The sequence below is a fragment of the Lissotriton vulgaris genome, unplaced genomic scaffold, assembly GCF_964263255.1.
Source record: "Lissotriton vulgaris unplaced genomic scaffold, aLisVul1.2 SCAFFOLD_1119, whole genome shotgun sequence".
In the NCBI taxonomy this organism is placed as follows: Eukaryota; Metazoa; Chordata; class Amphibia; order Caudata; family Salamandridae; genus Lissotriton; species Lissotriton vulgaris.
Genome location: NW_028246957.1, coordinates 460,941 through 605,119, shown reverse-complemented (window position 1 = coordinate 605,119; position 144,179 = coordinate 460,941). Strand labels below are relative to the sequence as shown.

The window sequence follows — 144,179 nt, the reverse complement described above, 5'->3', positions numbered from 1 at the left end:
GGCTAAGCATAAATAGACCACTAGAACCATACCACTCTGGAGGGATCTCTACTGCCCGTAGAGTAATATGGATAGGGGACGAACCTAAGTCGATCCACGGAGACTGCATCATAGTAACTTGCAGGGATCCATCTACCGTGGACCACATCTGTTCATGGCCCTCCTTGGAGAAGAAAGGTGGAATAGATGTCCAACACCTTTCTTTTTTCTACCCTCCACTGAACTCTTATTAATATACCTCTATCCCGAACTGGCAGTATCCTCATGAAGACCAATGGAAACATGTGGGAATTAGCTACGGTCACGGAAATAGAGATAGAACCAGAGAATGGCACAAGCAGCCCTGGCAAGGTAGACCCTATCATTCACAGGAGGGCTGGCAGGGTATCCCAATAAGAAATCGTTACGATTGTCTTGAGATGGTCGATTGACCGTTAAGACCCCAAAAACTCAAGAGAAAGAATCCCCAAGTCCACAGTATGCCCTCTCCTTTGAACCTCAGACTGCAGTTATCATCCCCCAAACTTGAAAGCCAAGCACAACAAATTTCCCCGATTATTATCAATTCCTACCTCGAGACCACTGTAGACATTCACCCTAACACTCCCAACGGATTGATGCCCAAAACCAAAACTTTGGCCATCCCTACGGATAGCATAGACCTAACCTTTCACCAACCAACTGATCTGAGAATCACAAACAACCCTCCTCCGACCCCAACAGAGAGACTTTCAAGTGCACCTCCTGTCACACAATTATCTCCTGTCCCCAATAAACTGAACCTCTCTATAATGTACTGGAATGTCGCAGGATTGCTATCCAAATTAAACTTAGAATCATGGTCTGAAACAGTAAGGAAACACCAAGTATTATGTTTCCAGGAAACATGGTCCACCACTGCAAACCATCTAACGGGATATAAAACTTTTTTTACTCCAGCAGTACAGGGAGCCCTGGGAAGGCCTAAGGGAGGTCTTGTGATCTATGTCGCTAATACCCTTCCCTTTTCATCCATCAAAATTCTAAAAGAGTTCCGATCATACCAAATCGCCCAAATAAAGTTTACTAATGACTCTACCTATACACTTGTCAACTATTACAACAACTTAACTACAACAGACTGTTTGACAACCCTAGTGGAGATCGCCACTTTCCTATTATCCCTGTTGACTGAATCTAATTCCGATTCTAATTCCGACACAGTACATTTACTATGGGGCGGTGATTTCAATCTTTCACTCTGTCCCAACCACAGGAACGGCAACTGTGGATTGCACAATGAACTTGGTACTCCTATGCCTCATTTTGCTCACTCGACCTGTGGAAGCAAGCTAAATGAAATTTTATTTTCTTTAGATCTGGACTTTGCAAATTAGATAGTAGAGCCACAGAAGGACTTTTCCCCCACTTTTCATGGAAGAGGATTTTTAACTACTATAGACTATATACTGTCCTCTCACTCACTCATGGGACAACTAACTAACTTTGAAACAGGGACAAATGTTATAAGCGATCATTACCCAATTAGTGTAACAATTACTCCAAAACTGACTAAAGTACATCCTTTAAAAACGAGTCTTTTAAATCAAAACTCATTAGCTATGAACAAATTGAATGGCTACACAGTCAAATGGGCCAAGATCGACCCGGTGGCAGTAACAGAGAAAATTCTGGTAAAATCTAAGCCCTGGATACAAGAATGTCTATCTTCGGACTCTACACCCCGGTCAATTATTAATAACTTCAAAAACATCCTGGAGGCAATTGGAAAAGAACTCTTTGTCAAGGTAAAGAATACGAAGGCCCCTACCACGAGATGGTTCGATTCAGCTTGCCGTAAAGCTCTTTCGAATTTAAAAGAAGCCCTACATAGACCCACAAGAAACCAATTGGAAAACTCCAACCTAAGAAAACTATATAACCTAGCTAGAAGGGAACGCAAAAAAGAAATCAAAAAAGATCTATGGTCTCAACTTCACGACAGCTCCCAAAGAAAGGATAGTGCTCTATTTTGGCAAGTCCTAAGATCCCCTTTTTTGGCTGATAACGCAAAAGGACAATATCTGGACGTAGCAGTCACAGAAGACGACTGGGTCACGCACTTTTCTAAAATCTTTGGCCCATTCTCACAAAGTGCCACAGAAAAAGGAACAGATCCAAGTGAATCCTATATATTGGAGAACAACATCTATCCGATAAATATTCAGTTCTTTCATAGCGAAGTTGTCAAAGCAATTAAGGCATCAAAATCAGGAAAGGCCCCGGGTCCTGACGGTGTCCCAATGGACATTTTTCTACATAACATAGAGCTATGGTCACCGATAATTACACAAGTCCTGGCAGCAGTAACATCGGATGGTCTTTTTCAATCCTGGTCTACCTCAATCCTACTGCCCATCTTCAAAAAAGGTGACCGCAACGACCCAGCATGCTACAGGCCAATCTCCCTTCTGGACTCCATGGGCAAAATTGCAGGTCGAGTGCTCCTGGACCGATTGCAATCTTGGGCCCGGGAAAATAACATCATGACTGACCTGCAATACGGTTTCCAGAAGGGGCTCGGGACCGTGGAACAGGCCCTGAACCTTGCACTCCTGACTGGGAAATATGTTGGCGCCAAAGGAGGTAACATCTTCCTCGTCTATGTCGACTTAAGCGCGGCATTTGACTGTGTCCAACATGGCAAACTTTGGAAAATTCTCAGCGATCTTGGAGTGGATCCCTCCTTAATAGCCTTCCTTCGCGAACTATATTCTAATGCCTCCGGGCGAGTCAGATTCGGCGTCAACGGTGAGCTATCCCGCTCATTTCGAATAACAAAAGGAGTCAGACAGTTCTGTGTACTGGCTCCCTTCCTGTTCAATCTTTACACCAATGGACTTGAGCAGGCCATGCTCGAAGGGAGCCAGGACCTACCTCATATAAACCACCGACAAATACCAACACTGCTATACGCAGACGATTCTGTTATTCTGGCCCGCACACTAAATCAACTTCAGAAGCAAATTAATAAATATAGTACTTTTATGGATTCACTTGGCCTGAAAATTAACATAAAAAAGACCTTCACTATGTATATTGGCCCTAGGGTTAAAAATCCCAAACCAATACTGGTGGATAATACAAAGTTGGAAAGAACATCTGTGTACCCATACCTTGGAATTCTTGTGGATGACGCTCTGAACTGGCGTCAAGCTACGATTACCAGAAATCTTCTTTTTCGGCGTGCAACATCGGCCCTGATGTCTTTCTCGAGAAAGCTCGGGAAAACCTGCTCCACCAGAGCTTCTGAAAGTTTACTACGCGAAATGCCACAGCGAAGCTACTTATGGAGCAGGCGTGTGGGGGCATGGCCACATTGATCATCTACAAATACCTGAGAATATCTTCATCAAATATCTGTTGGCCCTCCCCCAAAGCGCCCCGAATTTTGCTTCCCATACAGACCTTGGCATGGACTACATAGTAGACACTATCCGCTCGCAACCGATTTTATTGTGGCAACGGATATGGTCCAAAACTGAATGCCACCTGACACGATCTTTGATCACAGACTGCCTAGCCTTAACAAACTGGCATAAGATTCCTTGGTTGGTCTATGTACGGAACTTTTTTTACGACCTTGGCCGCAAATCCTATTTTGACGATCCCCCTTCTGTTGAAGACATCTCCAGGCAACAGCTAAAATCGATGTGCTTGACCCACCTGAGAGAGCTGCGAAACCAGTCGGAGATCATGAAACTTTCTAACACCCAGATCTGCGCAATACAACCCCTTAAAGGAATGCAACCTTACCTGTCGTTTTTTCTGTCAAACCAGGAAAAAATTTTATTAACAAGATTCCGCTTCAACACCTTTTTTCGTCTGATTTCCTTTCCTGAAACTCACAACTGGTCTCGTTTGCTCATGAACTGTCCATGTGATGGTATATCTCAACAAACAATGATCCATATCATTTTTTTCTGTAAATACTACAAAATTCCTCGTAAATCTTGGATACTTCCACTCCTTCGATTTGCTGGCCATAGACAGTGCTACTCAGCACTTTTGTTTTTGCAATGCCTGAACATGTAGCCAAATTTGTGGCAATGTTCTTAAAGGCCTCCATTTTAATCCAGCATAAACTCACAACCTGAAATGATGTACCTTTATGTATATCTTGAAATGTTTTGTTCTTTTAAAATATGTACTTTTTATGATTATAAAAAACTGTAATCGAATAAAAGTTATTGAACTGAACTAGTTTCTGAAAACTGTTAACTCCGCCCACTCATCGATTGTGCCTTTCAATATACCCTTATATGTACATAAAACTTGCTCTTGTGTTTGTACCGCCTTCTTTTGAATGAATGAAATGAAATGAAAAGATAATTTATAAAGCACGATGGCTACCCTAAGGCGTCCCAGTGCCTCTGTGTGCATAAAAGGGGCCATGTGCTCTTAGTTCGGTGTGCTACTTCATACAATACTGGAGGGTGTTGTTTGGATCGTAGTACCCCCTCATGAGGTGTAATAAATATTGTTTTTCTATTTCCAGTTTCTGTGCCAACTTCTTCCTATGGTCTGAGGACTTTGTGCAGAGAAGGGCGAACCCCTTGCACTGGTAGGCCTTGCTGAGGCTCATCACTACAAATTGGCGCCCGACACGTGGGGCTCATCGGCGACTCGGATGCCCGAAGGAGTGATCGCGACGAAGGATTGGAATCTCGCTTTGGATGCAATCGCTGCCAGAGGAGACTCGAGTCTTGGCACCCACAGCCTTTTTTCCTTTCTTTCCGATCTGACCGCAGTGACCGCTTGGTCGAATTTAGAACTTGGCAATTGGAATCCGGATGCCCTGTGATTGGTAAGAGCCGTTTTTCGGTACTTGCTGTGCGTTTTGGAGCCTGGGAGTGGTAAGGTAGTTTTAGGAACACGTACTGTGGCAATTTGATTTGGAAGACTAGTTATATTTGTATGTTTTGGGAACTGGATATATGAGTTGCAACCCATATAGGAAGGTAATGAGGAGATTTTTCTCCAATTTAGCTTAATTGAAAGGCACAACGTACTAGAAAATAACCTTAAGTGCTACTTTGATTATAATATTGCATATTCTGCACTATTTTTGGCATGCCTGTTTTCAGCGCCCTTCGTAGAATGTGCTGCTTTTGTAATGGTACCCGGCTAAGACTTGAGGAATCACAACCGGCTCCCCCAGAGGGGACGCCTAATAGGGATATGTATGTTAAATATGGTCTTTCTTCTATAATGTACAGCACATTATGGAATAAATACACTCTTGCGGATCCAGAGTTACGATGGCCAATGCATGGGTCATTTGATTCGCGAAAGATTGAGTATGTGGAGCAGTGTATGTTTGATCGGAAATTCAGACAAGATATGTTTGAATGTATATGAATGTGGGTGAAAGAGGTACGTGAACGAGAGAGGCGTGAGCAAGCCTTGATTGAGAAAGAGCAGCGAAAGAGTGTGTAGGAGAAAGCGCTTGAGTTGAGAAAGAAAGAAGCGAAAGAATTGAAAGAGAGAGAAGAGAAAGAGGGCAGATTACAGGTATCTGGCCAATACGCTGTTCGGCAACCTCTCTATCCTGTCCTTAATAAACCGCAAGATGATTTTTTGTTATTAGATCGCCCTCCGCCTCCGTATGCCGTTCCGTCTGCCCCGGCTGACAAAGATGAGTACTCCGATTCAGACCAAAAGAAACAAGATACTCGTTCTATGTTAACAGTTGACCGAGCGTCCCAGCTTAGATCGGCAGCCCGTAAAGCCGTTCGCAGCGTCACCCCCGCTTTTGAACTAATAGACGACATGAAGGGGTGGACGTAAAAGGAGCAGTTATGTTTTACCGAGACATTTGCCTTAGAAGTTATTGAGCTATTTCGGAAACATGCTGATGTATTAGAGCCTGATGATATAGCAGCTGATTATAAGCAAATGCTTAATTGCCTCTTTCTTGCCTCTCAGGTGACTGATGCGATTAGGCGTTTGGTAAAATTGCAAACTGATGCGATCCACTTGCGAGAGGAGAAAAAGAAAATTGATGCAAATGCACAGACATCTCAGACCGGCGGGGCGCAAGCATCTATCTTCGGAACAGATAAGACTGCGATAGTTCATGCGAAACCAATGCGAGAGGCTGCGCCTTTATACGTTCCTCCTAAAAGAGCGGGTAGAAGTGATGATGACATTTAGGTAGGACTTTAACCCGCCAATAAAATCCTCACTTGTCAGTAAGAATAGACGATGCTTCCTTACCCTTCACTCAAGCTTGGATAAATTCTACTACTCTTTTCACAGTGAGTTTTAAAACAGAACAGGTGTCCCTTTACTCAAAAGCTACAATTTCATAGTCAATCCTCACTATACATTCTGCCTAACACACCTAAAATCCCTAATCTTGTGCTGTACGTCCACAACACTTGCGATATACAACGATACCACTATTTTGAAACAGAACAAATGCACTGTGTAACTTCACTTGTCACACTACTCTACACTGGCCAGTATAACTAGGAATTTTCGCACTGCTGGAAATAACCTTTTGACTACATATAACAACTAAACAAACTTAACATGTTTTAGACATGTATCCTATGTAATTATCATGTAGCATGTCAGTTACCATAGTAACCGTAACTCTGCTACCAAGTAATTGATCCAGCGCTCCTAATGAAAAACTGTCTCACAAATGCTACTTATCTCCACAATACTCCCCATTATTCATGAAACACTTCCAAGGCCCATAAACTAACGAGACAATTTTTTAGCAACTGAATCATGTGACCTAATTAATCAGATCTATTCACAACCTATTTACAAAATTATTTACAACTGCAGTTTTTCATTTCTTACCATGGATTTAAACATATGTCGTTTAATTAAGTCACAAAGGCGAATGGATTAACTAATGGTAACTAGACCATGAATAAACAAGACCAGCTTGTCATTTCAAATCTAATTTTTATTATCTTTATTATTCAAGGAAAGAGCATTTTCAATTAAGAATTTTTATTTTATTATCAAAATGAAAGCAACATCTTGTTATGGAAAAGACTTATTAGACTGACACTTCAAAGGCAAATCAATCAACATGAATTAAAGCAAAATAAGTTTCCATTCCCTAAATTCTAACACCCTGTCTAAAGCTCACTTTATCTAGAAACAATAATCTTAAAACTGCTGTCCTTACGTGTGCCAAAAGTCCAACAGCACGTCACGCCCTTCAGGAATCAGGAAACAAGAGGAAGATCCCCTCCTGCTCATGGGGCCAGATTTTATACCTTTCTAACTAGCTAATCTTCTCAAAATTGTTCATATTTCTTTGCCATCCAGAGTTCCCATTGGCTGTCTTATGTCAGACCATATTGTGTCATCACCATTTCCAAACCGAGAACGGGCTCTTCTTTAGCCCTATTGTCCTTTGCTCTCGTGTCATTTCACTACCTCGAAAATGTAACGTTTCTCTCAAGCTACAGTTCATGACTTCCTTGCCTTGGCAATCTTGCCGCTTCCTGTTCTTGAAACTTTCTCTCCATGAGCACGTTAAGCACAACTTATTAAACAGTATTTTTCTGACAAAATTGTCGACTTGGTAAAAGTTTCCACTTCTGTGCAAGGCTCCTTTCTGGACAGGATTTGAAACGCCATCTTTTTGCAGGCCTTAGGCCTCTCTCGGAAACTATTATTTAAACAAACACAAAACATTAATTAATTAGAGAAATGAGAATCATTCTGTTACCCACCCCCTTTGCTAATTATTAACCCATAAATTTATGTTACCTAGCTAAGCACACAGAGCAGCATTTATGTCTACCTTCTTCTTTTAGGCCACAAGGATTCTTCACGAGCTTTTGCCACAGAAAAGACATAACAATACATAAGCACACAAATAGGCACATGCCATTAATTAAACAGCTGCATTTAATACTGATAAAGACAATAGACTAGTTTAGTTTATTATTTTCCACACACTTGCAATTGCAACATAGAGCATAAAAATTAGTCCCACATGTTTTTCTGAATGTATGCATTTTTAAAACTAAGTTGGTTAATGATTTCAACACATGCTTATTAATACAGTTACATTTGTTATGGAAGTCTAACTTTGCGAGTTTGAACAAAATTGTATTCATCACCTCGCTCCATCACTGGTGACCCATGGGGAGTGGCACACATGCCGGCGGAACAACCCGGCGTCCTCAATCAATTCCACAATCCAAATATAGTGCGCTCTCAGAGATAGCAAACACGGAACCAGTTGAGTGTTTGTTAGGAGTTTATTTCACGACACATTTCGCTTCAGACACGAAGCTTGGTCACGTGAAAGACATACAGCAATGGGGTAACTAAAGTAGTGTAAAAATAGAAAACAGACTGTTCTGTCAAAGTTGTTTCATGATGAAAACAAGTTAGCGTAATGTCTTTAAGAATACAGAGAAAACATTTGTAAATAATATAATAAACATTCCATGTAAAGATGTTGAAAAATCACATGTTAGGAATTCACATGTTATGCTCATGTCTCATGATCGGTGACTGAGATTTGAAAACGTTTCAAAAATGTATCTGGCAAGTGCTGCTTGTTCGTAACGGAGTGAACAATAAACTTTTGCGGGTTTGAATTGTCCTCAGTCTATTATAGTGCCGCCCTCCTTCACTTTTCCAAAGGAGATGCACATCTGTATTGTTCACTTCGTTATTAGCGGCACTTGCCTGATAATCTAGAGACTATTAAAATCTCAGATACCGATCACGATGCATGGGCAATACATGAGATTTCCTAACATGTGATTTTTCAATCAGCTGATCATTGTGCGCATTCAGACTGGACTCAGTCTATTGCATTACATTGCCGCCCTCTTTCACTTTTTCACGAGAGGCGCACATCTTTATTGTTCACTCATCATTGAGTATTAGGGGTCAGATTGTGATGCAGGGTTCTAATTCCAACATACAAGACAACTTGTGGGCTAAGGGAGAATACCCACTGCAGAATATTATAGACATTGCGCGCAAAGCTGAACTCACAGGAAGATGTGCCAAGGCTGTTCTATCTGAGAACAAGGAAAAGAAAGGTGACACTATAAGTAGAGTTATTGAAAAAAAGACCAATAATAAGCAGAAATGGAACAAAAATTACAAAACAACATATAAAGGAGGTGAAACAAAAAACTGGGGACATTGTTACAGGTGTCTGAGCACATCTCACATGGCCAATGATCCAAAATGTCCTGCACGCGAAGTAAAATGCACTCGTGGACTTAAAGGTCATTTCATCAAAGCGTGACATAGAAGGAAACCACAACGCGTGAGAATGGTTGAATGCGCAGGAGATGACGTACAGAACGCATCTGATGAAGAAGACATGAACATGTTCATACTAAACATTGACGATGAACTCGTTAGTGAAACACATGATAGTTGTGGCACAGAATCGAAAACCAAGACAAAGAAACCCAGATGTTGCATGACGATTGGAGGCGTGGTGGAGATAAACATTGTGGCAGACTCCGGCTCACCTTATACGATTGTCAATGAGGACGTCTGGAAAGAAAATCTCCAACCACACATTAGAGAGAAACTTATAAAACCTGATATAATTATCAGATCTTTTACTGGAGAGCAAATTGAAGTGTGCGGTTACAGGACACTTGACTTCATACATAAAGGTAGAGAGGCAGTCGGTAAACTCTACGTGTCAAAGGTCGGACCATCGGTCCTAGGATGGATGGACCAAGGTAACCTTGGAATCATGCTTGATCCAAGAAAAAGTGAGCCAGTATTAAGTTTGGCAGATAATGATGACTATGCAACATCCTTACTCAAGAAGTATCCCAAGGTTTTCAGTGGCAATGTGGAAGTTTTGAAGGGTTACCAACATAAAATCAGACTTAAGGAAATTACCACTCCCATTGTGCACAAAGCAAGAAACATTCCGTTTGCCATTTAAGATGAAGCTAAGATACAGCTTGACAAGTTAATGAAAGATAGAATAATTGAAAAGGTGGAAGCTTCTGGATGGGTCGCACCACTTGTTATCGCGAAACGACCAAATGGCAAGTTAAATGAGATGTTGACTACCACCAAAGGCGTAAAGTGGTTTTCCACAATTGATTTAAAATACGCCTATCACCAGGTACCCCTGCATCGTGATAGTAAAACACTAACTACATTTGTTACTCCTTTTGGATGTTTTAGGTTCACTCGTGTACCATTTGGTTTAGCATCTGTGGCCGCAATGTTTCAGAGACTCATGAATAACATCTTCGAAGGAGTTTTAGGAATATTACTCTTCCAGGATGACATCTTAGTTATAGGAAAATCGAAGGAAGAGCATGACAGAAGGGTTGAACAGGTCCTGGAAATTCTGAACACTAAAGGATTGACAGCAGAATATTCTAAATGCAAGTTTGCAAGTAATTCTGTCAATTATCTTGGACATCAGATAACAGGAGAAGGAATCAGTCCAAAAAAAGAACTAATACAGGCAATAAAGGACTCACCTACACCTTCTAACAAAGATGAACTAAGATCCTTTTTGGGACTTGTGGAATTTTATTCTAAAATTATCAAAAATTTCTCACTTAAAACCTATACTCCTTTACAACAATTAAAACAAATGAACAAATTTGAATGGTCTCAAGAATGCGAGAAGGCATTTCAGAATCTAAAAGACGACATGTGTACGGCTTTGCCACTTCAAGGATATGACCCCTCCTTACAAAACTATGTAACCACAGACGCAAGCAACAAGGGACTAGGTGCCGTGCTCACACAGAAGGACTCCAAAGGTGTGGAGTGCACCATAGCCTTTGTATCGCGCTCACTCACTCAAGCAGAAGAAAAATGTTCAGTTATTGAGCGCGAAGCACTGGCATGCGTGTGGGCCCTAGAACACTTCAGACAATATGTCTGGAGTAGAATGGTCAACTTGTGTACCGACCACAAACCCTTAACTAAAGTCCTCACCACTAAGGGTTTATACACAGCTTCACCAAGATTGGCCAGATTATCTGTACGCTTATTTGATTACATATACAAAGTCCACTACGTACCAGGAGTTAAAAATATTGTAGCCGACTTTTTAAGCAGAATGCCAGTAGAAAACAAAAGCGACATAGACAGTAAAGAAGTGGAAGAAACATACATAGCAAATGTATTTGAGAAAGACAGTGGAATCACAAGAGAGGAGTGGCTGATGGAGCAAAGTAGGCACAAAGTACTTTGTAGAGTAATACAGATCATAACTTAAGGATGGTCAAACAAGAAAAAACTAACAGAACCATTGAAAAACTTCTGGGAAATAAAAGACGAATAATCTATAGAAAATGGATTCCTGTTAAGGAATGGAAGAATTGTACCTCCTACAAACATAAGGAAGAAGATACTTGAAATATGCCATGAAGGACACTTAGGAATCGCCAAAACAAAAAACAGAGTCAAGAGCATGTATTGGTGGCCCGGTGTGACATTTAGACCACCTTTGCACCCTATATCATGTCCATCCATGCCATGGGAAAGGATTGGTATCGACATTATGGGACCAATACTTGAAGAGCAAGAGCAATGGTACGTAATAGTTATAATCGATCACTACTCCAAATGGCCAGAGATAGGAATTGTCAACAAACCAGATGCTCTGAATGCTGTAAAGTTCATGGACAAAACTTTTGCTCGTGAAGGTCTTCCAAAGCAGATTCTGAGCGACAACAGAGTGCAATTCACTTCTGAAATATTTCAGGCTTATGTGAGAAAACATGGTATTGTACACAAGACTACCTCGGTATATCATCCTGCTGGCAACGGAGCAGTGAAAAGATTCAACCGAGTATTGAAGGGAATATTGCAAATTGCTAAAAGCAACAAACTCAACTGGAAAACGGAAATGCTCAAGACAGTGTGGGCATTCAGAGTATCTCCATGCGAAACCACTGGCCACAGCCCATTTGAGTTAATGCGAGGAAGAACTCCATTATCAAAGGACAATGTGGGTTGGGTCAAAGCGGCCAAAAGAGTGCACTGGTCGGCACAACAAGTCATAGAAAGACTCACGTGCGCTCAGCTCAAGACCAAGATGACCTATGACATCAAGCATGGTTGTAAGCTTGTCGAACTCAAGGCGGGAGATGTGGTCAAGGTAAAGAAAAGTGGTCACATTGGGAAGGGGCAAGAAAGATTCACTGCTCCCCTGACTGTGCGTGAAGTGTATTGCAACTCTGCGCTCTTGAGTGATGGTAAGGTATGGCACTTCTCCGCACTGCCTGCCTACAGTCAGCCCACACCAAGCCCAGAAGACACCATTCAAGATGCTTACCATTTACCAACAGGCATTGCCAAGAGCTCACTCGAAGTACAGAAAAGAAATGTGGTTCAACCATTTTTATCTGACGATGAGTCTGACTATGAGTTTCCTGCACTACCCAATGTGATCGGGAGCAACACTCTTCCGCACACTTCAATGCCAGCTTGTACATCACCAAATACCACCAGCGCAGTGAGGGTCAGGCGAATGTTACCACCAACACCTGCATACGACACACCTCAGCCCATCAGCAGGAGTCGTGCAGGGAAGTTGTTAGGACCACCAACCAAACTAAAAGATTACGTCTGTGAATAGACACTTGTTCTTTTATCTGTTCTGCTTTCCTTCTTTTCCATAAGAAGGGAGATGTGTTGTGACCTAATGGGGTGTTCCCTTACAGGACACCGTACACATGTTTGCTCTGCTGTGTCCCTGCGTGGACACCGTACCGTAGTGAGGTCACCAGCTGTGAACTGTCAGAATTGACAGTTGACAGCTGATCACCCAACTGACGGGAACCTCGTAGGCTCCGCTCGTTGTAGGAGCCAGTGTTGGCGTTTTAATAAAGAACTTGCATCTTCACCGATTCAGTGTGCGGAGGTTCTTTACACATTGGTGTATGTCTTTCACGTGACCAAGCTTCGTGTCTGAAGCGAAACGCGTCGTGAAATAAACTCCTAACAGACACTCAACTGGTTCCGTGTTTGCTATCTCTGAGAGCGCACTATATTTGGATTGTAAGGTAAGGTAAATTTATTGCACAGTTAATTAAAACTCACAATTTAAAATACATAGCATTAAAAGAGATATATGTCAAAGAAAAAACTTAATTATCAGAGGTTAAAAATTTGTAAGTTCATGTTAACAGTTTACTTTTTGTTATTGTTTATTAGAGTTACGGACCCGAGATTATGCTCAAAGGCGCTGTCTTTCTGTTACTCAGTTTCCTCGTTTTGTATTTCCTTGATTCTCTCCATCACTGCGTCAAGGAATTTTGTAAATCGGCAGTTTAGTTGGAACTCCTACGGGTTGAAACATAGTTTAACTGCCTGTCTGAAGGATCAAGTGCCCTTCTGGTTCCATATTGCACGTAGTAAGGATGTCCTTATGTCCGTTTTGCTTGGGCAGATACATATTATATGGGTTAGATCTTCAGGTCCAGCTCCGCAGAGGCGACAAGTTTGATCTTCTTGATTCCTTTTCCATGGGGCCAGATGAGGTAGAGAATTGGTAGTATGCCGAGTCGCAGCTTTAGAAATTTTTCCTTGATCTTCTGTTTAAATCCGTGGCCTAGGTACGCTTGAGGCTTTAATGTTTTGTAGTCGTTTAGGACTGTCCATCCGTGAGCCCTTTTTAATAGAGTTTCCTTATCTTCTAGTAGTGATATTATTTTTGTTACTTTCGTTACTAGCTTTTTGAAACTTTTATGATCTGCTGGGGTGTCCCAGAGGTCCGTCAGTTCGAGTCTTTCTAGTGATTCCGTCAGATACTTTCTTGCATGTGATTGTTCTTGACGCTGCAACTCAATCCAAAGGTGGGCATTTAAGGTGCCTTGCTCTGCATTTCTAATCTTATGCCAACATTTTATGAAGCTGTCCCTTCTTTCCACTGTCTGTTTTTGGACCCCGAACTCCTGGTGGATTTGCGCAGCAGATACATAGCTGGGTAACTGAAATATGGATCTGTAGGTTTTACTGATCACTTTGTCAAGGGTCGGTGCGTCTTTTCCAGGAGTTGATTCGCTCCCATATGTCAGCGTCGGTTGAAGGCGAGCTCTCAGTACTTGTAGAAGCGGGTCAAGCGTACAGTCTGGCAGTATTTTCTTCAGAGGCTTCATCGCAAGATAACTCATGATGCCTTTTCGATGTAGCGACTCTAATTGGGATTTGAACGAGTCTCTGCTGTCTACTAAGACCCCCAGGTACTTGTAGCACGTTACATGGTCCACTTTTTGTCCGTCCAAGTACCAGCTTTTTTTTCTGGCCTTCTTGTAGTTCACGGCCATAGTTCTTCTTTTCTTTAAGTTAATAGTTAGTCCGTTGCCCTGTGAAAATAAGCTGGTAGTGTTTAGAAGGTGCTGGAGGCAGGTTGGAGTACGACTTATTAGGACAAGGTCATCGGCATAGAGGAGATTGGACAGCGTGATGTCTCCCAGCCGCGGGGCGTGCAATTTGATGCTATCCAGTTCTCCTGGTAGGTCTGCGAGGAAAAGATTAAACAAGGTAGGGGCTAGGACGCACCCTTGTTTCAGGCCTTTAAAGGTGTTAATTCGCCTGGAGAGGTGCGTCCCGTCGCCCAGCTTAATCTTGACCCAGGCGTTAGTGTGGAGTAGAATCAGCTTCTTCAAAAGGGGTTGTGGGATCCCCCATTTTTCAAGCTTACGCCATAGTTTGCCCCGGTCCACATGGTCGAAGGCTGAGCTGTAATCTATAAAACATAAAAACAGCGAGTTCTTTCCTATGTTGGCCGCGTCAGTCAGCAGAGTTAGGGCCATGACGTTGGTGGTGGTTCCTTGCCCTCTAGAGAATCCTGTTTGATTTGCCGGGATTATATGGTTTAATGCTGCCCAAGATGTCAGTTCGTCCAATAAAATACCGGCGTAATACTTTGCCTCTATATCTAGTAGGGCAATCAGCCGGTAGTTGCAAGGATTGCTCCTGTCTCCCTGCTTATAAATTGGGCTTATAATCGATCCTTTCCAGGATTCCGGGCAGATTTCTGATTCCTGTATGCACCTAAAGAGTGGTACTAACGTGTTGCTCCAGAAATCGGTGTCGTATTTAAATATTATCGGTGGTATCCCGTTTGGGCCTGGAGCTCCTTCTGTTTTCCCCTTCTTTGTTTGAGTTTTTATCCGATCCGCTGTTATGTTGATTTTATTTTCCTTGCTTGTTGTTATTTTGCTATTGGTCGTTGCCCCATCAGTCTTCTTTTGGTCGTGTTTTTCCATTATGCTTTTCGTGGGATTTCTGGACCCTTTTCCTACTTTTCCTCTTTCGTTGTCCTTCTTGTTGTTCTCTGTATCCTGAGTTGTCTGGTCTGTGGGGACACCTTCATCAGTTTGGTTAAAGTGATTATGCAAGTAGTCAGCCCAATCTGCCTCTGATATGTTTGAGCTTATTCCGTGGTGCCCTGGCCGCTGTAAGCTGTGAACTGTTTGCCAAAATTTGGCACTGTTTTTTAGTCTCGAGTCATGCTTTATTTTTGCCCAGAGTTCGTCATTTGTGTGTCTTTTGGTTTCCCAGATTGCCTTTTTTAATCTTGTTTTTAAACCGCGTAGGGCATCTTGCAGAGGCTCTTTTTTAGGCTGTGTGCGGAGTTGGTTCAAAAGCTGCTTTATGTTCCGTTTAAGTCAACAACACACCTGCTCGGGAAAGAAAAGAGCACGCACACGAGGTGTGCAAAGAATACGACTTCTTTTAATAAGATGGGCCTCCCACGACCCAGCAACCAGGAGAGACGCATTTTGGCTGTGTCAACAGCCTATGTCAATCTGATATATATATCTATATCAAAACAATACCCTTTCAGCCTTAGAATGCCACATAATGTACGGAAAAAAGGAAGCAGTGAACTGGGTAGATCCCAAGTTTAGGCAGAGAGAAGCTACTGTATATAGCGCACACCACAACACCAGCGACACTCTGAATCTGCTCGCCTCACGTGTCGAAGAGAGATTTTAAGCATAGGATTACCACATCACAAACCACGAGGCCGAAGGAATAGACATTTATAAATGATTCCTGCACCCCAGATGGCAATATTGCACTATATTGGCCATGATACTTGTTATGTATTTTTTATATGACATGATTTGATAATTTAGTTTAGTACTCTTTTTGGAATTATTTAGAACATTTAAGCGTGGTTTATGTGGTATTCATTGTTTCCATGACGTGCATGTATGCAGGGCCGTTTCTACAATTAGGCAGCACTAGGCGACCGCCTAGGGCGGCAAAAGGGCTAGGGTGGCAAAAGGGGGAAACATTTTTTAATTCGAAGGAGGCAGCAGCACCTGTATGTGATTGTGAGTGCAAGTGCACCTGCTTGCACTACATGCTGTGTGCGCAGCGCACCCTAGCATAAGTGCCACTAAGCTGGAGTGGGCCGGCGGTATGTACCAGTGTATGTGGGTGATGGGTCCCCAGGGCCGTCAATCTTGTAGCGCGGGAAAGCGCTACCAATGACGGCCCTGGGCATCAATTTTGCCAGTCCCCCGAGGGGTGCTTACACAGTGACGGTGACAGTGACTCTCGGATGCGCACGTCTTACCACTCTATCTCTCAGCCCGCGGGGGATGGACTGTGTGTGTCAGCTGCAGTATCAGGAGGCAGAACGTTCTCATGCTGGGTGAGTGACACCTCCAGGCATGTGCCATGTTCTGTTCAGCATGTTGCGGTGAGGGCACATGAGGCAGGGATGTGAGCAGGCCTGGATGGGATGGCACGTGAGGCAGAGTTTTGAGGGCACGCGAGTAACGCAGTACGCACAGGCGAGGTGAGGGTAGCTGGAGTAGGGCACGATGACGAAGAGCAGCAGATGAAGTAGGCCAATGAGGGTAGGTGGAGCACTGTTGAGAGCAAGCAATGCAGGGCAGTGAGAGCTGATGGTACAGTACAGTAAGTGCAGGTGGGCAGTATGGCGATAGGTGAGGGCAGGTGAGTCATGGCAGTGAGTGAGTGCATGTAAGTGAGAAGAAGTGAATGAAGGTGAGAGGGGTGAAGGCAGGTGGGAAAAGGCAATGTGATACGGTTAGACAGAAAGTGAGTCGAACTGGAGAACATTTGTGACAGGTCAGTAAGAGGTGGTGAGACAACAGTAAAAACAGATGAGAAAGCACAGCGAGTGAAGGTGAAGCAGGACAGTGAGAGGCGGGAAAACGTAGTTGCGGTAGGATGGGGTAGTGTAAGTGAGACAGGTCAGTGAAAGCAAGGGGATAGTGAGGTGAGGTGAGACAGGAAAAGAGTGAAGATGAGGCAGGACAGTGAGTGCAGGTGAGACAAGACAGTGAGAGCTTGGATATAGTAGGGTCAGGTGAGATAAGAAGTGAGCGCAGGTTAGTCAGGACAGGGAGCGCTGGTGAGGCTGTTATGTATCATTTTAGGACCCTAGTGTAATTTTCACGATTCATGCCCTTATATAGGTTTAAATCTCCATATCCTTATATAGGCATAGAAATCATAACCATATTTAGTCTTGGCCCATGCAGTCCAAATACGGGATGGCTACTTCCACTAGTTCCGAAAATCAACGATTTCTTGGAAAAACCCGCCTTCAGCAGCTAGGGACTTCCCCTTACTTGAGTATTGATTTATCCAAGAACTCATGGAGTTTTCAAAGAACTGCTAGTCTTTGGTGACGTTATTATGTCCAACCTTACGTCAAACCCGGCACATTCCAGGTATAAATATACCCACACTTGCCATAGCAAGCACACAGTGGTTTGGAGCAGTTCGACTATCTACTTGCCTGACACAGCTCGCTACAGCAAGTGCCAAAGGAAGCCGACCCTTCAGCAGACGCACTGAGAAAGACTGTCTTTTTCTCTTGCCGAGAAATCCAGCTCCAGTGTTTCCAAGCTTCCCTTGCAGGTTGTTGGGAAATCGAGTCCTGAGACAGAGAGATACCATACCTCTACATTCTAAAACTAAGGTACGGAGCTGATTAGACCGTAAGAGAAATTTTGGATAGATTCTTGGCAGAAAATACTAAACCTATGCTACACCTCACTTACTTCTTCCCTAGTGCTAGACTTAGGTTACGTACATCGGGGTAGGCGTATTTTAGAAGCACCAGTTGAGTACGTTTCAGTCTTTTATTTATTTATGTATGTATTCTGTGGCTTAAAAATCATACCATGCTTTTACAGTATTATTTTATGATACTCTTTTTACTGTACGCATTGTACTTTATAACAAGTATTGCAATTGTAGCAGTTCATTCTTGTGCATGAGAAAGAAGACTGTTCAATAAATACCTTTTTATTGAAAACGCCCGTCTCTCTATTTCTCTGCACCTCTAGTGAAACAAAGCATGCACGATTGACTCGGTGAAATACTTATCTATTGTTTCCGCGACTCTAGAGGTATATTTCTTATTCTTGGGAAACAAAGTTGTCATGTTTATGCGGTTGTCAGAAACTAATCCCTTCTTGTTTATTCGAGAATGTTTCTAGTGACCTCTGAGCTAGCTGACACTCACAATTAAGTTTAATATATTCAATAGAGACCTAGTTGACCTCAGTCCTATGTCAAATCTATAGTATATATTATTCCAATGCGTAGAGCCTATTGGGAATATAGGAACTACACTACATGGCGCCCAACGTTTGGTAAGGCACTAATTGAATGCTAGATACTAGAGTAACTCAGTCGTGCTTTTCACACAGACCCCTTTTTTCCAGTAAAATACTCCAATAGACATCTGGAGTGGGTGAAAGGATAATATCCGCCAAAACTGAGTAGGACTAAAAATCCTATGTATTAGGTTTTGGTTTGTTCAACGTTGAAGGATACAGTGTTCCAAAATATTGTGCACCTTATCTTTGTTTCCTTGAAAACTTGCTCTGCAAAAACTTTCATAAAACAAAATGAGTGACGACGAAAGAAATAGAGCTACAAGAGGAGCCCAACCAGGCTTTACTGATGACCCGGATGCTAAAATCATCCCGGAAAATTTAAGAAAGAGCCATCACTACAAAGCTGACAGCAAATGGCCTTACACTATGAGGTGGTAAGGTAATATTTGTTATAGAGGCACATGAATATCAGCAGATAGAGGTATTCTATTCATGGATTACTTTTCCTGAAACTAATTCAGTAACACAAGTGTTTCACTTCTACAAAGAAGGTGAACCTCCAACGGAATACACTCCTTGTGAGGACGTTGAAATTCCATTAACATACCAAGAGCATGCGCTCTGGTTTAAAGGCGCCCTACAACATCAAAATCAAACAAACAGTATGAATGTGTAATTTACACAGATGGATCTGCACAACCCGCAATTGGGGGTAAACAAGCTTAGAGTGCTGTGTGCGCGATTGTTAAAGGTCGCTGGCGCGATGGTAAATTCAGACCGATGGTCACAAAAACTCAATCACTCGAAGACTGTACAGCTCAGCGAGCTGAACTCCAAGCATTCAGGATGGTGCTTGAAAATGCTGATTGCGAATTCCCCACACTCATAGTGTGCGATTCGTATTACTGCGTTCAATCTTACAATGAATTCTTGCAGAACTGGGTTCAAAACGGTTTCAAAGATGCAAAAAGTGGCACAATAAAGCATAAATTGATTTGGGAACAAGTAGTTCTATTACAGAAAGAACTACAAAAGATTCACGTGATCCATACACTGAGTCATCAGCGTGATGGCGTTCACGTTGCAGGGAATTCATTGGCTGATGAAGCAGTGAAAGCAGCTGTGCAAACGGCTTCCGTAGCTGCAATCACACGTTCAAAAACAAAAATAGATGGCGAAACAATGTTAGCTGTTAGTGCAACGATCAGAAACAGCGGAGCAACTTCGACTCAAAACTATTCACTCAAATACAAATACATAATAGATGCAAACACCGCTCCTTTTGCTTGAATCCCTGGAGTGGGGTAAAGAGTAATTCCAAACAGGAGGCGGAGAGGTGTTTTAATACAAGAAGCACACATGGGAGAGGGTCTGATACATCGAGGGATCTCTGATTTAATGGAATTAAAAGAGAGGTACTGGTGGCCTTGGATGAATGGTCACATTCACTCATTTGCAATTAATTGCCAAACCTGCAACAGAGATCGCAGCAGAGAATGCCCCCAGATACCCGACTGCAGTGTAGCCAGCCCAGTACAGACATCATTGTTAGACCGCATTAGACTACCTACAAGCAGACGTCCGAATAGACAGATGCAGTTCCACAGCTACTAAGACAAGATTTATTTGGTTATAGCTCCAGCGCTCGGCTGACGCTCGAACTGTTATAAAAGATTTGCGAGTCGTTATCGGCACATACGCAATTGGCACGCTGCATTCCGACCAGGGTCCTGCGTTTAGCTCTCGAACTTAAAAAGAGGCCATGGTCAGCTTGGGCGTTGCATTGCGGTATTTTCTAGCCCCTTCCATCCTGAGGGTAATGCGGCCGTGGACAGAAAAAACCGAGACATAAAGCAATCTATAACATCTAGGGTATTAGGTTCAGGTGATGGGTGGGTCAAACAACTAATAAGTGTCCAACGTAGCCTTAACAATCTGCCAAGATCTTCTCTGGGGGTATCACTCCATATGAAATGCTTTTTGGTACTAGAATGCTCATCCAGGATCTTGGGGCCCGATGTAGGTCGCCAATTACCGGTCGGTAACGGCCGATTTCGGCCATTACTGACCGGTATTTTGGAATGGGCATGTAGGTTGCATTTAATTTACAGAATCGGTATATTTACCGATTTGGTAAATTTACAGATTCTGTAAAATACTGAATCGGTAAATTTACCGAATCGGTAAATACAGATGTAGGTGGCACTGAAAACACTGCCACAGGCCATTACCGATTTGTTATTTACCATGTAATACTATTACATGGTAAATAACGAATTCCAGTGTACATGCACATCTGTGCATGTACCCCTGCCAGTAACAAGCCAGTAACAGGGGGGCAACAGGGTGTCAAAGTGACACCCTGTCCCCCTTGCAAATTTGGTATTTTTACTGATTCTGTAATTACAGAATCGGTATTTGCCATTGATTCCTATGGGCCTTGGAGCCCATAGGAATCAATGGCAAATACCGATTCTGTAATTACAGAATCGGTAATTACCGAATCTTACCGATTCGGTATTTTTACCAAATTTTTTTCCTACATAGCAATTACGATTAGTAAATACCGAATCTGTAAAATTCGGTATTTACCATTCGGTAATTTGCTATTACCTACATCTAGGCCTTGATCGTCACACTTCAGTGGTGGAACAAAAACCCTTTGATATCAAAGACCGTTTGGCTGTTTTGCATGACTTAAATGAAACAAGAGAAAGTCTGAGCAACATAAAACAGAAGCCAAGGACCACTGAAGAAGAACCACCTATCGCAGCAAGGGCAAGGCCTGTCTGGATTCCACAAATTGGGGATCTGGTCAGAGGAAAGATCGCGGTGAAGAAGGAATTTGGGCCTTCTTACAGAAAACTAGTACCTGTCTTGGCAATCCCCGGAACAAGATCAGTGTTACTACCGCCCCTTGCTGGAAGAAAGGAGAACAGAGTTGTGTCCATCGAACTGGTAAAACCACAACATGTGGCGGATAATAAGTAGTTGGCCAAGTGGACTCCAAAGATGTAGCAGACAACCAAATCTAGCTACTATCCAAGAGGTTCAAACTGAGAGACTCATCACCTTTGAAGAATCTGCAGTGCGACAAGAAGGACCAGGCCATAAAGCAGGAATATGCAACAAAGCAGTGGAACTTGTGCCTCTTGAAAACCAAATAACAATTCGTCAAGAAAACACCTGTCTACAATGATACAGCATCAGACTATACTAACATGACTAGGAATGAAGCAGCTCCAGCGATTTCAAGGAATCCGGATGCAATTCCAAAAATTGACAGAACTGCCGCTGGTTATTTCATCAACTTTGATACGTTTTCAGAGGATCCCAGTCAGCCTGAAACAAAGCCAGCGGACAAAACTTTCAAAGAAAAAATAACAGAACTCTTTCATCAACTTAAAAACACATATCTGGTTTCAACATGGGTTGAATTTTGGATTGAGTTAAGTGTACTTTTTATCCTCATTTTGCTCATTCTTGTTTTCAGTTTGGGGAAGCTGCTAGATGGTCAATATAGTAAAAAGGACACAGCAAGTAAGAACATAAACTTACTCCTGAAGCCACACAAATCATCTCATCGTGAGCAGAGAGACCTGACAACAATGAACATCACAGCCATCTCTATACCTGGTGGTATAGCATGGGACAGTACTGACTATGACATCTATGGTCCTGTCGAGCTGTTGAAAATTCCATATCAATTTAAGGTTCTTTAAGTGACTTTGTTTCAGCCAGTACATTTTCTGATGATTGGGACTTTGAGACTGTTAATAATATGATGACAGACTAAGAAATGTCAGCAAAATTGACAAAACATGAATTCTTAGAAGGTTCATCAGATTATGAACAAATGTATTGTTTTAATCGTTATGGTCATCATTATTTGCACAAATCTGCAAACCCGAGAAATATTTTTACTTATAATCAGTGGGAACATTGCCCAACGCCACCAAAAGGTAGCTCTAAAACATTTCTTGGAAAATTTCCATACTTTTCAGGCTTTAACATCACAAAACCAGAAAGTTTTTTCTCTTAAAAGTGTTAATAAGACAGGATTGGAAAGTATGTTGACGAATACTAAACAAATTTATTCTGCAAACTTTTATGCTAAGCTGTCTACATTAGTCTTTTACTTTTGGAAAGACAGCATTGAGACACAAACTGTCTGGGGCACGAAAGATTGGCAGGTGCAAGGTTTAGAAGCTTTGTTTAGAGCCTGCATCATCCCGGAACAAATTATGTTTTTCGTTCGTTCGATAACTTTATTTCGGTCACAGCGGACCATAAAAGTACATAATAGGATACATACATTATAAATATTAAAAGAATAAATATGTGCTCTGCTAAAAATAGAATAAAAATACAGGTGTATAGAGATTTGGTCAATTACTCAGTACAGAAAAATAAAACCTGATTAAACATTTATACATTATCGAACAGATAGAATAAAAGAAAATATTATCTACTGGTCGATGGCTGGATTTATTAATTTCCTACGTCTAATCCACATACCATTCAAAAAACGGGAAACGGCAAAAATAATGGGAGGGTGCATATCATAAATGAGCACTCTAAACACTTGAGCACATTGGCGAAAACCGAGATTTCTACAAATAGGTAACAGCCAATATTTTCGTACAGCCTGATATGCTGGACAAAAGAAGAAAACGTGAAGTTCATTTTCTAGATGGTGTTCACAGAACGGACAGTCCGTACACTTATTGCTGTCCCATTTACAAGTAAACACTCTAAGCGGGAGAGTACCCAATCTGAATTGCATATATAGTTTTCTCGCTGTTACAGGGTATATCAAATCCAGAAATTCTTCCAGAAAATCTGCTTTGACCTGAATGAACTCAGTGGTCAATCTACCCCCCTCCGAACTCGCATGCATGGATGCTAAGTTATGATTCCAGTAGTGTCTAGCCAAATCAGCTTTTGTTATCTCTGGACAGGCTACGTCAGGTATTTCCCAGAGCTCCTGTAGACCGATCCTGCTACAAATTGCCTTTATGTGGGTCAGCCACAGGATCTTTTTACCTTTCAGTGCGACCCATATTTCCCTGAGCTCATTTTTGTAGCAGACAAGTTCTGGCATGGACCATAGTCTTTTCCAGTACATTAATGGGCGTAGTAACATAACCTCCTCAATTGGGGGTAGCCCTAGGTCCATACGTAAGGGTAAAAGCGGAGTACTCACTGGGAGACCCAATATGTTCCTCATAAATACGTGTTCGACCTTAGTTAAGGTAGGAGTTTTTTGGTGACCCCAGAGTTCGGCCCCCTATAATGCTGCCGATCTAGCCTGTGCACTATAGATTTCGATCACTGGACCCGCAGGCTTAAACTCTGACTCTCTATGCAACTTCTGGATCCCCCCCACCTCTTTTGTAATTTAAGTGCCACCTTTTCCAAATGAGGGACCCATTCTAGATGTTCTCCAAGGGTGATACCTAGATACTCAAAAGTTTTGACTCGCTCCAGTGGGACTCCCCCCAGAGTAGGGTTCGGACGTGTCTGCCTCAGGGGATTAAAAATCTTTGTTTTATCTAAGTTGATCTCCAAACCCCTTACTGCACAGAAGTTTGCGAAGCCATCCAAGGTTCGTTGGATGCCCGTTGATGTCCTGGACAACAACAAAGTGTCGTACACGAACATCAAGGCGATCACCCGGCCTGTAACTAACGTGGGGGCATCTGCGTCCCTGACTCCAAGGAGATGGTTAACCAGTCCATTAATGTAGAGGCAGAACAAGGTGGGGGCCAGGAGACATCCCTGGCGCACCCCTTGGTTCAACGGGAAGCGTTCTGACAGTTTACCGTGCTTCCCACACCTATCTTGCGCATAGGTACCCATATGGAGCCTCATTAGGACGTTCAAAAGGTAGAACGGTAGGCTAAGTTGATGTAACACACTCCACAGTTTATCCCTGGGTACTAGGTCAAACGCTGACCGCAAGTCAACGAAGATCATGTAGAGGCTGCCACCCTCTACACTCACCGTTTTCCAGTATAAAACCTGGAGTCTAAATAACTGGTCCAGGGTAGAAGTACCCAACCCAAAACCAGCCTGAAAGGGAGAAAGAATATCTTTTTCTTCCAACCAGCTCTGTGTTCATCAGTTTTTTGCTAAGATCTATCAGACTGATGGGCCTGTAATTAGACTGTTTGAGGGGGCAGCCTTTTTTATAAATAGGAACTATTTCGGTACCACGCCACGTTTCCGGAGGATCTATCCCCTTTAGTATAGCATTGTAGAGGACACACAGGTAAGGAGCCCGTACTTTCGGTTCGGAGCGGAATAGGTCCCCCGGTATTTTATCCAAACCAGGCGCCTTATTGGGGAACAATTTTGAAATGGCAGCTTCCACCTCCAGAAGAGAAATCTCCCAGGCCCCCTCCAGTCGATACTCGTGGGGGAGGCATGGGAGTTTAATTTCAGAGCCATCACCACTCGAAGAGGCATACAAAACCTCAAAGTGCGCTTCCCAAGCAGACGCAGCTATGTTGAGTTCATTTGCCAAATTACCCGCCCTACTCCCGCAACTAACAATTGTCCAGAAGGACTTCGAGTCTTTGGACTTCAGTGCAATTCTAAGATCTTCCCAGATGTCTGCCTCCCACTCTCTCTTTTCCTTCTGTATGACCCGTTTATACAGGAGCCAATATTGCTTTATCCCGGCCTTGTCCTGCGCTTTAACCGCCTGTATCAAGTTCTTTTTGGCTTTCCAACAGTTGGCATTGTACCAAGGGTGGGCCACAACAGGTTTTAGTTTTAAACTTCCTTCACGGAAAAACATCTCGGACAATTCCATGATAAGCATTTTATGTATGTTTAAGGGCTTATCCCATTGCCCTTCTTGCGGGGCATCAACCTCCACCTCGCCCATACTACTTAGATGCGGCAAGGCCCTTCGATATAGGTCAGCAAGCTTGTTAGGGGATCCTAGTATATGTGGCCGTTTAACCCTCCGCCTGTTATTAGTTAATATAAGCGGAGGATTTAGAGAATTAGGGTCAAAGTCTGAGTTGGACAGACCCAGTCTCCCTGGTTTGAGCGTCATGACCAGGGGGTTGTAGTCACTGTCTTTCCTGGAGTAAATCTTGAAGTCCATGACCAAACTCCACGTTCTTGGTTCCACCAGAATGTAGTTGAGAATGGAATTTTGGCCTTCTCCATTGAAGGTCATTTGACCAGGTATGTCTGTTTTAGTCCTGCCATTACAAGCTCTAAGAGAGGACGAGAGAGTAAGGGAATTAATTTGGAGGACCAAGGGAGTCCAAGCTCTGACTACCGGAATCTGGGGTTCAGGTATATACCAGTGCTGATCCTCATCAACTATGCCATCTTGGGATACATCCGAGAGGGGCTCAAACTGACAGTTTAGGTCACCACCCACTATTAATGTAACAGCTGGGTCAAGGGTTAAAATAAACTGCCTGATGCTAAATATAGCCTGTTGCTGTGCAGATTTCAGGGGCAGTTAACAAGAAGGTAGGACAAAGCACATGGTGAGCACATGGCAACATGTGCAGACAAAATGGCTGCCACAAATACAAAATGGAGTCCACTGAATGGCTACGATAGTCGCTAAATACAGCATGTCTTCTGCTAATGCTTAATCTAATCGCTGTCAATTTACAACAGACGACTCTTTCAGCATTAGCTGAAGACATTCGGTTTCCTGGGATAGTCCAAATATTCATCCTGTGTGTTTATACTCATCATTTCAGCTATTTCTTTGTCTATCATGTATTGTGCTTTCATTTCTGCAACATCTTACTTAGCTGGTATACAAGCAGTAATACCCATTGAACAAAGCATTGGACCACAGCGAATACACATACAGCATGTGAAGACCATCGCTAGTATTATACACAGGATAGTCAGTAGTTTCCAGCCTCAAGCAGAAACCAAAGTCCAAAACCATCCAGCAAAAGTCCAAGTACCATTTTCTGTGTGGATTTCTGCAGCTATTTTATGCAATTTAGAGATCGCATCATATACTGAAGGTGAGTGATCCGGGATAAAGACACAACTACTACTTCCAATGATGCGACATGCACCACCTCGATCAGCTAACATCACATCTAGCACCATACGATTCTGAAGTGCTACAATTCTAGCAATCTGCAGTTCCTCAGTAATGTTTCCAAGTGCAATAGCTGCTTGATTTGTAACAATTTGGGTCAAGGGTTAAAATAAACTGCCTGAGTTGGTCAATTGCTGCATACTCCTTCCCACTTGGAGTCGGTCGTGAGTAGATGTTCATAAGGACAGATTGTCTGTTTTCTGGGAGTGTTGGGAGGACACATTGCACATCGAGAGAACCAGTAGGGATCTGTACTACCTTAGCACCCAGATGGGTACCTACCCAGATGGAAAGTCCCCCCGATTGTCTACCCCTGCCCTTTGTGGTTGCCGATATACTGAAGGTGGAGTAGCCCCTCCTCTGAATATCTCCCAGCGCCCATGTCTCCTGGAATAAACAAACATCACTTTTCTCCACAAATGCTCCCCTATCTGGACAGGACAGTTTGTATTTAATCCCGGCAACGTTCCAGGAGAGAATTTTGATGGATTCATTTGGCTCCCGCACCTCAATTACAGATTGAGCTAAGTTGGGGCCATTGTCCCATAGGAGCAGGTTCACAAAAATATTTGCACTGGGATTAGGTCCCAGCTCCTGTGTCTCCCCCTCATTAATCATCCCTTCCTCCACCAGGGAAACAACACAACTAGCATCCTCCATGATCGTTAAGTAAGGGGTTCTAGTTGCAGCATCCAGCATATTAGTCCCACTTGACCCTCTACCCACCGGCCTTGAATCCTCACAAACTAACAAGCCCCCCTGGGGCCTGGGTACATTGGTGGGGCACGCATAGGTCTTAGGGCCAGTTCGGACTACAGATCTATCTTGCGCAGCATCGGGGGGGATTGGGGAAAGCAACTGGTTGGGCATCAGTCCAATTGATCTAGGACACTAAATGTATTACTCAGGGGAGGCAAGGCATTGCTAGAGGCAAAAAAGTTACCTCCCAACCGGGCAACTTGTGCGGCCCGTACCCTTGAACCCAAGCTATCACTGCCCCCCCATTGATGTCCCCCTCTAGGACCAGTAGTGGCTGGATAGAAGTAGGTTAGGGGGAGAGATTGAATTTGTGTTCCAGAACAAACCGGGACATAGTTGCAAATATAGTCCACCACCCCACTATTCCTGAAATTAATTACTACACAGTCTCCCCTTGTATTTTTAGCCTGTTGTCCCACCCAGTCCACCCGCCAAGAAAAAAAGAATTTCACTGGATGCGTACAAGGGGAGTGGCCTATTGGAGTTCAGCCAATGGATGCATTTATGCTTGAGATCCCCATAATCCTCCCTTCCCCCTGCTCCAGAGCAGGAACTCCAACCAGAACTATTACATACGGGACAGACTCTGGGGGGGAGGGGAGATCTAAACATTTTTGTTCTATTACTCGAGCATCACGAAAAATACTCTTAATGGGTGAGCCCTGCAAATTTAGTGCCCCTCTGACCCCCTCATTAACATTAGCTCAGTCCCTTTCTGTGTTATTGTTATTTGTAGTGCTCTTGCCCAGTCGAACTCTAGGGTCCCCTCCCGGCACACTTTGGGGAGTCATGCTCACTAGGTTATTTGTTTTGGGAGGCAAGGTAAGATGACAAACTGCATTAACCCGCCCAGACAACCTTTCTGAAGTGTCGTTAACAACTAATTCTCCAGAGCCACCCTCTCCCGCGGAGCAGCTACATGCAATTGTTCTAAGCGTAACAGTCTTCTTTCAATAGTATTGAGTCTCTCGTGGAGGGGAAGACAGGACTTTATAAAGATGTTTTCCATTTTGACCCAAAAGTCGTCTCCATGTTCCGTAAAGCCTACAACATCCGGGGATGATAGAATCGAGGGCACTTGTTCCTTCCGCTTAGAAGAAACTGGACTGTCCGCGATTGTTGTCAAATGTCCTTCCCCCACGTCGTTGCATTTATGCATTTTAGCTTTCCTCTTATTTACAGAAGCGCCTCCCCGCTTTCGTTTGGAGACTACTGCTGAGGCATCAATGCCAGATTTTGGGCCACTGGCAGATCGACTATGTGATCTCAAGGTAGACGGGCCGAAGAGACCTGATTGTGGACAGAGGCACATTGGGCAGGGGATATGACATCCACGTTCACCCTAGAATCCGGAGGTCTCGGTTCTATTTGCACCTGGTGGCAACCCATAGAGCACCCGCCCGCAGAATCAGTGTCAGTACTTCCTAGCCGATTAGGCGATGGTACCTGCGCCAAACGGCCCAGGGATGAGCGTTTATCGAGGATTAGGTCCAGAGATAGCCTCCTTTCAGTACTATCAATTTGGTGTGCCAACATCGAGGATACCCTGGTAAGAAACTGGTCCAGGGTACCTACAAACGACCCCCCTGGGATCAACTTTCTCCCCTTCCCCACTTTAGAGGACGCCATTGGAGTTAGATTGTCACAATACCAGTAGCTTCTCAATACAAAAGAAGTAGCAGTTAATACTGCAGAACACAATCTGCAGGGCGGACCGGTTTATTTCAGTACTAACCTTGTCTAGGTTGGACGGTTCCAAACGAAAAGGCTGGTGCCCCGTCCCGTCCTCGGACGGGCTCAGAAGGGTCCGCCCTTGGCCCGGGCTTGGCCCGGAGCGCGCCCGCGTGCGTCCCGCGGGACGGGGATGAGAGACTGATAAAATCCACATGTGGTGTCGAGGGCGGGTGGCAATGTGGCTCTCAGCCCCGCGGTCTCCTGGGGCACGTGGTCCACCCTGCACTGTAGTGATGAGCCTCAGCAAGGCCTACCAGTGCAAGGGGTTCGCCCTTCTCTGCACAAAGTCCTCAGACCATAGGAAGAAGTTGGCACAGAAACTGGAAATAGAAAAACAATATTTATTACAGCTCATGAGGTGGTACTACGGTCCAAACAACACCCTCCAGTATTGTATGAAGTAGCACACCAAACAAAGAAAGCATGGTCCTTTTATACCCACGCAGGGGCTCAAAAGAAGGCGGTACAAAACACAAGAGCAAGTTTTATGTACATATAAGGGCATATTAGAAGGCACAATCGATGAGTGGGTGGAGTTAACAGTTTTCAGAAACTAGTAAACACATTCCTGTCTGGAACTAATTACTAACAGCTGCAGACCCTACTGGGCATGCCTGGGCATGCGTGAAAGTGGGGGATGCTAAATATAGCCTGTTGCTGTGCAGATTTCAGGGGCAGTTAACAAGAAGGTAGGACAAAGCACATGGTGAGCACATGGCAACATGTGCAGACAAAATGGCTGCCACAAATACAAAATGGAGTCCACTGAATGGCTACGATAGTCGCTAAATACAGCATGTCTTCTGCTAATGCTTAATCTAATCGCTGTCAATTTACAACAGACGACTCTTTCAGCATTAGCTGAAGACATTCGGTTTCCTGGGATAGTCCAAATATTCATCCTGTGTGTTTATACTCATCATTTCAGCTATTTCTTTGTCTATCATGTATTGTGCTTTCATTTCTGCAACATCTTACTTAGCTGGTATACAAGCAGTAATACCCATTGAACAAAGCATTGGACCACAGCGAATACACATACAGCATGTGAAGACCATCGCTAGTATTATACACAGGATAGTCAGTAGTTTCCAGCCCCAAGCAGAAACCAAAGTCCAAAACCATCCAGCAAAAGTCCAAGTACCATTTTCTGTGTGGATTTCTGCAGCTATTTTATGCAATTTAGAGATCGCATCATATACTGAAGGTGAGTGATCCGGGATAAAGACACAACTACTACTTCCAATGATGCGACATGCACCACCTCGATCAGCTAACATCACATCTAGCACCATACGATTCTGAAGTGCTACAATTCTAGCAATCTGCAGTTCCTCAGTAATGTTTCCAAGTGCAATAGCTGCTTGATTTGTAACAGCTTCCACAACCCTAGTCAATCGTCGCACTTTCCTACTATTTAATGCCCGCCCACAAAGAAAAACAGTCCCAGATTAAAATCCACATATTGCTGTAGACTAGTATCTGTCTGATCTACATCATCTGTACTTAGTGTCCTCCTATATCTATTTTTAGTAATGTCATTAAACAATTTAAAATCCCGATTATATGATGCAGGTCACGTGCCAAGAATACAGGAGGCAATAGGAACGATACATAACATGTGCCTGACCACCCAATTGGTAATCGATAATATCCATAATTACCACATACAAAATAAGAATTATGCGAAGCTATAAAAGTACTGTTATTTACACCATCAATGTTCAGAATCACAATACAATCACTTATTCCTACTGTAATTCGTCCAATACTTTGCACACATAAATCTGCTTTAGTCTTTGTAACGGAAATCACAAATTGTTCACTTTTAGCAGAGCCTCTAATGTTGGTGAAGACATATGGCGTTGAAATATTGTCCGGTTGGTACTCTTCCCATTCCCATTTAGTTCCATTAGCTTGGGGGTACCCATCTTTGTCCTGGTAACATACTTTATTACAGCGGAAAAGAAGTCCACCTACTGTACGTGTTCTAGATGCAAATAAAAGAGTATACCAGGCTCGGCAGGAGCCATTATGCGAGAAAGGAAGAGGTATAAAAGGTGTTCCTCCTTTTTTTTTGATGCGCAGGTATCATCCCACATACCCAACAGTTGGTGATGTTCGTAGCGTTGTGGGTGTGGTGTAGCATCTGAATAAAAGAGTTGTTGAGATAAGATTGACGGTGCATCTGCTCATGATAAGGAAGTGTAAAATAAAAATGGTCCTCTGGTACGGGAGTAGTAACAACAAAAAACTCACGAGCAGGAGTTATCTTCTCAACAGACCAGGTGATTGTTGCCATAATCACCAAAGCAGCAATAAACTCTACAGCACAAAACATCAGCTTCTTCTTCTCTATTCTAGCAACAACCCTAATCAACTCTTCCAGAAACTAAAGTAGTTGTCAGAGCTCTTACCCCTGGGCAGCCGCTGATTTCTTCACCACGGGCCAAGACGGGTGTCACTACACTAATACATGGCTGATCCCCCCCCCTTGCAACATTGGCTCTCCGTTTCACTAACCCAGGGAATGCTCAGACAACTTTCACAAGCACTGCAGACTCCTTTCTTGGTCTCAAATTATATCTCGTTGCTCCAGGGATTGTCGGGTCCGGTAAGAACTCCTCAGATCCGTCAGGTGTCACGGCGTGGCCTTTATCCGCAGTCAGAACCTCTCGATGGTCCGTCAACACAGCAGGCTCCACCAAGTTGGAAGTACTCACCGACAATGGGTGCTGTGGATCCAATTTTTAAGGTTCGTGATTCGAACTGCTGTCCTCGTGGCAAATAGCACTTGCTCTGGTCCACGCCACCTTGGCTCCAAACTTCTCGACCTCTCGAAGACCTTGATCATCACATAGTCGCCAGGTCAGAGTTCATGGCCTTCACCTGTAGATCTATCAGGAAGTGCTTCTCGAACCTGTTGATGAATAGAAATCAAGCTATCAGTTAATTGTGCCAAATAGTCATTCATTAAGACACAAGGTACATCATATACAGAACTCAGTTTAGGAACTCCCCAGATATTCATTGGCCTCCCAAACACAATATCATATGGAGTGAGACCCGTTCGAGAATGCAGCACTGATCTGATAGACAACAATGCCAGTGGCAGCACATCTGGCCAAGTCAAAGATGTAGAAACCTGTATCTTCGCTAATTTCAACTTCAGAGTAGCATTGTATCTTTGCACCAGTCCTGCTGATTGTGGGTGAAACACTGCATGGAACTTCTGTTTGATCCCTAATCCTTTCAGGACATACTTGATAACTTCTCCAATGAAATGAGGTCAGTTATCACTCCACAAAAGTCTGCAAACACCATATCTAGGAAAGAATTCCTTCAAAAGCACCTTTGCCATAGTAATAGCAGTGTTGTCCTTTGTGGGGTACACCTCGATCCATTTACTAAAGGCACATACCACCACCAAGACATACTTCAGATTATTACAGCGTTCAAGCTGAATGTAATCCATTTGCAAAACTTCAAAATGTGCAGTTGGTGTACCAAACCCTCCTGTAGGAGTTTGTTTCCCTTTTCCAGGATTGTATTGTAAGCAGATCAAACAAGACTGTACTACTTTCTTAGCTGTGCTAGCAATTTCTGGATGCTCCCAAACTTGCGTAAGCAATTTCGTTATCGCTGAAGCTCCAACATGTGCTAGCCCATGTGCCATCTGAACCATAGGTTGTACAAAAGCTATGGGCAATTTCCATTTATCCATCTGCTTATTTCGCCAACAACCCTCATCATCCAGCTCTCCATCGTTAGACCATTGCTCACGTTCTTTCTCAGAAGCGGCTTTCTGTATCTCTAATACTTCTTGTCTAGCATCATGCCAACGTTCAGCTTGTGACTTCACTACATACATGGAAGTAGTGCTTCGCTGCATCGCAGTCTCACGTGCCACACGGTCTGCAAAAGCATTACCCTGTCCCACCTTATCAGTCACTTTCTTATGCGCACTACACTTCACAATAGATATTTTCTTTGGATATGTCAGTGCAGTCAAAAGGTTATACACTAGTTCTCCGTGCATTATCTGTATCCCGTGGGACGTAAGAAAGCCTCTTTCCTTCCAGAGCAGGCCAAAATCATGCGCCACTCCAAAAGCATAGCGGATATCTGTATACATGTTCACACACAAACCAGTACTAAGCTCACATGCTCGTGTCAAAGCTATTAGTTCAGCTGCTTGAGCTGACTTTTGTGGTATGCGAGCTGTCTCCACTATCGTGTGAAGCGAAGTAATTGCATATGCAGCTGAGGTCGTACCATCTGGCAACTTCAAACAGGACCCATCAACCCACAGTTCTCCATCTACATCTGGAAGGGGTGTATCTTGCAAATCAATACAACCCTTTGTCTGTTCTTCAGTCAGGAATATAAAATCATGTGTTTCTTGTAACTTAGGCTGAGTCACCGGATACGGCAACAAAGTAGCTGGGTTAAGTGTTGCGCATCTCTTCAGTGTAATGTGAGGAGCTAGCAATGTCAGTTCATATCCTGTCAGACAAGCGCTAGTCAAATGTTGTGTCTTTGTTTGATTTAAAAGGGCATCAATAGCATGGGGTACCAACAGCTTATGTGACAAAACTATCCCTTCACTCTGGCGTATTGACGCAGCTGTTGCCACAACCGAACGGAAACACCCAGGCAACGCTCGAGCTACAGGATCAAGTACTGCTGAAAAATATGCACGTGTCAGGTCCCAAAGTCCTCAGGATGGTACGATGCCAATATGGGTTCCACCTCTCGATAACCTCTGGGTCTGAATAAAACAGACTCACAGTGGGGATCAAGCGAGGGATAACTGGAACTGCTGGGCAGGAACTGGAGGGCGGGGAAGCTGAAATGAGAACAAGAAATAATAAATCACACCCTATCTAAATCCTATATAGCCTGATGTCTAGGGCTTCTCAATTCAGAACCGCCCTACGACTGATTCCTAGTTACCTGGAGGGTAGGATAGAGTGGCTTTGCCTGGCCTTCAGATGGTAGAAAAGAACAGCACAATCCTAGGAACACAAGACACTGAGTGTTAACAATAGCACTAATACACTTAAATATCTCCCCCTGGGAACTTGTACCTACCAGTACTGTTAATAATAAGGGCTTCAACAGAGGGCAGAATGTTATACAGCCAGCCAGGCGAAGCTCATTGTACCCCTGTTGTGAAAAGATAAATAAACAGCAAAATAATAGGCAATTGCTTCCGTAGCACCACTCAAAGGAAGACTTCTGGGTTACGTCACCCCAAGTCTCAATGTCTATACTCTCGACTGGTTTGGTCCTGAACCAGCAAACATACTTTATAAGCATACGTTTCCAGAGACAAGTAATCCTCCAACAAACGAAGTTTCTTTAAAGCACCCCCCAACAGATATGCATCTCTGCAAACGAAGGTCTCCAAAACAAGAACACTAGCAAGGGCTCTGACAATGTTAACCACGAGAAGTCAAAGCGAAGAGCACAAGTCTGTAGCTTCGTGTAAACAAAAAAATAAACTCCAACCGGAGCTTAACCAAATACTGCAGCAAACGAGGAAAAGCAATACTGGTCCCAGAACACGAAGCCGCTGGAAAGGCTCCGCAAATACCAAGAGGAACTTCCCCTGGGCGTAACAAGCTACCACAGTACCCTGCAATAAACACAGGAAATAACGCAAAGGATTTCAGAAAGGATACACAGCCACGATCCTGGGCGTGGGTTCCTACCGTACAGCAGTCCGGGCTCAGAATATACGGCGAGGCGATGCAGGATTCACTCCGTTTTGAACTTCCTGATTGCTACGTCATAGCCAGCCGCGTCGCTCTCTCCCGGGGACCATGGGAAATGTAGTCTGTTCCCGAAACATGGCGCTGGACAGTGTTCACCGTGTCCCACCTCCGTGGGTCATGACAGTACATCCCTCCCCCGAAGAACACTGACAGAGACATGGCTTGTGGGGGAAACGTTTGTGGAACATCCGAACATACTTGGGAGCATGAACGCCAGATGCAGGCTCCCACGAATTCTCATCGTTTCCGTACCCCTTCCATGCCACCAAATACCACAGTCTAGTGCGATATATTTTGGAATCCACAATACCTCTCACTTCATGCTCCTCCTCACCATTAATCTCAACTGAAGAAGGCCTGGTCGTTCTACCCACCCCTGCTGGTTTGACTAAGGATACATGAAATGCTGGATGTATACGTAAGGAGGAAGGCAGAGCCAATTTCACCACCACAGGATTCACCAGTTTCAGAACCTTGTAAGGACCTATGTATTTAGGATTAAACACACTGTACCTCTTGAATCTTATGTTCTTAGTGGATAACCATACAAAGTCACCCTTTTTGTAAGCTGGCCCAATCTGCCTGTGTTTGTCTACGTATGTTTTATATCTGGCCTTGGCTATATCTAATTGCCCCTTAACTTTCAACCAGATCCCCTGGAGATCCCGCACCCTTTCCTGAACCTCGGGGACAGGGGACGCGGAAGCAGGGTGATGGAACGGAGTGAAATTGGGATGAAAACCGTATGTGCAGTAGAAAGGGGCATGTTTGGTGGATCCATGAACAGCACTGTTGTAAGCTATTTCAGCTAACCATAACCGTCCCACCCAGTCTTCATTAGTGACGTCCACATAGCATCTCAAATACTGCTTCAAGGTTTGATTCGCCCTTTCTGTCTGCCCATCTGTTTGAGGATGAAAACTGGTGGATGTACTGGATGTTATACCTAAAGCTTTACACCAAGTCTTCCAGAATTTGGCTGTAAACTGACTACCCCTGTCGGATACAATCACTTTAGGCAACCCATGCAACCTCACTATGTTTTGAAGGATAAGAAGTGCTAACACACTAGCAGTGGGTACCTTCTTGCACGCAATGAAATGCGCCATTTTGGTCAGATAATCCACTACCACTAGGATGGTGGTACAACCCTGATCTACCGGCATGCCTACCACAAAGTCCATAGAGATGCATTCCCATGGGATATCAGGCGTGGGGAGCGGCTGTAGTAAACCTGACTGTTTTGTATGCAGCGTTTTCATCTGATTGCAAATCGGACACTCTGCCACCCAATTGGTCACATCTCTTTTGATGTTTGGCCACCAGAACTGTCTTTGTAGTCTCTCAAGTGTCTTGCTGATGCCGTTATGTCCTGCACAAGGCGCTGTGTGACACCAATGAAACGCTTGCTTCCGAAGGGCCTGGATAGGTAACAACAACTGTTTCTTTCGCATGGGGAGACCCTGCACCATTATCCACTCTTTATGTGATTGTAACCATTTCTTCCATTCCTCCTTCTGTACATTGTTCATTACACTACGTAGAAACATCTGGGTACAGGTGACCCCTATAACCTTCTCCGGGTTGATGATGGCTTCCTCCTTTCGCTCTGCAGAGTCTGTTTTGTTATGTTGTCTCGATAATGCATCAGCCTTTCTATTATCCTTTCCCGGCCTATAGGTCACGATGAAATCGCATTCGGCAAAATGCATCATCCATCGCATCTGTCTAGGTGTCAAATTTCGAGCTGCAGCCATGTACTGTAAGTTGCGGTGATCCGTATAAACTGTTACCGCATGTCTTGCCCCCATGAGATGATGCCTCCATTCCAGGAAGGCTGTTCTTATCGCCAATAGTTCCTTCTCTGCGATCACGTAGTTTCTTTCAGCTGGATTTAACGTACGCGATAAATATGCCACTGGATGCAGCTGGCCCGTGTCAGAATGGCGTTGCGATAATACTGCTCCTACCGCTACATCCGAAGCATCTGCTTCCACTATAAAAGGTTTGCTAGGGTCTGCATGCATCAGTACCGGTGCAGATACAAAGGCTTTCTTCAGCTCCTCGAAACTTCTTTGTGCTTCCTCTGTCCAAACAAACGCCACTTTCTTCTTTAGCAATCTCGTCATAGGACATGCCATATCAGAGAAGTTTTCGATGAACCTGCGATAGAAATTCGCAAATCCAATGAAGCACTGGATGTCTCTGACGGATTTGGGTGTGGGCCACTCTTTGATCGCCATAATCTTCCTTTCGGACATCTCCTGACCCTGAGGTGTGAGCATGACCCCTAGGAACTCCACCGTGGTAACGTTGAACTCGCACTTACTGAGCTTACAGTATAAACGATTATCCAGTAAAGTGCGTAATACCGCCTTCACATGACCCGTATGTTGACTGGTGGTGGAGGAGTAAATTAAGATGTCATCTATATAGACGATGACGAAACGATCCAAATACTCCTTTAAAACGTCATCCAAAAAGAATTGAAATGCTGCCGGGGCGTTACACAACCCGAAGGGCATCACTAAATATTCATATAATCCAAAGCGGGTCTTTATAGCTGTCTTCCACTCATCCCCGGGCCTCATTCGGACTAAGTGGTACGCTCCCTTTAGATCTAGCCTTGTAAATACCACTGCATCCTTCACTTGCTCCAACAATACCGTGATTAGGGGGAGAGGATATTTATTCTTCACAGTTATGGCATTCAATGCCCTGTAGTCTGCACAGGCTCGGAGATCCCCGTTGGCCTTCGGGATAAAAAATAGCGGAGATGCGGCTGGAGACCTAGATTCCCTGATGAATCCCAGTTCCAACAGTTTATCCAGATATGACCTGAGATGTAGCGTCTCAGGTTCCGTCAACGCATACACCCGTCCTGCTGGTATTTTAGCCCCAGGAATCAGATCTATTTGGCAATCATAGGGTCGGTGGGGTGGGAGCGTTTCTGCCTTTGATTCGCTAAAGACCTCTGCCAAATCATGATATACAGCCGGGAGCTCCACATTCCGTTCTGCAGCGGTGGCTATATGATGGATGCTAGCCAACCTGATAGCGGGACTTAGATTCATAGGATAGCAATTCTTCTGACAGAATTCCGACGTAAAACGTAGCCTCTGATTCTCCCAATCTATTTCTGGGTTGTGTCTTCTAAGCCATGGTAGTCCTAGAATCACCCCATACTGCGGGGCGTGAATGATATTGAAGAACAAACGTTCCTGATGGTCTACACCCATGGTCACACAGAGTTCCTTAGTTTGTAACCTGATGGGTCCGAAAGTCAATTTCCGACCATCAACAGCAAACACTGCTTCAGGGGTTTCTTTTTCTTGCAGTTCCAACCCTAGACTACTCGCGGTAGCCTGGTCCATAAAACATCCAGTCGCCCCTGAATCTAGCATTGCTTTGATCCAAGTCTTTTTCTCCTGTAGGTCCACTCCTATGTCCACATAGAAATGGATAGCTTCCTTTGTGCTTTGTCTATCCAAAGAAGGGATATACAACCTACTTGAAGGGCACCCTTCACTCCTCTTCAAGCCTTCTCGTTTCCCGCCTCCGGTTCAGAAGACAAAACTGACACCTTCCGATTGTCATATCTACCCTTTGTCTTTGTTGGGCATTCTCGTATGAAGTGCCCCTTCCTGCCACAATATAAACACAATCCCCTCTTTCTTCGATATTCTCTCTCCTCCGCCGATAGAGGGGATCTGATGGCTCCTATTTCCATGGGCTCAGGTTTTGCAGCAGGCGGTGCCTCTGTGGTTCTGGAGTACTCATAACTAGACCTGGTCCTGTCCTTTCGCCTAGTGTCTCCTCGTCTATCGCTGAGACGATGGTCCAGCCGCAGCACCAGGCTAATCATATCCTCGCAAGTACTGGGTTGGGGGTCAATTGGGGCCAAGGCGTCTTTCATCTCTCCAGTCAATCCATTGTAAAAGATGGCCAGGCGCTTGCTTTCAGGCCAGTCTGTTTCAGTGATTAGCCTTCGAAAATCATTGAGGTATGTTATCAAATCCCTATTTCCTTGTCTTAACCCCAGTAGATCCCTATCTGCCGACAAGGTGGCTGACCTGCGATTGAATGTTTTCTCGAACTCAGTCTTAAAGGCCTCCCAATCCCTTAACAAAGGATCGTCTTTCTTGACTAGTGGTACCGCCCACTGAGCAGCATCCCCACCCAGATAAGATATAAGAAAGGCTACCCTTGCATGGTTAGTGTTGAAGACCTTAGGTTTGCATGAAAAGTGTAAAAGACCTGCACCTTATCACTATCCCCATGGAACCTTTCTGGGGCGGCCAACGGAATCGGTGTGGGTACTTCTACTACCACCGAAGAAGCTGACTGAGTGCCTGCATTGAAAGGGTTTCTATTCAACCTATCAACCTGTGCTTGCAACGTTGCAGTTTCCGCCCTGGAAGCCTGCAACTCAGTTTGTACTATGGCCAAGGCGGACATTAGGTCTTCTAGCGTGGTCATGGTATCGTAACACCGGGAGGACTAAATTCTTGGGCCGTATATTCTGTCAGGTCCCAAAGTCCTCAGGATGGTACGATGCCAATATGGGTTCCACCTCTCGATAACCTCTGGGTCTGAATAAAACAGACTCACAGTGGGGATCAAGCGAGGGATAACTGGAACTGCTGGGCAGGAACTGGAGGGCGGGGAAGCTGAAATGAGAACAAGAAATAATAAATCACACCCTATCTAAATCCTATATAGCCTGATGTCTAGGGCTTCTCAATTCAGAACCGCCCTACGACTGATTCCTAGTTACCTGGAGGGTAGGATAGAGTGGCTTTGCCTGGCCTTCAGATGGTAGAAAAGAACAGCACAATCCTAGGAACACAAGACACTGAGTGTTAACAATAGCACTAATACACTTAAATATCTCCCCCTGGGAACTTGTACCTACCAGTACTGTTAATAATAAGGGCTTCAACAGAGGGCAGAATGTTATACAGCCAGCCAGGCGAAGCTCATTGTACCCCTGTTGTGAAAAGATAAATAAACAGCAAAATAATAGGCAATTGCTTCCGTAGCACCACTCAAAGGAAGACTTCTGGGTTACGTCACCCCAAGTCTCAATGTCTATACTCTCGACTGGTTTGGTCCTGAACCAGCAAACATACTTTATAAGCATACGTTTCCAGAGACAAGTAATCCTCCAACAAACGAAGTTTCTTTAAAGCACCCCCCAACAGATATGCATCTCTGCAAACGAAGGTCTCCAAAACAAGAACACTAGCAAGGGCTCTGACAATGTTAACCACGAGAAGTCAAAGCGAAGAGCACAAGTCTGTAGCTTCGTGTAAACAAAAAAATAAACTCCAACCGGAGCTTAACCAAATACTGCAGCAAACGAGGAAAAGCAATACTGGTCCCAGAACACGAAGCCGCTGGAAAGGCTCCGCAAATACCAAGAGGAACTTCCCCTGGGCGTAACAAGCTACCACAGTACCCTGCAATAAACACAGGAAATAACGCAAAGGATTTCAGAAAGGATACACAGCCACGATCCTGGGCGTGGGTTCCTACCGTACAGCAGTCCGGGCTCAGAATATACGGCGAGGCGATGCAGGATTCACTCCGTTTTGAACTTCCTGATTGCTACGTCATAGCCAGCCGCGTCGCTCTCTCCCGGGGACCATGGGAAATGTAGTCTGTTCCCGAAACATGGCGCTGGACAGTGTTCACCGTGTCCCACCTCCGTGGGTCATGACAGCACGGGGACGTTGCTTATCGCCATGTGTCTGTACTAAATCTGACAATGCACATCCATCTTTCTCATGTACATAGAGTGTAAAAGGCTTCGTCCCTCATCGCCGCCACCGATGACATCCGAGCCCTGATGGACAATGGAGAAACAGCGGCCCTCATCCTCCTAGACCTCTCCGCGGCATTCGACACGGTCTGCCACCGCACCCTAATACGGCGCCTCAGCAACATCGGAATCCAGGACAAGGCGCTGGAGTGGATCATCTCCTTCCTCGACGGAAGAACACAGCGAGTCCGCCTACCACCGTACAAGTCAGAGGCCTCCAAAGTCATCTGTGGCGTCCCCCAAGGATCATCCCTGAGCCCCACCCTCTTCAACGTCTACATGAGCCCCCTCGCGGCCATCGTACGCAAACACCACCTCAGCATCATCTCCTACGCCGACGACACCCAGCTGATCCTCTCCCTGACCAACGACCCCGCCGCCGCCAGAGCCAACCTGCACGAAGGGATGAAAGAGGTAGCCGAGTGGATGACGACCAGCCGCCTGAAACTGAACTCGGACAAGACGGAGGTCCTCATCCTGGGCTCTTCACCCTCCGCCTGGGACGACTCCTGGTGGCCTCCCGCCCTGGGCACCGCACCCAAACCGACAGACCATGCATGAAACCTGGGCTTCATCCTGGACTCCTCCCTCTCCATGACCAGGCAAGTCAACAGCGTCTCCTCGGCGTGCTTCAACATCCTACGCATGCTACGGAAGATCTTCTGGTGGATCCCCACAGAGACCAGGAAGACCGTCACCCAGGCCCTCGTCACCAGCCGACTGGACTACGGCAACGCCCTCTACGCCGGGACCACCGCCAAGCTCCAGAAGAGACTCCAGCGGATCCAAAACGCCTCAGCCAGACTCATCCTCGACATCCCACGATCCAGCCACATCTCCGGACATCTGAGAGACCTTCACTGGCTCCCCATCAACAAGAGAATCACCTTCCGCCTCCTCACCCACGCACACAAAGCCCTACACGACCAAGGCCCGAGCTACCTCAACAGCCGAGTCAACTTCTACGCTCCCAAACGACACCTCCGATCAGCCAACCACGCCCTCGCCGCCGTCCCCCGCATCCGAAGAGCGACTACAGGAGGAAGGTCCTTCTCCTACCTGGCCGCCAAGACCTGGAACTCCCTCCCGTCCGACCTGCGCCTGACCCAAGACCACATCTCCTTCAGGAAGAAGCTGAAGACCTGGCTGTTCGAGCAGTAGCGGCACCCCCCCCTCCCCAGCGCCTTGAGACCCTACGGGTATGTAGCGCGCTTTATAAGTGTCACTGATTGATTGATTGATTGATTGATTGTGTAATCTGGATTACCTAACACTGGTGCTGAACAAAGGGCTTGTCGTAACTGTCGAAAAGCATTCTCACATTTATCTGTCCATGGAAGGGGTATTGGAGTATCTTTTGTCAAAAGTGCTAACAAAGGTTTAACAATGTATGAGAATCCCAATATCCATTGCCTACAAAAGGAAGTAAGATCAAGAAATGCACAAACTTCTTTCTGTGTAGAAGGTACTGGTGTGTCTAAAATTGCCTGAATACGATCTGATGTGAGTGCACGGCCCTCCTTAGACAAACGGTGACCTAAATAGGTTACCTTTGTTCTACAATATTGCAGTTTCTTTCGTGACACTTTATGATGCTGCAAAGCAAGAAAGGAAAGCAAGGACAAGGTGCATTTTTCACATTGTTCAGGAGTATCGGCTGCCAACAAGATGTCATCAACATATTGTATGAGAGCCACACCTTCAGGTAAAACAAAAGAATCAAGTTGTCTTTTTAATGCTTGACTGTAAATACTAGGACTCTCAGTATAGCCTTGAGGAACTCTTCAAAATCTATACGATCGATTATTCAAAGTGAAACCGAACAGATATTGGCTATCAGGATGAATAGGGATCGAAAAGAAAGCATTCTTCAAGTCTATCACAGAGAACGTAGTTGCAGTTGGAGGAACCAAAGTAAGAAGTGTCGTAATGTCAGAAACCACAGGGTATTGTGGCACCACAATCTTATTAACTTCTCGAAAGTCAATTATAAATCGATAAATTCTAGTGTCAGTATCTTTTTTCAAAATAGGGAGAATCGGGCTGTTACAGATATTAAATGGGACTTCCTCAACAACTCCAACTTCAATAAGGTCATGAACAATTCGTATGAGTGCTTCCTCACCCTCCTGTGAAATTCTATACAGACGCAAACGTGGCAGCACAGCTCCCTCCTTTACACTAATATGCACCAGTGGAATAACCATCTGTCCTACATCAGTGTCTGAAGTAGCCCACAAAGTATCAGGGAGTGAAGCTAATGCAATATCCTCTTTAACAAGACAAGCTCTTTCCATCACAGGATGGTTGTCATTTAAAATCACCCGTACTCCTTCAGGAGAACATCGTATTGTAGCCCTGAAATACTTGAGCATATCAAGACCCACAATATTGTCTGGTGTATTTGGGGAAAGCGAAAAGGGACATGGAGCAGTACATTTATCAACATGCAATGCAAGTGGTTGTGACAATGGGCTAAGGGGAGATGTACCATTGAACCCTAACAATGTAATCGTCAAGCCAGACAGGGGAGCCCTTGGAACCAATTGTTTAGACAGAGCGCTACGAGTAGCTCCTGTATCAACCAGAAACTGATCAGTAGAACCCAAAACATGTGCTGTAACATAAGGACCCCTCTGATCTACTGGAACTTCAACTGATTCCTTTCCCCATCCTAGGCAATCCTATGCATAAGCAGAATCATGTAAGTCAGGCTGCGCATAATCAGACATTTGATATTGTTTTTGTCTATCAAAAGTATTGAACCCGTTCTGTGCTCATGCATTAGAATCAAACCTAGCGCGATCATTCGCATTTCCCCTAGGACCTGAATATCCTACGCGATTTCTCATTTGTCCCCGACCACGTGTGCCCAATGCCCAAATTTCTTACAATACGGACATTGGTCAACAGACAGATTCAAACGAGTGTAAGGGGAACCATAAGATCCACGTCCACCTCTATCGTTACCTCTAGAAGGCGGACCATAAACTTGAGATAACATAACCTTCGTAAATTCCTTAGACTTTTTATCCTCACTACCTTTCGCTTCTAATTCCTGACGTTTATAATATTGAGCCATCGTCAAGAGAGATGCCGGGGAAGAGGTAGTCCAAGAACTCTCGCTAGCTTTTAAACGACTAGCTATTCCTGGTAACAAGTTTGCCACATATTTATCAACAAATAGATGTCTACCCGTATAATCTGTTAATGATTGGCCGCTAAAATCATGAAATGCTTCTTCAAAACGGGTGAAGAAATCAGAAACCGATTCATCTGCCTTTTGCTTACATGACGCTAAAACTGTTCGATCTATCTTTTTAGGGGAAATAATCGTTTTTAACTTAGTTAGTATAGCAGCAGGAAGATCCAAAATCAACTGACACGGCTTTTGTGTGGGTTCCCTTTCCTCATCCGCTTATTCTATCTCTTTCCATAATGCCCCATAAGCTGCGCGATCATCAACTTTACGCACAGTCCTCCACATATCAGGTGGCAATATCAACCCGAAAAACAAATCAATAGGAGGCAAAGTCATAGTACAAGAATTAATGGCTCCCTCAACTTCCTCATAGAAAGCGGCTGGATTTTTCCGCGGGTCGGCCATACGGTTTTAAGTGCCATTACATCTGCCCTGTTCCAGGGAGTATACACCCAACTATAGATAAAATAACCTTTAGCATCAATAGAACTTTTATCATCACTTGTACCCGCTCCTTTAGGAGGAACGTATAAAGGCGCAGCCTCTCGCATAGACTTTGCATGAACTATAAGAGTCTTATCTGTTCCGAAGATAGATAATTGCGCCCCGCCGGTCTAAGATGTCTGTGCATCTGCATCTGCTTTCTTTTTCTCCTCTTGCAAATAAATCGCATCAGCTCGTATTTTAACCAAACGCCTGATTGCATCAGCCACCTGGGAGAGAAGAAAAAAACATTACGCATTTGCTTATAATCAGCCGTTATATCATCAGGCTCTAACACATCAGCATGTTTCCGAAATAGCTCAATAACTTCCATGGCAAATGTCTCGGTAAAACATAACTGCTCCTTTTCCTGCCACCCTTTCATGTTGTCTAGTAGTTCAGAAGTGGAGGTGGCGCTACGAACTGCTTTACGGGCAGCCGATCTTAGCTGGGACGCACGGTCAGCGGTTAACATAGAACGAGTGTCTCGTTTCTTTTGGTCTGAATCGGAGTCCTCATCTTTGTCAGCCGGGGCAGACGGAACGGCATACGGAGGCAGAGGGCGATCTAATAACAAAAAATCATCTTGCGGTTTATTAAGGACAGGATAGAGAGGTTGCCGAACAGCGTATTGGCCAGATACCTGTAATCTGCGTACTTTCTCCTCTCTCTATTTCAATTCTTTCGCTTCCCTCTTTCTCAATTCCAGCGCTTTCTCATACACACTTTTTTGCTGCTCTTTCTCAATAAAGGCTTGCTCACGCCTATCTCGTTCACGTACCTCTTTCACCCACATTCGTATACATTCAAACATATCTTGTCTGGATTTCCGATCAAACATACACTGCTCCACATACTCAATCTTTCGCGAATCAAATGACCCATGCACTGGCCATCGTAACTCTGGATCCGCACAAGTGTATTTATTCCATAATGTGTTGTACATTATAGAAGAAAGGCCATATTTAACATACATATCCCTATTAGGCGTCCCCTCTGGGGGAGCCGGTTGCGATTCCTGAAGTCTTAGCCAGGTACGATTACAAAAGCAGCACATCCTACGAAGTGCACTGAAAACAGGCATGACAAAAATAGTACAGAATATGCAATATTATAATCAAAGTAGCACTTAAGGTATCTCTAGTACGTTGTGCCTTTCAAATTAAGTTAAAATTGGAGAAAAATCTCCTCATTTACCTGCCTTTATTGGTTGCAACTCATATATATATCTAGTTCCCAAAACATACAAATATGACTAGTCTTCCAAATCAAATTGCCACAGCAAGCGTTCCTAAAACTGCCTTGCCACTCCCAGGCTTCCAAAACCCACAGCAAGTACCGAAAAATGGCTCTTACCAATCACAGGGCGTCCAGATTCCAACTGCCAAGTTCTAAATTCAACCAAACGGTCACTGCACGGCGAATCAACAGAAGAGATCTCAGTCGAGGACCGGCGCCACCTGGATGATCAGATCGGAAAGAAAGGAAAAAACGCCATGGGTTCCAATCCTTCGTCGCAACCACTCCTTCGGGCATCCGAGTCGCCGATGAGCCTCACTTGTTGGGTGCCAATTTGTAGTGATGAGCCTCAGCAAGGCCTACCAGTGCAAGGGGTTTGCCCTTCTCTGCACAAAGTCCTCAGACCATAGGAAGAAGTTGGCACAGAAACTGGAAATAGAAAAACAATATTTATTACACCTCATGAGGTGGTACTCCGACCAAACAACACCCTCAAGTATTGTATGAAGTAGCACACCAAACAAAGAAAGCATGGTCCTTTTATACCCACGCAGGGGCTCAAAAGAAGGCGGTACAAAACACAAGAGCAAGTTTTATGTACATATAAGGGCATATTGGAAGGTACAATCGATGAGTGGGCGGAGTTAATAGTTTTCAGAAACTAGTAAACACATTCCTGTCTGGAACTAATTACTAACAGCTGCATACCCTACTGGGCATGCCTGGGCATGCGTGAAAGTGGGGGATGCTAAATATAGCCTGTTGCTGGGCAGATTTCAGGGGCAGTTAACAAGGAGGTAGGACAAAGCACATGGTGAGCACATGGCAACATGTGGCAGACAAAATGGCTGCCACAAATACAAAATGGAGTCCACTGAATCGCTACGATAGTCGCTAAATAAAGCATGTCTTCTGCTAATGCTTAATCTAATTGCTGTCAATTTACAACAGCACGTTAGCCCCGCTGCTGCTGCCAGAAACTCCCAAAGTCCACAATGTCAGCGTCTCCCGCGAGAGACGCGAGAGGTATTAAGCACCTGTGGTGTCGAGGGCGGGGCGGAGAGGTATTAAGCACCTGTGGTGTCGAGGGCGGGCGGCAATGCGGCTCTCAGCCCCGTGGTCTCCTGGGGCGCGTGGTCAATCCTGCACGTTAGCCCCACTGCTGCTGCCAGAAACTCCCAAAGTCCACAATGTCAGCAAAGCGTCTCCCGCGGAGCGGGAGACGCGAGAGGTGTTAAGCACCTGTGGTGTCGAGGGCGGGGCAGCAATGCGGCTCTCAGCCCCGCGGTCTCCTGGGGCGCGTGGTCCACCCTGCACCTTAGCCCCGCTGCAGCTGCCAGAAACTCCCAAAGTCCACAATATCAGCGAGCGTATGTTTTTAAATGACACTACTCAACAGACATCTTGTCTTGGCCTAGCTAAGATCAAAGATTAAAACAAACCGTTCATACCTAAGCCCACACCAGACAGTAACACTACTACAGATGAGGAGGTAGACGTAAACTAGGTTTTACACCAGAACAGAACAAATTCTGATTTGAACAAATGGTTAATCTGGCCTACAGACACGAATAACTGTCAAGATATATTCCTGACAAAACACAATGATTTACAGTACATAGGCCAGACCCAAGATATTCCAAGAGACAACATCCAGGGATAATAACAACTTCAGTGTAGGAAAGCTATGCCTTGATTGGCTGCAGAAAACCACACTTCCAGAAATTAAACAACACTTAACTTTACTTACTTAAAGATGGCATTGATTTAAGAGATTTCTTACTGGGACCTCGTAAACCACTTCAAAAACGTTTCATATACGCCAGTATATATGCTGCTTACAATGAAGCATGGAAGGTCACGCAAATGGAAACTGCAGAAAGAATACGTGAAATTGACCGTATTCATTTAGAGAAAGCACTCTCTGTAGTGGACAATGGGTTAACGACTCTGTCCTCTAGAATTTATTTTTTGGACAGCATTGTATCCTCTGCCATAGACATAATGGAACAGGACTTGCTAATGTTACAAGATGGCCTGTCTCAATTGCGTTCTATAATGCTGTTAGGCTGGACGTTATAAAATCTCCGTTCAGGCTACGTGCCATGGCGTCTAATCAACACTACGTCATTGTTTACTGTATTTAACCTTACAGATAAATAAATCTCTTTGGCACAAAGGGGAGCAGACTATACGGTGTTGAGCATAGAAAAACTGGAAAGATTACCATTAACTGTTTCTGAGAAACCAGTCGTAGAATTGATAATACATGGCACCATCACGATACCAGTGACTATCTTCCAGTTTCAATATTGCTTGAAGCACATACCAGCAGGCCTGTATGAAAGGTTGGGTAAAGAATACATTAAGTCGACCTGAGTGGAGGAAAGGAAGTATTTCTTAGTGGTGAAAATTGCAAAACCTCACTGAGTGGTACACTTTTATGTCAAGGTATTCATTTACACGGAGCCTGTGATGGTTCTGCGAATAATTTATCTTGTCACCTGCAGGTTTCACCGGCAGCCGTGATTCAGCCAGTCTTTAGGCAGCTATCTAATGGTAGCTACATAATGTTGAATGATCACAGCTGTTGTGGAATGATGCCAGGAAGAGCCTATCTCGTAACTGTGTCAGCCAGGGTCACTTGCTATATGCAAGTATTGTTTCCTAAAAGCAAGTCAGACGGGGAGTCACCGCTGTGGCCTCCACTGAACATCTCTTAAATTCGAATTGATACTTTAAGCAGAATGAAAGCTATTCTTTTACAAAAAACTGTGCCACTGACCTCGTCCAAAGAGACGTATGATCTGCAAGTCGCAAGGTCCTCTGCGGAGATACATGAACTATTATCAAGGAACTGCCCAATACATTTCGTAGAAATGTTAGGTCGTATCTTAAACATGTCTGATACCAGTTGTATTGTACATGTATTTAAGACGATTTTTTTTCGGGACTGTTAGCACCCTTTGAAGCAGTCCTGAGCATTTTTCCAAACTTCGTGCACTCTGTATTTGGCGGCCTGCCTCTCGTTTTGGGACTCGCAGCAGGAATTCTATTTCTTTTTCTCTTGCTCCGATATGGCAAGTCCAGTCACCAGCGATATCCAGATTACCTGCGGTACTGTGACCGAATTACACAGATTCTTGGCTTGGCTCGTTTAAGAGATCTGAATACCACATTGTTTCTTTCGTTCAGACCAATCTGGCAAGATTGCATCTTACCTGTTCTACGATGCCTGCTTTGCGGAGAAGAATGCGTGTTAGACATCTGTCTCACACTTCCATCAGCACTGCCTATGGATATTGATGCTTTGCTTGGTTCGGTAACGGCTCAAACATCGTGTTGTCCCCAGCGGCTACCGATACTGATGACGGCATTCATTGAGGTCTCACCGACTGAGGGTGAGATACATGGACCAACAGGCACACAGGTACCTTCTTCTGTGAACATTGCTAATGCGGATGACGCTGACGGCGATGCATCTCATCTATGCACTATTGATCTTTTTACTGACGTAGTCCAACTTTCGCCTACTGTGGTAGACAAATTCTTTGCCAGCCTGCCTGATTTACTGTTTTCTCCTACCAACGAGAATAACTTTTGAAAATAGCACACAGCATTCTCTGGAACTCTGAATTTGACCTTCATTTTTTCAAAATAATGCTTCTGACTTGGGAACTCTATTTTTCTACAAACTGATTCGACTTATTCCAAAATTGACATTTTTTCTTTTTGGCACAAAGTAATCTGCTTAAAGTAGAACTATTCTTAGAGAACACGATTTCTTTGAATACTTCCTAGAGACGATATTTGACCTTGTCCTTTAGCATAATACACTATTATATAATCTGCTAGGAAATGGTCTCTGCCTTCTCTTCTGTATTAAGAGCCATTTCATAAATGTAATTTCATGATTCATTCAGTCGGCATTTCCAATGTCATACTATATGCTTTGAATGATAACACTGCTTAAAATGCGTACAGTGCAATGCTCATTTTTTCATATGCAACCATTTTAACACCTTGGCTGCTAGGTGTTTTCCCCCTCCTGTGCTGGAAATTCAGATACTTCTGTATTCATGACGAGCTCAGCTCGTCATCAGCACAGCTCAACTGTGCATCATGACGAGCTGAGCTCGTCATCAGCATCGAAAGGGTTAAGTGCATTTTTTGTATTTTGGGTGGGGTTGTAAACACATGCTTTAGATATGTTTTAGATGCTTATTATTTAGTAATGTTGAACATATAAAGTGGAGTGGGTGTTATGTATCATTTTAGGACCCTAGTTTAATTTTCACGACTCATGCCCTTATATAGGTATAAATCTCCATATCCTAGTATAGGCATAGAAATCATACCCATATTTAGACTTGGCCCATGCAGTCCAAATACGGCATGGCTACTTCCACTAGTTCCGACGATTTCTTGGAAAAACCCGCCTTCAGCAGCTAGGGACTTCCCCTTGCTTGAGTATTGATTTATCCAAGAACTCATGGAGTTTTCAAAGAACTGCGAGTCTTTAGTGACGTTATTATGTCCAACCTTACGTCACTGGGGAAGGCGTATTTTAGAAGCACCAGTGGGGTGCGTTTTTAGTCTTTTATTATTTATGTATGTATTCTATGGCTTAGTAACCATACCATGCTTTTACAGTATTATTTTGTAATACTCTTTTTACTGTATGGATTGTACTTTATAACAAGTATTGCGATTGTAGCAGTTCATTTCTTCTGCACGAGAAAGACGACTGTTCAATAAATACCCTTTTTATTGAAAATGCCCGTCTCTCTATTTCTCTGCACCTCTGGTGAAACGAAGCATGCACAATTGACTGAGTGAAATACTTATCTATTGTTTCTGCGACTCTGGAGATATATTTCTTATTCTTGGGAAACAAAGTTGTCATGTTTATGCGGCTGTCAGAAACTAATCCCTTCTTGTTTATTCGAGAAATTTTCTAGTGACCTCTGAGCTAGCTGGCACTCACAATTAAGTTTAATATATTCGATAGAGACCTAGTTGACTTCCTACGTCAAATCTATAGTATATATCACTCCAATGCGCAGAGCCTATTGGGAATATAGGAACTACACTACATAGCGCCCAACGTTTGGTAAGGCACTAATTTAACGCTAGATACTAGAGTAACTCAGTCTTGCTTTTCACAGAGACCCCTTTTTCCCGTAAAATATTTCAATAGACATCTGGAGTTGGTAAAAGGTTAAAATATCTGCCATGACTGAGTAGGACGAAAAATTACATGTATTAGTTTTTGGTTTGTTCAACGTGGAAGTATATAGTGTCCCAAAATATTGTGCACCTTATCTTTGTTTCCTTGAAACTTGCTCTGCAAACTTGCAGTCAACAAAATGACGGAGAGTGATGAGGAAAAAGCGGCAGCAGCAGCACAAGCAAATGTAAACGATACAGGCTTAAATGAAGCTGACGCAGATGCTAGTCATCCCGAAAAATGTAAGAAAAACTATTACTATAAAGCTTATAACAAACGGAGTATCATCAAGAGGTGGTAAAGTAATCTTCGTTATAGAGGCACATGAATATCGGCAGACAGAGGTGTTCTATTCATGGATTCTGTTTCCAACAGCAAATCCAGTAACACAGGAGTTCCACTACTACAAAGTAGAGGAACCTCCAGCGGAATACGTTCCTTTCGAGGATATTGAAATTCCATTAACATACCAAGAGCATCAACTCTGGTTTAAAGGCGCCCTTCAACATCAAAATCACATTACCAGGCTCGGTCCACTAAGTAGAGCAGGAGCAACATGGCCGGTATTAGCCAGCTATATACCACATCCTGACATTGAAAGAATGAAAGGTCTTGAACTATTAGTTCAGCTAAAACAGTTGATCAAAATTCATAGACAATTCGTACAATATGTCATGAGAACCTTAACAGTCCAACCTGCTATAAGGATTCCACAGCACACCCCTCACCAGGGGAACACAAATAAAATTACACCACAGACTATACAATCAGTCATTGGTAAATTACCTGCAAAAAGGGAACAAATTCCATTCTGGTTAGCTCAAAAAATTACTCAAATAGAGGCAGTATTTCCCGATAGTACACCTCATGAGCAACACAGGATTTTAACAATCTGTTTACCAATGGGGATCGCACCACACGTGGAGGACTGTGACACTTGGGGTACAGTCTTTGCTTCAATCTACACAAAAACACATGGTGTTCCATCTATGGTGGTAATACCAGACGTCCTGAGATAGATTCAAAATGAATACGGACCAGAACCTGCCTTGAATCTGGGTATGAAATTACTAAAAGATTTCAAACCGGTTTCGGCTATATTATTAGCTAACATTAAAGGTGAAACAGCATCCGTGGCGATCCGCCAAAAATTAAAAGAAATGGATGTAACTGAGCAACCATATGAACTGGCTAGAATTATTGAAAAATCCTATGAAGGACTAGGTAGAGATAGTTTGGGTGGGAAACCAGTAAAACCCCAACTAACAGAGAATCTCTCACTTTCCCCGACATTGTTTAATTTGTTCATGGAGCCGCTCACCGAAATTCTTCAAGCGACTAACGTGTAATATCATATGTAAGCTGATGATACACAACTGTATCTAAAGATTAACACCTTAGAAGACATTAAACAGCTTAGGGGCCAGATGTAGGTAATTGCAATTTACCGACTCTTAAATACCGAATTTTACCGAATCGGTATTTATGAGTCGGTAAATGCAATGTAGGTAAAAAATCTGTATTTTTTAACGATTCAGTAAAATTCGGAATCGGCCATTCGGTATTTACCAAATCGGTATTTCCCATTCAATCAATCAATCAATCAATCATAGCATTTGTATAGCGCGCTACTCACCCGGAGGGTCTCAAGGCGCTTGGGGGAAGGGGTCCGCTACTGCTCGAACAGCCAGGTCTTGAGTTGTCTCCTGAAGGCGAGGTGGTCCTGGGTCAGCCGGAGGTGGATGGGGAGGGAGTTCCATGTCTTGGCCGCCAGGTATGAGAAGGATCTGCCTCCGGCGGTGGCTCTTCAGGTGCGTGGTACGGTTGCGAGGGCGAGGCTGGTAGACCGTAGCTGGCGGGTGGGTGTGTAGAAGGTCAGGCGGTCGTTGAGGTACTTGGGGCCCAGGTCGTGGAGAGACTTGTGTGCGTGGGTGAGCAGCCTGAACGTGATCCTCTTGTCAACTGGGAGCCAGTGCAGGTCCCTCAGGTAGCCGGAGATGTGACTGCGTCGGGGGATGTCCAGAATGAGTCGGGCGGAGGCGTTCTGGATGCGTTGGAGTCTTTTCTGTAGCTTGGCTATGGTTCCGGTGTAGAGGGTGTTTCCGTAGTCCAGTCGGCTGGTGACGAGGGCCTGGGTGACCGTCTTCCTGGTTTCGGTCGGGATCCATCGGAAGATCTTGCGAAGCATGCGAAGGGTGTGAAAGCATGATGAGGACACAGCGTTGACTTGTCTGGTCATCGAGAGGGAGGAGTCCAGGATGAAGCCCAGGTTGCGTGCGTGGTCAGTTGGCTTGGGGGCGGTGCCCAGGGCTGGGGGCCACCAGGAGTCGTTCCAGGCGGAGGGTGATGGTCCCAGGATGAGGACTTCCGTCTTGTCTGAGTTTAGTTTCAGGCGACTGTTCTGCATCCACTCGGCGACGTCTTTCATCCCTTCGTGTAGGCTGGTTCTGGCGGTGTCGGGGTCTCTGGTGAGGGAGAGGATCAGCTGGTTGTCGTCGGCGTAGGAGATGATGTTGAGGTTGTGTTGGCGTGCGATGGCGGCTAGAGGTCTCATGTAGATGTTGAAGAGGGTGGGGCTGAGTGATGATCCTTGCGGGACTCCACAGATGACTTTGGTGGCCTCGGATCGGAACGGGGGGAGGCGGACTCTCTGTGTTCTTCCGGCGAGGAATGCGATGATCCACTTCAGTGCCTTCTCTTGGATGCCGGTGTTGTTGAGGCGTTGGACTAGGGTGCGGTGGCAGACAGTGTCGAATGCTGCGGAGAGGTCCAGGAGGATGAGGCCCATAGGAATGAATGGGAAATACCGATTCGGTAAATACCGATTCGGTAAATACCGAATCGGAAAGCAAAGAAAAGTGAAACTGAATCAGGCAGCCAATCAGGTGCTACCACCCTCCCTCTCCCTACCAGGAAGTGGCTACACAGGCAGCTGCAACTAATTAGAAGCTTCTGGAGAGGCAGTTGGAGCTGAGCTGAGTCCCTGAGCAGCAGAAAGAGTTTTGTGCACTTTTAAATTTGAAAATTGGCAAGCAGCACAGACAAAGATCAGCCAGAGAGGAAGAGGAAACTAAAATTCAGCAGCATGGAGCTGCAGGTCCTTGTTGAGGAGGTTGTGAAGGAGCACCAAAAACTGTTTGGCAGGCAGTCGCTCACTGTGGCTGAATCTGCCAAAAGAAAAATGTGGCTGGACATTCAAGACAAAGTGAATGCAGTTGGAGTGACTCCCAGAGATGTAGAGGACCTTAAAAAGAGGTGGTACGACCTCAGGAGCCTGACCAAAAAAAATTGCAGAACAACACAAGCAGGCAAGCCAAACTGGTGGAGGAAAGAACCCAGCACCCCCCCCCTTACTGACCTGAAGGAGATGGTGGGCTCAACCATAGAACCTGAAAGCGTCTGTGGACTGGGAGATGTAGACAGCTCAGCCAGAGCTGCTAGCAGAAAAGGTAAGACGCATGCACAGCAATCTCCCCCCCATCATCCTTCCCTTTACCCTATGTGGCTACGTGAACCCCAGTCCAGTACAGCTAGCACTATACAGGAGCAATGCATTAAGGGAAATGTAGTCAGTAAATGAAAGACCATATCATACAGCACAGCAACCACTAAGTTAGGGAAATGATTCCAGACAGAATGAAGCGCAGGCAACATGTACATTGTTCAAGTGAAAATTATTTAATTGTAGTGGCTGTGAGGCAGTAGCGCTTAGCTAATGTATGCTCATATGTCCACAGGTCACACATCTCGCAGGCGTTCCCGCGAGACAAGGCACGGCACCAGAGAGAGATGAGAGTCAGAAGCCAGGTCCAAGCGCACAGAATGTATCAGAGGTCACAGGTGCACCAAGTACACAGCCACCTTCACAAGACACAGAAATGGCTTCAGAGTTGCAGGCATCCCCAGAACGTACACAATCCCCTCTGTTACTGTCATCCCCAGAAATGCCTGCATCACTGCCTGTTACAACACCTGCAGCACAACAGAGCAGGAGGCATGTTGTTGCCCCACTAATGGAAATGGAGTCATCAGCAGGTGACATGGAGGGGGAAGACACACACACCTTGCCTGAGGAAGGTAGCTCTGCCACACTGCAGTCCAGTGCAGAGGTGTCCCGTACTGGTCCCAGATGCCGCAGGCTCCCAGGAAGCAGTGTAGCTGCACGTGTGGAGGGTCCCAGTGTGTTCCGTGGTCTTGAGGGGAGCATGGTCAAAATCCAAAGGATGCAGGGAAAGGCCATCATGTTTGTCCAACGCCAAATGCGGAACCTAAACAACAATATAGAAGACATAGGGAAGGGCATCAGAGAACTAATTGATGTCAACAAGGAGATGGCTACAGGGATGCGTGATATGTTCCAATCGGTGCAGCTTCTGTGCACCAAACTAGATCAGGAAATATCATCAAGGCACAAGGAGAAGCAGCATGCGCAGCAACAACAAAAAAGCCATCAACCGCCTGGCCACAGCCACTTCCCTGCTATGCAGGAGGTGCATAAACATGCAGGCGGGACTCACTCAAAATAGTAATGAGGTATCAAGGGGCATTGCTAGGATGACCAGTGCTTTTGAGGTGCTGATAAATGCACAAACAGCACAAACTGCAGCTCTGGATGTGCCAGAGAGTGAAGGGAGCACAAGTAGGAGCAGCATGGCAAGCCCCCTTGTCGTAGAGACACGGAGGATCAGCAGGCGCCACAGTGAGGGAACAGCCCAAATGCCAAGTGAAGACAGCCAGCCACAAACATCTGGCAGTGGTAGGCGTGAACGCAAATGAGTAGTTCAGTTAATGGGGAATTGACCCAGGACTAACATCATTGAATGTATATAATTTGTGTTGCACGATTGTGCATTATTAACCTGTGTAGTGACAAAATTAAACTACGTTGGGTACATACTCTACCTGTCTGTGTCTCTTTACTTACTTAAAAGTAGTTGCGTGTGACCTCTTCCCGTCTGTGTCTGCTATCTGCTGGTGTTGCTACTCCAGCAGTGGTGGTTTCAGGCAGTGCTTCTTCGTCATCATGGTCCTCATAATCAGGGATTTCCACCTCGGTGCCCTTCTTCATGGCAAGGTTGTGCAACATTGCACAGGTTGCAATCATCTTGCAGCAGGTCACTGGTGAATACTGGCGTGCCCCTCCACTTTTGTGGAGGCAGCGGAACCTGCTTTTCCACAGCCCAAAGGTGCGCTCCACAATGTTCCTGGTAGATTTGTGTGCCCTGTTGTATCTCCTCTAACTTGGTGCTGAAGGGTTGAGGTAGGGTGTCAGGATAAAAGAGCGGACGGCATATGCACTATCCCCTATTTGAAAATGAGAAAGCCATTATGTTATGTTATGTTATGTTAAATGGGACTTTTATAGCACAACGGCTACTCCAAAGGAGTGTCCCGGCGCTTTTGTGCTCCAGACCAAAGAAAGAGCTGGAAAACATAACAGTAAAAAGAGCAGGGGCCTAAAGAGGGGGCAGATTATCCAGTGAACAGCCAGGTTTTTAAGTCTTTTCTGAAGGCAAGCAGGTTAGCGGTGTTTCGCAAGGACACCGGTAAGGAATTCCATAGCTGCGGAGCAAGAAAGCTAAAGGACCGGCCGCCTAGCCGAGCCCTTTTGATGCGTGGCACCCGAGCCAAAGCCAAAGCTTCTGACCTGAGGGATCGTACAGGTCGATAGAAGTCCAGCCTCCTCTGAAGATATTTGGCACCATTGCCATGCAAGGCCTTATGGGCGAGAGTCATGGCCTTGAAAAGTATCCTCTTCCGCACCGGAAGCCAGTGAAGGGATACAAGGAGATTGGAGGCACTGGTGCGGCGGTGCAGGCCAAAAATTGCACGAGCAGCAGCGTTCTGAGTAACCTGCAAACGCTGGAGGAGGTATTCAGGCAGACCCAGATATAGGACATTTGCATAGTCCAATCTGGACCCTATGAGTGCCTGAACAGTGATCCTCCGATGTTCCTCCGAGAGAAGGGGAAAGAACTTGCGCAACATTCTGAGTATCCCAAAGCATGTTCCCGTAAGAGTGGAAACCTGGGATTTGAGCGAGAGCTCGTTGTCAATTTTAACCCCCAGGTTCTTAGCCCACTTAGAGGACTGAGTGGGAGGGAACATGTCAGCAGGCCACCATCCCTGCCAATCTGGTTCTGATGGGCATCCGAAGAATAGTATTTCGGATTTGTCCGAGTTGCATTTGAGGCTGTTGTGTGAAAACCAGCTAAAGACAGCCCCAAGGCACTCGCAGATCCTTTCTCCATCGAACTCTTCGCTCTTACGACAGGTGAATAGAAGCTGGGTGTCGTCAGCATAAGAGACGATCCGGGCCCCGTAGGACTCCGCCAGTGTCGCCAGAGGGGTCATAAGGATGTTAAATAGAGTGGGGCTCAGTACAGAGCCCTGAGGCACTCCGACTCCCAATGGCGGCATCTCGGAGGACCCGGGTGGGACACAGACCGTCTGCCGGCGGTTGGCCAGAAAGGAACGAAACCAGTTGAGCACCGTCCCCCCTAGACCGATGTTATGAAGTATAGTGAGGAGATCCTCGTGGGGGACGGTGTCAAACGCCGCCGACAGGTCTAACATGAATAACATCACCCTGCCTCCTGTGTCCAGCACCTCCTTCACGATCTCCGAGACTTCCAGGAGCGCCGTCTCGGTGCTTAAGTTGGAACGAAAGCCCGATTGGGATTCATGAAGTAACTCATTAGACTCCAGGAAGTTAGAAAGCACGCTGTGCACGTGTTTCTCCAGGATCTTGGTCAGTGCTGGAAGGAGCGAGATTGGCCTATAATAAGAAGGCGCCTCTGGATCAAGATTGGGCTTCTTGATCAGGGGGATGACCATGGCTTGCTTCCAGGCCTGGGGCAGAAAACCCTGACTCAGGGATAAATTGAGGATAGGATTAGCTATGGGATTAATGACATCTGCCATTTTCGCTAAGAATTTTGCTGGACACGTATCTAATGGTGAGCCTGATTTAAGGTTCCTCATCAAGGCTAAGGATGCGGCAACCGGAAGGGGAGGAAAGTCTAGCAAAGCTGGGCCAGGAGGAGACAGGAAGACTGTCTCCGTCGGCATCGTAGATAAATCATCTAACGCTCTCGACGGGAAAGAATCCTGAATTAGCCTGATTTTGGTGGTGAAGAAATTGGCAATAGTGTTAGCCCAGGTCTCCACCGGGGCACCCTGAGTAGAGGTTGTCCGGGGGCTGGTGAATTCACGTACAATTGAAAAAATCTCCTTACAGGAGTTAGCTGCGTCTTCAATCCTTTTAGCGAAGTAACATTTCTTGCCCTGTAAGATAAGATCGTGGTAGGACTTCATCATGATTTTATAGCGTTGTTTGGCTTCAGGCTCATACTGGACTCTCCACGCCCGCTCAGCAGCTTTACATTGCCTACGAGCGTGGGCTAAATCCTCCGTAAACCAGGGGGCAGAGACCCGCCGGGCAGCAGATCTGGGTGGCTGTGAGGGAGCGAGCTTATTTAGTCTGGCAAGAAGCCAGGATTGTAGGCTCTCCAGATCTTTCTCCAGGTCGCCAGTACAGGAAACAGGGTGATCTGCCAGGGCATGCGTTAGCATGTCTGGGGTCACCCGGTGGAATGCCCTATAGCTGCTGCCCTGCTGCCTCATGACACTGGCCGGAGAGGTCACAGTAGAAGGTATTTCAAAGTGGGCAAGATAATGATCAGACCAGACGACTGGCAGAAGAGTTACAGCCATGATAGGTGTGGTGGAAAACACCTGATCGAGTGTGTGGCATTACTCACATGCACACATACACATACATCTGCAATATGTATCAAGGGAGTGTCACACAATGTTTTACCTAGCAGGTATCCTTCGCCAAATTCCCCCGCTGTCAGCCATGTGTATATTCCACTTTTCTGAAAGATGTAGGAGTCGTGGGTACTTCCAGGGAACTTGGCAACTTTGTCCGTGATGATGTACTTTGCATCACAGATTACCTGTACATTTATGGTGTGGGTAGACTTCCTGTTCCTATAAATGTACTCTGTGGCCGCAGGTGGACAAATTGGTGTGTGGGTGCCATCAATACAGCCAATGACGTTGGGGAAATGCGCCATTTGATAACAGTCTGTCTTGTTCCTGAGCTGTTCTGCGTGGGTTGCAGGGAAGCTGATGTACAAATGCATTCTCTGCATCATGGCGTCTAGGAATTTCCTAAAAAAATGTGACAGGCAGCTCTGGGACATCCCACCTACCGCAGCAACCACACTCTGGTAACTCCCTGAGGCAAGCAGGTGTAGGCTACACAGCACCTGCACATGGGGTGGGATGGCGTGCGCCCTTGGGGTTGGGTGCTCCAAAAGTGGGTGGAGGTCCCTGATCAGCTCCGGGATGGATTGGGGGTGTAGCCTGTACCTCTGTATAATCTCTGGCTCAGTCAGTTGGAATAGGGTGATTCTCTGCCTGTAGACCTGCTCCTCCCTTCTCCAGACCCTCTCTCCTTCTGCCTGGAGCCGTAGCCGCCTCGCAATCACGTAGAATGCCGCCATTCTGGTCAAACTGTTGTATACTGGGCCCTTTTTTATAGCCTGCACCTGGTTACCACCTGATTTGAATCCATGGTAATTACAGACTCTTAAATACCGAATTTCATGTAAATTCGGTATTTTAGAGGTTACCTACATCTCAATGGTCATTTTTACCATTTCTTATTTACCGAATCGGTAAATTTACCGATTCGGAAAATTTACCGATTCGGTAAATTTTCCGATTCTGTAAATTTACCGAATCGTACCATTTTGTGCCCCCTACATCTCAAACACCAAATACCGGTCGGTAACAGCCGAAATTCGGTATTTTACTCCACACTCATGAACACAAAAACATGGTTGGCAGAAAATCATCTTAAACTGAATGCTCTAAAGACTGAATTCCTCCTTATAGCCCCCTGCAAAAATCCCTTTGTTGCAAAACTTAATTCAACATCTCACTGCACTTAACGTGCAACCAACTATTGTGGACTCAGCAAAATCACTGGGAATAACTCTGGACAGCAATCTCAGCATGCAGAAACATGTCAGCAACACTACAAAAGGAGCAAACTTCCAGTTAAACATTCTAAGGAAGTTGAAACCATTCTTACCAGTCAACGACTTCAAACAGGCTGTACAAGCGCTAGTTATCCCTAGTGTGGATTATGGTCTTGTCTCTCTATGCGGCCTCCCAAAAACGACTACAGCCCCCCTTAGAGCATCAATAAACTCTGCAGCAAGACTCATCACCGGTTGGAAAAGAATTTCCCACATCCTCCCTGACCTAAAATCCCTGAATTGGCTCCCGTTCCAAGCAAGAATTCAGCCCAAAATTACCTGCATGACACATAAGGCCTTACACCACAAGCCACCCATTTATCTCGCACAGAAATTGACAATCTCTGGTGGCTCAATGTCTTCTAGGGGTGCAGATAACCTGCTTCTGAAACCTCAAAGATTCAATTAAAAAAAAACATATAAACGAACCTTCTCTGGGATGGCCCCTAGGATTTGGAATACTCTTCCCCCTGAAACCCGATTGAATTTTTTCTTACGTATCTTTCAAAAAGGAAGTAAAAGCAATTCTCATGGCGAAATTTACTTCACCACTCTTCCCGGCCCTGAACCTTTTTCATCCAAGACTCGCTGTTTATGTTCTTGGAACAACTATGATCCCATGCTTTGGTATTTTTACGACTCTTTCTGTGTGTTTTATTTTATTTATCCTATGCTTGTTCTCCATATTGTGTCTTGCTATTCATTTGTTATAATCATCTTTGTTCATTGTAAAGCGCTCTGATATCCGCAAGGATCTTGTTCGCGCTCTATAAAACCTTCTAAATAAATAAATTAAAAAAATTATCTCACTACTCCTAAAAAGAAATGGGAGAACACTAAACAAACAGTTCCCAAAGAAAATCAATCTCAGTCCAGAGGAAGGTCTCCTCAACGGGAGCCCTCTGAAAAGAGGTATAACCTCAGAAATAGGGATAATTTGAAAAAACCTGATAGATATCAAGATACTGATACACGTCCATCTCGATCTTTTCAGACTTCCACACAGAAATCGGAAAGAAGAGGACGGTCAGAACACAAAGAAGAACGCGTGAAGTCCAAAGACGATCAACACGTTCCAAAAAATAAGAAACAGCAATTCACCAAAAAGAAGGTAGCAAGTGTAAAGATCAGACATGCTGAGGTTTTTGAGGGCACAACTCAGGAACGGGGAGTGGGCCCAGACAATGCTAGACAGCGCAGCAGAAGTCACCATAGCACGCAAGATCCTGAAGGATCATCTGGAGATAGTGGACTTGAATGAATGCATTCAAGTGGAAACTGCCAACACCAGGGTTAGTGTACCCCATAAGCTTTATGAAGTAACACTCCGGATAGAGGGGGTCATCACTAGGAAAATAAAAGCTCTCTTTTGGGAGAAGCTCTCTAAGGGATATGACATTCTTCTATCTGAAAAAGACTTGCCACCAGAATTTGTCAGGGAGTGCCCACATTGCGAACAGATCATTATGCCGGCCTTCTCAAATCACATTCCAATTCATAAAAAATACACTTATGCCAGAAAATGGGCTGTAGCCCAGGCTCCAGCATTATATAAAAACCATGTGGGATGGGATGAGGATTCTCCTCATTATAAAATCCAGTTAAAGAATCAGCCAACTGCACAAAGGCAGTAGTATCCAGTTAAGCAAGAAACTAAAAAACAGGTCAGGGAGATCTTAGATCAATTTGAATACCAAGGGGTGTTTGAAACATGCACCTCGTCCATGAACAATCCTTTGTTTCCTGTCTCCAAACCAGACAGTACATATCCTCTTGTTTTGGACTACAGACATTTAAACACCTGTTGCATAACCTCTGCAGTACAAAATTCACACAGTGCAGCACTGATGAACAACATCGTGCGCAAAAAAAATAAAACGACTTTAGATATTTCAAACGGTTTCTTCTGTCAAAACTTTGCACCTGAAAGTAGGTACTTGACCGCTTTTACAACAATGGAGACACATCAACAGTTCTGTCGTCTCCCTCAGGGATTCAAGAATAGTCCAGGGTTATTTTCAGCCAGAGTAACAAAGTTACTACAAACGTATGATGATGAGGCATTATCTTATGTCGATGACCTCTATCTTACGGACAATGATTTGGACAGGCACTTGGAAAGAGTGAACAACATTATTCTTGGGTTTGCTTCTGAAGGGTACAAATTCAACTTTAAGAAATCGCGAATTGCCCACCTCAATGTCCTATTTCTGTGATATGAACTTTCAAGTGAAGGCAAAAGCCTGGTAGCCAACTTTTTAGAAAAGTGTGCGCTGCTCCAAGCACGCTGAAAAACGTAGTCAATTCTAGGTTTCCTGAATTTTGGAAGAACTTACATTCTGAACTACGCAGAAAGGGTTAAACCTCTCTACGAATTAATCAAACCTGATTTCAAATCAAATAATTGTACTCAAAAACACACAGAAATTTTGCGTTCATTGCAAACAGATATGTTAGCAAAAACACAGCTACAGACACGCGAAAACGTAAGCAAGCTGGTGATCCGAATCATCCCATGAAGATGCGGATTCACATACCTAACCTTTAATGAAGGTGAAAAGGTACCAATAGCTTACAAATCACACTTGTACACACAAGCTGAAATTCACTTCAACAGAAAAAATTCTAACAACGGTTCAAACTGCAGTAGCAAATGAGAGAGCCCTAGCACAGGGAAAACGCATATCTGTCATTACACCTGTACCTGCCTTAGAGGCAGTAACAAGAGCAAGCATTCCAAATGCTAAAGCTTTACATCCGAGATGGATACAATGGGTTAATTCTCTTGCTGCAACAGACGTTGAATAAGTTTTTGATCCCAATCTGAAAACACAAGAATTTCTACAATACGAAAACACGAATGTCCTCTGCCCGTTGAAATTATGCCTCTACAACAGTACGAATGTGTAATCTATACAGATGGATCTCCACAACCCGCGATTGGGGGTAAACAAGCTTATAGTGCTGCGTGCGCGATTGTTAAAGGTCGCTGGCGCGATGGTAAATTCAGACCAATGGTCACAAAAACTCAATCACTCAGAGACTGTACAGCTCAGCGAGCTGAACTCCAAGCATTCAAGATGGCGCTTGAAAATACTGATCGCGAATTCCCCACACTCATAGTGTGCGATTCGTATTACTGCGTTCAATCTTACAATCAATACTTGCAGAACTGAGTTCAAAACGGTTTCAAATATGCAAAAGGTGGCACAATCAAACATAAAATGCTTGGGAACAAGTAGTTCTATTACAGAAAGAGCTACAAAATACTCATGTGATCCATACACTGAGTCATCAGCGTGATGGCGTTCACGTTGAAGGGAATTCATTGGCTGATGAAGCTGCAAAGGCAGCTGTGCAAACGGATTCCGTAGCTGCAATCACTCGTTCAAAAACAAAAATGGACAGCGAAATGATGCAAGCTGTCACTGCTTCAGTTAAAGACAGTTGCAAAAAACTTCTGAAAGGCTTTCCACTCAAGTACTCTTATATAACTGATGCAAATAATGTTCCTTTTGCCTTTTTCACCTCGAAAAACTGTTTAGATTTATGAATGACCTTCTCACTTTTATTCACGAGACTTGGGCACTTTTCGTTTATTTATACCCATCGAGACACCAGACCGGTTCACGCTACCTTCCTATTATTCACCATGATTTAGAATAACACGGAATTAACTCCAATTTCCAACAGATACTCATCACGGTATCACACTGGCTTATTAAGTCACTTTCAATAGAATGTTGAATACCTACGTTTTGTAGGATGTTATCCTCAACATGAGTACATTGATTTTTGTTTTAGACATTCCCCTGAAGAAGTGCACCTAGTGCACGAAATGCATTGGGAACGCCTTTGAAAATGAAAGTTGAAAGAAGTGCAATGTTCAACTGTTTGTATGAAAAACGAGAAATATAAGAAGTTAATGAATACAATTTTCTTCTGAATAAAAGAAAAATACTTAATCTAAGGAAAACTCTCATTGGGTTATTTTAGTGAAGAATTTAAACGCTACACAGCGGACCTAGAGCTGTGCCTAGAGGGTCATCCCCTAATCAGAGGATGCTATAATTGTTCATGTTCTTAACACTCTAAGAGGTAGAGAGTGAAACCTCGGGAGCACGCCACAAAAGCACAACCATTACGCACTGAAGCCTGTGCGCCAATCATATGACTTTGTTTTCCTTTTGCTAAAATCCTTGGAGTGGGGGATAGGGTGATTCCAAACATGGAACATAGATTAGGACTAATTTTAGCAGCACATGAAGGGCTTGCCTCTGCACACGCAGGTGTTACCGCCACAGTGTCATTATTAAAACAAAGATACTGGTAGCCGCGCATGAGGAAGCAAACCAGAAACTATGTTTTGGAATGTGAAATCTGCCAAAAAATGAAGGTTTCCACTGTGAAACGCCCTGCGCAGACACCCCATCTTATTTCAGATAAACCATTAGCGTGTGTTTACCTGGACCACAGCGGTCCCCCACAGAGGGATGGTAACTATAAATATATCATGGTAGCAGTGGATTCCTGCACAAGATTAATTTGTTTATGGCCCCAGCGCTCGGCTGACGCCAGAACTGTTATAAAAGATTTGCGCGTCTTTATCGGCACATACGCAATAGGCACGCTGCATTCTGACCAGGCTACTGCGTTTAGCTCTCGAGCTTACAAGGAGGCCATGTTCAGCTTGGGCGTTGCAATGCGGTATTATAGTCCCTTCCATCCTGAGGGAAATGCGGTTATGGAGAGAAAAAAACGAGACATAAATCAATCTATAACAGCTAGGGTATTCGGCTCGGGTGATGGGTGTGTCAAACAACTAATAAGTGTCCAACGTAGTTTAAACAATCTGCCAAGATCTTCCCTGGGGGGAATCACACCATATGAAATGCTTTTCGGTACTAGAATGACTATCGAAGACCTCGATTGTCACACTTCAGTGATGGAACAGAATCCCTTTCATATCAAAGACCGTTTGGCTGTTTTACAGGACTTAAATGAAACGGGGAACATCACTTAGAACACAACTTTTACCACACAGTGCCTTTACGACGCAACTTTTACAACGCAAACCATTACAACGCATTGCGCTGGGGGGCGCTCTAGGATAGGGAATAGGTTTAATGTACTATCCAACACCTTCCCTACTATCCACGGGGACTGGAGTTGGAATAGTAAATGAAACTATTCACTATCCAGCGCCCCAAAGCACTATGCGTTGTAATGGTATGCGTTGTAAAAACCGCGTTGTAAAAGCATGCGATGTAAAAGCATTTGTTGTAATGGCGTACATCCAAATGAAACCAGAATATCTGAGCAACACAAAGCAGCAGCCAACGACCACTGAAGAAAAACCACCTGTCACAGCAAGGCCAGTCTGGATTCCAAAGATTGGGGATCTAGTCAGAGAGAAAATCGCGGTGAAGAAGGAATTTGGGCCTTCTTACAGAAAACCAGTACCTGTCTTGGCAATCATCAGAACAAGATCAGTGTTACTACCGCCCCTTGCTGGAAAAAGGGAGAACAGAGTCGTGTCCATCGACCTGGTAAAACCACAACATGTGGCCGATAATAAGTAGTAATCAAGTGGACTCCAAAGATGTAGCAGACAACCAAATCTGGCTACTATCCAAGAGGTTCAAACTGAGAGACTCATCACCGTTGAAGAATCTACAGTGCGGAAAACAGGACCAGGCCATAAAGCAGGAATATGCAACAAAGCAATGGAACTTGTGCCTCTTGAAACCCAAATAACAGTTTGTCGGGAAACACCAGTCTACAATGATATAGCATCTGACTATACTAATATGACAAGGAAATAAGCAGCTCCAGCGATTTCAAGTAATCCGGATGCAATTCCAACCATTGTCAGAACTGCCTCTGGCTATTTCATAAACTTTGAAACGTTTTCTGAGGATCCAAGTGAGCCTGAAATAAAGCCAGCGGATAAAACTTTCAAAGAAAATATAACAGAACTCTTTCATCAACTTGAAAAACATATCTGGTTTCACCATGGGTTGAATTTTGGATTGGGTTAGGTGTACTTTTTCTTCTCCTTTGGCTCATTCTTGTTTTAAGTTTGGGGAAGCTGATAGATGGAAAATATAGTAAAAAGGACACAGCAAGTAAGAACATCAACTTACTCCTGAAGCCACACAAATCATCTCATCATGAACAAAGAGACCTGTCAACAGTGAACATCACAGCCATCTATATACCTGGTGGTATAGCATGGGACAGTACGGACAATGACATCTATGGTTCAGTTGAACTGTTGAAAATTCTACATCAATTTAAGGTTTCATTAAGTGACTTTGTTTCAGCCAGTACATTTTCTGATGATTGGGACTTTGAGACTGTTAAAAATATGAAGGCAGATGTGGAAATGTCAGCAAAATTTACAAAACATGAATTTTTAGAAGGTTCATCAGATTCTGAACAAATGTATTGTTTTAATCATTATGGTCATCATTATTTGCATAAATCTTCAAACCCTAGAAATGTTTTAACTTATAATCAATGGGATCATTGCCCAACGCCACCAAAAGGTAGCTCTAAAACATTTCTTGGAAAATTTCCATACTTTTCAGGTTATAACGTTACAAATCCAGAAAGTTTTTACTTTAAAAATGTTAATAAGACAGGATTGAAAAGTATGTTGACCAATACTAAACAAATTTATTCTGCAAACTGTTATGCTCAGCTGTCTACATTAGGGTTTGACTTTTGGAAAGACAACATCGAGACGAAAACTGTCTGGGGCACAAATGACTGGCAGGTGCAGGGGTTAGAAGCTTTATTTAGAGCCTGCATCATCCCGGAACAAATTATGTTTTTAAATGACACTGTTCAACAGACATCTTGGCCTAGCTAAGATCAAAGATTTTTTTTAAACGTCCATACCTAAGCCCACACCTGATAGTAACACTACTACTGATGAGGAGGTAGACGTAAATTAAATTTTACACCAGAACAGAACAAATCCTGATAGGAAAAAATGGTTAATCTGGCCCACAGACACAAATTACTGTCAAAAATAGATTCCTGAACAATACACAAGGGTTTACAGTAACTAGGCCAGATCCAAGATATGCCCAGAGACAACATCCAGGGATAGTAACAACTTACAGTGTAGGAAAGCTATGCCTTGATTGACTGCAAAAATCCACACTTCCAGAAATTAAACAACACTTAACTTTACTTAAAGATGGCGTTGATTTAAGAGATTTCTTACTGGGACCTCGTAAACCACGTCAAAAACGTTTCATATATGCTGGTATATATGCTGCTTATAATGAAGCACAGAAAGTCATGCAAATGGAAACTGCAGAAAGAATATGTGAAATTCACTGTAATAATTTAGAGAAAGCACTCTCTGTATGGACAATGGGTTAACAACTCTGTCCTCCAGAATTTATTCTTTGGACAGCATTGTATCATCTGCCATCGACATAATGGAACAGGACTTGCTAATGTTACAACATGGCCAGTCTTAATGCGTTCTATAATGCTGCTAGGCTGGACGTTACAAAATCTCCGTTCAGGCTACATGCCATGGCGTCTAATCAACACTACATAATTGTTTACTGTGTTTAACCTTACCGATAAACAAATCTCTTTGGCACAAAGGGGAGCAGACTATACGGTGCTGAGCATAGAAAAACTGGAAAGATTACCGTTGACAGTTTCTGAGAAGCCTGTCGTAGAATGGATAATACATGGCACCTTCACGATACCAGTGACTATCTTCCAGTTTTAATATTGCCTGAAACACATACCAGCAGGCCTGTATGAAAGGTTGGGTAAAGAATACATTAAGTCGACCTGGGATTTACCATACACACACAGATGTTGGAGTGGGGGAAAGGAGGTATTTCTTAGTGGTGACAATTGCAAAAACTCACTTACTGGTACACTTCTTTGTCAAGGTATTCATTTACACGGAACCTGTGATGGTTCTGCAAATAATTTATCTTGTCACCTGCAAGGTTCACCGGCATCAGTGATTCAGCCAGTTTTTAGGCAGCTATCGAACGGTAGCTACATAATGTTGAATGATCACAGCTGTTGTGGAATGATGCCAGGGAAAGCCTATCTCGTAACTGTGTCAGCCAGGGTCACTTGCTGTATGCAAGTATTGTTTCCTAAAAGCAAGTCAGACGGGGAGTCACCACTGTGGCCTTCACTGAACATCTCTTTTATTCTAATTGATACTTTAAGCAGAATGAAAGCCATTCTTTTACAAAAAACTGTACCACTGACCTCGTCCAAAGAGACGTATGATCTGCAAGTCGCAATGTCCTCTGCAGAGATACATGAACTTTTATCAAGGAACTACCCTATACATTTCGTAGAAATGTTAGGTCGTATCTTAAACATGTCTGATACCATTGGTATTGTACATGCATTTAAGACAGTTTTTTCGGGACTGTTACCACCCTTTGAAGCAGTCCTTAGCATTTTTCCAAATTTCGTGCACTCTGTGTTCGGCGGCCTGCCTCTCGTTTTAGGACTCGTAGCAGGAATTCTATTTTTGTTCCTCTTGCTCCGATAAGGCAAGTCCAGTCACCAGCGATACCAAGATTACCATGGAACAAATCCTGGCAATGCGGTACCGTAACAGAATTACACAGATTCTTGGCATGGCTCGTTTAAGAGATCTGAATACCACATGGTTTCTTTCGTTCAGACCAATCTGGCAAGATTGCATCTTACCTGTTCTGCGATGCCTGCTTTGCGGAGAAGAATGCGTGTTAGACGTCTGTCTCACACTTCCATCAGCACTGCCTATGGATATTGATGATTTGCTTGGTTCGGTAACAGCTCTTGCAACGTGTTGTCCCTAGCGGCTACCAATCCTGATGAAGGCATTCATTGAGGTCTCACCGATTGAGGGTGAGATAAATGGAGCACCAGGCACACAGGTACCATCTTCTGTGAACATTGCTAATGCGGATGACGCTGATGGCGATGCATCTCATCTATGCAGTATTGATCTTTTTTCTGACATAGTCCAACTTTCAACTACTGTGGTAGACTAATTCTTTGCCAGCCTGCCTGATTTGATGTTTTCTCCTACCAACGAGAATAACTTTTGAAAATAGCATGCAGCGTTATCTAAAACTCTGAATTCGACCTTCACTTTTCTAAAACAAAGGCCTCTAACTTGGCAAACTATTTTTCAACGAACTGATTCAATTTTTTTCTAAATTGACTCTTTTATTTTGGCACAGTAATCTGCTTAAAGTAGAACTAGTCTTAGAGAACAAGATTTCTTTAAAGCACTTCCTAGAGGCAATATTTGACCTTATCCTCTAGCATAAGTATAGTATTATATAATCTGAATTGAAATGGTCTCACCCTTCTCTTCTTTCTTGTACAGCCATTTCAAGTGCATTTTTTGTATTTTGGGGTGGGATTGTAAACACATGCTTTAGATATGTTTTAAATGCTTAGTATTTAGTAAGGATGAACATATGAACGTGGAGTGGGTGTTATGTATCATTTTAGGACCCTAGTGTAATTTTCCCGATTCATGTCCTTATATAGGTATAGATCTCCATATCCTTATATAGGCATTGAAATCATAACCATATTTAGACTTGGCCCATGCAGTCCAAATACGGCATGGCTACCTCCACTAGTTCTGAAAAACCACAACGATTTCTTGGAAAAACTAGCCTTCAGCAGTCAGGGACTTCCCCTTGCTTGAATATTAATTTATCCAAGAACTCATGGAGTTTTCAAAGAACTGGGAGTCTTTAGTGACGTTATTATGTCAAACTCGACACCTTCAAGGTATAAATATGCCCACACTTGCCCTAGCAAAGACACGGTGGTTTGGAGCAGTTCGACTATCTATTTGCCCGACGCAGCTCGCTACAGCAAGTGCCGAAGGAAGCCGACCCTCCAGCAGACGCACTGAGAGAGACGTTGTCTTTTCTCTGGCCGAGAAATCCAGCTCCAGTGTTTCCAAGCTTCCCTTGCGGGTTGTTGGGAAATAGAGTCCTGAGAGAGAGATCCCAGACCTCTTCATTCTAAAACCAATGTACGGAGCTGATTAGAACCCTAGGAGAAGTCTTAGATAGATTCTTAGCAGAAAATACTAAACCTATGCTACACCACACTTACTCTTTCCTCGTACTAGACTTAGGTTAGGTACACCGGGGTAGGCGTATTTTAGAAGCACCAGTGGAGTACGTTTTTAGTCTGTTATTATTTATGTATGTATTCTATGGCTTAGAAACCATACCATGCTTTTACAGTATCATTTTGTAATACTCTTTTTACTGTACGCATTGTACTTTATAACAAGTATTGCGATTGTAGCAGTTCATTTCTTCTGCACGAGAAAGAAGACTGTTCAATAAATACCCTTTTTATTGAAAACGCCCGTCTCTCTATTTCTCTGCACCTCTGGTGAAACGAAGCATGCACGATTGACTGAGTGAAATACTTATCTATTGTTTCCGCGACTCTAGAGATATATTTCTTATTCTTGGGAAACAAAGTTGTCATGTTTATGCGGTTGTCAGAAACGAATCCCTTCTTGTTTGTTAGAGAACGTTTCTAGTGAGCTCTGAGCTAGCTGGCACTCACAATTAAGTTTCATATATTCGATAGAGACCTAGTCGACTTAAGTCCTACGTCAAATCTATAGTATATATTAGTCCAATGCGCAGAGCCTATTGATAATAATAGGAACTACACTACAAGGCAGGGCAATGAGAGCAGGGATATAGTGGGGTCAGTGAGACAGAAAGTGAGTGCAGGTGAGTTAGGACAGTGAGTGCAGGTGAGGCAGGACAGTGAGAGCACAGAGCTAGTAGGGTCAGGTAAGACAGGAAGTGAGTGCATGTGAGTCAGCATAGTGAGTGCAGGTGAGGCAGGGTACAAAGAACTACTGAGACAGCTCGGCCAGCACAGGGGTATCCTAGGAGTGGACAGTTACTGAGCATTTCTTCTGCATTAAAGGAAAAAATATGTAAATTGTACTTCTTTACTCTTGAAATTAATGGATGGATGGTACTGTTTGGAAAAAGTTGTCAGAGCAGGTTTCGTGTTTGGGTAAAATTATTCCTTCTTAAAATGGAATGCCTTGACGGTATGGAGTTTCTTGCAGCCTCAGCACGTGGGGGGAATAACCTAGTTAGTCAGTATGGGAGTGAAATCACGGTGTGTGCCATCATAGCCCATGATATCCCAATGTGTGGCATTACAGTAAGTGACATCACAAGAAGTAACATCAGATAACATCCCACGCATTGGTTTTTATTAGGTATATCAGGAGTGTATTAAGCGCATTATTTGAGTTAACAAATTTTGCTTTAGGGTTGTGCTGAAAAAGTGGCACACTCCTGACGCAAAATGTGGGCCTCAACTAATTTTACTAAGTGTTTTTAAACCATGCCCTAAAGAAACAAGGAAAAGCATGGTATTACATCTACTATGCTTAATTGGTTGCAAAGCCTGCATTTTCTATTATTTTATGGGGTTAAGACATCTTCTGCAGAGGTGCCCAGAAAATATCAGGGAATAATAATTGGTGAGATAACGCTGGAGATTAAAGTATTTGTGGGAGAGATCTCTGTTTTGTGCAGTCCCAGATCTGAATCAAAGTAGTATCAAAGGCTAATGTGTCTCCTTCAAAGCACATCATGTAATGTGCAGATGACAGAATCTTTTTTTAATGTAGCTAGGTAAGTGAGCTTCTGCTTTGTACACGGATCCTTTCGTTACTTGCATTTCATAATTAGTAAGCCTTTTAATTCACCACAGTGAGCTATGTAGGATATGTGACTGCTACATCATTTAACCCTCACTGAGTCATGCATCACATCTTGTACATTGAGTTACACACTTGCACGATTTATTCTCAATGTGTATGTTATGTAAAGCACTCTGACACCCTGCATTGGATTGAGTAGTGCTATAAATGAAATAAACTAGTGCGGTTTAAAATTGTGTGTAAATACTGGGACAGACCAATACATCTGACTTTCTTACAGTTCCTGCACTTGCATAAAGGGATGGGTTTCAAAATCTGGCAACACTGAAAGCACAAAAGCACAGCTGTGCCTGCAATATACAGAGCTATTATATACAATATGCAGAATGATTATTGCCCTATACTTTTTCAGGTAGAAAGGATCAAAAGTGGCAGACAGGAAAAAACTCTGAGGTGCTCAGTACAGAAAGAGAAAAGCGGATAGAGAAATGGAACTATCCAATATGAGTCTATTTTCAAAAGTTTCTACATCCGCCAAAGTTATTTAATGTTTGATGTGTTTAATTGTTTAATGTTGAATACAAGTACTTTTATATCTAATGCATTAATTCTTGTAGCCTGGATGACATGGAGAGAGTGATGGTAGTAATTAAAAGGGAGGGGACGGCATTTTTCAATTCTCACCTAGGGCGGCAAAACACCTAGAAACGGCCCTGCATGTATTTCTGTCTGTGTTTTGAGAAATTTTTTGAGGATGGATTATGTGCTAATATTTGAAATGTGTTTTAGGCAAATAATCAAATTTAAATGCAAAAGACATTGTAAGGAAATTAAAAACATACATTCTGCAATCTGATTTCTGTTGTAGAGTTACGCTATAGAGTAGGTTTGACAAAACATTAAAAGCAAAAGAAAGTGCAGCTTTGCTGACAGGATGAGTTGTCGATGTTTAAACGCTTAGGACGGTTTAGGTGTCGAGGGTCGGTCTGCAGTGGTGAGCTTGTCAAGTGTGCTATACTGAATGGCTCTGGCTGAATAAACTAAAATACTGCCCGTATTTGTACAGTTGCCGCCCAGTGGCGGCCACTTTGAGGGAGGAGGGCACCTTAGAATCAGAGGGAGTCAAAGACATTTGGCTTTGCCTTAATAGGAATGTTTACTTTTTTGTGTGCATATAAACTGTATGTAATAGCTTCTTATAGGCATAAACGAGTGAATACTTTTCAAGAGCACCAGGATTCGCCTGCCTTTTTTAGTCTATAAAACAGATATAACTTTTTACAAATATTCTTCCTTTATTTAAAATGTCACTTTCTTGTATCTTTCAATTACACTGACTATGACAATTAATTCACAAATACCAGTTTTATTTAACTTCTACTTTTTTTTAACAAACACCAGCTAAATCATATCAATGAGATGTCCTGACTGTTTCCTCACTAGAACATCTAAAGGACGCTGAAGTGCTGCCCCCTTGTGAGGAAGACTGGATCTGGTACCGGAACAAGTGTTTCTATTTCTCTGAAGTTGAAGGAAACTGGACGAAGGCCGAAGACTCGTGCGCTGCACTCGACTCCTCCCTGGTGATGATTGACACCCAGAAGGAACTGGTAAGAGCTGTGGCAATCCGTCATTCACTGTGTGCCTCATCCACGCGAGAAGTGAAATGGCAAAACTCCGTGTTTTCATCCTTCACTAAAATCCTTCCTCCTGCCCTCCTTGGAAGATCCGCCGCTCCGCTCCTGCTCTGCCTGTGTGGGTTCAGAGGGCGCCCAGTCGTGTTCCATGATTAAAGAAAATGTTTTATTTCACACTCGGGAAAAATAGATATAAAAGAGAATATGAAACACCATCACGTGCCTTGTCTTGGATGTGCGTGGGTGCGAGTGGGAAGCACATAACATGTATGATGTACTCGCTTTAAGATGCATATTTGGGGCTCTGCGAGCAAAGGAAGGAGGAGGAAGCCTGTGAAGAGAGACATAGGGCCTAGAGGTGTCCAATGTCGGCCATGGTGGGGCAGGTGTATATCAGTATTTAGGATAAGAAGATATAAATTGACTGAATACATTTCACAAAGACCCGTATACTGAGGTAATTATGAAAATGAGGGCAGGATCTGTCCCTCCTGGGCCTGTGTTGGACTCTCTTACAGGGACATGGGGTACTCCTCTGTTCCCGCTCAGCACCAGGATGGGGGTGCTGCAGAGGTTTGGGAGGGTGGTGGGGGCGGTAGTCCACAGTTCTCAGGTCTGGGGGGTGGGGTGAAATTCTTCCAGCAATAGGCATAGTGGACACCTGTGAAGCACTTGGGTGCGGCTGTGAGAGGCTCAAAAACTGTCTCTGTGTGTGCCTGGGAAGCTGTCTCAGCCTGTCCTGATCTCATCAGAAGCGGTCGCTCCTCACGCTGCTCCCTGCTCTACTTGCTGCTTGGTATCGTAGCACCAGACTGCCAGATTGCTCTTTGCTAGCTCGCATTGCTCCCAAAATTATTAGTGCCTGATTGCTCATAATATTTGTATCATAGCGCTATACTGCGAAAGAGCGCTTTCACGATCATTCTATTGTGCTGTGCTGCATTTGCCTCATTAAATCATTTGTGCCTGATTGTGCCGGTGCCATTGCCAATTTGATCGCGTTTATTAAGGTTGTGCCCCAATCCTCTTTCGCTTTTGGCTGCTGCCATTTTGTTGATTTGTTGTTGTGCCTCCCTGCCCGGCTCTCCACCCCGCTCCCGCCTCCCAGCCAGGGGCGGATTGGCAAGGCGGGCATTCGGGAATGGGCCGAAGGGCCGGTGCCTCAGTGCCCTCTGTGGGCCGTTTTTCTCTCCCCTGTCCCAGTCCACAGAGAGTGGACTAGAAAAGGGGAGAAAAAAAAACGGCCCACGGAGGGCACGAGACAGACAGAGAAATTGAAAGCAGCCTCGCTGTGCGGCCAGACAGCGATTGTCAGCTGTGGGCTCTCCTTCACCCCTGCCCTGCCAAGCAATCAAGCAATCAAGCTGAGGCTGGGCTGGGGAGGGGTGATTGTTTGCAAGAATCGGCCTCCCTGGGGGCCAGGTGTTCTTAGGCCTTTGAGCCATTTTCACCTTGGCCCCCTGGCGCCCATGCAGCCCAGAGACGGTGTTAGTCTTAGCACCTCGCCCACAGCCCTTCACATTCAGGGCATAGTGGACAAGGAAGAATGGGTCTTGCTGTGGGGGCCAGGTGATGTTTGGAGTTTTTTTATTTAATTTATTTATTTATGCAATTTTATATAGCGCGGACTTTACCCGAAGGTGTCAGCGCTTCACACAAGGAACAGCAATAATACATGAGAAAAATTACAAGTGGACAAATTACAAAAGCAAACGTTAAGTTACATGAATCAAAAGTGACAATAGTGAGCAACCAAAATACATGAGGTAGCAATCGGTACATTACAGGAGGAAAAAGTGATATGTGTGCAGGTTACAAAAGCGTACAAAGTACAAGTAATAAATGGCAGACACTCCAGCACAAGAACAAACGTTACATAGGCAGGGCTGGCACTTGTGCAAGTATCTAAAGCAAACAAAAGTGAGAGGTAGCATACAATGTGATACCAGAGAAAAGTGGCGTGTGCAAGTTACAAAAGGGTACCATACACCGGTACAAGGGTAATACTACAGTAAATGGTAAACACTCAAACTGCCAGAACACCCTGGGAAGGCACTTCCCATGCACCAGCTTCACCTCAGCCTCCCCCCTGGCTACTTTGGATGACCCAGAAAGCTGTGTTTTGTGCTCCCCTGCCAGGACATTTTCCTGAGGCCTGGAGGGCTGATTAATTTACTAATTGCAGGGGCCTTACCTCTGATCATGTGCTCCTGAGCTGAAGGTCTGGGGAGGGCTAAGTAGGTTAGTAATAGCAGGTGCTTTGCTGCTTTTCAGGTGCTCCTGTGCTGGAGGGCTGGAATAATTTTGTGACAGAAATGGGCCTTGCTATTTTTTTTAGTTGCTCAGCATGTAGGCCATTGGCACCTTTGCCCTGTGTTCTGTGCAAGAACAGTATCCTCCCACTTTCATTCCTTGTCTGTGCAAATTGTGTTTCATGAAAGGGCACGCTCCTTGAATGTGGGCCACGCCCCTTAAATATGGGCCACGCCTCTTGAATGTGGGCCACTTTTTTCGTCAGTGCCCGGGCCGAATTGTGATCCCAATCCAACCCTGCTCCCAGCTGCTCCTCCCTCCCACTGATACTCTAAGCTCCGCTCTCCCGTTGTAGCACTGTGACCGTCCTGATCTCATCAGAAGCGGTCGCTCCTCACGCTGCATCCTGCTCTACTTGCTGCTTGGTATCGTAGCGCCAGACTGCCTGATTGATATTTGCTAGCTCGCATTGCTCCCAAAATTAGTAGTGCCTGATTGCTCATAATATTTGTATCATAGCGCTATACTGCGAAAGAGCGCTTTCACGATCATTCTATTGTGCTGTGCTGCCTTTGCCTCATTAAATCATTTGTGCCTGATTGTGCTGGTGCCATTGCCAATTTGATCGCGTTTATTAAGGTTGTGCCCCAATCCTCTTTCACTTTTGGCTTGCTGCCATTTTGTTGATTTGTTGTTGTGCCTCCCTGCCCGGCTCTCCACCCCGCTCCCGCCTCCCAGCTGCTCCTCCCTCGCCCCTCCCCCCTTCACTACCCACTTATGACAGATGCCTTAGCGCGCAGCGAACGCGCAGCGAACGCGCCCCATGCGCGCCCCATGTGCACCGAAGGTGCGCCAAGGTAAGCCCGTCTACGCCCGTCCGCGCCTGGACCGCGCCCAGCGCCAGACCCCCTGGCCCCCGCAAAAACCATTCCGCCCGCATAACATACGACGCCGCAACCCTCTCAGCCCTTAACCCCGGCCGCCCACCAAAATGCTACCAAGCAGCCCCAGGACACACCCATGGACCCTTCGCCTGCCACTCCTGCAAGTTCGACTCCACCAGGACCCACGCTAAATCCACAATCTCCAAACAGAGCTCCGACACTAACCACCTAAAGTGCATCCTGCTCAACACCCGCTCAGTCCACAGACACGCCATTGAACTTTGGAACTTACTCAACACCACATCGCCGGACGTCGCCTTCCTTACAGAAACCTGGATGAACGCCTCATCAGCTCCCGACATCGCCATAGCCATCCCGGACGGCTACAAAATCATCCGAAAGGACCGCACCAACCAAACAGGAGGAGGAATCGCCATTGTCCATAAGAACACCATCCGCATCACGACCAGCTCCGACGATAACCTCGCTACCGCCGAACACCTTCACTTCCAGATCCACACCGACCCCAAGACCACACTCAGAGGCACCCTCATCTACAGACCACCAGGACCCCACACACAATTCAGCGAAGACATCGCTGACTTCATCAGCCCACATGCCCTCCCCTCCGAGAACTACATTCTACTGGGAGACCTCAACTTCCACCTGGAAAAGAACAACGACAGCAACACCACCACCCTTCTGGACAACCTGGCCAACCTCGGACTCGAACAACTCGTCAATACCCCCACCCACTATGCCGGACACACGCTCGACCCAATCTTCACCTCCAGCAAGCACATCTCCTTCGACCACACCACAGCTCTCCATTGGACGGACCACAGCTGCGTTCACTTCAACTACAAAAAAAACACGACCCACAACCCCCCACAACCTATTCCCCGAAGAAACTGGAACAAAATTACCACCGACCAGCACTTCACATCGCTTCACCAAAACCCTCCTGCCAAATCATCGGACCCAAACCAAGCAGCCACCAACCTCACACAATGGATCACCCATAGCGCCGATGAACTAGCACCCTTGAAAAACCATCAAATCAAGCAAGGTAGCAAAAAAGCCCCCTGGTTCAACGATGACCTTAAGAAATCCAAGAAGTTCTGTCGTACCCTCGAGAAAGCCTGGAGAAAAAACCCAACCACGGACAACCTTGCCACCTTCAAAAACGCCACCCGCAAACACCACCAACTGATCTGATCCACCAAGAAATCAGCATTCAAGGATCGACTTGATAACAATGCCCAAAACAGCAAGGAAATATTCAACATCGTCAAAGAATTTACCAACCCCACCGCCGGCACCAACGACATCACTCCCTCCCAACACCTCTGCGACTCTCTATCCTCATTCTTCCACAACAAAATCGTCGACATACATAACAGCTTTGAAAACCAGTCCGAAGACCAGCCCACTCCACCCTCCTCCGAACCAAAACCAAAACCGCACTCTAACAACCTTAGCGCCTGGAACCCAATCACCACTGAAGACACCATCCACCTGATGAACTCCATCCATTCAGGATTGCCAACCGACCCATGTCCCCACCACATTTTCAACAAAGCAGACTCCATTATCGCACCCCATCTCTGCAACGTCATCAACTGCTCCTTCAACTCCGCCACCTTCCCGGAAAGCTGGAAGCATTCCGAACTCAGCGCCTTTCTGAAGAAACCCACAGCAGACCCCACTGAGCTTAAGAACTACCGCCCCATCTCGCTCCTCCCATTTCCTGACAAAGTCATTGAGAAAGCCGTCAATAATCAGCTCGCCGCCTTCCTTGAATCCAACAAATCCCTCGACCCCTCACAGTCCGGCTTTCGAACCAAACACAGCACTGAAACCGCCCTCATCGCAGCAACAGACGACATTCGAACTCTACTGGACAACGGAGAAACAGCCGCCCTCATCCAACTTGACCTCTTCGCAGCCTTTGACACGGTCTGTCATAACACCCTCATACAACGCCTCAACAATGTCGGAATACAAGGAAAAGCATTAGACTGGATCATCTCGTTCCTCGCCGGGAGAACACAAAGAGTCCGCCTCCCCCTTTCAAATCAGAGGCCACCCAAGTCATCTGCGGCGTACCACAAGGATCATCACTCAGTCCCACCCTCTTCAACGTATTCATGAGTCCCCTCGCATCCATCGCGTGCCAACACAACCTCAACATCATCTCCTACGCAGACGACACCCAGCTGATCCTCTCACTCACCAAAGACCCAAACACTGCCAAAACCAACTTACACGAAGGAATGAAAGAAGTAGCCGAATGGATGAAGAACAGCCGTTTAAAACTAAACTCGGACAAAACGGAAGTCCTCATCCTAGGTTCTTCCCCTATGCCTAGGACGACTCATGGTGGCCTCCGGCCCTGGGAACCGCACCCATACCTACGGATCACGCACGTTTAGGGGGACTAAATCAGGCTGAAATCACCCGCCTGCAGCGTGTACAGAATGCAGCGGCGAGAGCTGTCATGGGCCTGCCTAGATTCTGTCCTACAACTAATACCTTGCGCATGCTGCATTGGCTACCGATTGCTCGAAGGATCCAGTTCAAGGTCCTTTGTGTTGCTTACAAGATCGTCAAGGGATCCCCTGCCTTGATTCTTTCCAACCTTTTGTCCCGCTATGTCCCGGGTCGTGCTTTAAGATCCTCTGACATGGAACTTGCTGTCGTCCCCCGGTTCAAGCGCTGCCGGGCCGGCGGCCGTTCATTTCAAGTACGCGCCGCAGTGCTGTGGAATTCCCTTCCCCTTGAGATTCGTGCCCTCAGGGATCTGCTCTCTTTTCGTCGAGCTGTAAAAACCTTCCTGTTTCCTTAGTTTTTCCTTTTGGCTCCGTCTTGTTCTGTTGTGTTGTGTTGCTACCTTGGCGGGCGCCAGGACGCTCCTTCGCTGGAGCATCTGTGAGCGTGATAAATGAGTCTAACATAACATAACATAACGTAACCTGGGCTTCATCCTGGACTCCTCCCTCTCGATGTCCAGACAAGTCAACGCCGTCTCATCATCATGTTTCAACATCCTACGCATGCTCAAAAAAATCTTCCGCTGGATCCCCACCGAAACAAGAAAGAAGGTCACCCACGCACTGGTCACAAGCCGCCTGGATTACGGAAATACCCTTTACGCCGGAACCACAGCCAAACTACAGAAACAACTCCAACGCATCCAAAACGCCTCAGCCAGACTCATATTGGACATCCCCCGTCTAGCTCACATTTCCGGTCACCTGAAAGACCTCCACTGGCTCCCCGTCAACAAGAGAATAACGTTCCGTCTCCTCACCCACGCACACAAAGCCCTCTACGACTTAGGACCCGAATGCCTCAACACGCGACTGTACTTCTACACCCCCACCCACCATTTACGATCGTCCAATCAAGCCCTCGCCGATATTCTGCGCATCCATAAATCCACCATGGGGGGCAGATCCTTCTCCTACTTAGCGGCCAAAACCTGGAATTCTCTCCCCACCCACCTCCGCCTTACACAAAGCCACCTCTCCTTCAGAAAGCAACTAAAAACTTGGATATTCGATAAGTAAAGCACCCCCCCTCCCTCAAGCGCCTTGAGACCCTCTGGGTGAGTAGTGCACTATACAAATTTCTGAACTAGAACTTGAACTTGGCACACACACACGACGGGGGAGGGGGTAAGGGGGAGGGAGAGGCGGAGGCGTGGAGGGAAGGGGGCTGAAGCCCTTTGAGTCCTATGGGCGTTGCGTGCCTGCAAACTTCTCCACTAGTGAAAAGTGAGCAGTGTGAGCACAGGCACATCGATGTGCCTCCTGTCACTGCAGTTCGAAAAAACAGACCGCCTGTGCCAGGGCACAAAACAGAGCCCGATAGAGACCCGTTTCGAGGCGCCCTTTAAAAAACTGCCGGTGCTCAGACCTTATGAGACCCGGCTCACTTAAAGCCCTGCTTCTCTCCTTCATGAGACACGACTACCACTTCTTCTAATAATAACAATAACAACTAATATTATCATCTCTATTCTGATTCATTTTGGAGTTTTTTTGTCTAACTGGGCCCTGTAATTTCTCTGAACTGCTGACTCAAGACCAATCAGTAAATCTCTTAATGTTCTTTTATATTTCTCGTTTGCAGGATTTCTTGCTGCGGTACAAAGGGGATCCCGATCACTGGATTGGCCTCTGGAAGGATTCTGATAAGCAGTGGAGATGGATTAATGGCACTGAATTCAATAACTGGCAAGTCCACATCCCTTTGCTTTTGTTACCTTTTAAATGTTTCACACAAACAGCAAATCGAGAATCTAATGACAACACCAAGTGGTGCTGCAGAAACAGCTCTCCTTGTCGAGCTTTGAAGAGAAACAAATGAATGGAGAACAGTTATGCGTCTCTGGGGTGGAGAGTTCCATTATAAAATTATAGCAAATTGTTAAGACATTTTTTCTAGTATAAGAAAGCAGTGGCGGCTGGTGGAATTTGAAAGTAGCGGGGTGTAACTAGTGATTGAATTGTAGCACGAGTGAGGTTGGTGTTTATGGCTGGAGGCTCGGGAGGGGGGTATCGCCCCCCCAGGAAAGTTTTGAAATTTGTTGTATTTTGGTGCTAGTTTCTGCAATGTTTATGCGATAAGTGGGCCAAAAACATCAAATTCTGATACTGGCCTCAGCCTGCCTCCCTCCCTTTCTCTAGTCAGGATGTGGTGTTGCGGCCAGAGCTGCAGAGTTAGTAACTGGGGAAACAGGCTTAATTCTCAGTGTGAATATCCTGAGATTCTGGGCAAATCACTTAATCTCACATCTGCCCATAAAACATGAATGAGACTTTGTGTAATGTAATTGGTGCCCATGAAAGAGCTAAACTATTTCGAGTCGACTTTGCACCATATAAAGCCTACACAAAGAGGTTAAAAACGAAGCCTTAACATAATAAAAGACACTTGGAAACCCATTTAGCAGCTGATTTGTACAAAGTGGAGTCAGAAAATATTGCTAAATCACACCTATCACACTTACATTTTGTAATCTTAGGCAAACATTGTATTTCACCAAAACTCAATTTTCTTCATTATGACAAATGAAAGCACTTTTAAATATGTAAGTTCAGAATATCAGTTGTACAAAAGGTGTGGCTAAAAAACAAAATATTCTGTTAGTTTCACCAGCAGGTAGCTACCTATAAAATAACAAAGAACTTAAGTGAAAAATAAATTTTAAAAGTTAGTGCTCGTGGCAAACAAACTACAGTACATTATGAAAGTCTGTTAACGCACTGCATAGGTCTGTGTAATCAGAGAACCACAGGATTAAATCTTGGTTGGCGCAGTGGAGAATAGTAACTTGTGTATTTTTAGTGGTATGAAGTGACAGAAAGCGCTGTGAATATGCAAGTCATTATTTTAAACTTGCATTACACACAGTAAGATAGATTGCGCAAAATGTCTTAAAATGAAATGTTGCTTCCAAAATACAGATTTGAGAGATGCCAAGACTGTACTTAATGCATTTTTTTCTAACATAACTGTCCCTTCAACACCTGGTATGGGGTGGTAAGCGCAATATAAATACAATTACAATTAAAAGTGCACAGTTCACAGCACAGTAAACTCTTTGCACTACAGCTCAAAAACAATGAATCTTTGTCACAAACCTTGGAGTGATTAGATAATTTAAAGCCAGTACACGGCTCAACCACACTTTACACTTGCACACGTAGTACTGCACATTTATGTTGCTTTCAGGCCAGCAGGCACCCTTGGAGGAAGGTTTCTGTAAAGTGCTAATTAAAGCACTGACTGTACCCTAGCCATCTGCGCTGGTCCGACACGTTCCTAGTCCCGATTTCAAACTCTTGAAATCGGGACTAGGAACGCGTCGGACCAGCGGAGATGGCTAGGGTACCGTCAGTGCTTTAATTAGCACTTTACAGAAACACTCCTACTCCATAGGAATTGGCAAAAGAGCTCATGTAGGAGCAGCACGCAAACTAGGAAATCTCTTCTCAGAGTTACAAAGGCCTTGCTGTCCAAAAAACGTTTTTGCTAATATTTACACTGAACTCGGAAGGAATTGTCGTATGGAATTTGGCTATAAGGGTCACAACTGTCTGTGATTTGAAGCAAAAAGCCCTGAAGGAGCCCGTGTTGGGCGAAACGCGTTGGCTGTGGATGCACTGCAATGAAATAAAATATTTATAATCTTCATAAAAACTGCATGGACGTCCATCAATCCTGTCATCTTTATGTTCAAATTGCATGGCATTTTAGCCCTATGAGCCCAATGGGCATTGCACGCCTGCTCTAAACAGATTACACGAGGTGCTGAAGCATGCGCAGTGTATCTGTTTAGAGCACGTGAGAGGCCAGCCAACCTGCTAAAGTAATGCTGCAACCCCTCCCATTCCATGTAGTCACTGTGATGATATGGCAAAGGGAGGAGTGCTGAGAGGTGACTGATGATAGAAAAGCAGCCCCGGGAGTACAGGGCTGATCCTGGACACGCCCGGGGCTGCATTAGAATGTGACACTTTTAAAACGTCATTTCTGGGCGGGTCCAGAGGAGCCTAATTATTGCAAAATCGGGCTGACAGCATGTCAGCCCGTACTGCTTTACTTTCACTGCTGTAGTGCTGGCCATAGGCACATGCGCGCTTGCTCAGTTGTCAAAATTAAAACTGCCTGACTGCTTGACGTCCGTTTTCTAGAACAGACTTGTCGGCAGACCAGGGCAGTGAATGCTGCATCATGGATAGTTTAAAAACATGGTAATTGCTGTTAGCAATTATCATCGATCTATGTAACAATTAATTGGAAGGGCGTAGCCCCTCCGCCAAATCCCAGAAACCGCCTCTGTAAGAAAGATTATTATTTTTTCAAATTAAAAATAATACTAAAAAATTCCCTAACTCCTATTCAATTAGGACTACCACAGTAATTGGGACGACACACCTCACCAAAGCATAACATATTGTTAAAGTGTAACTTATTTTTTGGTTTATATTTGAGTTTTTTACATTTAATGTTAATTTTCCTTCACCGATCTCTTATTGAACGTTTGTGTTGAATGAGTCACAATCTTGGGTTCACCTTAAGTCTTATCCTATTTTGTGATTTAAAATGTAAAATGTTTTAAAAATAGTTATCATTTACATTGTGTTTTATTAAAATATTATAATGCACATTCAATTTTAAAATGATGTTTTCTTTTATGAACTTTACTATTAAACGTAAAAGTAATTTGAATACATTTTGATTTCAAACATTATTTCGTTTATTGTATATGTTTTCTTATACATCATTACTTGCCTCCATTGATTCTATGGGAGTGTAATACAGTAGGAATGGTTGGCCGTGTGTGGGCCTGACTTACTCCAGTGTGGGAATACATTTGAGCCTGTTTTTTGAACTAGTATTAAAGTAATAGATTTAATTGTATATTTTGTGACTTGCAGTTTTCTTACTTCTGTGTGAGTTTGTCTTGTATTAGCACAGCCCTTTTGGCCTCCCCACAGCCATTCTTCAATACCCCTAAACCCCACTCATCTTGTAGTACATTTTCCCATCACTTTCTTGCCCCTCCCAAATGTTGCCAAACCTCCCACTTGGGCTTGTGAATTCCATTTCTGAGTATGTTAAGTACTTCTTTACGTATTCCAAATGAGCTTTTGTGACTAGGCCCGTATGCACCCGTTGCCCCTGCGGAGGCCTGGCACTCACAAGGACAGCTCACAATCTACAGGTCAGATTACAGTATCCACAGGGTTCCTGGGGTGCTCTGCCCTGCTCCTGTGAGGTGGCTTCTTCCACAAGGTCCATCATGGGCTCTCCTGATTTAAGACCTGTCTGGCTCAGCATGGTACCAGTGTGGAACCCAGATGTGGAATCTCCCAAGTCCGCTTGAGGGACGCATGAAAGCAGGGCCCTACTGAGGACGATGTTTCCTGTTGTTCAAATGTTGTGCTACTTTGCTTGCTAGTGTACCTTCCCCTTTCTTCTGTGGTCCTTGGCATTCTACCCCTTCCACCCGCCTCCTCCACTACCCTCAGCTCCCACCATCGCCCCTGCGTCTCGGCCTGTGGTTGCAAACGCCAACACCTCAACCACGCCTGCCCTTAGTCACGTTGCCTTTTGATTGGCACTGCCCTGGCTTGTGGCGAGCTTAGCCACGTGATTGCGACCGCCTGCCTGCTCGCCACTTCCGGTGCTTGTACACTTTAGTGGTAGAAAAAAATAGGCAAGGCTGTGACACACTTACACATGGCCTCGATTTTGGCATGTGCCTGTCACACAAGGGTGAGGGATGGCATTGATTGTCACCGTACTGTTCACCGCAGTCTGGTTTATAGGTAAAAAAAAATAGGAGAGCATTTCAACCACCCCAGTCACCCCACAGCAGATAAGTCAAAGATCATGTTTATGATGCATTTTTACTCTACAATTGAACGTGGCTGTAAATAAACTCATGTTATTTTTATACGAATATGTCCGAATTTCGAAACCCTGTTTCACCCTCTGAGGGCAGCCCTCGACTGCTCTGAGTCGCCACCCTCTGGATGCAAAAGGTCACTGCAGGTTCGTAGCATTTCTGTTTGCTGTGCAGTGTCACCTGGTCCTTGGGGAGCAGAGATGGGGGTCTACACAGAGGCCCTGAGAGACCGAGACCTTTGGCACCAGGCCTAACACCTAAGGCACTTGGCTGAAAGATCATGTGATTCAGCAAAGATCATAGCATCTTGCTGTGCATGAAATTATAAATAATGCACAGATTACCTATCGAATTTTTATGTTACCCCGATAAACATTTTTCATCCAAAAGCAGGTGCACTCTCACAACTCATGGCTTAGGTAAAAATAGAACAAGACAGTAAGTCTCCTGTGACTTCGGGGTGCAGACCTACATAGAACTACAGTACAACAAATAAAAAAACTTATGAAGAGAGTCAAAGTGTGCCACCAACGACAAGTCATGCGCAGAGAAGCAGAAAGACCCTAAAATACCTGGCATGTGTGACCCTACATGTTAAACTCTCTTACCTCACCAGGCAACATACAAGGTGCTTGTGAAGGCCCGCTTGGGATCAACACAAACTTTATTCTATGCCTATTTCTATTTTAAAAGCACACACCAATAGGGAGAAGCCAGCAGTTGGTATTTTTGCCCGTATATAAAGCTCTCACAACAGTATCCTGAGCATCCAGTATTTTTTACACACCTTTTGGCCGATATTGACTGGAAATAGATTCTGCCTGCTAAGTGGCTCTGCGGGGAAAATAACTTTGCTGTTTGTTAAGCTGAAAAAAAACCTACGTACCTTCCCAGATGCACCAAGGGCATCATCAGTGTCTTTCTACAGTTCTTTGTGTACAAAAAATGACCACCTAAATAAAAAAGCACATAAAATAAATAAATACATTTTATTTTCCTGTATTCTACCTGGTACTCATAGCGCTACATAAAAACAGAATCTGCACCTTTGTGACCGCTATTTTTGCATTTGGGATGCATCAACCCAAATGCAAATTCGCAATTTAAGTCATTATAAGTCAATTTAAGTGTTGTGTGAGGTTGGTGGCTGCTTGGTTTGGGTCCGATGACTTAAATTGCAAATGCATTTAGGGAATCTTAAATTGAGATTCCCTAAATGCAATGCGTGATGCAATTCCAAATTCGCAATTAGGGATTGCAAATTACCATCAATTTGAGCATGAAAGGGCATTTTTCAAAGTTTCATGTTAAACACACAAAGGGCATGTGTGTGTGCAACATGTGGTAACATATAATTTTCAGGGGTGCAACAGGGTGTCCTTTTGACACCCTTGAAATTGCATGCGCAATTTGCGAGTACCTATTTGGTACTCGCAAATTGCGCATCCAATTCCCATTCATTCCTATCCTCTAGGCCCATAGGAATGAATGGGAAGCAATTCCTTCATTGCGATTTGCAGTTAAGGAATTTGTAGGAATCACAATTTTTTTGTGATTCCTACATGCACAGGGATTTGCGAATCTAAATAGCGATTTCTTAAAATTCGCTATTTAGGATTCGCAAATCCTGACTTTGATGCATGTGGCCCTAAATGAATTAATTATTAAATAATGCAGAAAACTACTGATGGAATGAAAATGAAGGCTTCTGTTTCCAAATGTGGGTGCATGTATTTTTTCTTTTTAAAATACCCTGTTATAGACAGTGCCAACAAACAAAGCAGTTGTTCCTTTCCCGCCACGTTGGCACAGGCATGTTTTACGTGTTCTGGTGTGTGACTGTTCAGCATCTCTGTCACACAGCTTCTGTATGTGTTTATAGTGAGACTGCATTGAAATTAAACACTCCAGCTAGTGTGTATAGGTAACACGTCAAGGCCCAACTAGTTCAGCCTTTTCACCTCCTCATAGTCAAAGCAATTATTAATGTAATATTTTAGAGTCTCTCAATGATATGGAATCTCCAGAAGGGGTGTAGGCAGCGACTGAGGCCAGCCACCACCTGACCTCCCCAATGCCAAGGTGTGCCATGTAATGCTCCCCCCAACCAACAATAGCCAGACCTCACCCTGCACCAACCCTACCCACAACACACAGGTAAACTTCCTATTTACCTCATGCTCATTGCAGGGGGTGAATCAGAACAGAAACGTCCCTGGAGTCAGGGATAACCATGTACAAATTGACCCAGTATCCCTCTATCCCTAGGAAAAATTCCAGTTTCAGGGCTAACAAGCGGTAAACGTTGTAATGGCTTTATTCAGGTGCGGCTGGATAATGTCTGGATACTGATGTGAGTGTTTCTGAACCAGGTGTCCTTTGCCTTAAATCCAGCCAAATAGGAGAGTGTCAAGTGGTGCATGTTCCCATCTGCCACCTTAATTGCCCCCGCTCTCCATTGGGCAGGTTTGGCTGTGTTCCACTTGAAGCATGACTGAAGTATCCCTCCATCGCACCGTCCACCCTGTCCAGGGGTAGGTACTTCTCCCCTTGTCTCCATCAGCTCCCTGAAGCTTATTAACATTCAGTGAAAGACGGGCTGAGACTTCACTTTTATGATGCATGCCACGCTGATGCAATTCCACGTTCCCAGTGGAGTGAATCTGGTCTACTGACAAGTGAATTGTGCCAGCTGAGCAGGGGCGGCTGGTGACATTTGAAAGTGGTGAGGCGTAAAAGTTCAGGATGAGCGGCACCATCCATCCTGCATCGATGACATCCATCTATCCATCCTGAATAAATGACATTCATCCATCCATCCATCCTGCATCCATGACATTCATCCATCCATCCTGCATCAATGACATCCATCCTGCATCAATGACATCCATCCATCCTGAATCAATGACATTCATCCATCCATCCTGCATCAATGACATCCATCCATCCATCCTGAATCAATGACATTCATCCGTCCATCCTGCATCCATGACATTCATCCATCCATCCTGCATCAATGGCATCCATCCTGCATCAATGACATCCATCCATCCTGAATCCATGACATTCATCCATCCATCCTGCATCAATGACATCCATCTAGCCATCCTGAATCAATGACATTCATTCTGAGGAAATATAAATTTTTGGTCAAGTAGTGTTCCCTAACGCGTACCCCACCGTCTCCATGTACTAGCTTGAAGTGCATGTAATTTCCCTCCTGTGCCAGCTATGAAGACGCAAATACATTTGCGTCCATCTTTAACATGTCCTCTTTCAGATCCGCCATGAACGGGTTGAATATTCAGTTTCTACATATGCTATGCCAACGTCTTTTTGTGGTATACTTTACACGTTTTTCAGCTCTGGCGAAGTAGGCCCTGATTTTTGCCATCGAGCCTCTTTTTCCTGCCTTCTGACTCTGAAAGCCTCAGCCCAGGCTGCCTCTGTACCAGTGACCCCTGCCTTACTCCTTGCGCGGCTCACGGCGCTGAGCTCAGCCTTCTGCCTGCCAAGACTGTATTCAACCTTCGAATTATCTGCTCCACTCCTCGAAAATACATTCCTGTCTCGTGGTTCAGGTAAACATCCTCCCAGCTGCAGGAGCAACGGGCCCGGCCTTTCTGTCTCCGTGCAAGTAATTCATAGACTCTGTTGCCATGGTAGGCCCATGCCCCCTCACCTCTCATGCAGACACGTAGACGCTTATACACGCACTCACAACCAGTATAGAATAGCCTCCGTCCGAGAGACCTTTCCCTTCCAGATAATACAGTTCCTTAAACATAAGATATCAGATACGATTTGGGATTAGGTTGATCTGACATCCCAGACTTATGTCTACACTTGTAGGGCTAAGTGTCAAGTCCCCTTCACCCTCCAGTTGCACGTCAATCACACGTCATGCTGCTGCGCGCGCATCTCTGCCATGTATTTCTGCTGACATTGCAGGATTCTCTTATGGATCCACCTACTTGTGACCTCATGATAAATGACGTTTCTAGTACACGCCTATTGCAACGCCTTTTCTGTTACGTATGAGCATTTTATCTCTCTTCTCAGCTGTTACGCCTTCTGCATATGCCTTTACTGTAATGCATTGACTATATATATGAATAACTGTCAATAAAATGTTGTCTGTCAGTCCCTTCCCGAACCTATGTGGTGACGGAATGGTATGCCACCTTGGCTCGAGCCAAATACCCAATTCCTTTTTAAGGAATAAAACCCTTTTTGAGAAACCTCAAATATCACGGATTTTGCCTCTTATTTATCTGAGTTATTCTTATTGACTTTACCGCATAAATTAAGCATGGGTAATTAGAATTTACCACAATTCATCCATCCTGCATCCATGACATTCATCCATCCATCCTGCATCAATGGCATCCATCCTGCATCAATGACATCCATCCATCCTGAATCCATGACATTCATCCATCCATCCTGCATCAATGACATCCATCTAGCCATCCTGAATCAATGACATTCATTCATCCATCCTGCATCCATGACATTCATCCATCCATCCTGCATCAATGACATCCATCCTGCATCAATGACATCCATCCATCCTGAATCCATGGCATTCATCCATCCATCCTGCATCAATGACATCCATCTAGCCATCCTGAATCAATGACATTCATTCATCCATCCTGCATCCATGACATTCATCCATCCATCCTGCATCAATGACATCCATCCTGCATCAATGACATCCATCCATCCTGAATCCATGACATTCATCCATCCATCCTGCATCAATGACATCCTTCCTGCATCAATGACATCCATCCATCCTGAATCCATGACATTCATCCATCCATCCTGCATCAATGACATCCATCTAGCCATCCTGAATCAATGACATTCATTCATCCATCCTGCATCCATGACTTCATCCATCCATCCTGCATCAATGACATCCATCCATCCTGAATCCATGACATTCATCCATCCATCCTGCATCAATGACATCTATCTAGCCATCCTGAATCAATGACATTCATTCATCCATCCTGCATCCATGACTTCATCCATCCATCCTGCATCAATGACATCCATCCTGCATCAATGACATCCATCCATCCTGAATCCATGACATTCATCCATCCATCCTGCATCAATGACATCCATCCATCCACCTGCATCCATGACGTTCACCCATCCACCTGCAGCCATTAATTTAATCCTCCTTACATCCATGACATTCATCTATCTACCTTTCATCAATAGAATTCAATTCATCCATTCTCGCAGCATCCAGGACCACCCCCTCCCCTCTCTCCCTCCCCCCATCCACCGGAATCCCCGGCAGGTTGCGTGCTGATATCCACCAGCGGGTGCCGCAGTGTCAATTGAGGCAGATTCAACATGCCCTTGCGTCACGGCCTGCAACGCTTTGCATTGTCGACCTTGTAGGCCCCAGCAGAGCCAGCGGCGTCCTCGCTTTTCACACAGCTCCTTTGCGCTGCTTCATTTGACCCCCTTGGTGGAGTTCATTGCATGCAAAGACCAGCCGTGTGCCATAAAAAGGGGGGCCGCTCCGCACTGAATGTTTCCCAAAATAACGACACATTACGAAAGCAAAAAAAAAAAAGAGAGAAATTATAAAAATTAAGACAACGCAGACCTGCAGCAGAACAAAGACACAAAGTATTTGATGACAAAACCATGTAGTGTGGTCGCACACCACAAACTAGCGTCAGTGACTCAAGTGTGTACCTTAGCTCTAACGGTAGATCCTCGCTTTTTGGCCTTCCCCCAGTATTGTGGGAATTTATTTGTATGTCACAGTTCATCTTTTGCATCACAGCTGTAGGTTTCAATTGTCCAATTTTGCATGTTCGAATTCAATAGGGCACTGCAGCTATATATGTAGTAATACATGTTCTCACATTTTGCTTCACTGCACATTTCATAGTTCAGAGCTGATTAGGGAACTGTACCAGTGCTGTGTCCTTAAGCAGTTAATATTCACATAATGCCTCAGTACCTGTTGAAATAAAAGTTTGTGATGCTGAGGACTTCTAACTTCAAAGCCCGGACGGCGCAGCTCGCAGGATGTCGGGGGATCGCACAAAGCTGGCTTAAAACTTCCCTGCAGTAAATTCAAAGTCATGCCCTGGGGGCACAGGGGCAAGCGCCCACCCCACCCGACCCCAGTGCCACCCATGAATCCAGCAACATTGTGCGTGCAGATGCACTGCAGTCGCGGCTCGCAGGGGGGGATGGTGTGTCGCGCAGTGTGGGGGGGAGGGGGAGTCGTGCGGGGTGGGGCGGAAAGGGGGGTATTAAAATACATTTTCAGAATTCTTGTCCTACCTGAGGTCCTGAGCAGATCTGCGCCGCCCGAGTCTGTCCGTTGGCGCCTTACAGCCCCTCTCAGCCAATCCTGGCGCTGCCAGCAGCGCCAGGGTGTGGCTATTCTTCACCCACCGCACGCCCATTAGGAGCCCGCAGGGCTCCTAATGGGCATGCGCAAACAAGTCAAAACACAAGTGCGCATGAGTGGGCAAGGTGCGAAAATTCGCCCTCCATCCCCACTCATGCGCACTTGTGTTGTGCTACTGCCTGTTGCCCCCCACTGGTCTGACAATCATGTCAGTCAACATGACACCGGACAGCCCACCCCTTCAGACTCTGAAGGGGTGGGCGGTCCGGCGTCATGCTGACTGACCTGATTGTCAGTGTTCCCTCAGCGTCTTTGCAATTTACGTAAACTGAAACAGTTTACTAACGTTCAAAGATGCAGAGGGAGCTGCGGGCGGGGGGGGCTATGCCCCCACGCCCGAATGGACGCACCGCGCCTGCAGCTGAGCACTCTGTTTTCTCTGCTGCACCAGACCTAATCCGTTCTTGTCTCCTGCCAGAGGTTACTCAAGGTTATCGCCCTGTGCTGGCTTAGGACCCAGTCTGTGATGTGATTCCCCTCCACCCCTGATGATTCCTCGCTAATGACATGTAGAGAGAAACACCAACTTCCTTCTGCGGGTGTCTGTCTGACTCCGCCTTCCTTTTGTTCTCCCCGTGGCCTTTGCACACTGTTTACTTCAGGGGGGTCCAACCAAGAAGCAACAGGGCTGGATCCATAGCAGTTTTTCAAAATATCTACGTAAGAGAAATGTAAATACGAGTTATTCAGTAATTTTTTTTATTTTGGCGCAAAGGCCATAAAAGCACATAAAACAATATAAAACATAAATACGTTAAAAAGTCATATTTACAATTAAAATCCAGCTCATTAGGTTACAATAAATACTCATGCTATTCTTGTATACACCAGATGTCGAGTGAAAGTCAAGAACAGAAAAAGATATGGGAGGATAGGGAGGGCAATCAGATATCAACATCCGGGGTCTGAACAAGAATTTGCACATCATGTCACGTCACTACATCTGCGGTGGGTTGCTTATCAGATAAGGTGTAAATCTTTGTCCTAGTTCTCCACATAGCCATCAAATAAAGGGTGAGTGGCAATATCAATGGCTTGCTGAGATCAGGTCTGAGAATCCTTAGGGCAACTTTATGCTCTCTAGGGCCCATGTTCCAGCACAACAGGAAAATCCAACACCACCTACTGATCTCGTAACCCGGACAGAAGAATAGAACACGTTCTAAAGCAGAGGTCTTCAAACTGTTTGATGCGAGACCCCCGTCAACATTTTTTAGGCATAAGGAGCCCCTACTGACAAAAATTTCTAGAACCTGGTGAGAGAGCGCAAACTGAACAAAATGTATGAGTACACCAAAGTTACAAGTAGTACGCACAAATCATAAGAGAAATGCTATGAGTGTTGAAAATATATTCACCTATACTTCGAAATGTGTAGTTAATCTAGAGATTTCATATAGAAGTGGAACTAATGCAGAAATGTGTGAAAATGTATAACCTTATTAGACGTGATTAATCATGATCCATGTTATGTAGCTGCTAATAGAAGAATGTCATGCTGCAAGGCATAGAAGGGAACGGGCCTTATGGTTAGGGCAGAAGGGTTTAGAAACGTATACACCTTTGCATAGACATGGATTGCACTAATGTTACAATGATTTTGTTTATTCGTTAGATTTATATTCCATAGATGTGTTTCCTTATTATGCAAGAGAAAGATGCTAACATATTATTTTAGTTAACCTCTGCGAGAAGGGTTGTAGGCCTAAAGTGGTAAAAGGGTTTCTAATCTGCACGTACTGGTACAAGCCGACTTGTGTCAGGAAATAAGTTGTGAAACTTCTGTTAGAAGTCTATGGGAATGGGGATTCAGCTACGGATGTCTGTCTGCAAATGTGAGGGGGTTCCAATTAATAATTGGATGAATAGAGTTCTGTTCAAGAGACTGGTGCAGACATGGAGGAGGGTTCAGGAATGTTTTAGGGGGTATCGGTGGGCCGGAGAAGAGTCTGAGAAGCAAGGTCAATGCTAACGCACGAGGCCCAGAGGAAGATCATCATGGAAAAAGCCAGAATCGACACCACGTGAGGGGCGTCTCACGAGGGGCGTCTCAAATGTTATTGTGTTTTGTATTAGGGTCAGCACCCCGGGTGGGAGTTAGAGCAGTTGCCTGAGGACCCTTCAGAGAGCGGATGGGTAGGCAGAGAGGGGTCATGACTGGAGATCATAGGTTTTCACCTAGAGACTAAGTGTGGGTGATCTTCTTAGGAAGTCATTCACAGCTGACACCTTTTGATAGGTTGGGACTCTGTTAAGTAGGGATACCATCTAGAGCAGGGTAGGGACAGCCTAACCTGAAACCTTCCCTCCTCTTGTAAATGACGGAGAGATCACAATTTGTGTCTATGCTTGCAGCCCTTTTAATTTTGGAACTAGTACTAGTTGTGTTCTTTGCTCGCCTGAGGGCCTTTCGAGAGCACATGTTTGTAGTGGTGCCCATATATCTTTTGAATCTCATTTTGAGATGTCTGTACTTGCAGTTATCCTTGACTCTGTAATAAATCTTTAAAACTTAGAAGTAGTCTGTGGTTTTTCAGAGTTGAGCCCATTATTGATCAACTAACCTGGTATTGGATGCACTTTCTTTCCTCAATGACAGGCAATAAAGATTCAGTCGACCAGAACGGGGTTTTGATCTAGAGTGATAAGATAGAGATCTAAAATCTCGCCCTTTCAGTTGGTAGCTATAGAGGATGGTTGCCTTCTTGAGGAAGGTGATCTAGGCCAGGTTAGATTACCCCAAGGCCCCTAGAGATCGATGACCGGAAGAACCGCCCGCCGAAGAAGGTCCGGATGACGTGAGACAGAAAAGCAGCAGTATCGGTCGAGAGTGAGTATAAAGGGTCATGCGTGTTAGATTGCGGTGTTTTTGTGTTGTATCTATGTTGTAATGTCTGGCGGAGTTGAATGCCTGTAGAGTGACTGCGGAACAGGTTGTGAGCGCGCGCAACCGGTGCAAATCTTAAGTTCAAGAAGAGCTTAAGTGGTTCGGGTGTATCGGACATCCAGAGTAATTGTCAACCAGTGTGAAGGGGGTCATGAGGTACCATTGATCGCCCGCAGGACCGAGATAGGGGGAACGTAAGAGTGAGTGCGTGAGTAACGGACGCTGGTCGGAAGTTACTGTGTGTAAGCAACCTATCAGAGAGACGGAAGACATTTCGTCAGTTGTGGTGACAATTACAGATAGACTGTGGACGTACAGTCAAGAGAAGTGACGGCTTGGTCGGAAGTAGTCATTTTTCGGTGTATGAATGGGACGCATGTGTGACCAGGAGACGAGCTGAGAAAGGAGGGGTGCTGCTGCGAAGCGGAGACGAGTGACGTCAGAAAGTGCCGCGCTGGGATTGGCCGAACGGAGCAAGACCGCGCGGTGATAGGCCAGCTAGCAAAGCCGCGCTAGGATTGGTGGATTGTCATCAGGAAGTAAACAGAATAGCGAGGCTGGAAATTGTACGTTTAATCATGAAATGTTTTAAATGGCTAAGAGCAGCGTTTAAAAGAGAGAGGCGGAGATCTTATGATGGGGAAGAAGCCCCGCCGGAGGGTACGCCGGCTTATTATATGGCGACAAATGTTGGGTTACACACTATATTGTGGATTTCAGAGTGGAGTAAGATTACAGAAGGAAATGAGGAACTGACGTTTCCGAAGTACGGGACGTTCAGATTAGAGGTGCTACACCGATTAAAAGCAGTCATGACCTCAATGAGACCTATGCCCAGAACGACCCAGTTTGAAGCCCTCAATGCATGGATTAGGGCTGCGCACGAGAGGAATCTGAATAGACGACAAGAAAGGGTGAAACGATCGGTAAGAGCAGTGCAGGATGCCAAATGGGATGCGGATGCTAAAAGATGGAGAGTGCATAACCTTGAAGTAAACAAACTGTACCCAGTATTAGAGGTGGCAGGAAATAAGAGCCCATTCGAGGAGGATGATGAGAGCGAGACAGAAGACAGCCTGATAAATAGGTTACTAACAGATAGGCCACCCCCGTATAATAAAGAGACAGGAAATGTCGAGCCATGCAGAGAAGGGGGGCCTGGCATAGGGGAGTATGGACCGCTTCCCACTACAGATTGGGATCCCACGGCAAGTAAAGAGTTGTCTCAACCTAGTCCGGTGCAGAAGGTAGTCGGAAGGTTTGTGGTACAAAGGGTGCCAGAAGCGGAGCGCGCCACTTCCTACGCACTGCCAGATGCCCTGCAAGTACCTGTTACTATAGGTCCTATAGTATCGATTTATGACCCAGAGAGAGCAAGAGGGGAGGAACAGGTACGACTGGACAGGGAGAGAGCAGAAATGACAAGGAGGAATGATACAATCAATTCCCCAAGTCAGTTGACAAGACCGAGAGATTGGAGCACCCCAGTACATACAGCAGTAGATCCAACAGGAGATCCGGGGGGCCCTAGATGGCCGAAGGATTGAGGGGATCAGAGCCGAAATCCTTTCAGGAGCTAAGTGAGTACATGAAGAAATGGGATGAGGCAGTAGAGATTCACAAGAGCATCATAGCAGCGGAAGCTGGAAGGGAAAGCCAGGACAGCAGGACCCGGACTCACTGTGGGGCTGACGAAAGCAGTCCGGAGTGGGACGGGAAGGGTCAGGACGGTAGTGGAGACACTCGTCATACCAGGAGTGGAGGTAGACCAGACCTGGAAAACAGGAGCCCTGAGTGTGGGGGGGTGTCCCGCCCAATTCACAGCAAAGGTCACAGGAGAACGCAGGAGTACAGGAACAGTTTTAAGTGCGCCCACTATGCGTCTGGCAACAGTGGACAGAACGAGAGTTGCGAGAGGCCTCGCCATAACCCCTGTGACTACGGACAAGAACGCAGTTCTGGGGAGATGGGGAGCCGAGAAGGGTCTTACCAGACATTGAGTGACACTAGGCAACGAGAGAAAAGCGACAGGGTGGAGAACGGCAGAGAATCCGGCCATGGAGCAAGGGAGGCCAGAGAGAATGGACAGACTGGGATTGGGGGAAACAGGCCCGTGTTTCATCACCTTCCAAGGCAGGATGGCCGAGCATGGGACTTAGAAAGATGGGAACAAGGGAGGACTCTCCTTAACTCCCCCGAGCCTAAGCGCAGGACTCGGAGCTGGGACGGAAGAGAGACCGATGAGCACCCTAAGAAGGACATATTGAGAGCCGAGATAAAAGCCAAGAGACTCGATGTTGCCAGCTTAAAATCAGACCTAGATGACATAGTAGATGGTACCTTGCCCTTGGAGAGAATGGACATGTATGAGCAGGATGAGATACTGTTCATGGCAAAGGACATCACTCGGAAAGCGAGAGCGGCACATGAGAAATTAGTCAAACTGGCAGGAAAGTATATGGTAGACCTGTCAAGGACCAAAGCATTACAGGGTAACCATAGACTACATTATTCAGATCAGGACCTAGATGAGAGAAGAACAATAGGATTAAAAACACACATAAGGGAACTGATCACGGGAATAAGGACATGGAGAGCGCTGGATAAATGGGAAGAAAGGTGGTCCAAGAAGGGGACCGTTAGGAGAAGCATGCTCGGGATGACACCGGAGGGAGGACTGCAGAGAGTAGAGGCATACCCTTTGCGTGAGGTTGCAAACGGGAACTATGTGCATGTGCCATGGAGTAGGGGGGACTTAGCGGCCTTTACCAACTCCTTCCCTAAATTGAGGGAGAATCCAGTTGAATGGTACAAACAGGTAGAGAGGTTCGTAAAAATCTCCAAAGTACTATGGATAGATCTGAACACACTGTTTGACATTGTGGTACCAGGAGACTTGTGGACAGCATGTAAGGTTAGTGCTGAGTGGCCCACAGCAGAACCAGAGAGAGATGCACGGACTAATGGACCGTCCGAGACAGTAATGGCAAAATACGAGAGAGTGATGACTTGGCTGAAAGAAAAAGTGCCAATGCAGGACATAGATTGGGTCAAAATAGATCGAACTAGGCAGGAACCCAAAGAGACAGTTCATGAGTATTATGAGAGACTGCTGAAGGCGTTTAAACAATATAGCGGGTTGGATGTAATGGATCCGAAAGACATAGGGCAGTTTGTGTCTAAGTTTGTCTTGGGCTTGAGACCGGATATTAGTTTAATGATTCAGCAACACTTGATTTGTTGGCAAAATAAACCTTTGGATGAAATTCTGAGATATGCTAGGTACTGCTGTGATGAGATAGACTCGAAGGCAAAGAAGTTAAAAGAAAAACTGATGGTGGTACAGATGCAGTCAGCTGGAAAGGGTGGACAACAGCAACAAGGAACAGGGACTGGGGGTAGGAAACAGAATAGTCAGAACAAGGGCAATGAGGAGAACTCCACCTTTAGACCTAGGGTAGACATTGCGGCATTGAAAAAGACGACTTGGTGCCACCAGTGTAACGAGGTGGGGCATTGGAAACGCGAGTGTCCCTACAACGTTGAAATTGGAGAACAGGAAGCAGAGGAGGAAGAGGTTCAAAGCACTCCAGGAAGAGGGGTAACGCCATACCAAGGAAAGATGGTCAAAGGGGGGACCCCAGCTCTGCGAGCCTAGTTCCCACAACCACCCAGAATAGGGACAACGGGAAAGACCTATAGACAGATGCCTCTTTTCGTAGGAGGAGAGGAGTGTTACTACGTTGATCCCTTAACCGGACAGAGAGTAGTGAGAGAAGACTGTACCCTCGGGGCAGCCTTAGATGTGGACCAAAGGGGACCCTACGTTGAGGCCGAAGTGGCAGGGTGCCCCACGACATTCTTAGTAGACACAGGAGCCACCCGATCCACGATAAGATCAGCCGCAGTCCCAGGCCTGCCCATGTCTGGAGAGACAATCCAAGTGGTGGGGGTCGCAAACAGGAGAATAACAAGCCCATTGACAGAACCAGTACAGGTGAAAATAGGGAAATACAGCGATGAGCACCAGTTTGTGGTTTGCGATTCTAGTCCTGTATGCTTATTGGGAAGAGACCTTTTGTGTAAATTAAATTGTACAATATACTGCACCCCGCAGGGAGTGGAGGTATTAACTAATGATGATGACGCTGACTTCAAAGTCGCAAACTCTAGAATATGTGTGGAACTGTATCCCACTTTGACAGTGGATGAGCTCCCATGGGATCTAAGGGAGACCGTGGCACCAGAAGTGTGGGACTTCACTGGGGAAGAGATTGGACTGGTCAAAGGAGTGGACCCAGTGAAAATCATGGTAAAACCGCATGCTGAGTTTCCAAGAACACCCCAATATAAATTGACTCCAGGAACGATTGCAGGTATAAAGCCCGTGATCGAGTCCATGATTAAGCAGGGAATACTGAAAGAAATCGTGGGTAGTCCGTGTAACTCCCCGATTATGGGTTTGCAGAAACCCAATGGGAAATTCAGGATAGTGCAGGACCTTCGAAAGATTAATAACATAGTTGTCTCATGTTGTCCAGTGGTACCGAATCCATCAGTGATATTGTTTCAGATACCGTTCCAAGCCGAATGGTTCACTGTGATAGATCTTTGCCAGGCTTTCTTTTCGATCCCTCTGGACGAGGAGAGCCATTTTCTTTTCGCATTTAAGCTGGAAGGTCGCGTACTAACATGGTGTCGTATCCCCCAGGGGTATACAGAGAGCCCATCGATCTTTAACCAGCTGTTGAAGAAAAATCTTGAAAGTCTAGTGCTGCCCCAGAAGTCAGTTCTGGTCCAGTACATAGACGACCTACTGGTGGCGTCAGAAACTGAAGAGGCTTGCAGGGAGGACTCCATTGCTTTGCTAAATCACTTAGCTGCAAATGGGCACAAGGTGTCCCCGGGAAAATTGCAGTACTGCCTGACAGAAGTGCAGTACTTGGGGCACAGAATAGAGAAGGGGAAACGGAAGGTGTCCCCAGACAGAATAGAGGCGATCATGAAGATGAATGCGCCCAAAACACAGAGAGAGGTCAGGATGTTCCTAGGGATGGTGGGGTATTGTCGACAGTGGATAGCGAACTTTTCACTGAAAGCAAAACCCTTGCAAAAACTGACGCACAAGGAGGTGAGTGATCCGGTACCATGGGACAAGGACTGTTTGATGGCGTTCCTGCAGCTGAGAGATGACCTGTGTCGTGCTCCTGCTCTGGGAATGCCTGATTACAATAAAATATTCTTGCTTTACTGTTGTGAAAGAGAGGGTTGTGCTTTGTCTGTCCTGGTCCAAATCCATGGGAATGCCCGTAGACCAGTTGCCTACTTCTCAGCTACCTTAGACCCAGTAGCCGCAGCGTTGCCCGGATGTCTCAAATCCGTTGCTGCAACAGGTGTCAGTATTGAACGTTGCGAAAACATCGTCATGGGGCACCAGTTAGAGGTGTATGTGCCACATTCTGTTGAACTGTTGATGCAACTGGACTTCATTGAAATGCCGAGATGCAACCGCCTTCGATACGTCCTGGTGGTCGTTTGCATATTTTCCAGATGGGTCGAGGCATACCCTACACGCAGGTGTGACACCCTCACAGTAGCCAAGTTATTGCTTAGGGAACTCATTCCGCGCTTCGGGGTACCAGCCTCTTTGGAATCAGATAGGGGAACACATTTCAACAGCGAGCTTGTGAAGATGATTTGTGCGGCCCTGAACATAGATCAGAAATTGCATTGTAGTTATCGACCAGAAGCTTCAGGAATTGTGGAGCAGATAAACAGCACCATCAAATCCCGAATTGCCAACTTGTGTTCATCAACGTCCCTGAGTTGGCCCGATGCCCTGCCATTGGTCCTGATGAGCACCCCAGACAGAAGAACGGGACTATCACCGCATGAGGTGTTAATGGGGAGGGCAATGAGATTGCCATCAGTACCAACTGCTGCACTGTTAAACATCACAGATGATATGATCCTGGACTATTGTAAGGGGCTGTCTGACACCATTCATTCTGTGTCCCTTCAGGTGCAGGCTGCCGAGGTTCCGTCGTGCCAGGACCTGTGCCATGACCTGTGTCCTGGAGATTGGGTGCTTGTGAAAAAGCACGTAAGAAGAAGCTGCCTAGATGTTCGTTGGCGTGGGCCCTACCAGATCATCCTGATCACGAACACTGCTGTGAAGGTGGGAGGCCTGCCCAACTGGATCCACGCGTCTCATACGCGGAGAGTTCCAGCACCTCTGGAAGAAACAGCTCCTCTCTCGGATGTAAGTCCAGCTGCGGACCGAGAAGCCATAGAGGGGGCCAGTCAAGCTGTAGAGGTGCAAGAAGAAGCTGGGAACGTGTCTGACCAAGCGGAGGACGGTCAGTACAACAGCGAAACGGACGACGCTACAGAAGGAGGAAGCAGCTGGGAGTACGAATCCGACACCGACCAGTCTGAAAGAGAGCGCGAGCAAACCAGAAGGACAAGGAGCAGAAGGGTAAGGCGTGGAGAAGCCAGTTGGCCGCAAAGAAGGAGTTCTAGCCTGAGGTCAACTCCAGAGAGAACCCTTTCTCCAATATCTGAAGACTCAGACCCGGATGAAGGTGCTCAGGGCTCTGAAGCACCAGATCTAAGAAGGTCAAGGAGAGTACGTGTGCCTAACAGAAGATACGCCACTCCTGAGTGGTCATATCTGGTGACAAATGTCTTGGGAACGAGCGACAGGGAGGATACGAGCGGTGCTGGTGACCAGCTCTGAACCCATCCTCACAGTGGAAGTACAGCTGTTAGTGCCCGGAGTCGAAGCAGAAGGGTCACTAACGTTCACACTCCCCAACCCTCCCCGCCTAAGCAAGTTAAAGCACATGTTTTTCACCGAATTGCAATTCCCCGACTTTGGAACAAAGATAACAAGCCATGAAGAGCACATTCTTCGTCTGGAAATATTGAGCTATGCTATCCAAGCTGCAGGCCCAAGCCTCATTGTAGATGCTTAAAGACTTTGTAAATAAGCAAGAAAAAGAAGATTACCTAGCGCCTAGGAAGCAGAGAATCTTAGGGACCTTCCTATAAGTTGACGGAGAAGGGCTGGGGTTGTCTGTGACTTTGCAAAAGGGGATTGCCAGCTTCCAATTGTGTGGTTCTAAAGGCTGAAAGATCAAAAGAGACTGTAAAGGAACAAAGAAGAAAATAAGTTTGAGTTGAAATAGAAGGAAAGAACCATACTGTCTGAAGAAATGGAGGCCGGTAGCCCGAATCGTAGAGCCAAATGTATAATAGGCACACTAATAGTAGGAGTGATACTTCTAATAGCTTTAGTAGTTACTGTATCATATGTAATGGGACATGAGAGTGAGGCCAGGGTATCAGACGAGAAGTCTGTAGTGACACCAAAACCCACTGTTGCTGGTAAGAAAGGGGAAAACATACAGGAGAAAGCGTTATTAGCAGCAGAGGCCCGTAGGTTACACATGGATGAGTCCCAAGGCGACTATAGGTCAAATGCTTATGCCAAACTCTTGTACGAATACGTGGATGCCATGGAGGTCAAGGATTGCTACGTCTGCATGCAACTGCCGGCATCTGTAGATGAAGGCATTAGATATCATCACCTCCCGTTGACATATGGCATTACATGTAGCTTATTGCTTAGCATATTTTACGGAAGAGATAGTTTTGAGTATTATTTCTCTAACTATGATTCCGTGTTACCAGAAGTCCCAAATTATAAGCAAATGAATAAGTGGGATTACTGGAAGAGTGAAGACAGATTGGCCAAGTTCTTCATTCCTTGGGATACCTTAGATACTTCACATGCCCGCAGAAATAACCTGACATGCAAAGTGTCAGAAGTCGAAAAGAAGTTTATAGGGCAGGTGGATGATCGATATAGAAGACAAAAGATTCTGAAAAAATCAGGACAGTGGCAAACAGATTGGACCGAGGAAGAGAAGGCACACAAGAGAAAGGGTAGTAGTGGTCCAATAGCTTTGGATAAAACGCAGAGAGGGAAGTTATGTCTTCACAGGAGCAAAACGTACTACGAAAATGTATTCGTAGGGGAAGTCAGTTGTGAACATGCTTTCAGATTAACATATTACACTAAGGATTTCTTGAAAGGAATGCAAGTGATTCCAAATGTATATTTTGTATGTGGAAGAAATGCTTACGTGAGACTACCTGACAATTGGTATGGATCATGTTACTTGGCAATTGTCTTTCCCAAAATATACCATGCCCAAGACTTAGAGATCATCGAGGGCAAGGCCTCGACAAGAGGGAGAAGAGACCTAGGAGATGCAGAAATAGTTGGAGATGTATTTGGAGCTGCATTTCCTCTCTTAGGACTGATCCTCAATGATGTCAAAATTAGGCGACTGGCAACAGTCGTAGACAGGTTGTCTGCCAGCACTGCTAGATCCTTAATGCTGGTGGAAGGAGAGATGCAATCGATAAGGGCCATGGTGCTTCAGAACCGTCTTGCATTAGACGTTCTGCTAGCCAAAGAAGGCGGAGTCTGTAAGGCTTTGAAGGTCCAGGAATGTTGCACTTACATTCCAGACAATTCAAAACCCCTTGAGAAAGTCATTATGAATATAACTAATATTCACAAAGAGATCGAAGACCTAACTAAAGTAAATGTTTGGGAAAAAGTGGGTCATGGAATGGGGGAAGTTGGAGGTTGGTTCGCCAACTTAGGGAAGAGTTTTGTATGGTATGTACTGAAACCTATCATCATAATAGTGATCTGTGTGATCATGTTGTGGGGATTGGTGAGGTCGTATCAATGGTACAGATCGAATAGGTTGGAGAGATCCAGGAGAGAGCAGTTACAGAGATTGGCTGCAATGCAAGACAATCAGTACCGGAGTCTGAGGGCTCTAGAAAAGCAGAAACGAGGGGCATTAGCAATTAGTTCAGTTTAAATGTTGGTGATGACCCCTAGAGGTCATCAAAGGGGGGAACTGAGAGAGCGCAAACTGAACAAAATGTATGAGTACACCAAAGTTACAAGTAGTACGCACAAATCATACGAGAAATGCTATGAGTGTTGAAAATATATTCACCTATACTTCGAAATGTGTAGTTAATCCAGAGATTTCATATAGAAGTGGAACTAATGCAGAAATGTGTGAAAATGTATAACCTTATTAGACGTGATTAATCATGATCCATGTTATGTAGCTGCTAATAGAAGAATGTCATGCTGCAAGGCATAGAAGGGAACGGGCCTTATGGTTAGGCCAGAAGGGTTTAGAAACGTATACACCTTTGCATAGACATGGATTGCACTAATGTTACAATGATTTTGTTTATTCGTTAGATTTATATTCCATAGATGTGTTTCCTTATTATGCAAGAGAAAGATGCTAATATATTATTTTAGTTAACCTCTGCGAGAAGGGTTGTAGGCCTAAAGTGGTAAAAGGGTTTCTAATCTGCACGTACTGGTACAGGCCGACTTGTGTCGGGAAATAAGTTGCGAAACTTCTGTTAGAAGTCTATGGGAATGGGGATTCAGCTATGGATGTCTGTCTGCAAATGTGAGGGGGTTCCAATTAATAATTGGATGAATAGAGTTCTGTTCAAGAGACTGGTGCAGACATGGAGGAGGGTTCAGGAATGTTTTAGGGGGTATCGGTGGGCCGGAGAAGAGTCTGAGAAGCAAGGTCAATGCTAACGCACGAGGCCCAGAGGAAGATCATCATGGAAAAAGCCAGAATTGACACCACGTGAGGGGCGTCTCACGAGGGGCGTCTCAAATGTTATTGTGTTTTGTATTAGGGTCAGCACCCCGGGGTGGAGTTAGAGCAGTTGCCTGAGGACCCTTCAGAGAGCGGATGGGTAGGCAGAGAGGGGTCATGACTGGAGATCATAGGTTTTCACCTAGAGACTAAGTGTGGGTGATCTTCTTAGGAAGTCATTCACAGCTGACACCTTTTGATAGGTTGGGACTCTGTTAAGTAGGGATACCATCTAGAGCAGGGTAGGGACAGCCTAACCTGAAACCTTCCCTCCTCTTGTAAATGACGGAGAGATCACAATGTGTGTCTATGCTTGCAGCCCTTTTAATTTTGGAACTAGTCCTAGTTGTGTTCTTTGCTCGCCTGAGGGCCTTTCGAGAGCACATGTTTGTAGTGGTGCCCATATATCTTTTGAATCTCATTTTGAGATGTCTGTACTTGCAGTTATCCTTGACTCTGTAATAAATCTTTAAAACTTAGAAGTAGTCTGTGGTTGTTCAGAGTTGAGCCCATTATTGATCAACTAACCTGGTATTGGATGCACTTTCTTTCCTCAATGACAGGCAATAAAGATTCAGTCGACCAGAACGGGGTTTTGATCTAGAGTGATAAGATAGAGATCTAAAATCTCGCCCTTTCACTGGTACTCCTCATCAGCGACAAACATAAACTCCCCCAGTTCCCACGTCAAATAATGTTTACTGTGGAGAAATAATATGAAATAGTGTTTAGCCAACCAAAGGTTTGTGGGTGGCTGTGGTTTGGTGTCAGAGGCTTACCACACAGTTCAATCAGAAAGTCTCTGAAAAGAATTACCTGAATTTGTGCAATGATTCTTTATTTTTTTACAAACAAAACATAATTTGACAAAACGTATTCATATGATAATACCTTTCTGAACTAATGTGATGAGTGTTCCTGTTTTTCTCCAGAGAAACGGTCAATCTGTGGTTGGACCTCATTAGTACCAGTTTAACACCCAAATATAGCAAAAAAAAAACTAAAATGTGACCAGCCCAGCTTTGCAAAGGGCCTCCTACTGCATGGCAACACGTGTCGCTGCTTTTTAGTAACATTTGAACCGTATGTGTACTAATAAAAAGTTTATTAGTGAAAATCAGCAGATGATGGATGATGTAGCAAATGCGGTAAATGAATAATGATGCTAAAATTACAACAGCCACACAATGGCATATTTCCAGTGGCCCTAGGTATAATGGCTGTAATGCAAGGGCTGCAACTTTAGTGCAAGGCATCCGAGGAGAAACATACTGTATTTCATGAGATGCTGATGGCTTGGCTTTTACAGCTGCATGGAGCTGGAGGTTACTGAACATCATTCATCATAATTAAAACATGCCAATCATTATTGATGAACCGTAAGGTCCAAGTAGGATGCTCTCTTTAATTCCCGGGGAGGAAGTGGTCCCTTAATCTTCTTTCATACTGTTTTTCTAAAAAGGTTTTTATTTTCAACATTATGAAAACAGACACTTCTATTTTAGCAAAAACTGACTCCTGGTTATATTAGTTTGCTGCTGTTGTTAACTTCAGTCATGTTTGAGGTGGGCTAGAGGGCCGTGAGTGTCAGAACTTGGGGTGGGGTCAAAGATGTGGCTAAAAACGGAATATTCTGTAAGTTTTTTAGGTCCTTTGCCACCAGGTAGCTACATGTAAAATAAAGGGCAGCTTAAATGAAAAATAAATATAAAAAGTTGTTACTCAGTGGGAAATGCACTATGGTACGATATGAAATCTGTATTAGTTAATGCACTTCAGAGGTCCGTGTGTGATCAGAGAGCCACAGAATTAAATCTTGGTTTGTGCAGTGGAGAATAGTGACTTGTATATTTCTAGTGCTATGAGGTCACAGCATGTGGCTGAAAGCACTGTGAATATGTAAGCCATTATTTCATACTTGCACTACACACAGTATACGATAGACTGCTTCAAATGCGCAAAACGTTTTTTGAGAAAATGGTGCTACGAAGATATAGATTTTTATAATACCCAGACCGTACGTAATGCTATTTATGTACATAACTGTCCCTTCAACACCTCCTCAAGAATAGTAAGCACTATGTAAAAACAATGACAATTAAAAGCAGGCAATTCACAGTTCAGTTGTTAACTCTTCGCACTACTTGTCAAAAATAATACATTTTTGTTATCACAAAGCTTCAAGTGATTCCATCAATTTAAGCCAGTACCGGCTCCCAAGCATCCTTTACATTGACAGATTAAGTTGTTGTGTCCATTTGCATTTCTTTTAGTCAAGCAGCACATTGGCAGAAAGGCTTGTTTAGCTGTCTGCTCAGCTTTGGTTTTACAGCACAGGAGAGTCCCTGACACTCCAGCTGAAGAGGTTGAGGAATGAGTGCACCCCTTCAAAAGACTTCACCCCCCCCCCCCCCCCCCCCCCCCCCAGATCGAAGACCTCTATTATAGGGCCTCCTTCGGGGCACCACAAACCAGTCACTGCCTGTTCTCAGCCCTAGGGATTTGGCCACCTAGCTGTAAAAGAGTAAAGGGGTAGGATCCATAGCATAGTTGCAAAAAATAGACACCTGGCTAAGGTATGTTCAGTCTCATCCAGGAAATCTTCTCTGCTATATAGGTCTTTGACTATAAGAAACGTGTCAGTCATGGAGGCTCGATTTTCCTGGGAATGTAATAAAAGTTCTTTGTGCAGCCAGTATGCTGTTTTGAAAGTGTTCTTGGGTATCTTCTCCTATCTCCTCTGGAGCGCTCCACATTGTTGTGAGCCCCATTTCTCCCAAGAATGTTTTTACATACTTGACCCAAGATAAATTGCAGGAGCATGCAAGATTACGTATTTCAGCGAAACCCGGCTGAAACTGGTGGAGCTCAGGGGTAACGCAGATCCTCATCCAATACAGGATGGGGCGTAAGCCAATTTTGTCCGAGGGTGCTCTCAACCCGAGATCAAGTCTAACAGGAAGTAGGGAAGAATTTATAGAAACACCTACCAGCTGTCGAATGAACCAGTTTTCCACTAAGTCTAGCGTAGATGCATCCAAGTGGCCCACAACTCTGCACCATATGTTGGTGATCCCAGGGCTTGCAGTTGATATACCTGGACAGGTCGAAACTCTGAGCTGTGTACCTTCTTATATATGCTCCCCGTAACTTGCTCCAACTTTAGTCTGCTCTGGGTAACATGTGCCTGCCACCTCAGGTGTTCAATTAGTGTGATGCCCAAATAGGTGAAGGTATGACCTCTTTCTAAAGGAGCCCCTGATAGGACTGAGTTAGCCCTTGTCAAATGCCCTGGGTTTAGGATCATGTACTTTGTCTTATCTATATTGATTTCAAGACCTCGATCCCTGAGACATTGTTCAAAGCGGTCCAGGACGTTTTCAGATCCATGGGAGATTTGGGCAATAGAAGGGTATCATCGGCAAACATGAGGGCAGCAATCTTCATGTTTGCCAACCTGGGGACGTCATTTTCATTCTGCCCCAGGGCATCTATTAGACCAATAATGTAGAGAGAAAAAAGTGTTGGGCAAGTACACATCCCTGCCTTACCCCCCTACTTACAGGGAATGGCTCAGTCAGCTTGCCAGCCTGGCCACACCTCACCTCACCTGCGCATAGTTGACCATGTGCAACCCTCACTATAATATCAAGTAGGTTGTTAGGTACCCCTTGTTGTTGTAGCACCCAACAAAGGGTTGGCCTGCGGACTAGGTCAAATGTGGAATGGAGGTCAACAATATGTTATAAAGGCGTCTGTCCTCCAGTGTGACTACCTTTCAGTACGCCATCAGGAGCCGGAACACCTGGTCAATCATACTTGTCGCCTCCAAGAAAACAATAGATTGGAACTGCACCACATTGTTTCACTCGGAAATATGGAGACTTGACAGATGCTGCTGTATACTGCGATTTAATTGGAAATCATATTGGATGGCTAATTCCCATCCATGCGGGTTTGCTCGTATTTGAATTCACACGTTGGCTACTGTTCCTTGGTCATCATACGGGACCACTCTCGGAGTTATACATACTGGCCTATTGGTACAATCGGAATTATACTGACTAGAAGATTTATGAGGACCTATTAAGAGTTATTGGATGAGAAACTGGTTTACAATTTACACCGAAAATTTTACAAATTATTCACATCTTGAGATCGCGGGCATTTTATGGAATCAGTTTTGACCTGAAGAAGTCCTACTGAAATAGGACGAAACGCTTTGGCTGATGGCTTTCTATTTATGGATTGAAAATAAAGCGAACATACACAATTGACAGGATAATGAACTCTTTTCAAACAATTTGGTCCTAGTGGATGTTATGGACATTAAGGATTCTTTGAACATATTTAAAAAAGGTGGTGCAGTTCCAATCTATTGTATTCTCTGTGGTTCCTGTGGAAGGGAAGTGCCTCTGGGCAGGGGACGCGTTTGAAATTTGCACACATAATCAATGTACATATATTTGTTGTAAGATATTGGGTAACTACCTAAGCTGGCGCTGCATCAGTGCTCTGTGGCCCACTGCCCATCTTTGTGTTTGAATACTTGTCCCTTCCATAAAGCCTGCCTGTAGTGGTGGCATTTTGTTAGTTCCTTCTATCCACTCCTGTAATCTACCAAGTATGACAATACAGAACAGCTTTTGCGAGCTGTCAATGAGACTTATGGGTCTATATTTTGCAGGTGCATCGCGAGGGCCTTTCCTATATATGGGGATGATTTCAGCCCCAGCCCAAGTGGGTGGGTCGCAGAAAAGCTGTAAATAGCAGAGAAAAGAAAACTCCTCAGATGTCTGCCTCCTGGCAAACGACATTTCTGGGAATTTTGTCTAGGCCTGGCACATTGTTGGGTAACATACCCAGTAATAGCTAGACATACTTCCTGGGTGGAAATTCCCTGGTCATTAAAAATGCCCACTATGGCAGACGTTGTCATATTATTTTTCCACCTCTCCCAGGTCCTGAGTTAAGAGTCTCCGAATCCCTGAACCCATAGGATTGCTAACAACAGAGGTCAGTTCTCCCATCTGCACATACTGGCTCCAGTAATGGTCTACCCAGTCACTGGCTGATATATTACCTTCTACCGGTCCAGACCCTACTAAAGGATATTATATTCCAAAATGTGTGATGATCTTTACATTTAGCAGTCTATAAGAGTCTCTCCCATCTTCCCATTTTCCATTCTTTTTTAGTATCAATGAGGCCCTTTTTACGAATGCGCCTAGCAGCCTAGATCAATATGTCATCTTCCTTTTTTATTGCTATGAACAAACTGGTCTTGGCGTCCCTACAACATTTGTTGCACCAGGTCTGGGGGTGCTTCCTCTCAAGCATTTGCCTGGAAGATTTAAGTTGAGCTTAAGTGCCAATGCGTTATGGTCACTATCCAGATGCGCCATTACTTGCATATCCCCAAGATATTGCCCTAACTTAAGGTCCAAGAGGATATAAGCGTTTAGACAAGTTGAGTTAGGACAATTAAAAGTGTGGGCCCCTATCCTGTCTGACCTAGTTCTACCACTACAAGCCCTTAACCCCTGTTTTAAGGTAAGTGCATTGATTTTGATTGCCCTTGGGGTCCATTTCATAATCAATGGAATCTCAAGGGCTGAAACTAACCAAAGTTCATCCTCATCAACTGACAAGGGCGAAATTCCAATACTCAATGGTTTAAATTGATATATAAATTCACCCCCCACAATTTTTCTCACATAGGGTGGCTGTAGGGATAGACTGCATTCAGTTGTTCTAAAACGACTGATTCCCTATTGCTCCCAAAAGATCTGTAATACACCTTATATATAAGATACATTTCGCCCTAGGGATCCACCAGAGATGCGCCTATTAGGTCTGGGAAATCCACCTCAACCTCGCTCAGGACCCCTCTCACAGTTGTCCTCATCCAAGTTGTGAGGCCTTCAGAATGCCTACCCCTTCCTGCTGTGATGTCACCCTTAAAAAATTCACATAAACTACATAGTGCTGGGATTGCAGGGACCAGGTCTCTTGAAATAAGCAAAAATCATATTGTTTTATATATTCGCTGTTAGATCTGGGGGTCTCTAGTTGGCAGAGGTAAGTACCTTAGACCAAGTATGGACCCTTGCTTCTAGTCAGGGTGAAGGAATACACACAGTAGATAACCTCCGCTCTCCCTCTAGGTAGCTTGGCGCGAGCAGGCAGGCTTATCCCCAAGGCAATGTGTATAATAATTGCACTCAACACAACAATAATCCCCAGTCCACCACAAACTGAGACCACACAGGCAAGTATATTTTATAAAAATATATAACTTTATCTAGTTTCAGCAATGTAAATAAGGCAGTTGCACGATAATCACTTTGTCAATAATATGTTGCTCTTAATCTTATGGTTGCAGTTATCATCAGGAAGCTTCTTTATCAATAATGTCTCAAGTCTCTTTAATCAGTTATTAAAAAAAATAATGCCACTGATTTATAGTCGGTTAGCTCTAAAAACGAGCAAGGAAAACAATGCCAGCGTCTGAATTTGCCGAGGGAATCAGCCCCTAGCGTCAGGGACCCTAAGAGGCTTCAAGCGCGCCTCACCTGAATGCTGGGGGGAGGGGGGACTCCCTTCCCCTTGCTCGGTATCGCTTCAGGCCTCCAGGCGCGTCTCGCCGGTCAAGGCTCACTCGTGCTCCCGCCCGGCCGGTCTCAGGACGCTCTCCGCCCGCTCTCAATCCTTCAGGGAGCAGCGGGGAGCAGAGACGGCAGGCCGGGGGCTGGAGCACTCTTCAGAATCTCTCGGCGAGGTCGGGTCAGTCTTCCCCGGTCCCGGCGGTGATCCCGGCGATTCCTCGACTCCTCCAGCAGCTTCAGTCGAGGCAGCCAATCCCGACGTGGCTCTCCTGACGAGCCCCTCTGAACGCGAGGCCGCCAACCAATGACAGCGCAGCCTCGCTGATGACGCTACGCTCCAGCAGCCAATCCCGTCGCGGCTCTGGTGAGGGAGCTCGGCTCTCTCACCCAATCAGAGCGCGGCGGGCTCGATCTTCGAAGTGCAAGCACCGGCAAGTTACGGGGCACTTCCACGGAGGTTACTGACCCCGGGCTGCAACGGTGACACGGCCAACAATCGTTTTTCAGCGCTCCTTGCGCTAGAGAGGCCCACAAGGCTCCGGTCTGTACCACACACGTGTCGATGAACACGTCGATCTTGGCCACGCAGCAGGCTGGGTCAGCGCGGCGCCCTCAAGAAAATTAGAGAGCAGCCAGTGCGCTAAGCAGTCAAACTACAGGGTTTCACGATCCCTTCGCCACACAGCAGCTTCAGGGGGCACAGCAGAGTCTTGTAGTCCTTGGGCAACCTTTATGTTCCTGGGTTGCAGACAGGGAGCCAGCTCTTCTCAGGACCTTGGAGATTCAGGTTGCAGACACAGCACACAGCAAAGTCTTAGCAGTTTCAAGCAGGTAGGGTCCCAGCTCACAGCAAAGTCCCTTTCTTCTCCTCTCCTTCAGTTGGATAGCAGCATAGGTCAGCCCTTAAAGCACACAGCAAGGCAATCTTCCATCAGCTCCTTCAGCAGTCCTTCTTCTGGCAGTAGTTCCTCTTGATTATAGAATCTAAAAATCTGGTGTCAGGGGTCCTTCTCTTATACCCCAAAAAGTCTTTGAAGTCTTTTGAAGTCTTTGTGCAAAGGGGGCCCTGAGCCCGGTCCAAACCAGTTCTGGGTGTTGCTGGGGCTCTGGGGGTATCCTTCTTCCTCTCAGTATCAGGGACAGAAGTGACAGTCGCCCAGCAGGAGGTGGAGCCAGCTTTGCGGTTAGGCAGGCACAGCCCTTCACTATCAGATGCTATCTCCTCCCACTTTCCTGGCAGCAGATGCTGCCTTTCATCCACAGGCTGGCTCAGATAACCCCCTGGGGGCTCTGCAGACCCTGTCATCCTCAACCCAGACAGTCAATCCACAAACAGTCCCAGGCACACAGAAAGGTTAGACAAGAGAACAGCCACTTTCTAAAAAGTACTATTCTCAAACACAGAATTTAAAAACCACCTTTCCTAAAAGATGTGTTATTAAATTCTGAGTTCAGGGATATCATACACTTATGTCCCATCTTGTTCCTATGGGAAGATAGGCTGGGATCCAATGGGACCAGCCTCCCCCATGTTACTCTATGGAGCAAGACAGCCTTACAGCAGTGAGCACACAAAATGGCTGCTGCTCACTACCAGAGCATGTTACCTGCACTAGTACATGCTCTACCTTATCCATACACTGCACCCTGCCCAGGGGGGTACCTTGAGCCTTCCATAGGGGTGACTGATGTGCACAGACAGGGAAGGGTTAGGCCCAGCCAGTGGGGACACTGGCCAGGCGGACATGGCAGTCCACTGATTGCACACAGGCCCTGCGCTGGCAGGCCTAAGACACCATTTTAGGGCTACTTATGTGGGTGGCGCAATCTGCGCTGCAGGCCCACTAGTAGCATCTGTCATCACCAGCCCTGGCACACACAGTGCACTTTACTAGGGACTTCATGGTGATACAAATATGCCAATCAGGTATACCCAATCAATATGACAATTTACAGAGGGAGCACTTACACTCTGACACTGATCAGCAGTGGCAGAGTGTCCAAAGCATCTAAATCAGCAAAAACGAAATCCAGCACAGCATAAAAAATACATGAGTCAGAGGCAAAAAGATGGGGGAAAAACCACGCCAAGGATGTCAGGTCTAACATTCGCCCAATCCGGGCGAACTGATTTAGCAGCCAAACCTGCTACATTCCAAGAAATGAGTTTAATCTGCCAGTCTACAGCAATGGATTAGGCCCCCTTTCCGCATCAATTGTTTGGCATTTGTCAACAGTGCAGGGAACCCCACTGGAGCGTCCTGCACTAATAGTTTAATCAATAACATTAGAGCCCCCACGTAGCTTGTAACATCCTGTGTAGTGCCAAGACCATCCGCAGGTGGTTGCCCACTCACAAGCATATCTGGTCACTGCCCGCCACTAATATGGGTTTAATAGTGCGGGTGATTGTTTTAGTCTCGCAAGTTTCTGGGGGCAGGTGCCCCGCTAATTCCTGCCCCTCCCTGCTAGATAACTGTTTGCATCCTCACAAGACCTGTTCAATCCTGGTGATTCCGGTACGAGATACAGGGACCCAACTAGAGTCTTCCTCTACACTGAAGTGTCTAGAGCCCTCGGCAACCAATCCTTTCGACATGTGGCCAGGGACTTTCATCTGTCTTTCTACTAGTGGTCAGTCCACCCCTACCAGGCAGTCAAAACAATTGTGTAAGGGTAAGACAAAAATATTGTCTTGCCCCCTCTGGTGGTGACGAGTCACTGCCAGTGGGGGAGGTAGGTAATCCCTGGTCACTTAATGTAATGATTTAGGTTGCTGCCAGAGGGATGGCTGAGAGGAATAGACTAAGGGTTGTGGCTCTGTGTTGGACCCTACAGATGGATGCATTGCACCACCAAATAATACATTGTGAGCCAGGAAAGGCAATCTAAAATGAATAATAAGACAATCACCTGCACAGTCAATCCTATTGGGCTAAATCCAGGCACTCTCCTGGTAAATAGTATATTGTTAGAATGTACCAGTGGGAAACTTCTGAACCGTGCAAGCCAATCCGAGGTTTTATTAAATAGCTCATCATAAGTCTCGCGTTGGCCTTTCCAGAAGTGTTGGCCTCCAGTTAGGACAACCACATAGGGGCAGGACGCTGGAGGGAGACTTATCACCGGAAGCTTCGTAGCCCCCCCAGGGGAATTTGGTCTGGAGATGGCAGTTTGAGGTATTCAGTTGATAATATGCTCAGTTTCACCAGGGCCTGGATTACCCAACTGGAAAGAGGGGTTACAGATGCTGCGGTTCAAACCAACCCACCCTTGGACCTCAGGAGTGAGTTCACGTAAAGTTCTAATCCTGGGAATGGTATAGCTCAGGGCTACCCTTGAGTTCGCTCCAATGGCTACTCATTAAAACAAGCAAGGTATTGTTATTGCTCCGGTCTGGCACTGGCTTTTGAGCCTCTCCCTTGCTTGAATTCCATCTGGCGGTCAAATTCATTCCACTTAAAAATGAGTAAAAGAAAAGCCACAGACTTTCACCCAACCAGTGCCCCACTGGCTATGACCACCTCTACTGATAGAATGTTACATAGAGCTATCGGGGTTATAAGTACAGAGATTGAGCTCACTGAAAGGCGAATGGCTCTGTACTCTGAGATGGCGTCTGCGTTGGGGACTGAACATGGTTCTGATTAATTTAATTTAATTTAATTTAATTGTGGGTTTATATAGCGCTAGGAATCGACTCCCGGAGGAGTATTTCCACGCTTCGACCGCTGGGGAACCCGTCCTGGCTCACCCTGAGAGATGGTCCCAATGGGTATCTCTAAGGTGCGACCAAGCATCCCCAGCGGTCTGGGGGTTCCGTTGTCAAGATGAGGCAAGCTAATGCCCAGAGTTGCCGAGTTTGGTCCCTGACTGGAGTAGGCACCGAGGCGAGAATTATCGAGCCCGCTGACCATGGTCCACGACCCTGTCGCGCCGGGAATCGAACCCTGGTCCCGGGCCGTCCTCTGCTTACGGGTCTGCCGCCTCTAACCAGTGAGCCACACCACTTCACTTTACACACCAACACTGGACTCTACATCTTTACCCTCATATACCTCTTTAGGTGCTGCAGGAATCCAACCTTTGCCTACCACTGAACTGTGTATGAATAGTGATGGTCAAACCCCAGTGAGAGCAAATAAAAGTAGCCGGCCTGCTGGCCGTAAAACCTTAGAGGCATCATGCCCCCCAGCTCCCATTAGGTGTTGTCAAAGGGAAAGCAACCCAATGTTACCTTTGCAGAGCCTACCAAATTTGTCCCACCAGGATACTCTAAGGAGTTTATGGATAAATGCTTAATCATGGTTTGGGAACTCCTAGTGGGGCATTTAATTCTGATATGTGCCCGCCTTGCATCCATAGAGAAGGAAGCGGCTGCTTTGCGACCAGCCCTGACCACACTTGATAGAACTTACCCCAACATAGCCAGGGAACCTAAAGTGGTGCCAGAAACCGGGAGTAATACGTAAGAAACCGATGCTAATTCACAGACAACCAAAACTATTATAATCAATGTAAGTGCTTCCCCTCAAAGAGGCCCTTAAAATACAAGCAAATTGTCCCCCTGTCCAAAAGTCAGCAGCGGTTTGTGGAGAGTACTAGTCACTCTTAAGATGCCCCAGATTCCCAAAGTCACAGTCTGGGGGATAATCACCCAATGGCTCAAAGATGCATTATTATGAATGAATATAGACCTCAATTTAAGAATGCCCAGGATAGATAGACTTTAGGAGCATTTGGGGGACTTGCATTTGTTGGGACAATAATGCGGTAATGAAAGACTCCTTCTACTTCCCAGTAAGGATCCTGGGCCATATAATCTCTTCATGGGATAGAGTTCAAGGCTCTCCCTCAGGCTCAGAAATGCTGGAGTAGTCCTGCAGTCTGGAACGAAGGCTGTTTATTGGCAAATACACGTTATACAGCATGTAGAAAGTACCACGTCCGCTGTCGCGATACGCCAGCAAAGGCATACTATATGGAGTGCAGCCAATTGAAAAACGGTGGTGCGGATACAATCTTGCTCCTGTAAACACAGACAAACTCACATAGTTCTGGTGGTGGTCATACAACAGTTCATGAATGGCGCTTGTGAAATAGCAAAAGGGCCAAGAGATAGGCACAGACCTGTTTTCCGTTGCCACATAGAAGTATGCCAGATAGTCAAATCAAGGGTTTAGCCCAGCCGGGCCTCTTCCAGCCAATTACTGGCAGAGAATGGGCCCACCCTTGACCCGGGCATGGCAGCGCTTTTATAGCACCGAATGCAGGCAGTAGGGTGTTGCGGGACAGCGAGTCACCAGCGTTGTCGAAAGCGTCTTCACCTGGGCTAATGTAGTGCAAACAGTAGGCAAGACCTCCGAGTCAGTGAGGCTATGTTGGTGCTTTTATATCGCGTAGCAGTATGCAGGCAGGAAAGTGTTGTGGTACAGCGAGTCCCGAGCAGCTGTCGAAAGCCCATGGCTATGGTGCAAACAATAGGAAAGGCCCCCAAAACAGCAGTTGTATAGCACTTGTATAGCGCTTAGCAGGATGCAATTCCAATATGAGACAATCTTGTGTTGTACGAGACACTACAACACAGGTCCTATATACTTCATGAATAATTCTTATTGCTGTAACCCATACTGTGATTACAACCATGCATACAATGCAAAGAATACACACAAAATAAAATAGCGCCACTAAAGCCAATATTCGCAAAACATTTATTGAATTAAAAACAAGTAGCTATGTAAGTAATAGGTTGCGAAAAGGAGAGAGGAAAGGTTGAAGGTAAGTGGTAGTGCTGGGTAGTGAAAGGGTAAATCATGGACTAACAGATAAATAAAATTAGATTTTTTCACACATTCCTGGTAATCAAATCCAGTAAAAGAAGACCTGTCTGAAACAAAAACACTTATTTACATGTAATCTGTAAATAACTCTTGCACCAAATGCAAATTGTAGTATACAATAAGGGGGGGGGACACAGGTACAGGTCTTGCGTAATGGAGGGCGTCGACGCTTCGACTCGACTGATGCATGGAGGGAAGTTTGGGCCTTAGCTGCGAGTCTTCATCAGGACGAGAAGGGCAACCTAGAGGTAAATAGTAAATTAGAGGAGTCGCTGTGTGTGAGGTCAGAATGTGTGTAAGGATCTCATAAGACACTGACCTATTCCTGGTGCCATGTCTGGCTACTCAGGTATGCAGTCCATAAGTAGGGAAATTAAGGCTCAAAGTCACCAAGGTACTTAGAAGATGGGGTTGTCCGGTGGTTACATCCCCAATTTTAGTAAATCGTCGTATGGAAGGTGATTAAATCACTATTCTGTGAAAAGAGTAAAATGTCAGGCGAATAGCTAGCAAGTGGTTGTATACTATATACAAGGAAATGTACAATAAACTCCCCCACTGTCCGGGCATCGTCTAAAATGGGGGATGCACACGTGTAGATAAAAAGCGAGTGTGAATCTGTACTATTTACAAGGAATGCCCCCTCACCCGCTGGTATGGCATAGTATTAAATGGCCGATGTGTCCATGCAGATGAAAGGTATAGACAAGGAAGGCCACCCACCTGCTGAAACCGCATCGTTTAAACCGGGGGATTTAGCTTACTGAAGCGAGCGGATCACAGAAAAATTGCACACCAGGTTAGGAAGAACTGGACGTGGTGAATTACCAGATAGAATAGTGCACGCATCCCTGCATTCTTATGAGGAACCGTGTGACTAAGGGTAACTCTGTGCTTTCATTTACCTGTGACTATTCGTCCGCGGCATAGTCCGTGTACTGCCTCCAAGCGCAGGGCAGAGAACGGGTCCCTGTTGTGCCGGTAATTAATTAATTAATTAAGACAGGCGGTACTGGACAATAGACCAAGACCCACCAAAGTGCCCAATGAGTTAATTCTGACACTACTAGAGATAGCCATGAACAAAAATGTCTTTGTATCCCAAGACAGACACTACTACCAGACAAAAGGCGTGGCCATGGGGGCAAGTTTTGCCCCAAACTTGGCCATCATTTTCATGTACTCCTACGAACAAACTCATGTCCTTAACACTAGCAGTCCATATAGGAACAACATCGTGGAGTGGCGAAGGTACATAGATGATGTACTTATGATATGGCAAGGGAGTGAGATGCAACTCTGCGCCTTCCATCACTGGCTCAACAACCAATCTACAGACATACAATTTTCCTTAGATCACAGCACAGAGGAGATACACTTTTTAGATATCACCATTAGAGTTGAGGAAGGTAAACTCCACACTACACTTTACAGAAAAGCTAGTGAATGGAACACACTACTAAAATATTCCAGCCAACACCCACGGAGCCTCAGGGACAAACTTGCCTTTCGGACAATTTTTAAGGAAAAGGCTCAACTGTACCAAAAGGGATGACTACTTCTTTGAATCTGCTGACCTCCTGAATAGGTTCAAAGACAGGGGCTATCCCATCAGGCTCCTGAAAAAAGCTTGCAAAATGGCATGGTACAATCATAGAGAGTTCCTACTTACACCCAAAGAAAAGGTTAACACCATTCAAGACAGGCTTACATGTGTGACCACGTTTTGTACTAAGAGCAACCAAAGTAAGAAAACAGTCAACAAACACTGGCACATGGTTGCTGAGGATCTCACCATGCATGAACTACCCTTACATGCGTTTCGCAGAGGCAAAAGTCTTAGAAATGCATTGGTAAAATCCCTACTTCCATCTAAAGAACCTACTGTCCAGACTCATCTATAGAACATCCCTCCCATCAAGGGACATTTTAAATGTTGCGCATGCAAGGCGTGTCCCCTGACTAAAGAAACCAGGTCCTTCACACATAACAATTACACACATACTATGGAGGAAGACACCAACTGTAACTCTTCAGGAGTTATATATGCCATCCAGTGACCGTGTGATTTTTTTATATATAGAACAAACTACACAAAAGGTAAGGTGAAATGCCGCATTTGACAGCATTGTAGTAAAATCAGATGTGCCACTCAGGGAGCTCCGCTGGTTGATCACTTCCTGAAATTAGAACACAGTGCAGACTGCCTAAGATGGTGGGTGATTGAGAAGGTCCGCACTAACCCAAGGGGAGGTGGGACATCACACAATCTCAATTACCGAGAGTGCAAATGGCAGGGGCGTAACAAACTCCCCCGCAGCCCCCGCGGTCCGGGGGGGACCCCACTCTCTTCAGTAAATGAAGGGGGCCCCGGCCCCCTCAGCTCTTAGTGAGAGCTGTGAGAGAGGCTTGAGCTGAAGCAAGCCTCTCTCCCTCTAAAGAAGGTGCAGCCTGCTCTGAACTCCTCGCTCTGAGCCATTCCCGCTGATTGAAGAGAAACAAAGTAACAAGTTGCAATGTTTCTCTTCAGTCAGAGCGAGCAAGGCCCGGAAAGAGGATGGGCTGGGTGGGGGCCCCAGAGAGCAGGAGGCAGCACAGTGCACTGCTCGGGACCCTGACAAGGTTTGAGTGTGGAGTCGACAATCCTGTGGAGTTGACAATTAGGGCGCAGAACAAGTCATGAGGTCAGGTCTACCTAGTTGTGAGAGGGGAAATGGAGATGGTGGTCTTCCGGCAGGTTTTGAAGGCACATAGCACACTCATGACACGAGCATGGATGCAAATATGCATGTTATTCATAAACTGGTTGCCATTTCCTAACGAAGAATGGGCAGACGGGTAACACGCTGTCCCACACACTTGCAAGACTATGTTTTGAATTAATGGTTTCAAGATCCTATGTTCTCAGTGTTGTCAAATATTATAGTACTATTTCACAACTTTGGTTGTCATTTAACACCGCACCTTTAGCTGTAGCTCTCCACTGTGAAGTATTTTAAACAATAGATTATAATTCCTATAGGAAATCTTTGGGTTGGATATTTTCGAGCTTTCTGATGTGGTTAGTGTGGAAAGTTTGTATTCTTTAGTGAATTTGCCTCTAACATCAGTAAATTGTTTCTCTGAATTTAAACTGTGAGAAAGGTGGAGTATGTCTTGAGTCGGTATCCCCTTTGGGAGTGGGGCCCTCAGAGTCAGACTTTCAGCATTCTCAAGGGCAAAGCTCATATGAGAAGGGATGAGTCAGCAAAATGGTGCCCTCAGGTAAGCACTCTTGTTAGAACCCACCATGTGGACGTCCGCAGGGGGTTGGTAAGGGGGGCCGAGAAGGGTACAAGGCAGAGAGGAGAAGGGTGCAAGGCAGAGAGGAGAAGAGTGCAAGGCAGAGAGGAGATGGGTGCAAGGCAGAGGGGAGAAGGGTGCAAGGCGGAGGGGAGAAGGGTGCAAGGCGGAGGGGAGAAGGGTGCAAGGCGGAGGGGAGAAGGGTGCAAGGTGGAGGGGAGAAGGGTGCAAGGCAGAGGAGAGAAGGGTGCAAGGTAGAGAGGAGATGGGTGCAAGGCAGAGGGAAGAAGAGTGCAAGGGGGAGGGGACAAGGGTGCAAGGCAGATGGGAGAAGGGTGCAAGGCAGATGGGAGAAGAGTGCAAGGGGGAGGGGAGAAGGGTACAAGGCAGAGGGGAGAAGGGTGCAAGGCGGAGGGGAGAATGGTGCAAGGCAGAGGGGAGAATGGTGCAAGGCAAAGGGGAGAATGGTGCAAGGTAGAAAAGGATGCAAGGCGGAGGGGGAGAAGAGTGCAAGGCAGAGGGGAGAAGGGTGCAAGGGGGATGGTGATGAAGTTAAAAATGTGCCCCCCACTCGGAAATATTTCTGCAGATGCCCATGGCAACACACACTACTTTGTGAGAGAGAGTGGAGAGAGAGAGTGGAGAGAGAGAGTGGAGAGAGAGAGAGTGGAGAGAGAGAGAGTGGAGAGAGAGAGAGTGGAGAGAGAGAGAGTGGAGAGAGAGAGAGTGGAGAGAGAGAGAGTGAGAGTGGAGAGAGAGTGGAGAGAGAGAGAGTGAGTGGAGAGAGAGAGAGTGGAGAGAGAGAGAGGAAAGAGAGAGAGAGAGTGGAGAGAGAGAGAGTGGAGAGAGAGAGAGAGTGGAGAGAGAGAGAGTGGAGAGAGAGAGAGAGTGGAGAGAGAGAGAGAGTGGAGAGAGAGAGAGAGTGGAGAGAGAGAGAGAGTGGAGAGAGAGAGAGAGTGGAGAGAGAGAGAGAGAGGAGAGAGAGAGAGTGGAGAGAGAGAGAGAGTGGAGAGAGAGTGGAGAGAGTGGAGAGAGAGTGGAGAGAGTGGAGAGAGAGTGGAGAGAGAGAGAGAGAGTGAGTGGAGAGAGAGTGGAGAGAGAGAGTGGAGAGCGAGAGTGGAGAGTGAGAGTGGAGAGTGAGAGTGGAGAGAGGGAGTTTAGAGAGAGGGAGGGGAGAGAGTGGAGAGACAGTGGAGAGAGAGTGGAGAGAGAGTGGAGAGAGAGAGAGTGGAGAGAGAGGTGGATAGTGAGAGAGTGGAGAGAGAGAGTGGAGAGAGAGGGAGGGGAGAGAGTGGAGAGACAGTGGAGAGAGAGAGAGTGGAGAGGGAGAGAGTGGAGAGGGAGAGAGTGGAGATAGAGAGAGTGGAGAGAGAGAGAGTGGAGAGAGAGAGAGTGGAGAGAGAGAGAGTGAGAGTGGAGAGAGAGTGGAGAGAGAGAGAGTGAGTGGAGAGAGAGAGAGTGGAGAGAGAGTGGAGAGAGAGAGAGTGAGTGGAGAGAGAGTGAGTGGAGAGAGAGAGAGTGGAGAGAGAGAGAGTGGAGAGAGAGAGAGTGGAGAGAGAGAGAGAGTGGAGAGAGAGAGAGAGAGAGGAGAGAGAGAGAGTGGAGAGAGAGAGAGAGAGTGGAGAGAGAGTGGAGAGAGAGAGAGTGAGTGGAGAGAGAGAGAGTGGAGAGAGAGAGTGGAGAGCGAGAGTGGAGAGTGAGAGTGGAGAGAGAGAGTTTAGAGAGAGGGAGGGGAGAGAGTGGAGAGACAGTGGAGAGAGAGTGGAGAGAGAGAGAGAGGAGAGAGAGGTGGATAGTGAGAGAGTGGAGAGAGAGAGTGGAGAGAGAGGGAGGGGAGAGAGTGGAGAGACAGTGGAGAGGGAGAGAGTGGAGAGGGAGAGAGTGGAGAGGGAGAGAGTGGAGAGGGAGAGAGTGGAGAGGGAGAGAGTGGAGATAGAGAGAGAGAGAGAGAGAGTGGAGAGAGAGAGTTGAGAGAGAGGAAGTGGAGAGAGAGAGAGTAGAGAGAGAGAGAGAGTGGAGAGAGAGAGTGGAGAGAGAGAGTGGAGAGAGAGAGAGTGGAGAGAGAGAGAGTGGAGAGAGAGAGGGAGTGGAGAGACAGTGGAGAGAGAGAGTGGAGAGGGAGAGAGTGGAGAGGGATAGAGTGGAGAGGGAGAGCGTGGAGAGGGAGAGAGTGGAGAGGGAGAGAATGGAGAGAGAGAGTGGAGAGAGAGAGTGGAGAGAGAGAGTGGAGAGAGAGAGTGGAGAGAGAGAGAGTTGAGAGAGAGAGTTGAGAGAGAGGAAGTAGAGAGAAAGAGTGGAGAGAGAGAGTGGAGAGAGAGAGTGAGAGAGAGAGAGTGGAGAGAGAGAGTGGAGAGAGAGAGAGTGGAGAGAGAAAGGGAGGGGAGAGAAAGGGAGGGGAGAGAGAGGGAGGGGAGAGAGAGGGAGGGGAGAGAGAGGGAGGGTAGAGAGAGGGAGGGGAGAAAGAGGGAGGGGAGAGAGTGGAGAGACAGTGAAGAGAGAGAGTGGAGAGAGAGAGTGGAGAGAGAGAGTGGAGAGAGTGGAGAGAGAGAGAGTGGAGAGAGAGAGTGGAGAGAGAGAGAGTGGAGAGAGAGAGAGAGAGTGGAGAGAGAGAGAGAGGGAGGAGAGAGAGAGGGACGGGAGAGAGTGACTGACTGAGAGAGACTGAATGACAGAGAGAGAGAGACTGACTCACTGAGAGAGAGAGAGACTGTGATGGAATTGGGGTCACAGTGTGTATGAATTTGCTCTTTGTAGTTACATCTGCTTTTGAAATACTGCATTGTCGCATTGTCTAATGTTTTAAAACGGAAACGAAAAGGAGCAGTGGATGCACTTTTGTCAAACCTGAACGATGAGTGGGCCCGATGTTGTATATCATGACAGGAGTCTGCATCAGGAAACCCACCTAAAATTGGGCAAACTACCCCGGGGTACTGATGGCAGGGACCCTGTAATGAATGAACCACCACCTATGATAGCCTGCTGGCAGACTAAGCCCAACCTTAGACTCCACCATCCAGTGTTACTTATAACGGCTGGATTAGTTACAGTGGTGTAACAATAGCCCTGCATCCCTCGCATTATGGCAGGTTCCTGGCCTGAGAGCTCTAGACTGGCACGGAGGATGGGAGGGGGGGGGCCTCCATGTAGTTTGCAAGGGGGGCTCTCAAGTTTCGTTATGGCACTGGCAAATGGATTCATACTTTCAACACAATCACTAAGGGACTGAATGAGTATGAGGAGATAGCCCGTCAAGTGGCAACCCTGCGCATTAGATAGACTTACTCCTTACTAACACACTACAAATTCACTGTCTTATGTGTATGCCTTCCATAGAGGGCTCCCAATCATGTACAAGTGTCAATTAACCATTGCGATCTGATTATCTTTTGTAAAGTGTTTCTCAGTATTTTTTCACACTGGTTCTTCATCATCTGCACTTAGTTTCGTATTACTTGGCTGTAGGAGTCTTTTTTTTTTCATTTTAAGAAATTTTTATTTTGTTTTAAGAACATACAAGATAATGATAACAAGTCATATATATCAGTCAAAGAAAGTAACAAAGATGATATAGAATGACTATGAATATTAAATCAATTAGGAGTAAGAGGGGGGAGGGGAGAAAGGAAGTTAGAAAAGAAAGATAGAAAAGAAAGATAGACCGTTTATGGAGTAAATTGTTTAAGATTTCAGTTGCTGCTCGTATTACACAATCGTTATTTTTTATCTACCATAGAGTTGTTATTACTCCTGTGAGTATTGCTAAATTTTCTCCATCCTCCAGTGATCTTTGTTGGTCCTGTGCTTTGCAAGCTGGAACACTCAAACATCAACTGTTTGATTGCCCCTCAGTTTTACACTTTTGGAAATCTGTTTGGAATACTTGCATGCGCATGTTTCATTTTTCTGTTCCATTATCGTTTACTACTGTATTTTTAGGATCTGACTCCGATGACCTTGATATTGTTCCATCAAGTGCAAAATTACTTGACTTGTTTATTGCTCTTGCTCTCAAAGTTATTCTGTCTTGTTGGAAAGATAACTCCAAACTGTCTGTTCACACTTGGTGGAATTTCATATGTGATGAACATCGAATTGCTATTGCCTCCTCTTCTTCTTCTGTACCCTTGAAAATTAAATCTGATCTTCTCTGGCTTCCCCTATCTAACTATTTATCTTCTCTTTCCTCCGTCTAATTATTATACCCTCTTCTCTTCTTCTCTTTCTTTCTCTCTTTCCCTTCTCCTCTCTTCCTACTTCTATCTTTCTTTTCTAGCTTTCTTTTCTAACTTCCTGTAGGAGTCTTTTTAACCACACTGTACAGCACTTATAACTGACTTTGTATCCACTAATGTTTTATCTTGGATTATATTGCCTGTGCGTTTAAGTTCCTTAAAAGCGCTACACAGTAGATTGTATATAGGCAGCCATTACTAGCGCCGATCTGCCCTGCATAGACTTGCTCACATTACGCTCCGTGTAAACACTATGTGAGAAGCAGCACCCTTTGATTGCATCTCGGTCGCCTTGGTAACCAGCGCGCATTCCTTGTGCCCATGACGTTACCATTAGCCTATGACGACACACCGTACAACGGAGCTCCGACGTGCACGTATCGCACGGCTGCTCGTCTTAATTAATTACCGCACAACAGGGACCCGTTCTCTGCCCTGCACTCGGAAGCAGTACACGGACACCCCCATCTTCTAAGTACCTTGGCGACTTTGAGCCTTAATTTCTTGACTTATGGACTGCATACCCGAGTAGCCAGGCTTGGCACCAGGAATAGGTCAGTGTCTTATTAGATCATTGCACACTTTCTGACCTCACACACAGCGCCTCCTCTAATTTACTAGTTACCTCTAGGTTGCACTTCCCGTCCTGATGAAGACTCGAAGCTGAGGCCCAAACTTCCCTCCATGCATTATTCGAGTCGAAACGTCAACGCCCTCCATTACACAAGACCTGTACCTGTGTCCCCCCTATTGTATACTACAATTTGCATTTGGTGCAAGAGTTATTTACAGATTACATGTAAATAAGTGTTTTTGTTTCGGACAGGTCTTCTTTTACTGGTTTTGATTACCTGGAACGTGTGAAAAAAATCTAATTTTATTTATCTGTATCTCCATGATTTACCCTTTCACTACCCAGTACTACCACTTCCCTTCAACCTTTCCTCTCTCTTTTTCGCAACCTATTACTTACATAGCTACTCGTTTTTAATTCAATAAATGTTTTGCGAATATTGGCTTTAGTGGCGCTATTTTATTTTGTGTGTATTCTTTGCATTGTATGCATGGTTGTAATCACAGTATGGGTTACAGCAATAAGAATTATTCATGAAGTATATAGGACCTGTGTAGTAGTGTCTCGCACAACACAAGACTGTCTCATATTGGAATTCATCTCTACTAATTTAGTCACGGACTACCTTTGTATTCCCGTCTGTACCCAGGTCCGGTTGACTTTTTGGGTTACCCCATTATCTATAATGTTTAGCAGGATGCAGGCAGCAGGGTGTTGTTGGACAGTGAGTCTCCAGCGGCTGTAGAAAACGGTTCCCTCCGTGGCTATGGTGCAAACAATTGGCAAGGCCCCATGTAGATAGGTGGAGGTTATCCTTAAATCAAGGGAGAGAGCACAAAAAAGGGGATGGGGTAATACTGAATTTAATCTCAACCACTGGTAAGTCCTCAGGCTGCATTCCAGTGCATAATTTATTAGGCCGCCTGAGCATTACATACTGGAAGCAACCATATTGAAATCAGTCCTGACCATGTCCCAAAAGAGGTCCTCCAGCCTGAACTGCAGAGCCGTGCCTATCTATGCTTGGGACCCAAGGAGTCCCAGACCTGCTTCAGCCTTGTTGTGCCTGTTCAGTGAGATCCCTTTTGAGTTCTGCGGCTCAGTGAGCATTCCATGAGCTAGGAAGGGATGGACTGGAAAGTGATCTAAGGTGATTATCAATGATTATAATAAATTAAAGCCTTCCACCCGTCACCTTTCGTGCTATCCATTGTTCTACTTTGAGATCATCACTTATGGTCACCTATAAATTCAGCTCCTCTTTGGAAACATTTGGGACCTCAACTTTTCAGTGTGTGGCCTTGCACGCCTTAAAGTACTGTTCTAGACCGCTGTTGCTCCCTCTCAATCTGACCTTGTGCTTTCTTCCTCCTCAATGGCATCAGACCCATGACGGGGCCTTATACTCTCGCTGTAGACTCCATACCTGCCCCTTAAAGTGCAACATTGCTTAGAAAAGCTTTAAGAAGCACAAATCTGAGATCTCGTTAGCAACCAACCTGTAACTTCCATATCCCAAAGTACCCACCTATCGTTAACTCTGGGTCTCCTGCCCGGATCCCAGACCTAGATTTCTTTGCTTGTTTCTCTACTATATGTTTTTAAAAGCTTTAGCTGCACTTGTGTCTTTCTTGTCTTTGGCCAATATGTCATCAGTACCACTGGAACCTTCTTCCACAGTTCTTCCTGACCGTGTTTTCTTTTTGTTACAGGTTCACCGTAGAAGATTACTCCGACTATGCATACCTCAATCATCACAGAGTCAAAAGTGGAGATAGTTACAACACGCGGAACTGGATTTGTAACAAAGTGTCTAAATATGAAAAAAAGTATAAATGAGAGAAAACTGTGCCAATTTTTCGTTAGGGACATTTAGGGGCATTGTTCTTTACGGTCGCAAAGGGGCAGATTCTTGGAATCTGCCCCTTTGCAACCGCAATTTTTGCATTTTTCGAAGTTCTATATTGCACACAAACATGTCCCTGGGGCATGTGTGTGTGCAACATGTTTTTTAATTGCACTTTCAGGGGTGCATCAGGTTGTCCTTTTGGAACCCTTGAAATTGCATGCACAATTTGCTTATGCAATTCCCATTGATTTCTATGGGCCTCTGGGAAGCCATTCCTTATTTGTGATTCGCAATTTGCGAGTCGCAAATAAGGAATGTCTAGGACTCGCATTTTTTTTTGCAATTCCTCCATACATAAGGAATTGCGATTTCTTAAAAATCACAATTTAGGAATCGCAATTCCTAAGTTTGATGCATGTTGCCCTTAGAAGTGTATGGTGCACATATACACAGTTACTGATCTTGGCAATTTACAACTACCAGAAATGGTCTTTAGTGAGCGGGTGTTGTATGTCATGCATGACATCCTTGTGGCCGCTAAAAGACATCCGCTGAGCTGCTGGGAAAAGTGTTGCACTTTGCTGGTGATACTCAAAAGTCGAAATGTGTGTTTTTTCAGCAATGTGCATAACTATTTTATTATGGAGTTTTCTAGAAATGATCACCAAATCCATGCAGATCTTGGGAGTGTTTTTACAGAGTTGACCGAGGTACTTTTGCCGCCAGGCCAGTATAGGTTTCAGAAAGATAAGAGAACATTACTTTGATAGCAGACTGGTTCATGCACACGATGGGACAAGACCTTGTTTCAATAAACTAGGGCCAGGGAGGGGCATCAAGAAGCCCAGGATTTCTTCAGCCCCAAAGTTTTCATACTCTGAATCAATCAATTACACAAGTTCTTCTTATCAGGTATAATAGGTAATGCCAGATTTGGGTGGGTAATATTATTGTGGAACAGCTAGCAGTGAAAATTTGGAAGATATATATTTTCTAAAAAACTAAAGATAAGTAACATTCTGTGTTTCTGGGGACAGTCGAGCCCAAGGAAAAGTTGTTATCCCATTTACTGTAATTATTCAGAGAAGCAGTTTGTCCTACAATAATAGAGTACATGCTACCTAGTCACCAAAATGATATATTTCTTTTTTTAAGTATAAATCTGTTTTCTATAAAATATCTGATTTACTAAAAATTTTACATTCCAAAAACATTTTTTCAATCTTTCCACAGTACTGTCTTTTTGGAAACTCACCAATGCCTTTATAATGTATCAACTAATCATTCATTCTTTTTTAAACTATGTGAATATTTTTTATCAAACTCCCAACTGTTTTTTGTTTGAGCATCTGAGATCACACATTGGAACTGCAGTTTTTTTATGTGTTTATCAGTTTCTACTTTTTCCACACTACAAAATCCAGGCAAAAGGATTTTGATCAGAAAAAAATCAGACGTATAGTGCTCTGAATGGAGAACAGGAACATTGGCTCACATTAAAGGCATTGCTCACCATGTGGCTTTTAATAAATCACTGAATATATGTTCACTGTAAGACGCATCTGACGTGCATCTGTTGGCCAAAGATTCTTGAAAAGATGCCTCAAGAGACTTAATGCTTCAAGTCTGTGGTCCTTGAATGGTGGGTCTCAGCTGCTCTGTGGAAGATGCTCCTTACATCCCCACATGCTGTAAGCTGCTGATCACTGGCATTATGATTGTGGAGGAGAAGGCCACGTCATCCTTTACAGAATGGAGGAGGGCATATTGAAAAGCAGGAACTGGTGGACTTGGAAAAAGGGGCAAATACTCCTCCACACCCTTTAAAATAGATGTTAATGCTTTCAGCCTTTATAAGCCAATTTTAAAAGTGCTAAAAATGGATACATTACAAGATGACAGTCAGTTAAGAAAACATTCGCTAACTACCCATCAGATGCCAATATACTGAGCACATTTGTGCCTATGTATTTCTCTTCTGCCTGCACTGAATGCATCATTGTTCACCTCTGCAAATAAAGGGAAAACTATGTTTATGATTATCTTTAATGTGAGTTCTTGAAGCACGCTCTCTGTAATGCAAAGTCTGCCTTAGTCATGAACGGTACTACACTGAGGAGTACTGGGCACTCCCCTGGGGCACCGCAACCAAAGAGGATCCAGATTTCTCATTGATACATCAAAACTAGCCCTATAGCTAAGGGAAGGGGGCTCAAATGTTGCCAACTCCTGCATCAATCACTTTCTCTCCCTGAGAGGTGTGAAGCTGAACCATCTGTTAGGTTTGTCCCTTGTTAACCAATGGATCGTCATTGCGAGTGGCCAATTAATGGGAGGTACTGGGTACATAGGAATGATGGGTTCAGTGAAAGCCCTGCTGAGAAATAGAATCCCACCAATAGATTTCAAGAAGCAAAGTCTCCTGGGTAAATACTGTATAAAAAAGTGGAAATGGCGAAGCAAGTACAGTTGTACAAAAACTAATCATTTCTGTTTTTGCTTTTTCACTGGAAATAATGGCACCTCCAGGAAGGGTATATCTGGGGCTGAGAGATAACAGGAAGGACTAACGGTCACTCTAAATAAGGGCCCTGGTTTCCTAGACATTGTTGGGATTGAATCTGGTTATTAGACATTGTTATTATTGACACAGTTAAAAGGATTTGAATAGAGTTATTAAAGGGGTGGAGAGGGGCAATCAGACATGCACAATGTGGAGCATTGAGGACTATACTATGCATACAAAGCTTTATTTCGATATAAAATATCTTAAAAAGCACAATGCAATTAAAATACAATACATTTATAAAAGACATTTGGATAAATACTTAAACCAAATTGCTACAATTAAAAAAGTCATTAAACCAATTACAGCTTTGAGCAAGAAAGAAGAATATTCACCGTATAAAATTATCTAAGATATTTCATTCTGATCAGCCATGCCCAACTGAGAAATTTAGCCACTCCACAGGCTAGGGTGGTATTAGGGTCCGTCTGCAAAATTCTAAGAGCAATGGTGTGGTTATTGATCTTAAGCTGACAACAGACAGGTCCTAACCATTTTGACCTAGGTTTCTTGTAGGCACTACATACAAAAAAAAATGTGGTATAGTTTCGGGTGTGTCGGTGCAAAACGGGAAATTGATAGGTGTTTGGTTGGGGGGTTTCCACTTACAAGTACGTTCACGAACGGGGAGAGTACCCAGCCTGAACTGAACATATAGGGCCCTATCTCTGGGTTTCCTAATGAAATCCAGGTGGGGTTCAAGACGATGTACAGTCTTGTGTAAACTGAACTCATCTGTCAACCTGCGCAGTTTCGTATCTCTAGAATCCTGGGCATCAACCCATTGCCAATAGGCTCTCTTGATCTCCAATTTGGGCACCGACAGACCTGTTTCCCAAGCAATGTTAAGACCAATAGCAAGTAAAAGCTTCTTGACCTTGGTTAGCCAAACGATTTTGTGGGACCCTTGCATATTCATCACTTCTTTAAGGCCATTTGCATAGCTAGATAATTCAGGAGTGCGCCACAAGCGAGCCCAATAGAGAAGCGGACGCAGCGTAATAAGGTCTTTAATGGAACGGCGACCAAAATCATATAGGAGGGGTTTATTTGGGGTGCCTCTAGGTAGTGAGACCAGATCCCTAAAAAACTTATTTTCAGCCTTTACGAGGGTGTCAGCATTGTTAAAACCCCAGCGCTCGGCTCCATACAAAGCGCTAAATATAGCTTTCGCAGAATAGATCTCCAGTACCGGAGCCATAGGTCTGGAGGTTGAGGCTCTGTGTTCCCTCCCAATGGCTCCCAAAGCTCGTTTATGATTCAGGGCCATTTTCCCAATGTGAGACTGCCATTTAAGTTGGTCCGATATCCTTATATAATCAAAGACTTTGACACGCTCTAGGGGCACATTATCAAGGGTAATCGTGCAGTTGGCTTTTTTACTAGAGTTAAAATAGAGGAGCTTGGTTTTTGTTGTGTTAATAACCAGGCCCCTTTGATTACAAAATGTGGAAAACCGATCCAAAGGTTTCTGAAGCCCCGTAGGTGTTTTAGATACCAATAAGGTGTCATCGGCAAAGAGCATGGCGGGCACTTTTACACCAGCCAGGCTCGGGGCATCAGCATCAATATCGGATAAAAAGGAGACGACCCCATTCACAAACAATGAGAAGAGGGTGGGCGCCAGGACACATCCCTGGCGAACACCTCTATTCACTGGGATTTTAGCAGTTTTTTGGTCTTGGGTACCCCACCGTATACGAGCATAGTTCCCATCGTGCATACGAGTCAACAAGCTCAAAATGGGCAAGGGGAACCCCATCTCCCGTAAAACTGACCACAAGCGTTCTCGAGGGACCAGGTCGAACGCCATTTTTAAGTCAATAAAGGCCAGGTAGAGACCACCCTTACCAATGGTTACTATCTTCCAGTAAAGTAGCACCAATCTAAGTACCTGGTCAATGGTGCTTGTGCACGCCCTAAAACATGCCTGGAATTGGGAAATGATATTATTATCCTCCGCCCACGTGAGAATTCTCTCCAGCAGGACCCTGCCAACCACCTTCTGACCATCATCAATGAGACTGATTGGACGATAGTTGGCGGGGTCTCCTCTGGGTCCTTTTTTATAAATCGGGATCACCTCGGCTCCTTTCCAGGAAATCGGAACCGAAGCCCCCTGTAGGAGGGCATTAATAAAAATAGAAAAGAACTTGGCCCAATGCTCAGTATTGGCTCGAAAGAGGTCGCCCGGAATCCCATCCTGGCCCGGTGCCTTCCCTTGCACAATTTTGTTGATAGCAGTCTCAACCTCTCTTTGCCCAACAGGATCAAAGAAAGACACACTGGCTATCAAGGGTAATACGTCCTGTCCAGGTAATTGACTACTCTCAGGTGCCCCTACCCCTTCATATAAGCCACTAAAATGGTCGAACCACTCCCCGTCGGTAATGTGATTAGGTATTGAATCTGTATCGCCTCCACCTGAATTTCTGACCAAAGCCCAGAAGCACTCTCCACTTTTAGCCTGGCTAGCCATCTTCAACTCCTCCCAATGCATGTCATCCCAGGACCTCTTTGCCACCAATAATGCTTGTCTATATTGAGATCGGGCTAGGCGGACCTCAGCAGCGTCTCGGGTTTCGACAGCAAGTATCAGATTCGTTTTTGCCCCCCTGCATTCATGGTTATACTATTTAGCTCCCGGTTTCCTGGGCTTACATTGGGTGGACGCCCGAGTGTCAATAAAAAGGGCGGCCATCCAGTCATTATAAATCACATCCGCCGGGTGTTCACCTGGGTCTTTTGTACAACTATCAGAAAGCTTTTCAGTCTGGTCTCTTACGATCGCAGCAAGGGTAGTTATTTTGTGCTCGTCAAGGACACATTTTTTCCATTTGATAAACCTTTTGCAATTTGAGGGGATAATTTCTCTTGTCACCAATCTCGGTCTGTTACTAGTCCGAGGATCCCCTTTAAGCAACTGGTTCTGCATGCAGAGGGATAGGGGGTTATGGTCGCTATGGATAGAAGGAGTCACAATCATGTCGCTCACATATTTCCATAATCTTTTATCGACCAGGATATAATCTATTCTGCTAGGGCATGAAACTCTATTGTATGTACAGGCCCCCGCAAAATCGGATGGTGTACGGCCATTCACAGCTACCAGGGAATATTCCATTAACATAGCATTCATCTGGATGACAATTGGTATCCATTTTTTTATTGGCGCGATTGACAGTTGTGGTATTCCCCATCTCGTATCCTCATCATGGAGACCTCCCGCTCCACCCACCACCAGCGGTTCAAAAGTACAGTTGAAGTCACCGGCGACCATGGGGAGTGAATCGGTCAGACAGCTTAGAAGTGAGTCAGCTCAAGCGGAAATGGTCGGAGATTTAGCCCCTCCTTGCAGACCTCTGGCATAAACATTAAAAAGCTTCAGATTGACTGTGGCCTTGGAATCTCTGATCGTTAGCCTCATCAAATCCATCGATGCACTGGTGCGATGGATTATTCTACAGTTTAGTGCAATCTTCACCCAGATTACCAAGCCGCCCGAAGGGCGGCCCCGCCCTCATGGAATAGCTGGGACATAAAAGGTGGAATAGCCCGACTTGTGCATAGGTTCGAGACACCAGGTTTCCTGAAAGATACACACATCATATCTATCTATCAGGGCATTCAAGTCAGGAAGTAATACTTTTTTAGACAAGCCCGCGACATTCCATGAAATGACGTTAAGGGGGCCGTTACAACTGTTCTGACCACCATCGTGTGACCGGGCTAACCCTAGGTCAAAGCTTGTGCCGTTGCTTACAGTTGGGATTAGCGGCCCAGTTTCTACGTATTTGCCATTTCCTTCCTGAACGACATCGTCCACAGAAGTCATCGGGTCCAAGGGGGGTATGGGGCATAATCGTTGTCCCTGATTCCCCCTAATCCATTGAGAGGCAAAGATGGAGATGGGCTATTAATAATCACTGATGACCCCAGAGGACTATTATTATTGATTCTGATGGGGGGGATATGAGACAGGAGAAACCCTAGCAGCATCTACCTGTGCCCAAAGTCAATCAACAGCTTCCAATCCACTATACCGGTTATGGCAAGGGATAGGAGCTGGAGCAGGCTGGAAACCAGGCCAGCCTCCACAGTTCCAGTTGTTACCAAAGTTGGGTCTCCCTGCACTCCATTGGATTAGAGTCCAACCTGCGTCTTCGGCCCCACCCCAATTGCTAGTGTCGAGGGGCCTATAATGCTCTTATCTCATCTCTTCCCTAGCATGATTAGATTAGTGGCCCTAGTCCAACTCCACCCATTATCAGGCTGTTCCTCTGATGTATAAAAGTAGGATAAGGGTCTAGCCACAATCGTATTGCGATTATTCCGAGGTACCCCCGAGCAAATATGGGTCACTGATCGTGGATCCTTAAAATTTACGACCACACAGTCACCCTCTGATCTTTTCCTATTATATCCCACCCAGGGTACCCTCCGTACCATTAAGATGTTACTCGTTATGTGCGGTGGTAAAGGGCGGTTGATGTTTAGCCAGTAGGGTACCTTATTTTTCAAAGCCCATGTTGGTTCCGTAAGTGACAGAGCCATTTCCGGAACCCCTGTCAAAATTACCATGTAAGGACTCGCTTCCGGAGGTAGATTAATATTTCTACGTTCTTGGGCTCTCTCTATCGGTGTTTTGTCAGTGTTAAGTGTGGTAGATTTAGGGCTGACCGATTTTTGGGTATTACATTCATTAGGTGCAGGGGGTTTGGCATGTACTCTACTAGTTTCAGTGTTGGGGGTTCAGCTTGGTGGTCTTGGGGATTATTTATTTGGGAGCTGCTGGAAGTGTGTTCGATGCCTGAGGTTTGCCTGCGGATGGGACTGCTGGGACAGCCTTTTTCGGCTCGTTACTGTTCAGGGATCTTATATCCTTCTGCAATATGTTCAGCGGATTTTCTATACCTTTGAGCCTGGCTTGCAAGGGGGTAAAAAGGGTTTCTAATAGCTTCCTCAAGGTGTCTACAAGGGAATCCCCTAATTCCTCTCTAGAGCCCGTGCTATTTGCTACACTACAATCTGCCATAATATCGACAATAGAATCATCTAGGATAGTATCATCTAATATTCTAAGAGCTAAGATTTCAGGCGGTACCTCCTCCTGCCCTACTTTCGGCCCAGTTGCCTCCCTCCCAGCCTCTTTGCTGCCCGTATCAGTGGTGTGCACTGACTTAGCTAGCTTTGCTTTTTATAGGTCCTAAGGCATTAGTATTATTTCGCTTACGCTTAGGGATTGCGCCCTCCCGCCTCCCTCTCGTTGACCTACTGCTATTTCCGTCCTGCGTGTCTACTAATATGGTTTCCAGGGTACGCTCCGGGGTATTCAAGGGGGCCTGGGTGTCAGGGTGGTCCGAGTCATGAGGATCCAGCTGGACACTCGGGGTGTTGTGCACCTCAGCCTGGATCTGTAAAAAATTAGATCTATATTTAGTGTTATCTGCTGTACAAACAGACGCAATGTGTCCCATAGACGATCTTTTGGCTAAAGCTAATTCTTGGGACACCCTGCGTTCCATCAAGACAATTCCTTGGTCAATGAGTGAGTTTGTGCGTATAATAAAATTGTCCAAGGTGCCTATGAGTTTCGGGCCTCCTTAAGCAGTCTTACTTCTAGTTTCTCGGGTTGTCATCTCCCTAGACAACTATTGCTGCAATCACAGAGCAGTGAGAGAGTCTTACAATACAAACATACACTGGAATGGGGACGAAAGAGGGGGGTGGCGGTCCAGTCTCACACTGGCTATAACGGGCCCACCCTGGGCCCGGGCTTCTCCCGCGCGTGTCCCGCGTATCGCAGGTTTGGCCGTAGTATTATAGGGTGGGGCGGGGGCGGGAAGAGTCACCAGGTGCGGCCGATGGAGCGCCGCAAAGACTGCTGGGACTCGCAGTCCCGCTTCGTACACCTCCACAAAGCAATCAGCCCCAAATGTGTGGAAGAGTATCCCAGTGTCCAGTTAGGCAGAGTTAGAAATCAGTTCTCCCAGGCATGCTACGAGACAGCACTAACATCCAAAAAGGTTCGCGACTGCGAGCGGCTCCCGCGGAGCGGGGGCCGCGAGTCGTGATAAGGACCAGTGGGGCGGGGGCGGGAAGAGTCACCAGGTGCGGCCGATGGAGCGCCGCAAAGACTGCTGGGACTCGCAGTCCCGCAATGTACACCTCCTCGAAGCAATCAGCCCCAAATGTCCGGGAGAGTCCGGAAGAGTATCCCAGTGTCCAGGTAGGCAGAGTTAGAAAGCAGTTGTCACGACGCTCTGGTGCTCCAACTCTTCGCGGGGGCAGTAGTGACGAATGTCCCAATCACCCCTCCACCGGTACTCCCGCTTCTTGAGCAAGACCACCAGCAGAAGGGAAAGGGGAATTGGACAGAGAAGAGAAACCTTGGCTCCAACTGTCACCTGTACCTTCTAGAGACTGCAAATACTTCCTGCCGTCTGCTCTGGAGGTGCCTAATACACAGAATAGGGGAAGAAAGAGAATATACCACAAACCTTCTTTCACTAAGTAGTCTTTCTTAAAAGTAAAGCAAAACTTGTCCTACCAGTTCTAGCCAAGGTATTTGCCCCTCTTCTATTAATGTTTATAAGTATCTGGCAGGGCTTCTTGCTGTGAAGGAATACACAAACATTAGTCTCTCTACCTCAAAGAATCCCTTCTAACTCTCTCTGACTGAACTAATACCTGTGAAGCCTTCTGCTAGACGTGGTCATGGGGGTTCTGTTAGCAGGTTTGAATTCTTTAGTGCAATTCGAAGAATTGTTCTCCAAATGTCTCTTCAGAAGCGCGCAAAAAGGAAATAGGGTGGAAGAATGGGGAGGGAAGAGAGTAGGGAAAGCGCAAGGGGAATGTCCAGGGAAATAACTCCGTTTTGGGTAGTTCAGGGAAAAGTTCTTGCACTTGAAGGCAATTATTTATATTGATTATTACTGTCTTACTTGTCGAATCTGCAACCTCTTCTCCTGAACAGAAGCTTTTTCTTTCTGTGATTGAGCTTTGCTGGATTTCAGGAATTTCTCTGGAACCTGCTATGCCGTGCTCGCTGTACAACCACTTGCCCCTTCAGAACGTAGGGCAGTCAGTACGCTGTACCACTGTGACTCCTGCAAAACGCTGTCACCTCTCTGGACTGAGTGAGCGCACAGCAGGGAATTAACTGTTCTCAATATCGTCTCTAAGATACTCTGCTTATATCTCTGAACTCTCTTCTGTTCCTAACTCCGACTACTCCCGTCATGAATTTCTGACGCGGAGCGGCGGCAAGGAACAGCTACTCGAACGGAAATCTGTGTTGAAGTGCGCAGTTAGAAGCGCCCAACTTCCCGATATCCACTAGAGGGCGCACCACCCCAGTTGATCTAAAAGGGGACATTGCGCGGCCATCTTAGGGAGGTGAACTATTTACAATCTTAGGCAGTTTTCAGTTTAACATTCAAGATTCCCCCTAGAATTTCCAAACTTCCCGGAGGAACAAGGGAACCAAACATTAGCCCGAGTAAAACGGGACATTGCCGGGGTACTGAGTGGTTGTCTTGAAGAACCTACAGTAGCTACTCGGTGAATCCTGACAGTACCCCCTCTCAAGGACCGATTCATCGGTCCTGGTTTGCGTGGAAATCTGGAATGAAAACGTTTTAGCAATTGAGGGGCATGGATATTAGCAACAGGTTCCCAAGACCTCTCCTCTGGGCCAAACCCCTTCCAATCCACTAAATATCTTAATTTCCCTTTCTGGTACTTGGAATCTAAAATGTCTTTTACCTCATATTCAGTATGTCCTTGAATATTAAGTGGGTCTGGAGGTTTACTTAGCCGTATGGGTGATTGGATCTTTTTCAATAAGGACACATGAAAAACAGGATGAACACCTATCTTTGCTGGTAGTTTTTATCGCACTGTAACTGGTCCTAACACCTTGTCTACTGAATATGGACCCACAAATCTCGGTTGGAACTTCCTGTTACCCTTCAAATGGAGATTCTTAGTGGACAACCACACCTGATCTCCTTCCTGATAATGAGGGGCCTCTTGTCTATGCGTATCTGCGAATCTTTTGTAGGAGGATTTAGCTTTGACCTGATTTTGCTCCGCCGATTTATGCAAAGAACTCAGATCCGTAAGTGCTCTCTTTGCTGCAGGAACACCTAACTCCTCCTGTGTGACTAAGAAGTTTGGATGCCGGCCAAAGTTTAAATAAAACGGAGAGTACCCAGTAGATGCACTCTTCGCATTATTGCAAGCAAACTCAGCCATCCACAATTTATCCGACCACTCCCCACCTTGATCTAACAAAAACAGCCTCAGGTACTGTTCTAATTCCTGATTGATTCTTTCAGTCTGCCCATCTGATTCAGGGTGGGAGCTAGTGGACAACCTACTCTCAATCCCCAACCCCTTCAGAAACGCCCGCCAGAAGTGAGAAATAAATTGAGGTCCACGATCCGAAACCACAATCTTGGGGACACCATGAATTTTTACAATATTTTCACTGAAAACTCGAGCCAACTCAACTGCGGTTGGAGTGCCTGACATTGGGATGAAATGACTCATTTTTGTGAAGGTATCCACTATCACCAATATAGTATCAAATCCCCTACTTAACGGCAGATCTACTATGAGATCCAAGGAAATAGTATGCCATGGATAAGTTGGGGTGGGCAGGGGCTGCAATAAACCCTGTGGAGTCTGTCTACTAGATTTACTTCGAGCACATGATTCACAAGACTGAACACATCTTTTGATGTGAGTGGACATCCCAGGCCACCAAAAATAACGCTGCACCAACTCTTGGGTCTTAGCAATTCCTTTGTGACCAGCCAGCGGATGATCCTGACAGCTCTGTAACGCCTTTTCCTGTAGACTGATTGTAGGAAGATATAAGGCTTCTTTAAAATAGGGTAGCTGTTGCCGACACTGTCTTTCTTCTCCTTGTTGGACCCACTGCTGGATTTCCTCTGTAGATAAGCTCTTACAAACCTCTTCCTGAAAATTATCTAAAGAAAGTGCACACACTATCTTGGCTTCAGGAATTATTGGTCTAGCTTCCACGGTATGTTCAGATTCTTCAGTATGCAGTCGGGACAATGCATCCGCTTTCTCATTCTTAGGCCCTGGTCGATAGGTAATCATGAAATCAAAATCCGCAAAATAAAGAGACCAACGCAGCTGTCGTGGCGTTAAGGTCTTGGCGATCTTTAGGAACTGTAAGTTCTTGTGATCTGAAAAGACTGTAGCAGTATGCCGGGCTCCTAGCAAGTAATGTCTCCAATCCTCGAAGGCGTCTTTCACTGCTAATAACTCTTTCTCAGTGATGGTGTAGTTCACTTCAGCGGAATTCAGTTTCCTCGAACGGTAAGCAACCGGGTGAAGTTGTCCAGTGGCTGGGTGGCGCTGAGAAAGAACTCCCCCAATCGCCTGATCCGAAGCATCGGCTTCCACGTAAAAAGGTTCAGCAGGATCAGCATGCAAGAGAATGGGGGGCGATACAAATTTTTTCTTCAGGACTAAAAAAGCTGTATTAGTCTCGGTAGTCCACTCAAATTTGACTCCTTTCTTCAGAAGACCAGTGATGGGGGCAATCAGCTGAGAAAATCCCTGAATAAATCATCGGTAAAAATTGGCAAAGCCCAAAAATCTTTGAATTTTTTTAACATTCTTGGGTGCCGGCCAGTCCTCCACTGCTTTCACCTTTCCTGGATCTATAGTAACTCCCTGAGGAGAGATAACAAATCCAAGAAACTCCACCTTCGAAGCATGGAATACACATTTTTCTAATTTGACAAAGAGATGATTGGACTGCAATCGCTCCAGGACCATCCGCACATGCCGAGAGTGTTCCTGAGTGTTTTGAGAATAAATTAAGATGTCATCCAGATAGATGATCGCAATCTTATCAATCAAATCACTCATGATGTCATTGATGAAATGTTAGAACACCGCTTGTGCATTACAAAGGCCGAATGGCATAACACAGTATTCGAAAAGACCGAACTTGGTTTGAAAAGCGGTCTTCCATTCATGCCCTTCCTTCATGCGGACCAAATGATAAGCTCCTCGCAAATCAAGTTTAGTGAAAATTTGAGCTTCCTTAATTTGATCCAGCAAGACAGAAATCAACGGTAACGGGTATCTATTCTTGATGGTGATCTGATTTAGTGCTCGATAATCTATGCAAGTTCTCAAACTTCCTTCTTGCTTCTTCGGAATAAAAAACAGCGGAGATGATACTGGAGACTGGGAAGGTCTAATAAAGCCATTTGCCAGATATCGATCCAAGTATTCTTTTAGATGTTCCTTTTCTGCTTCAGTAAGAGCATAAATCCGGCTACAAGGAAGAACTGCTCCAGGTTCCAAATCAATGATACAATCATAAGCACGGTGCGGTGGCAACAGATCTGCTTCCTGTTCACTAAATACCGTCTCTAGATCACAATACTCTGGAGGAATTTCTTCAGTAGTAACTGCTCCAATGGATTGACCTCCAAAAGACAACAGCATAGATTGTGTGGGTTCTTCCTCCTGTGTCTTAGGACCATAACAGTGAGATAAACAAAATTTTGAATGCAGACTGACTGTTCGATTTTCCCAGTCTATGGTTGGATTATGAAGGGCCAACCAAGGCAATCCAAGAATCAGTTAGAATTGTGGAGCGTCGATTAAGTTAAATTGTAACACCTCACGATGACCATCCGCTTGAGTTATCTCCAATTCTTCCGTATGACTGGTGATGGGACTAGAAGTCAGATTGGTACCACCTACAGCGCATACCGGCTCTGGACGGTCTTTCTCAATAGCTCGAATTCCCATCTGTCGAGCATATCGTATATCACAAAAATTTCCAGTGGCACCTGAGTCCAGCATGTTGGCCACTCCTAATATCTGATGTTCACGAAATTGCATAGTCACATGGAGAATCACATGAGGTGTCATAGTTTGGAGAGTATTCAAAATTAGATGAGGTTCAGGAGTCGTCTTGTCTTCCTTCACCACCAGAGCGACTCCGCCTACTGATGGTTCACCTCGTTTCCCTTAAACGGAGTCTTGGGCCGCTTGATGCACTCCTTGACAAAATGGCCTGAAGCACCACAATATAAACATAACTTTTTTAACCTCCTTTGTTCCTTTTCTTCTTTACTCAATGGACCACGAACTGATCCTATCTGCATTGGCTCCGATTCTGTATTTCCTCCTGATCCTTTCTCAGACTTTGCTCTGTCAAAACGAGGGAAATTTATCTTCCAATCTCTCTTCTTTTCACCCTTTCGTTCTGAATTGCGAAAATCCAATTCTAACACCAAATCCACCAGAGCTGATAATTCTGTGGGTCGATTGGGAATTTGAGCCAATGTATCCTTGATTTCGTCCCTTAAGCCATGATAGAATAAGGCTACTCTCTTTTCCTCCGGCCAGCTGGTCTCCAGGATCAATTTGTTAAACTGCGTAAGGTAAGTAATTAGATCTTTAGACCCTTGCTGCAGCTCCAATAATTCATTATCGGTGGCCTGAGAAATCCTTCTCCGATCAAAAATTCTGAGAAACTCAGCCTTAAATTTAGTAAAGTCACAAAGCAAAGGATCATCTTCACTAACCAAAGGCGTTGCCCAATTGGCGGCATCCCCACTTAAATAGGATAAAATAAACGCTACTCTAGATTGATCATCAGGGAATAGGGTGGGACGGCACATGAAATGGAGGGAGCACTGGGTCAAAAAATATTGGGCCTTCTGAGGATCCCCGGAAATCCTTTCTGGGACTGCCAAAGGAATCAAAGGAGATACTGAATGGATTACTTGAGCAACGGACTTAGTCTCTGTACTTAAACCATAGGACCTGGGACTGCGGGACTCTGTACTGGATTTCCCATAGCCAACCCATCCACCTTCTGTGCTAATAGTCTTGTCTCCTGACGAGAAGCCACTAACTCTAATTTTAAACTCTGATTTTCCTCCCGGACTGCTCCCAAATCTCTCTGTATTCCTACTAATATCGCGCCTAAATCCTTCAAATCCATTCCTTCAGCCATACTGCCCGGGCGAAGGAAATACGTGGGCACTTCAATCTGTCACGACGCTCTGGTGCTCCAACTCTTCGCGGGGGCAGTAGTGACGAATGTCCCAATCACCCCTCCACTGGTACTCCCGCTTCTTGAGCAAGACCACCAGCAGAAGGGAAAGGGGAATTGGACAGAGAAGAGAAACCTTGGCTCCAACTGTCACCTGTACTTTCTAGAGACTGCAAATACTTCCTGCCGTCTGCTCTGAAGATGCCTAATACACAGAATAGGGGAAGAAAGAGAATATACCACAAACCTTCTTTCACTAAGTAGTCTTTCTTAAAAGTAAAGCAAAACTTGTCCTACCAGTTCTAGCCAAGGTATTTGCCCCTCTTCTATTAATGTTGATAAGTATCTGGCAGGGCTTCTTGCTGTGAAGGAATACACAAACATTAGTCTCTCTACCTCAAAGAATCCCTTCTAACTCTCTCTGACTGAACTAATACCTGTGAAGCCTTCTGCTAGACGTGGTCATGGGGGTTCTCTTAACAGGTTTGAATTCTTTAGTGCAATTCGAAGAATTGTTCTCCAAATGTCTCTTCAGAAGCGCGCAAAAAGGAAATAGGGTGGAAGAATGGGGAGGGAAGAGAGTAGGGAAAGCGCAAGGGGAATGTCCAGGGAAATAACTCAGTGTTGGGTAGTTTAGGGAAAAGTTCTTGCACTTGAAGGCAATTATTTATATTGAATATTACTGTCTTACTTGTCGAATCTGCAACCTCTTCTCCTGAACAGAAGCTTTTTCTTCCTGTGATTGAGCTTTGCTGGATTTCAGGAATTTCTCTGGAACCTGCTATGCCGTGCTCGCTGTACAACCACTTGCCCCTTCAGAACGTAGGGCAGTCAGTACGCTGTACCACTGTGACTCCTGCAAAACGCTGTCACCTCTCTGGACTGAGTGAGCGCACAGCGGGGAATTAACTGTTCTCAATATCGTCTCTAAGATACTCTGCTTATATTTCTGAACTCTCTTCTGTTCCTAACTCCGACTACTCCCGTCATGAATTTCTGACGCGGAGCGGCGGCAAGGAACAGCTACTCGAACGGAAATCTGTGTTGAAGTGTGCAGTTAGAAGCGCGCGACTTCCCGATATCCACTAGAGGGCGCACCACCCCGGTTGATCTTAAAGGGGACATTGCGCGGCCATCTTAGGGAAGTGAACTATTTACAATCTTAGGCAGTTTTCAGTTTAACATTCAAGATTCCCCCTAGAATTTCCAAACTTCCCGGAGGAACAAGGGAACCAGACATTAGCCCGAGTAAAACTGGACATTGCCGGGGTACTGAGTGGTTGTCTTGAAGAACCTACAGTAGCTACTCGATGAATCCTGACTGCAGTTCTCCCAGGCGTGCTAAGAGACAGCACTCAGTATGTCTTAGTAAGTCTTACTAATATGTCTAAATATACAGTTCAAATGTTCATTCAGCAACGACGCGAGCAAATATATATCAGCCTCAAATGCCTCCAGAAAGAGCCAGGGCGCCTCAAAACCGACTATGCCTCTGCTTCACCAGTACTTCAAAACTGGAGATCCAGCGTGGACCCAGGACAATAAAGTTTAACTCCCCAGCTCGCCAGAAGCAGAAGCAGAGCCTGCCTCCCAATTACCACGCAATTCCACTGCTAGGACAGAAAAAAGAAAAGGTTTTTTTCCCACCCGGGGAGCTTGCCGCTAGGACACAGTCCGTTCCGCTATCGCCCTCGCAATATCACTCCTTTGAGAAAAAGATCACCACCAAACGGTAGCAGAGACAGTAATTCCTACTGCATTTAATTTTGCAGGCTCTGCAGCATTATCTGGCGCTCCTCAATCGGCTCAGCATACTCCCGTACTCCTGCTCCAGTGAGCCATTACCCCAGCTGCTCCAACTCAGGTGAGCACAACGAGGGGGGTGGAATGAACTTTCGCTCACGGAGCTCTAAGCTCCGCCAACTTCTATGCAGGGTGTTTTTCACCCTCAAAGGAGACCCAGCACCAAGATCGTCCGTGGGGGCGGGGCTCCAAATACTCCAACCGCCTTAACCTCGCGGGAGAGCCACAAAGGAACATGGGAGCCCACCTCACACCGAGCAGCTCCCAGACACCGCGGCAGGTAAAGACCGAAGGTGAGGGAGGCAGCCGTGTTCGACCACTGCAGCTCGTCCGCTGCTTCCCCAAACACAATATTTCAATAAATGCTGAGATCTCCGCTCAAAGCTCCGCCGGAGGACAGTCACAAGTATTTCAGCAGGTAGTTCGTCATCGGGTTAGAGACCACTCACGCACCACCTCTCTGGACTATACTAGGTTAGTGAGCTCAGGCGTGACCCGAGATAAAATGACTTACCGCATTGTGGGTTAACCTAGCTTGCTTTGATGACATGTTGGAACTGGCACCTGTTCCATGTTGCGAAATACTGCTCAGATCTATTTTTCGGATCAGCGTAGGGATACTACACCACCATTGAGTGTGAGTGCAGTATGATCAAGCTATATTCACAGCAGCTGACCCTGAGATACTAGGCCTTGGGATGTAGAACCTACGATGCAAGCATGTGTTGTTTGGGGACTGGTTAAGCACAATGTTAGACACTGAACTGTAAAATGTCTCACGTCTCTGCTTTTCTGTGCTGTTATTTATCTTGACCAAAATCTCAATTAAAGATCGCCTTTTACATTTGTAACCCTCTGGTTTCATGCCTGCAATAAAATTTCAATGCTCATTTACTTTAGCCTGCTCTTCAGGAAAGTCTTTCAGTTCAACAGCTCCTATGCCAGCAGAATGGCATTTACGGGTGCCTTACTTTTGTTGTGAATACAAAATGTTAGTGCTCTAGTTGTTCACTAGATCTTTCTGGTGCTGCTGCCGTTCATTACTAGGGAGTCAACTGTCAGACTGCTGCAGGTGTTGGAAGTACGTGTTTGACTCTGAATCTTGGAATTTTTTACTGAAATGGATGAGGGAGATATTCTTAAACTCACAGAAAATGTGACCTCATTTTACCTTCCTTGACCTAATAACCATGCTTCTATCGCAAAACGATACCCTTCATTTTCTCATTTACTGAAGTATCATCTGTGGGAAAGGGTTACAGTTTTACAGCTTTAATTCCACCAGTATGGCGTTCGCGTGTGCCACACTTTGGTCATAAATTCAGAATGTGAGCACTCTAGTTGCTCATTAG

General features: G+C 45.2%; 1 protein-coding gene across 1 annotated transcript; it reads left to right on the top strand.

Annotated features, from left to right (window-relative positions):
- The first annotated feature begins 38,808 nt into the window (after positions 1-38,808).
- On the top strand, positions 38,809-126,442 carry LOC147665682 (C-type lectin domain family 2 member D-like). Its single transcript, XM_086949600.1, has 4 exons — positions 38,809-38,848; positions 73,179-73,345; positions 80,647-80,750; positions 126,255-126,442. The coding sequence occupies exons 1-4, from the start codon at positions 38,809-38,811 to the stop codon at positions 126,379-126,381; spliced, it is 438 nt and encodes a 145-aa protein (XP_086805726.1). The 3' UTR covers positions 126,382-126,442.
- The last annotated feature ends 17,737 nt before the right edge of the window (positions 126,443-144,179 follow it).

Bases quoted from the DNA above. Each gene is read 5' to 3' on its own strand.
- LOC147665682 (XM_086949600.1), top strand. From the start codon at position 38,809: ATGGTCCAGCCGCAGCACCAGGCTAATCATATCCTCGCAA. The intron at 73,346-80,646 runs GTAAGAGCTGTG...TCTCGTTTGCAG, and splicing joins TTGACACCCAGAAGGAACTG to GATTTCTTGCTGCGGTACAA. The intron at 80,751-126,254 runs GCAAGTCCACAT...TTTTTGTTACAG, and splicing joins GGCACTGAATTCAATAACTG to GTTCACCGTAGAAGATTACT.